Raw genomic sequence first — 117377 nt, 5'->3', positions numbered from 1 at the left:
TCTTAACTCCTTTCTGCCTTCCTACCCCTGCCCCTCTTTTCCAACCAGAGTGTTCTAGCTGTTATCTCGTGCCCATCCCACCGTTGTGTGTTGGGGAAGATAGCTTGTCTGTCACTTTAGTGTCACCAGTCCTCAGCTGGGGAGGGATTGTGCCCCGGGAGTTGTACTGCATGGATTATACCCAGGAAACCTCATCCATGCCTGATTTGGATGACTAGGATGATGAGATTCTGGACTTTGAGCTGTGCAGTTTTGATGAGCTCTTGGACTTGAGCTGTTGCCATAATACCATGAAAAATTTGGAGACTGTGGGATGGAGTGAATGAGTTTTGTATGTGGGACAGACTGGATCACTGGGGGCCAGAGGGCATACTGTGGTAGGCAAAATTCTAAGAGGACCCCAGGTGACCCTCAACCTTGTATAATCCCCTCCCGTTCAGTGTAAGAGGAGCCCATGAATATGGTCAGATATCACTCCTGTGATGATTATGTTACATTACATGGGAGAAGAGATTTCGCGGCTGTATTAAGGTCCCAAGTCAGTATATATAGCTGGTGTTGCATGAAGGAGATCTAATGCCACGGTCAGTGGCCTTTTTTTCTCCTATGTATTTTAAAATTCATTTTCAATATTTTCCTGGTATAGAGTTAATTTTTGTACTTTAGGAAGTGTTCTGGATCCTGGATTGGTATAAGTCAGCAGCAAGGCCTGGTAGGCAGACACGAAAACAGACATTGCATGAAAGGGATTAATATGAAGAATTAGCAGTCTTTTGGGAGTATCATGAGAATGCAAAGGAGAGACATGAAGAAGCTGCAAACAGATGTACTGGAGATGAGTGACCACAGAGGAAACAGGATACCCAAAAATGCCATTTCATTGTGTGTGTGAAGGAGCTTATCTGTATTTAACAATTCCATTAATCTTGGGGTTCAAATTTTTTTTTGTGCGAATATTTTTTTATTTATATGATAGCATATAAAACATTGTTCTGCATCTTGCTTTTTCCTATGAGTTCAGATCGGTCTGTGTAACAATGAACATCAGTTTATTTCACTGAGAAAATAAGAACAGGGGCTCTAGGGACATAGACAAAAACTATTTAGCCACAGCTAGAAGTATTAGCAGGATTAGAAAAGTCTCTCAGAGGAAGTGATTGTGAAGTAGATACTATTATCTCTAATTTACAGAGGAGAGATTATGTAACTTGCTCAAGGTTACCTAGCAAGGTAGGGATGGGGCCAGTTTTCAACCCCCAATTTATCTGGCCCTGGTGCCAATGCAGTTTGCAGTACTTTGAGCTCGTTCTTAGGACAATGTCATGGTTTTATTCCGTTACCAGCTACAGTTTGCAGGGCTCTGCTTCCTGGAATTTTTTTTTAATCTCCTAAATACAGTATCAGGGTAAGCTACATATTTTGTGAAGTACAGTGAAAAATGAAAATGTGATACCCCTTGTTGACAAATCATTAAGAATATCAAGGTGGCAACAGCGCATCATTAAACCAAGCAGGGGCCTTTGCAACTGCACTAGTCACATGCCATGAAGCCAGCCCTATACAGCATAGTAGTTGATCTGCAACTACTGGAAACCTGAGGGAAAAGCTCAGCCCAGCCATGAGTAATGCAAGACCCTGAGATGAGTCTTTCACTTCTCCTTCCCAGTTCAGTTTCTGGGAGGAAGACAACAGACACAGGGACACAAGGGGAAGCTACATCTTTCCATGATATTACAGAGGGCACAGAAATTCCCAAGAAGAGACCTGTAATGTTGCTGTTATTTTCTAAATGCTCTGCTCTTGAGTCCATGAGGATTAACCTTCCCTGCACAATAAATTGTAACCTCTTGCTATGATCATTTTCACATGTGCCTTTGAGTTAATTTTGCTGAGCCAGTTTTGCACCTTACAAAGTTTGAGTGGTTAGACTATTTTTACACAATACAAAAAAAACTTTCCTCATAACAAACAGATCAATGTGTTGAAACCAACACCTTTACACTTGGCAGAACAGTAGTACTCTTTGCAGGTGCAGATCATGCAGTTATACCTTGCAAAAGTTTATAACCCTGCAAAGAGCTGTGACAGTCTGCAACTATGTGTTTTTCCTTTATATGTGTTCTCTTTTACACAATTTCCTCATCTGTAAAATGGGCACAAAATGAACACCTGCTTACTGATGTTCTACAGAGGTCTAACCCATACAACAGTACTTAGCACACATAAGCATAATTTTTACATGTTATCCTATCTGCATGCCATGTAATGCATAAAGGCAACTTGGAGTTGATAAATTTAATTTGTATATTGGGACCCACAAAATAGAGCCTGCCCCAGTGGCCTGATATCACAAATCTAAACCTAAGCCTGTGCTTATGGGAAACATCTATTGAGGAATCACAAATCCTCCAACTCAGTTCTAGCTAGCTTACCTTATCCTAGACAATAGGACCTGCTCATCTTTTTTTTTTTTTTTTTTTAAGTGGGCTCTATGGAGCCCAACACAGGGCTTGAACTCAGGGTCCTGAGATAGACCTGAGTAAGCTGAGATCAAGAGCCAGATGCTTGGGGCACCTGGGTGGCTCAGTTGGCTAAACGCTGCCTTCGGCTCAGGTTATGATCCAGGGTCTAGGATCGAGTCCCGCAAGGCGCTCCCTGCTCAGCAGGGACCCTGCTTCTCCCTCTCCCATTCCCCCTACTTGTGCGTTCTCTCTCCATCATAAAAATATTTAAAACAAAGTCGGATGCTTAACTGACTAAGCCACCCAGGTGCCCTGGACCTACTAATCTTACGGGAAACCCCTTACCTCCTAGCCAATCATGCTGTTTTTATAATGCCTGTTCTAACACTATAAAACCTGCTTTAGCTCAAAAACCCTCAGGATGAGTGTTCTATTGCTTATGAGGTACTGTACTCCCCCAACCTATGGATTGTTTTCCCTTGAATAAAGGACATCAAACTCATTACTAAATTTAGTTTTGTTATTTGACAGTCGTGTTAATACTAGCCTTTTTATTTCCATGACTTTCTAAATAAACTAAATTACATGTGTTAACTAGCATTGTATTTCTAATGAACAGCACTCATGACAAGTTTGAAATGCGTTAGACACCTCAAGTGAAGTCAACAGTTGGATATATGTGGCTGGTGTACAAAGATGGTAACAGATACACAAATTTGGGATTCACAAGCTTAAGGTGATATTTGAAGACATGAGACTATATAGGATCCCCTGCAAAGTGAAATGTGTACAAAAAAAAAAAAGACACCAAAACTTATCTTCTGGGACAGACCCTGTGGGAAATATGGGAAAGGAGGGAGAGAGGGTTCCTTTTGTTATTTTGGTTTATATGTATTTTTTACTCCATTCCTTTTAATGTGGTATCCTACCATGCTTCCAAAACTTAACATTTTAAAGGAGCTGAGTCCCATCACAGTAGTCATAGGGTCAAGGTGGAAAACAGAATATAGAAGATAAGACCACATCATGTTACTCAGAGAACCAGATATACACCCGGTTCATAGGGTGGTGTATGTCCATCTAGTTCTTGCGCCTACACACACACGTTCAACTTCAAAGACCTGCTCACAAACTAGGTAACATTTTTTATAATAGAATTATTCATTAACACAATGTTCACCCAACATTGGACTATTCCCCTATCAGTCATTAATGTTAACAGAATATAGAAGATAAGACCACATCATGTTACTCAGAGAACCAGATATACACCCGGTTCATAGGGTGGTGTATGTCCATCTAGTTCTTGCGCCTACACACACACACACACACACACGTTCAACTTCAAAGACCTGCTCACAAACTAGGTAACATTTTTTATAATAGAATTATTCATTAACACAATGTTCACCCAACATTGGACTATTCCCCTATCAGTCATTAATGTTAAATCACCAACTAAGTCCACCCCCTTCCTGACCCACCTTCAGGAGCCCCAGTTCCCAACACAATGAATTTCTTCCTCTAGAAAGGAAGAACTGCTCCCTCTTCCTGTTTGTGGGTCTTGATTTCAGCAATGCCTTCTATCCTCCTCCTACATACCTGACCATGCACTGCCTCTTTCCTGACTCAGAATATCGCCACCACCTGTCCATTTCTCTAGCCAACTTGGGTTAAAGTGCCCCCTATTCTTTTTAAGTTTTCATTCAAATTCCAGTTAGTTAACATACAGTATAATACTAGTTTCAGGTGGACAATTTAGTGATTCAACAGTTACATACAACAGCCAGAGCTCATCACAACTACACTTCTTAATCCCCATCAAGGTGCTCCCTAGGCTTACCCCAGTACTAATACTTATGCTAAGCATACACAGTACCTAGTGAAAACGTCTTGGACAGACCCCCACTTCAAAGTTTGGCAAAATGACTCAGAATATTTTACTCCACTTATCATTCAAAAGGAATGCTACTATGCTGATTACATTTTTCTAATTCTCCAACTGTAACACAAAATTAAAAACCTTTGTACCTCGATCAAAACCCACAGTACATTAAAAAATAAAACACAATGAAGTCAACATTTTAATTTTATTCATCAAAAATTAATTGTATAAGTGGCAACACTGGAAAAGGGGAATCTCAACTCAGGGGCAAAGGCAGGCTAGCCCTTTTGAGGGAGAAGGGGCCCTGGAATCAAGGGCCAACAGCAGGTAAGTGTTGGGTGGTGGAGTCTTGGGGAGAGGAAGTTTCAAAACTCAGGACATTGGTTGCTGGCTCACAAAACTTGGAAACCTCACACCTAACTGCAGGGCAGGCAGCCCATTTAGGACAGTGGGTGGATGCGGGTTCCTTTTTTGGGTCTTATGAGGAGGGTCACAGCATAGGAGGTATAGGTGGGTACAGTGTGCTTCCTATTTCAGCCTGTTCTCCTGGAGAGAGAGGGCTCAGGGCATCAAGTGCTGGCAGCAAGGCACGCCTAATGCTAGCAGGGCTAGGGGTGGAGATGGAGCCCAGACCACAAAACCAAGGGGAGGACGAAGAGGAGGTCAGGACAGAACACCCAGCAGGGGAGGGGCAGGGGTTCAGGCCAGGAGACCCAGGGGATGAGGAGGAGAAGCTCTCACTATATCGCCTAGGTAAGAAAGAAGAGAACGCGCCAAGAGAGGATGGTGAGGAGGAACTCGCGTGGATGGCAGGACCAGGCTGGGAGGCAAAGAACAGGACCGCAGGATCAGGTGAATCTGAGCTGCTCCAGAAGACCAGCCTTCTTAAGGCAAACCCAGGGGGAGAAGGGCTCTGGGCGGCCAGCCCTGGTGGAGAAGGAAGGCTGTGAGCTGCTGATCTTTGCTGGGTAACATGGCTCCGGAGGACAGGGCCTAGTGTGGAGGCGTGGCTCCGGAGAACAGGGCCTGGACTGGCTGCGAGGCTGCTGCGGAGAGTAGGGCCTGGAGGGGAGGCGTGGATTTCGAGAGCAAGGCTTGGCCCAGTAGCGCCGTCGTGGAGAACAGGGCCTCGACAGGATGCACCGCTGCGGCGAAGAGAAGCTGGGTGGGACGCAGGACTGCTGAGAGCCCGACCCGGTGGGGTGGCGGGGCGGCGGAGGGCCTGGCTAGGCCTAGTTGTGGAATTACGAAGAGCAGGACCTGGTGGGGTGGTACGACGGCGGCGGCGGCGCGCAGGGCCTTGTGCGGATGCACTGCTGCGAAGTGTTGGGCCCGACTCGGACGCTTGGCTGCGGAGAGCAGGGCCCGGCACCGCCACTTGCCTGCCGAGAGGGCGTGGCAGGGTGGTGTAGCTAGAAGGGGCCGGGCCTGGCGGAGTGGTGCAGCTTCGCGGGGCAGGGCCTGGCTCAGATGAGCGGTGGCCGCGGCCGCGGGCGCCGCGGGCGCCGCGGCGGCGGCGGCGGCGGCGGCGGTCGGCGCGGCGGCGACGACGAACAGGACCTGGTTCAGGTGCATGGCGGCGGCGGCGAGCAGAGCCTGGCTCAGATTCACGGCTGAGGTCATCAATGCCTGGCGGGGTGGCGTGCCCATTAAGGGCAGGGCCTGGCCTGGCCGCTTGACTGCGGAGTCCTGGGCCTGGTGCCCGGGCCTGACTGCGGAGGACTGGGCCTGGTGCACGGGCCTGACTGCGGAGGACTGGGCCTGGTGCCCGGGCCTGACTGCGGAGTCCTGGGCCTGGTGCCCGGGCCTGACTGCGGAGTCCTGGGCCTGGTGCACGGGCCTGACTGCGGAGGACTGGGCCTGGTGCCCGGGCCTGACTGCGGAGTCCTGGGCCTGGTGCCCGGGCCTGACTGCGGAGGACTGGGCCTGGTGCACGGGCCTGACTGCGGAGTCCTGGGCCTGGTGCCCGGGCCTGACTGCGGAGGACTGGGCCTGGTGCCCGGGCCTGACTGCGGAGGACTGGGCCTGGCTGGGATGCGTGACCCGACCGAGAAGCCCGAGAACGGCGGCGGCCGCTGGGCTGAGACCCCGGAGAAGATGGCGGCAAGGGCACGGGGCACTGAGCTGTAGGAAGCGCAGGAAACGGATAGCGCCGCCCTGGGGGCTTCTGAGCCTGGGCAGCCTCCTCGCGGCCGGGCTGCTTCCTCCCACGGCCCTTTCCCGGTCTCGCGGTCAGGGTCGGAAGCCCGCTGGCCTGACCAACTCCCCTCATGGCTTGCACCATGGCGGCCACGCCGCCCGCGTGTGAGGCCTGGAGACCTAGGCCCGCCCCGGGCACCAGCCATCTCAGCTCGGCGTGGGGACTGCAGCCGCCCTGGAGGTCAGCACGCTCTCTCTCCGGCACACAGCCCATGGAGGGCAGCTCCGGGCCCTCGCCATTGATCAAAATGGCGCCGGCGGCAGCCAGGGCAAAGGCAGAGGAACCTGCCGTGCCACTGTGTGGGGCGCCACCACCCGAGGGAGAAAGGCCGCTTGAGACCGAGGGGACCAAGGCACTGGGATCGGGGTTCCCGGCCCCACGGGCGTTGCCGGGGGCAGGGGCAACCTCGTTCTTCGGCCCTGTGGGCACCTCACCCTGCTCTTGCATCTGCGCCTTCTGGTCGGACGACGGAGTGGACATAACTCCAGATTCTCTCTCCGAGACGCGAGAGCGTGGCCAAAGACGCCGCCTGGGTAGAGCTCCGAGGGGGAGGAGTGAGGATGGGCGTGTCCTGGTCGGATCTTCACCTGATTGGTCGGGTGGTTGCCACGTGACTCGCGTCTTAAAGGGAGCGAGCCAACCTAGTTCCGTCTGGCGCCAAACCAAACCGTGTGCTCCACCATTCTGGGGGCCGCTGCTGCCGGGTCCACGATGTGAATTTCCGATCCATACCTGGGCCCCTATGAGAGCGAGTGAGAGAGAGAGTGTGTGTGTGTTTCGAGGGCGAGGGCAGCGATACTGTCTGTATAAACAGTTTGAGTCACCCCAAATCAGTTTAGCTTGTCAGCACCACTCTGGTGGTGAAACTTTCAAGCAGTGGCTTGAAAGAAATACCACACTGGCCAAGAGGAGATACCGCTGAGCTGGGCATCCCTCCTGGAATCCCGTCAGGACGCAGGGCCCATGTGTGACTCCAGAAGAGACTGTCCCAGAACTCCTCTAGTGGGCTGTAGGGTTGGAGAACGGCCTGAAAGTAACAAAAGGGATGGGGCCCACACTGCCTGGGCTCGGGATGTTCAGCACTGCTGCCACGCACCCAGAGGTTGGATTTAGAATTTTCCAGTAGGATGCTTCTCCTTGCCTTGTCCCCTGAACACAGACTGGGGTTGCCTGGGATTAAGGATGATACTGTCCTTAAATATGCATCAACATTTGTATGGGCTGCATAGCAATCCACTGATGAATGTACATTCATTTGTGTGATCTACTCTCTAGTTTTTGTTAATACAAATATGCTGTGATGCACACGCTTGAAGTCCAATATTTAGACCAGATTTTTAGTCATTATTACAGAAGGGCTGCCATTTCAGTACCCAAAACAGAAAAGCAAATGTAAGAAAGCCAGCACCTAAATTGACACACCTATAAGGCAAGTTACACATAGTTTATTTTATGAAATGGGATCACTTATCCATATTGTTTGGTCACCTGCTTTTTTGGGTCCAGAAAACTCTCTCTCCATGTCAATAAGTAAATTTCCACAAGGCAATTTTTAAGTAGAAAATATTCCATTTATACCAGAAGCTTACATCTTCAAACATTCCAATATCAACCAACGTCTCACCATCTATAACACATCACTGTGAAGCACATCCTTCTTACTGAAAATCGTTCATATCCTCAATTGTGTCCTTGCTATCGATAAACTCCCAGATGAAGAAATTCTTGGCACAGGCCATGCACATTTGTAACTCTTTGATTAAAATATCAGCAAGATGTTCTGAAAGTCACCATTATGACAATTTCGGCCGAATGGAATGGGAGCCTTACTGGACCGGAGGAGCAACTGGAGCAAAACACAATGCAAAGTAGAATGGAATGGAATTTGGAGTGTTAAATAATATGGAAGGGAAAATGGATTTGAAATGGAATGCCAAACGGGATGAAGTGGAGACTAACTGCAGTGGGAATTGGAATGAAATGGGGGATGGAATATGGACTTAAACAGGATATGGAATGGAAAATTGAACAGGATGAAAATTGAATAGAATATAATGGGAAAATGGAATGGAAAGGAGGATGGAAATAGATATCTGATGGCATGTGGAATAAAAAAATAACTTCTTTATATGAGAAAAAGAATGGAGTGGAATATACAGTGAAGTAAAATATTAAAGAAAATGGGAGGAAACCGATGGAATAGAATTTGCAAGGTCATGAAATCAATGGACTATGAAATTTGCACTATAGATTTAAAAGTACCAGGATGGAATAGCAACAAATGGAATGAAACTTGGAATGAAATATAGAATACAAAGTTATGAAGGGTGGAATAGACAATGAATATAAATAAAATGGAATATGGAAAATGAAATACTGATGAAATAGAGGATGTGTTTAAATGAAGAGAATGTGTTCTCATCTACCGCTCCATAACTTAGTGTCATGGAACAATGACCATTTGATCATGCTCAGGCATCCTGTAGAGCTAGAATTCAGACAGGGCAGACGGCAGATGGCTCATCTCTGCTCTACGATATCGTCTGAGGCCTCAGCTGGGAAAACATGAATGTCTGTGGGATCATGAGTGAAGGACAGCAATCAGGACTCTTAGATTTTGGCCATAGTATCTGGGTGGATGGTGGTGCCACTTCCTGGAATTGGGAAGACTTGCAGATTGGGGACACAGTAGGAATCTAGTGATTCTCAATTCTCAAAAAAAAAAAAATGCAAGAGTAGGGTTTTTTGTTTATTATTTGTCAGAGAGAGAGAGAGAAAGAGAGAGCACAAGCAGGGGGAGTAGCAGGCAGAGGGAGAAGCAGACTCCCTGCTGAGCAAGGAGCCTGATGCAGGACTCAATCCCAGGACCCTGGGATCATGACCTGAGCCGAAGGCAGAGCTTAACCGACTGAGCCACCCAGGCATCCCTGGGAGAGTAAGTTTTGTTTGCCTCATACTTTATATTCTAAATGTTCTCAACGAGCATAGATTACTCTTGCATTCAGAAAAATACAGATATTTGCATTATAGAAAGCAGCTAATTTTTAGTGTTTAATTATGATTTAAGCTGTTGTAAGAAACCAGGCTCTCACATATGTTACCGGATTGGGGTTCTACATTCAGAGCACCCTGCCAGATGGAAATCTGACAAAACATATATAAACATGAAATCCATTTGGTGCTACAATTCCTCTTCTAGGCATTGATTCGGAAGAAATATACATATATTAAACCACAATGTTATTTGATCGGAAGTGATTATTTTGGTGTCATTTGTTTAAAAAAAAAATTGAAACCACCTAAATTTCTGGCAGGATACTGGATGGTCCACAGAATAAACTTATGTAGAGTTTATGGGATGTTTCTGAAGAACTTTTAATGCTATTGGAAAATGGCTATGTTATGCAAATAAAAATTATATACTGAATATACTGAATATATGTATACTATCTATACATATACCTAGAATTCGATGTATATTAAAATCTCATTTACTATCTATATATCTAGAATTGGATATATATTAAAATCTCATTTACTATATTGTAATGATGCTCATCCAGCTGCATGGTGCCCTCCAGGGGGCACTTGACAATGTTGGGAGACATTTTTGTTTGTGACAATTTGGGGAAAGGGGAGATGCTACTGCCATCCAGTGGATCAAAACTAGGGATGCTGCTTCAAAAATCCCTGAATGCACAAGCTAGCCTCTTACAACAAACAATTATCCGGTCCAAATGTCAGTAGTGTCCAGGTTGACAAACCCTGTGGTGGGGTATTTAGATAATTTGGAAAAGTTTAAAACAAAATTTAAATCATAGTCAATCTTGTCAGTGATCAGTAACTATTGTTAAAAGTTTGGTATGTGTAGGTGTTAAATTTTCTGTGATAACTTTGTATTTTATAATCACCAGAAGGGTATGTAAGAAGTAAACTAGTTCATCTTAATTGTTCCTTCGCAATGCACAGAACGGTTTTCAAATATTAACCATACTAATCTTTGCTTAAGAAATGATGTACCTTAAGAACTGTAATTTCAGCTCATTTATGGGGAGGGACATTCCACCAGTATCAATCCATCATCATCAATCTCCTGATTTTTACCTTTCTGATCAAGGTTTCATTTCCAAGTATTTACATATTTGGTTAAAATAAAGAGAAACCGTGGCCCACAATGCAACGTATCTGATTATACCGGACAGTGTGGTTGACTAACCAGGTCATAGTAATCTCATTACCCTTCCAGTGACTGGTTTAGGAATGGGCATTCTCCCGTCGATATTCCCCCATATCAATGAGATGCACGTCTGCTTGCAGTCTTTGGGATAAGTTTTCTCAGCGCTTAAAGAAATAAAAGAGACACAACAGATGGTTTACATTAAAAATGTCAAAAAGCATATGTATCTGATACTATAATTAATAAATGATTTAGCATGGTTGCTGGATATATGGTCAATTTTACAAAATACAATTGGATTTCTATATACTGACATTAGAATTATAAGGAGAAAAAATTTTTAAATGCCATCTATGACAGCATCAGAAGAGAACAAACACCTAGGAACAAATCTAACAAAGGAGTCCCAAGACCTCTGCCCACAGATAGCACTTCTGAGAGAAATTAAAGACAGCCTACATAAATCAGACATATGTCATGTTTATGTATTGGAAGACAACAATATGAAAGTGAATGGAAGAGAGAATTCTTGTGAAACTGATCTATGGATTCAATGCAGTCCCAATGAAATTCCCAGGAGTTTTTTCTTTTGAAAACGGAAATTGTCAAGCTGCTTCTAAATTATATATGGATAACAAAGATCCGAGAACAGCCAAAGCCATCTAAAACAAAAAACAAGACTTTTCAGGACTTTCACAGCCAGATAACAAGACCAACTATGACGCTATAATTAAGATGGTGTGGTATGAGCACAAGAATAGACAAATAGGCCAAAAGACACAAAGAGAAGGGTCCACGAATAGACTCACACAAGCACAGTCACCACACCACATTTACAACAACTGTGCCACTTAGAGTGCTCTGGGGAAAGGATGGTCTTTTAAATAAGTGGAGCTAGACTAACTGGATATCCATCCACTTGGAAAAAAATAACTTTGGCCCCTAACTTATGCCGTACACAAAAATTAATTCCAGAAGTTAAAGCTTATTGAAAATAACGTTATGAACAAATATTTATGACCTTGGGATTGGCAAAGAGAGTGGAAACAGCACACAGAAAGCACTAATGAGAAAGGGAAACACTGGTAATTTGGACTTCATCAAAATAAGGACTTCCGTTCATCAAAAGACACATTTAGAGAGTGAAAAGATAAACCTCGGAATGGGAGAAAGGTATTTGCAACATGTATATTTCATGGACGTCTCGTGTACAGGCTATAATACCTCCTAAAATCAAGAAGGAAAAAAAGGCAATGCAATGAAAACTGGCACAGTATTTGAACAGGACCTTCACAAAACAGGACATCCCACTAACTAACCGATGAGCAAACAAAAAGCTACTCAACCTCGGTCACCAGGGATATGTACATTAAAATCCCAGTGAGCTGGGGCGCCTGGGTGGCACAGTCTGTTACGCCTCGGACTCTTGGTTTTGGCTAAGGTCGAGATCTCAGGGTTGTGAGATTGAGCCCCAAGCACTGGGCTGCGCGCTCAGCACAGAGTCTGCTTAAGACTCTCTCTCCCCTCCCTCTGCCCCTCCCTTCTCTTCGCACGTGCCCTCTAACTAACTAACTAAATAAATAAAAATCCCTGACGAAACATCTATTAGAATAGCCAAGACAACTAACAATATCAAGATTAGGTGAGGATATGGAGGAACTCTCTAATGCTGGTGCAAGTGTAAATTGGTACCACCTCTTTGGAAAACTGGCAATATCTATCAAAGCTGATCATGTACATTCTCTATACCAGAATTGCCATCTGTATTAATGATCGATTCCTGCATAACAAAGTACCATAAATTCAGCTACTTAAAAACAATGTCTGCTTATTAGCTCACAGTTCTGTGTGTGAGAAGTCCATGTGTGACATGCCTTTGTTCTATGCTCAGTGTATCACAGGGGGAAATCAAGTGTTGGGCAGACTGTGTTTCTTAGTGGAGGCTCTGAGAAGTCCACTGCCAAGCTCATTTGGGTTATTGGCAGAATTCAGTCCCACTCTCAGCTCCTAGAGGCTGCCCACAGTTCCCTGCCACATGGACCCCTCCAGACACCCTGTCATGCTTGAGTCTCTCAGGAGGGGCCCATTATAAGGGCTCACCTGATTAGGGCTGGCCCATCCAGGATGACGTCCTTATTTGAAGGTCTACTGACTTAGAACCTTAATACAGCCGCGAAATCTCTTCTCCCATGTAATGTAACATAATCATCACAGGAGTGATATCTGACCATATTCATGGGCTCCTCTTACACTGAACGGGAGGGGATTATACAAGGTTGAGGGTCACCTGGGGTCCTCTTAGAATTTTGCCTACCACAGTATGCCCTCTGGCCCCCAGTGATCCAGTCTGTCCCACATACAAAACTCATTCACTCCATCCCACAGTCTCCAAATTTTTCATGGTATTATGGCAACAGCTCAAGTCCAAGAGCTCATCAAAACTGCACAGCTCAACGTCCAGAATCTCATCATCCTAGTCATCCAAATCAGGCATGGATGAGGTTTCCTGGGTATAATCCATGCAGTACAACTCCCGGGGCACAATCCCTCCCCAGCTGAGGACTGGTGACACTAAAGTGACAGACAAGCTATCTTCCCCAACACACAACGGTGGGATGGGCACGAGATAACAGCTAGAACACTCTGGTTGGAAAAGAGGGGCAGGGGTAGGAAGGCAGAAAGGAGTTAAGAGTCCCAAAGCAGTTTGGAAATCCAGCTGGGAGAACAACAGCCAGAATTCTTTGATAAAGTTTCAAAGCCTAGAATAATCCTTGGTTTTTCAATTCCAGATCGGCACTAACACTCTGCTCAAGGCAATCTAGGTTTTTCCTATTATACTATCCAAATTCTGCTACCTCCAACTTCTCCCTTAGCCATATAGCCAAGTTTGTCATTTATATTTTCTTCTTTCCACGTAACCGCAGGCAACAATCTTGTTAAACTTTCTGCCACTACGTAGCAGGGATCCCCTTCCTCCAGTTTCCAATAACGTGTCCCTTGCTTCCTTCTGAACCCTCACCAGCAATGTCCTTAAAGTTCAGATTTCTACTAACAGTCTGTCTGAGGCAATCAGGGCTTTCTCTCAGGCCACCTGGGCTTTCTTTAGCGTGCACATCAAAATTCCTCCAGCCCTCGCCCACTACCCAGTGCCAAAGCCAGGCCTACATCTTTAGCTGTTTGCAGTGGCGGCACCCCACATTCAGGTACCAAAATCTGTATTAGCTTCCTATTGGTGTGGAATAAATGACCACACTCCTAACAGCCTAAAACAACCCCCATTTTATTAGCTCACAGTTGTGCAGGTCAGAAGTCTGTGCCCAGTGTGACTGGCTTCCCTGCTCCGGGTCTCACAGGGTGAGAGGGCAGTGGACTTGCTGCCCCTTTCTGGAGGCTTTCGGGAATAGTCCCTTCCAAACACATCCGTGTTGTTGGCCGAATTCAGTTCCAGGCTGCTGGAGGACTGAGGCCCCTTTCTCTCGCTGGCTGTCAGCCAGGGACAGCACTCCTCTCCTAGAGGCTGCCTTCAGTTCCTCACCATGTGGCCTCCTGAACATGCTCTCTCGTGCCTCAAATCTCTCTTTCGGAAGGGGGCCTAGGCCCTTGTGAGTGTTCCCCTGATTAGGTCTGGCCCACCCCCGAACAATCTCCCTAGCTTAAGGTCAGCTGATCTGTGGCCTTAATTACATCTGCAAAATCCTTTTTGCTATATAATTTCACATCATCATCAGAGTGCTATCTCCTCATGTCCACAGGTTCCATCCACACCCAATGGGTGGAGATTGTGCCAAGACAAGGGTCACTGGGCATCATCATGGAATTCTGGCTACCACACAATCCATGTACATAATCAAACAGAAGTGCAAACATGTTCTCCAAAACACATGAATAAAAACGTTCACGGCATCATTATCGGTGATAGTCAGGAACTGGAAACAATCCGAACATCTATCAACAGCTGAGTGAATACACACAGTGTGGTATACTCATAGTAGAGACTACCGTACAGACATGAAACAGGCAAATATATCCCTGCGTGCAACAACATGGGCAGATCTCAATATCAGAACATTGAGCAAAAGAAGGCAGGCATAAAAAGGCACATGATTGATAATTCTATTTGTAGAGAGTTTAAAAACAGCCCAAAAAAACCCTTACGGTGACATAGGTCAGAAGAGTGGTTAACTGTCAGGTGTAATCATTAGAGAAGGACACAGTTTAGGCTTCTGGGACACCAGTTATGTCGTATGTCTTGATCTCGGTGGTGGTTACATGCATGTGTTCACTTTGTGAAATGTCATCAAATTGCTGTCATTTATGACTAGTGCTCTCTCCTCTTTGTATGTTATACTCCAATAAAAAGAAAATCTACCAAAAATGGGGAAAAACACATATAAAATGCAAAGTGGGGTGCCTGGGTGGCTCAGTCGTTAAGCGTCTGCCTTCGGCTCAGGTCATGATCCCGGGGTCCTGGGATCCAGTCCCACATCGGGTTCCCTGCTCCACGGGGAGGCTGCTTCTCCCTCTCCCACCCCCCCGCTTGTGTTCCTTCTCTCTCTCTCTCTTTCTCTCTCTGGCAAGTAAATAAATAAAATCCTTTTTTAAAAAAATGCAAAAAGAACTGACAGAAACACACTTCAGAATCTAAATCCCTTACTCTAAGTCTGAAATCTCAAAAGCTATGAAAACCAGCGTTATTTTTCCTGTCTCATATGCACGTAAAACGTGACCCGAACTGACAGGAGGCTGTTTTTAAGTCTTTATTTATCCTTCTCAGCATGGATATTTGTGTTTCTCTATGGAAATATTGTCTTATTAGATTCAGCAGTGCTATTCCAGACCCTGCTTATGGCTCTTATGGAAAGTATGGTATATGAATCTGCAACATCTGGTCCCAAGGGTTTCAGATAAGGGATGGTGGATGGGTATAGTAAAGGGTTTTAATGCAATTTTTTCAGCTGAAGGCAAGAACTAAGAAGGACCACAGACTGTTTGTCAGAGATGGACTGAATTTCTTGAGTTTCTTCCCCAGCATTTCAAATGATATGTTTTTCTCCTCCTTGGCCCTATTGATAAAATGGATTATTAAAATACTAAAATATTTCTCAATATTACAATATCCTCTCAAGAAAAACTACCAGGATGTGGTAGATTTTCTATACATCGTTAAACACTACATACTCCAAATTGATGGATAAAACATTAAATCTACGCTCCTAAGTGAGATAGATCCATATTTCTGTGCGTGAGGGCACATGTGGGAGTGTGCACGTGGGCTTGTGCATTGTGCGTATATGTGGACCTGTGGGCTTGCGTCCACGTACCGTCTTTTCCGGGTCTGGGAATCAGGGTTTAGGCTATCTTTATTAAATAAACTTGGAAGATTTCTATCTTGGTTTCTAACTTCTAAATCAATTTAATAAGGCTTAGGAATCTGTGATTTCTGAAAAGAACTGGATGATGGTATTCATCTCTCCTTGTACTTGTCTCAGTAAGTTTGGTTCCCAAACCTAGTTGAAAAAAATAACACCATTTTCTGATAAAGCTGCGACTCTTCAAAAATGTACATTCCAGGATAGGCAGAGAACTATTCCACACAGGACATCGGTGCTGATATCAGATAGACTTGGGACACTGTCCAAGACCTTACTTGTGCATGACATTTCAGCAAGTTACTTAATCTCTTTTAGCCTTAGTTTCTTCACTCGTGAAATGAGATTCTAGTCCCCTCTCTTTCATTGCTTCCCCAAGACTTAGGACAGGGCAATTTTCACATTATTACCCTAGCCAATTAGTGTGCAAACCTGCCACGATCGTAAGTAGTACATGCATATTAGTGACAGCTGACATCCACAAACAAATAGTTAACAAACAGTGACGGCTGACATCCACAACCGAGAGAGACTGTTTCAGGAGTTGTATGTATTTGGGGGTGTTTATTCAAGCTCCTTGAAATCATGCTTAGAATTGCTTTGTATTCTTCTACATAAAATCTCTGCAGACTATTTCTACATAAAATGCATCACCTATTTCCTAATTTTCTCAAAACACACACACACACACACACACACACACACACACACACACACACGAGTGTGTGTGTGGGGGGGAGATTTTAAAGGTTAAATGATACTAGCATTGAATGAAAGTAGGAAACACTTGATTCTAAATCCAACCCCTCCACAACCCCCTCCACACACACACTCTTCCCACCACAAACACCACACACTTCCTACTGGCTCACTCAGACAAATACTTTCAACTTGCATCTGCTTCTCTTGGTACTTACCGTGATATTTGCAAATCATCGGTTTATAATGACTGTGCTGGGTTTCAAAAATGGTCACAAATGAGACTTCTGGTTTCAGCTCCAACATATAAAACAAGGTGGAAATCAGCAATCCCTCCTTAAAACAAGAAAACAGTGCAAACGCTGAAGCAACCTATTTTTTTTTTTTTTTTGACTCATCAGAGTGCTGGGGTGGCAGGGCAAACCACCACATAAAATCTCGAGAGAGTGTTGAATTCAGGCCGTCGAAACTGAGATCTGCTTTCCTGCATCAGAATCCTCTGTAATCATAAACTGGTAAGAGCACTCAAATGGTAAATAAGTTGAATTGCTTGAAGCTGAGTCTGGACTGACAGGAGAGTGAGAATCTGCTTCCCCTACCACATCTCCACCCTGCCCCCCCTTCCATCCCCTGAGGTCTTAGGGGGCAGCCACATGTTCATGGTCTTTCACTCCAGGAAATGGATTTTCATGGTGAAGTTCTGAGAAAGGTGCCTTAGTTCTTCTGGCTGGGAGAGAGGAAGAGTAATCATTGTCAAAATAACCCCCAGAGCCTTCCCCATGACAGAGGCCTACTCTCCAGGGAAAACAATTGGCTAGAGCTTTACCCTAGGTGGAGGAAGGGTATTCCTCCCACACAGGCCCCCTCTAGACTTCCTGTCCCACCTGAGGGAATGGGGGTAGGCAATAGGGGTCAAGCCTTCCAGGAACTAATTTGAGAATACTGCAGCCAGGGAAAGGAGAGAGGGCATGGGAGAAGGCAACGCCACTAGAGATACACCTGTGAAGGCTGTAGCCCAGAGACCCGGCCCCCACTAAAAGACAAGAGATTTAACCATGAAGCTACAGAATTACCTCCCTCTCCCCACACCTTACCACATCAATGGGGTTCCAGAGAAATAACTGTGGATTATAGCTGAAAGCACTGCAAAACCGCAGATTCCCTGTGAACAGGAGTGATTTGGGAAGCTCAAATTCAAGAGAGGGGACCAAAATAAGGACACTCGAAGAACTGGAAGCTTCTGGCACTTATAGCTACAGCAAACATAACACACAGCCCAGATTCCAAGCCAGATTAATATAAATATTCACACTAAATGCCTAGTTACCTCAGGTCCTATTACCCAAACATGTCTGGCTTTCAACAAAAAAATTACAAAGCGGGACGAAAATTAAGAGAATGAAGAGACAAAGCAAGCATCAGAGCCAGCCTCTGATATGACACCCATTTTGGAATTGTCAAATAGGGGATTTAACATAACTATGATTAATTTGTTAAGGGCTCTAATGGAAGAATAGGCAACATGCAAAAGCTGATGGGTAATGTAAGCAGAGAGATGGAAATTCTGAGCGAGAATTAAAAGGAAATACTAGAAAACTAAAACACAGTAACAGAAAGGAGGGTTTGTCAGTAGACTCAGCACAATGGAGGAAAGAATTGGTGAGCTTGAAGATAAGTCATAGGTCAATAAAACTTTCCAAACAGAAATGCTAAGAAATAGTAACAGAAAAAGAAAAAAAAAAAAAAAACCATAACTGGACTTCCTGTCATGTGAAATTGGAAAACGTTTCACGTATTAATCCAAATTCCAAAAAAGGAAAGAAGTAGAGATAACAGAGAAGAAGGAAAATTGGAAGCCATAAGGGCCAAGAACTGCCAAAATAAGTGACAGACACCAAATCATAGATTCAGGAATCTCAGTGAATACCAAGCAGCATATACACTAAGTACACACACACACACACACACACACACACACACACACACACACACCCCTAGAGTTGTTATATTCGAACTGTATAAAATTAAAAACAACGAGAAAATGTTGAAAGAACAAACTAGAAGAGAAAATCATCTTACCTATTGAGGAATGTGACAACTGATTCTCATCACGACCCATGCAAAGAAGGAGTAGAGTGAAATGAAATATTTAAGGTGCTGACTGAAAAGGAAAACCATCTACCTAGAAATCTATTTCCAGTAAAATATGAACAAAAAGTAAAAATTCTCTCAAAGAAAAGTTGAGCAAATTCATCTCCAGGAAATCTGCCTCGCAGGAAATGTTAAGAGACGTCCTTCAGGCAGAAGGAAAATAATATGGGTTGGAAACATGGGTCTACCTAACGAAAGGAAGAGACTCGTGAAGTAAAATGGAGGTAAAAAAAAAAAAAAAATCTTTCATGTTTCTTATTCCTGTGTCATCTGAAAGATGACTCTTCTCTAAAACAGGATAGCACAATGTACTGAGTCATCACAGCACACAGATAGATGAAAGGGAAGACAGAAGTATCCCAAGCAACGGGAGGGAGGAATTAGGAATACTCTGTGATGAGGCACCTGCAGCACTACACGTGAACCCATACAGTGTTTTTTGAAGGTGGACTCAGCTTAGTAAAAGTGTATATTGTAAACTCTAGGGCAACCACTGGAAACAGTTTGAGAAGCAGTATAAGCAATAAGCCAAAAGAGGGGAAAACAGGTGCAAATATCAATCCAATTATATCAATAATGACTTTAAATGAGAATGGCCTAGGTACACCCGCTAAAGAGAGATTTTCTGAGTGGACACAAGGAAGACCCAAGTGTACCAAGTATAAGTTGCCTACAAGAACCTCACGCTCAACACAAAGGCGCAGATAGCTTAAAAGTAAAGGGACAGGGAAAAGTTTACCATGCTAACACCGAGCCTAAGCAAGGTGCAGGAGCTCCATTAATTTCAGATAAAGCAGACATCGGAACAAGAGAATTGCCAAGTATAAAGAGGGGCATCACATAATGATTAAGGAGTCGATTCTCCAAGAGGACATTAACAATCCTAATTGTATAAGCCCCTACTAACAATGTTAAACGGTGTCAAAATATATGAGGCAAAACCTGATAAAAGGTCAAGGAGAGATACATAAATCCCTGATGGTAGTGAGAGATTTCAACACCCCTCTGTCACTAATTGGTAAATCAAGCGGGCAGACAAGCAGATACCGAAAAGATACAGATAACCTGAACAGCAGTATCCATCAACTCAATCTACTTGACTTGTATAGAACACTCCACCACTCAACAAGAGCGGAATCCATAGCCTCTCAAGCTCACGGGGAACACTGACAAAGATAGACAATATGTGGGGACAGAAAACACACCTTTACACATATAAAGGAATAGGACTCATACAAAGTAGGTTCTCACACCACGGTGGAATCAAGCTAGAAATCAACAACAGAAAAGTAGATGGAGGGGCGCCTGGGTGGCTCAGTCGGTTAAGCATCTGCCTTCGGCTCAGGTCATGATCCCAGGGTCCTGGATCGAGTCCCGCATCGGGCTCCCTGCTCAGTCGGAAGCCTGCTTCTCCCTCTCCCTCTGCCTGCCGCTCTGCCTACTTGTGCTCTCTCTCTCTAGCTCTCTGTCAGATAAACAAATAAAATCTTTAAAAAAAGAAAAAAAGAAAAGTAGATGGATAAGCTGCCTATGTTTGGAAATGAAACAAAACATTTCTAATCGACACATGGACGAAAGAAGGAGGCTCCAGAAACACTTAAGGACATTTTGAACTAAATTAAAATGAAATAAAACTTATTAAAATTATTGTGAAACAGCAATACTTCAGAGGGAGATGAAATTTAGAGCATACATTCACATACTGGAGAAGAAGAACGATCTAAAATCAATAACCTTAAGAAAGTAGGAAAAGAGACCTATTTAAGCCTAAAGTAAACAGAAGGAAATCCATCATAAAAATCAGAGCAGAAAACCATGAAATCGAAAGCAGGAAAAATGTAGCAAAGATCAGTGACACCAAAAGCTGGTTCTTTGCAAAGGCCAATAAAAGAGGCAAACCTCTTTCTGGCCAAGAAAAAAAAGAGAAGACACAACTTACCAATATCTGAGTGGAAAGAATGGACATCACTACTGATCCCGTGGGCACTAAAGGGATAATAAAGAAATGCCGTCGGCAATCCTATGCCTGCAAATTTGATCCATTAGAGGAGATGGCCAGATTCCTTGAAAGACATTAACCACCAAATCTCACGCAGAAAAATAGATAACCTGAACAGTTATATATTTATGCCCTGGGCCCAGACTCTTTCCTTGGTGAATTCCAAACAAACATTTAAAGAAAGAAAAAAATGATTCCAATTTGCCACCATCTCTTCCAGAAAACAGAAGCCGGGGAACACTTCCTAACTCATTCTCTGAGGTCTGCATTTCCCCTAATAGCAAGACAGACAAAGACATTGCAAGAAAGGAAAACTACACACCATGATCTCTCATGAACACTGTCATAAAATTCCTCAACAACATATCAGCAAATTGAATCCAACAATGCATAAAAAGAACTGTATATCATGACCAAACGGGATATCTTTCAGGCACACAAGACCAGTTCAACATTTGAAAATCAACGGATATAGTTCACCTCATCAACAGGCTAAAGAACAAAAATCATACGGTCATATCTAGCGATGCAGACAGCAATTGATAATTCAACAGGCTTCATGTTAAAAACTCTCAGTAAACCAGGAATAGAGGGGAACATTCCCAAACTGATGAAAAAGATCTATGAAAAACCTACAGGTAACGTCATGCTGAAGGAAGACAGTCAGACGCTCCCCACCCCCCAGACATGTCCGCTGTCATCACTCCTATTCAACATGTAATGGAATCCCAGCTTGTTACATAAGAAAGGAAAGAGGAATTAAAAGGTGTACAGATTGGAAATGTTGAAATACAACAATTTTTATTTGCAGAGGACACGGTTATTTATGTAGAGAACACCAAAGCATCTACAAAACACTGCTGCATTAATAAGGGAGTTTAGTACAGCCTCCACAATAGAAGGTACAATATACACATGGCAATTGCTTACCTATCTATATATGAACACTGAACAATCAGAATTTGATATATTTTTTAAAATTACCTTTTTTAAAAAAGTGATTAACTCGCATCAGGTCTTCAACCATGTCCATTTCTGAGTCTTCTCTCACAGTTACTGTTTGTTTGTTTGTTTGTTTGTGTTTCTAGTTCCAGTGTAGTCAAAAAACAGTGTTATATTAGTTTCAGGTGTACAAGATAGTGATTCAACAATTCCATATATTACTCAGTGCTCATCAAAATAAGTGTACTCTTAATCCCTTTCACCTATTTCACCTGACCTCCCTTCTTCTGGTAACCATCTGCTTATTCTCTATAGTTAAGAGTCTGTTTCTTGGTTTGTCTCTTTTGTTTTCCGTTCACTTTTGTTTCTTAGATTCCACATATGAGTGAAATCATATGGTATTTGTCTCTCTCTGTCTTATTTTGCTTAGCCTTATACTCTCTAGATCCATCCATGTCGTCGCAAATGGCAAGATTTCATTCTTTTATATGGCTGAATAATATTCGTGTGTGTGTGTGCGTGTGTGTGTGTACCACATCTTTATCCATTCGTCTATTGAACATTTGGGCTCAATAATATTGCATTGTGTGTGTATACATATTTGTGTGTGTGTGTGCACGCGCGCGTGTGTGTGTATACAGGGATTCTACTTCTGGTGTTCTATATAAAACACACATACACATGCACAGACACACAGACACACACACACACACACACACACACACACACACATCTTTATCCATTCATCTATCAGTGAACATTTGGGCTGCTTCCATAATTTAGCTATGGTAAATACTGCTGCAATAAACATAGGGGTACATATATCCCTTCGACCTAGTGTTTTTGTATTCTTTGGGTAAATACCCAGTAGTGCAATTACCGGATCATATGATAGTTCTATTTTTAATTTTTTGAGGACCCTCCATACTGTCCTTCCTCAGTGGCTGCCCCAGTTTGCATGCCCACCAACAGTGCACGAGGGTTCTTTTTCCTCTACATCCTCACCAACACTTGTTGTTTATGTTTTGGGCTTTAGCCATTCTGACAGGTGATAGCTCATTTTGGTTTTGATTTGCATTTCCCTGATGATGAGTGATGTTGTGCATCTTTTCATGTGTCAGTTGGTCATCTGTATGTCTTCTTTGAAGAAATGTGGGTTCATGTCTACTGCACAGTTTTTAATTGGATAAAGGGTTAGTATCCAACTAACATCCCCCACCCCCAAACTACCTTTTACAATAGCAACCCTATATATGAAGTACTTAGGTATAAATATAACAAATATATACAGGATCTGTTTGTGGAAAACCACAAACAATGATGTAGAAATCAAAGAAAATCTAGCTAAAAAGAGAGATATTTCATATACATGGACTGGAAAACTCGCACTTGTTAAAATTTCAATTCTTCCCAGACTTATCTATAGAAACAACAGAATACCCATCAAAATTGCAGCAAGCTCTGTGACGATACTGACATACTGATCTAAAACTTATATTGGAAACCAAAGGCTCTAGAATAGATAATTCTGAAAAACTCTGAAAAAGAATTCACAACTCTGAAAAAGGAGAACAAAGGTCCAGGGCTCATATTATCTGATTTCAAGACTTATTATAAAGCTGTAATAATTAAGACAGTGTGGTATTGGCAAAGAACAGACACAGAGTTCAGTGCATCAGAACAGCAAACCTGTAACAGACCTGCACAAATACGACTCAGTTGAACGTGACAAAGATACAAGCACCATTTGATGGAGAAAGAATAGTCTTTTCAATAAATGGTGCTGGAAAAAATTGGAGTCCTAGGACAAGAAAGTTTAACCGAGCCCCAGACCTGACACTTTTACACAAATTAACTCAAAATGGACCAAGGGTCTATATTTAAAGTTCAAAATATAAAGCATCTGGGAGGAAACGTAGGAGAAAATCAACATGACTTTGTGTTTGCTGCTGAGCTTTTATACAGAACACCAGAAGTAGCATCCATGAAAAAGAAAAAAAAGAAAGCTGAGTTGGACTTTATTAAAAATAAAAAACTTGCACTCTGCAAGAGAGGCTGTTAAGAAATGAAAGGCAAATAGAGACTGGAAGAAAAATATTTGCTACAACTCATATCTGATAAAGGGAATTGTATCCAACATCTCCAAAGTCTAGCGAAACAAAAGCAAAAAATGAACTTTTGGGACTTCATCAAGATAAAAACCTTCTGCACAGCAAAGGAAACAGTCAACAAAACAAAGAGGCAACCCCCAGAATGGGAGAAGATATTTGCAAATGACACTACAGACAAAGGGCTGATTTCCAAGATCTATAAAGAACTTCTCAAACTCGACACCCAAAAAACAAATAATCCAGTCAAAAAAATGGGCAGAAGACACGAACAGACACTTCTCCAAAGAAGACATACAAATGGCTACCAGACACATGAAAAAATGTTCATCGTCATTAGCCATCAGAGAAATTCAAATCGAAACCCCACTAAGATACCACCTTCCACCAGTTAGAATGGCAAAAATTGACAAGGCAAGAAACAACAAATGTTAGAGAGGCTGTGGAGAAAGGGGATCCCTCTTACACTGTTGGTGGGAATGCAAGTTGGTACAGCCACTTTGGAAAACAGTGTGGAGGTGTCTCAAAAATTTAAAAATAGAGCTACCCTATGACCCAGCAATTGCACTCCTGGGTATTGACCCCAAAGACACAGATGTAGTGAAAAGAAGGACCATATGCACCCAATGTTCAGAGCAGCAATGTCCACAATAGCCAAACTGTGGAAAGAGCTGAGATGCCCTTCAACAGATGAACGGATAAAGAAGATGTGGTCCATATAGACAATGGAATATTACTCAGCCATCAGAAAGGATGAATACCCAACTTGTGCATCAACATGGATGGGACTGGAGGAGATTATGCTAAGTGAAATAAGTCAAGCAGAGAAAGTCAATTATCACATGGTTTCACTTCTTTGTGGAACATAAGGAATAGCATGGAGGACATTAGGAGAAGGAAGGGGAAAATGAAGGCGGGGAAATCGGAGGGAGAGATGAACCATGAGAGACTATGGACTCTGAGAAACAAACTGAGGGTTCTAGAGGGGAGGGGGGTGGGGGTTGGGTTAGCCCAGTGATGGGTAATAAGGAGGGCACGTACCGCATGGGGCACTGGGTGTTATGCACAAACAATGAATCGTGGATCGCTACATCAAAAACTAATGATGGATTGTATGGTGACTAACATAACAGAATAAAATAAAATAAAATCTTTTAAAAAAGAACTGATATAACTCAACTAATAAACAAATAACTCAATGACAAATGGGCAAAAGATCTGAACAGACACCTCACCAATTAAAATATCCAAATGGCAAGTGAGCATATGAAAAGATGATCAAGATCATTTGGGATGTGGGGAATGCAAATTACGGTAATAATGAGAGAACACTACACATTACTCAGACGGCTAATACCCGGAAAACTGACAAAACCAACTGCTGGTGAGCATGCAGAACAAGAGGAGCAGTCGTTCATTTACGGTTGGAGCTCTAAATCGCACAGCAACTTAAGAAGACAGTTTGATAGGTTCTTACCAAAGTCAAAGAGAGTCTTACAGTAACAGGAGCCAATAATCAAACCCTTAAGTATTTGCCCAACTGATTTAAAAACTTATCTCCTGTCAAATAAAAATCAGCCTCCAGAACTAATCCAGAATTAATAAGGAGAACACTCTTCAAGGGATGGTGGTAAGGAAAAGAGATGGGGAGAGGCACTCTTATAACAGAGAGAATACTCTGACCATAAGATCAGCAAGCATCCCAAGAGTTAGGCCGAAAGGCTCTTTCCTTTATAGAGAGGACACAGAGAACCCAGGGTGGAGGAATGGAATGAAAGGGTGGTGTGAACAGGCAGCGAATCAAGGAATGCTTCACCCTGAAGCCAGCCTACTCTCAGAAGGGCTGTGCGCTGGCTCCGACTGCTGGGGGGTCAAAGTTCAGGAACCCAGGGAAAGGACAGAACCTTAAGCAGAGTCTGATTAACAAGTATTTTGCTCCAGGTGTTCAGTAAACACAAGTAGCTCAGCTGATCATTTATGAGCTGAGGAATGGGAGTTCGGAGGGACCGTGTCTGGTTTTGTCACAGCAAACAAGGGGGCGCCTGTGAATCTCACCTGAGTCATATGGCAAAGGAAGACTCCTTGCAGTAAGCACTTTCCTAGAACACAGACTGGGGAGATCTCTTAACCTTCATTGTTTTCCAGGATCACAGGGTGGCAGCAAAGCCCAACATTGTCAGTCCGCACACAATCCTACACACCAATGTCTATAGCACCTTTATTCATAATTGCGAAACAGGGAGCAACCAAGATGTGCATCAACAGATGGATGAATAAATGATCTTGGTGCTGGGGTAGTCCGGTGAAGGGTATTAAGGAGGGTACGTGTTGTAATGAGCACTGGGTGTTATACACAAATAATGAATCATTGAACACTACATCAAAAAAATATGATCTTGGTGCATCCACACGATGGAATACTATTTGGCAAAAGAAAGGAATGATCTTTCAAGCCACTGACAGACATGGATGAATCCTAAATTCCTATTGATAACTGAAAGTAGCCAGTCTCAAATGGCTACGTGTGTGTGTGTGTGTGTGTGTGTGTGTGTGTGTGTGTATTCTCTGTGTGATCCAATTACAAGGAATTGTGGAACAGGCAAAACTAGAGATAGTGAAGTGGTCAGTGCTTGGCAAGAGTTGTGGGAGGGGAACTTGAACAGGTAAAGGAGCTTTGAAAGTACTATAGAGGTGTGTTATGGACTGAACCTGTGTGACCCCAGCCTTCAGAAGTCATATGTGAATTCTAACCTCCAATGTGATGGTATTTGGACGTGGCCATTAACTAGGTTTGGATGTGAGTATGGCCATGATGATGAGAGTAGTACTGTCTTTGTAAGAAAAGGAAATGCCCAAAGCTCTCTCTCACTCTGTCAAGTGAGGACACAACTAGAAGGAGGCCATCTTCAAGCCAGAAAGACTGTACTCATGCAGAACACTCTGGTGTTCTGGTATCCTGATCTTTGCCTTCTAAGCCTCCAGAACTGTGAGAAATAAATATCTGTTGTTTGAGCCACCGAGTATATGGTATTTTGTTATAGGAACCTGAGCAGACAAAGACTGTGTGATGTTTGATTGGTGTTTACATAACACTATGCAGTTGTCACAATCCATAGAGACTTAGAGCACACAGGATGAAATTTAATGTATCCAAAATTTTAGAACATCATTAAAGAATTCAGGAATATCAGAACGGAATGCAGAAAGTGACAAAAAGTTCTGACCGTATTTCAAATGCATGGAAAAAAAAAAAAAACTTCACTGAAGGTTGTGAGGGAAACAGTGTTAACCTAAGCAACTTTGGAAATGAAAGAACGTGCTAAAAGATGAAATGACTACCTACATCCTTGGAGAAAATATTTTCAAACCACACATCTTAAAAAGGATTAGTACTGGAATTTACAAAAACTCTAAACTTGACAACAACAATAGCATCGAAAGAATAAAATACTTACCAATAAACTGAACCCACGAGGTGAAAGTTTTATACGCTGAAAACTACAAAAAACTGGGGGGCGCCTGCCTGGGTGGCTCAGTCGGATAAGCGTCTGCCTTCGGCTCAGGTCATGGACCCGGGGTCCTGGGGTCCTGGTGTCGAGCCACCCGTCAGGCTCCTTGCTCAGCGGGCAGTTTGCTTCTCCTCTGCCTCTCTCCCGCCGCCACCCCCCCAACCAGCCCGTGCTCTCTCTCGCTCTCTCGCTCGCTCGCTCACTCTCTCTCAAATAAATAAAAATAAAATCTTAAAAAAAGAAAACTACAAGAAAATGCTGAAAGGAATTTTAAAAGGACATCAATTAATGGAAAGACACACAATGTTCATTTATTGGAAGACTTGATGCTGTTAAGATGTCAATAGTACCCAAAGCATTCTATAGATTTAATGCAGTACCTGTCAGAATACCAATGACATTTTTTTGCAGATATAGAAAAATCCATCTTACAGTTCATATGGACTCTCAAGGGACCCCCAACAGTTTGGGAAAGAATGAACAAAGGTGGAGGATTCACACTTCCTAATATCCAAACTTACTGCAAAGGTACAGTAATCAAAAGAGGGTGGCTCTGGCATAAAGACAGACACACAGACCAATGGAATAGAATAGTCAGAAGTAAACCTTTGTGCGTGGGGTCAGTTGATTTTGAGCAAGGGTGCCAAGGTCATTCGATGGGAAAAGGACAGTCTCCTCAACAAATGGTGTTGGAAAACCTGGAAGTCCACATGCAAAAGAATAAAGGTAGGCCATGAAGGTAGGCCACGTGGTGTATACGTACAGTGGATTACTTTTCAGCCTTAAAAATGAAGCAACTTCTGCAACATGTGACAATATGCATGAACCCTGAGGATAGTATGCTAAGTGAAATAAGCCAGACCAAAAAAAGACAAGTACTGCGTGATCCCGCTTCTAAGAGGTAGCTAAGATAGTTAAATTCATAAAATCAAATTGGAATGGTAATTAACAGGGAAGGACTCAGGGGGAGGGGAAACTAGGCAGTTATTAATTATTAGGCAGTTATTAATCCACGGGCGTAAAGTTTCAGTTAAGTAAAGTGAATAAACTGTAGAGATCTTCCATACAACATTGCACCTAAAGTCACCAATAACGTACAGTTAAAATTTGTTAAGAGGCTAGATCTCATGGTAAGTGTCCTTATGACAAGCAAAGCTTTTGTCTAAAACTTGCACTTCATCAAACAGTCTTACTTGCATTGGCAATAAATGCTGGATAAGCATTTATTCAGCACTACTGTGTTCCAGGCACTGTGGATTTCAAAATCTGGTCCCCTCAAGGAGCTCAGACAGATGGAAGAGATAGCTGAGTAAACAGATTATTCCAAGAGAACATTGAGAGCATTAGGATGGCAATACAACACTTTGAGTACTAGGAAAGCACAGAGATGGAACATTTAACCCAGCCAGCTCATCAGGAGGCTTACAGAAGTCTTCTTGAGCAGATGGCTTCTGACCTGTATGGAAAGATAAACAGAAACTAGTACAGTGAAAATCATTTCAAGTATAGGGAAGAACATTTTTTTAAAGTGCCCAGAAATGAGAGAAAGTATGACGCTTTCAGACAACTGGGATATTCCGTAGGATTCATGGATCATAGGGCGCAATGACTGGGAAGGGTAGGGGTTGAAGACAGATAAGGCTGAAATCGTAGGAAGGGAGTATATCCTAGAGGACTTTATATTCATGCTAAGAAGTCTGGGCCATCCTGACAGCAAGGGGAGTCATGGACTATTATAGAGCAAAGGAGTGCTTTTGTCCAGTTCTGTGATGATAAAAAATGATTTAATATTCATTTCTTCCATTTTTAGATGTTCCCGTAATGTGAATTTTGTGGTTGTGGAATGAGAGAATTTGGGATATCATATTTTGTTCTACTTGAACATCTACTATGTTGCCATGCGTTATAGAAGCAATTTTTCAGGTACAGGACCTTATCTAATCTTCCCGATGTTGACAAGGTGTTGTTATTCCTGTTTGACAGATCAGGAAACTGATGTTCAGAGAGGTCAGCAGACGTATCCACAGTTTTAGAGGTGGAAAGTGAAAGGTACGCGATGGAGGCCATCATTCCAGGTAATGTGCTCAGTCTTTCCTTCAACCTTTGCCTCTGCTATCTTCTAGTTCGCCACAACTCTTGTATTCACAAGAGGGGCAATTTGGTGGGAAGCCATGGGAAATAAGGTTGAGGGATACTTTGGTATAAGATAATAGCACTGACACCAATTCAGAAAACAGTGGCTACAAAGAAATAAAAGGTATTCAAATTGGCAAAGAAGAAGTCGAACTCTCTCTTTTCACAGATGACATGATACTTTATGTGGAAAACCCAAAAGACTCTACCCCCAAATTACTAGAACTCATACAGCAATTCAGTAATGGGGCAGGATACAAAATCAATGCACAGAAATCAGTGGCTTTCTTATACACTAACAACGCAACTGTAGAAAGAGAAATTAGAGAAACGATTCCATTTACAATAGCACCAAAAATAAGATACATCAGAATAAACCTAACCAAAGAGGTAAGGATCTATACTCTAGGAACTACAGAACAGTCATGAAAGAAATTGAAGAAGACACACAAAGATGGAAAAATATTCCATGCTCATGGATCGGAAGAATAAACATTGTTAAAATGTCTATGCCACCCAGAGTAATCTATACCTTCAATGCCATCCCGATCAAAATTCCAATGACATTTTTCAAAGTGCTGGAACAAACAATCCTAAAATTTGTAGGGAATCATAAAAGACCCCGAATTGCCAAGGAAATACTGAAAAAGAAAAACAAAGCTGGGGGCTTCACGTTGCCCGATTTCAAGCTATATTACAAAGCAGTGATCACCAAGACAGCAGGGTACTGGCACAAAAACAGACAGATAGACCAATGGAACAGAATAGAGAGCCCAGATATGGACCCTCAACTCTATGGTCAAATAATCTTCGGCAAAGCAGGAAAAAACATGCAATGGAAAAAAGACAGTCTCTTCAATAAATGGTGCTGGGAAAATTGGACAGCCACATGCAGAAGAATGAAACTGGACCACTCTCCAACCCCATACACAAAGATAAACTCAAAATGGATGAAAGACCTCAATGTGAGACAGGAATCCATCAAAATCCTAGAGAAGAACATACGCAGTAACCTCTTTGATATCGGCCACAGCAACTTCTTTCAAGATACATCTCCAAAAGCTAGTGAAACAAAAGCAAAAATGAACTTTTGGGACTTCAAGATAAAAAGCTTCTGCACAGCAAAGGAAACAGTCAACAAAACAAAGAGGCAACCCACAGAATGGGAGAAGATAATTTGCAAATGACACTACAGATAAAGGGCTGGTATCCAAGATCTAAAAAGAACTTCTCCATCTCAACACCCAAAAAACAAATAATCAAGTCAAAAAATGGGCAGAAGATATGAAAAGACACTTCTCCGAAGAAGACATACAAATGGCTACCAGACACATGAAAAAATATTTATCATCATTAGCCATCAGGAAAATTCAAATCAAAACCACACTGAGATACCACCTTACACCAGTTAGAATGGCAAAAATGGACAGGGCAAGAAACAACACATGTTGGAGAGGTTGTGGAGAAAGGCGAACCCTCTTACACTGTTGGTGGGAATGCAAGTTGGTAGAGCCACTTTGGAAAACAGTGTGGAGGTGCCTCAAAAAAATAAAAAATAGAGCTACCCTATGACCCAGCAATTGCACTCCTGGGTATTGACCCCAAGGACAAAGATGTAGTGCAAAGAAGGGCCATATGCACCCCAATGTTCATAGCAGCAATGTCCGCAATAGCCAAAATCTGGAAAGAGCCGAGATGCCCTTCAACAGACGAATGGATAAAGAAGATGTGGCCCATATAGACAATGGGATATTACTCAGCCATCAGAAAGGATGAATGTCCCAGTTTTACATCAACATGGATGGGACTGGAGGAGATTATGCTAAGTGAAATAACTCCAGCAGAGAAAGTCAATTATCACATGGTTTCACTTATTTGTGGAACATAAGGAATAGCGTGGAGGACCTTAGGAGAAGGAAGGGAAAAATGAAGGGGGGGGCAATCGGAGGGAGAGATGAACCGTGAGAGACTATGGACTCTGAGAAACAAACAGGGTTTTGTCGGGGGAGGGGGGACTGGTTAGCCCGGTGACGGGTATTAAGGAGGGCACGTACCGCATGGAGCACTGGGTGTTATATGAAAACAATGGATCGTGGATCACCACATAAAAAACTAATGATGTATTGTATGGTGACTAACATAACCTAATAAAATTAAAAAAAAAAAAGAAAGAAAGAAAATAGTGGCTACTAATCCTGGGCTGCAGGGGTGGTTTCAATATCCGCAAATCAGTCAACTTGATACCCCACATTAATAAAAGAAAGGATAAGAACCACATGACAGATGCAGGAAAAGCATTTGACAAAGTACAGCATCCTTTCTTGATAAAAACCCTCAACAAAGTACGGATAGAAAGAACATACCTCGGGACGCCTGGGTGGCTCAGTCAGTTAAGCGTCTGCCTTCGGCTCAGGTCGTGATCCCAGGGTCCTGGGATCGAGTCCCGCATCGGGCTCCCTGCTCAGCAGAGAGCAGGTTTCTCCCTCTGCCTGCCGCTTTCCCTGCTTGTGCTGGCTCTCTCTCTGACAAATAAATAAAACTTAAAAAAGAAAGGAAGAAAGAAAGAACATACCTCAATATTGTAAAGACCGTATACAAAAAGACCCACAGCTAATACCATCCTCAATGGGGACAAACTGAGACCATTTCCCCTAAGGTCAGGAACATGACAGGGATGTCACCTCTCACCACTGTTGTCCAACATAGTACTGAAAGTCCTAGCCTCAGCAATCAGACAACAAAAAGAAATGAAAGGCATCCAAATTGGCAAGGAAGAAGTCAAACTGTAAGTCTTCGCAGACCACATGAAACTCTAATGTAGGCACGTGATGTGATGAGCACTGGGTGTCATATGCTACTGATGAATTCTTGAACACTACATCTGAAACTAATGATGTACTATGTGTTGGCTAGTTGAATTTAAGTTAAGAGTCTCCTCAAGAAAAAAAAAAGAAGAAGAAGAAAGAAAAAAGCCTCCAAACACATGCTAGAACTGATACAGGAATTCAGCAAAGTCACAGGATATGAAATCAATACACAGAAGTCAGTTGCATTTCTATACACCAACAATGAAGCACAAAGAGAAATCAAGGAATCGATCCCATTTACAATTGCACCAAAAACCATAAGATACCTAGGTTTAAACCTAACCAACGAGGTAAAAAATCTGTACTCTGAGAACTATAGAACACTTATGAAAGAAATTGAAAAAGACACAAAGAAATGGAAAAACATGCCATGCTCATGGATCATAAGAACAGATATTGTTAAAAAGTAAAAGTCTATACTACCCAAAGCAATCTACACATTCAATGCAATCCCTAATAGAATAACACCAACAGTTTTCAGAGCCAGAACAATCAATTCTAAAAATTGTATGGAGGGTGCCTGGGTGGCTCAGTTGGTTAAGCGACTGCCTTCGGCTCAGGTCATGATCCTGGGGTCCCTGGATCGAGTCCCGCATCGGGCTCCCTGCTCAGCAGGGAGTCTGCTTCTCCCTCTGACCTTCCTCCCCCTCATGCTCTCTCTCTACCATTCTCTCTCTCTCAATAAATAAATAAAAATCTTTAAAGAAAGATAAATAAATAAATAAAAATTGTATGGAGCCAGAAAAGACCCCGAATAGCCAAAGGAATGTTGAAAAAGAAAGCCAAAGCTGGAGGCATCACAAGTCCAGATTTCAAGCTGTATTACAAAGCTGTAATCATCAAGACAGTATGGTACTGGCATGGAAACAGACACACAGATCAACGGAACAGAACAGAGAACCCAGAAATGGACCCTCAACTCTATGGTCAACTAATCTGCCACAAAGCAGGAAGGAATATCCAATGGAAAAATAAGACAGTCTCTTCAACAAATGGTGTTGGGAAAACTGGACAGCGACATGCTGAAGAAAGAAACTGTACCACTTTCTTACACCCATACACAATAATAAACTCAAAATGGATGAAAGACCTCAGTGTGAGACAGGAAGCCATCAAAACCCTTGAGGAGAACACAGGCAGCAACCTCTTTGACCGTGGCCACAGTAACTTCTTGCTAGACATGTCTCTGGAGGCAGGGGAAACAAAAACAAAAATGAACTCTTGGGGTTTCATCAGGATTAAAAGCTTCTGCACAGCGAAGGAAATAATCAACAAAACTAAAAGGTGGCCTACTGAATGGGAGAAGATATTAGCCAATGACATACTGGATAAAGGGCTGCTATCCAAGATCTATAAAGATCTTATCAAACTCAATACACAAAAAGTAAAAAAAAAAAAATCCATTTAAGAAATGGGCAGAAGATATGAACAGACATTTCTCCAAAGAAGAGAAAAAAAAAAAAAGGCTAACAGACACATGAAAAAAATGCTCAAAATCACTCGTCATACAAATCAAAACCTCAATGAGATACCACCTCACACCTGTCAGAATGTCTAAAAGTAACAACTCAGGAAACGACAGATGTCGGCGAGGATGTGGAGAAAGGGAAACCCTCTTGTACTGTTGGTGGGAATGCAAACTGGTTCAGTCACTCTGGAAAACAGTATGGAGGTTCCTCAAAAAGATAAAAATAGAACTACCCTATGACCCAGTAATTTCACTACTAGGTATTTTATCCAAAGGTACAAAAATAGTGATTGTAGGGGCACAGGCACCCCAATGTGATAGTGCTGCTATAAACAATAGCCAAAATATGGAAAGAGCCCAGGGATGTCCATCAACTGAAGAATGGATGAAGAAGATGTGATGCGCCCCAGGTACTTTTTGGTTAAAAAGAAGATTCTATTATGTCCATTGGGGTTTGTCAACTGAAATGATAAAAATAAAATTAAAAAGTATCAACTGTTTTCTATATTGAGAATAAATCAATTGCCAGTCTGAAATCCTGGAGAAAGGATTACCAAATTCAAACAAATGCCCATTTGCCATCATATTAAAGGACAGGATGAGCAAACTGAAAAACAGGATTCTGCCCCTGCCACCACACTGGGCGTGTGCGTGCACACAGACACAGACACACACAGACACAGACACACAGACACACACAGACACACACACACACACACACACACACACACACTCTCACACTGGAATATTATTCAGCCATCAAAAAGGATGAAATCTTGCCATTTGCAACAACGTGGATGGAACTAGAGGGTATTATGCTAAGCAAAATACATCAGTCAGAGAAAGACAAATACCATATGACTTGACTCATATGTGGAACTTAAGAAACAAAACAGATGAACACAGGGGAAGGGAAGGGAAAATAAGATAAAAACAGAGAGGGAGGCAAAGCATAAGAGACTCAACTACAGGGAACAAACTGAGGGTTGCCGGAAGGGAGGTAGGTGGGGGGGGCGGAATAAATGGGTGATGGGCCCTTGTTGTAATGAGCACTGGGTGTTATATGCAGGTGATGGATCACTAAATTCTACCCCTGAAAGTAATACTACACTCTGTGTTAACTAACTTGACTCTAAATAAAATCTTGAAAGAAAAAAATACAGAAAATAGTGGCTCCAAATCCCAGTTCTGTTGCTTAGTCACTGTGTCATCTTAGGGCAGTTACTTCACCCTCTCTGAACCTCAGTTGTCCCCTTTTTAAAGTGCAAACAAATTTACACAAACTTACTTCTGGGAAGCAAATACAATAATTTATGTAAAGAATCTACCACAGTGCCTGGCATGCAATAAGCCCTCAATAAATGATAGCACTTATTATTACAATACCGACTGTAACTATGGGGAAATGGCCCTCTGTGAGCCTCAATTATCTCATTTCTAAAAATCCAATATGATTCATGTGTGTCTTATTAGCACAGTGCTGGGGGCACAGCAGGCATTCAATAAAATAAATGGCTACCAGTGTAGTATGGTATAATTACCATAGCCCTTGGTGACAGTCAAAGTTGGGTTCAAACGCTGGCTTCAAGTGCCTGAGAAAGTTATTTAACCTCTTGGAGCCTCAGTATTCTTATTGGTCAAACGGAGATAATAGTCCTCAATTTGCCCAAGAGGCGGAGTTGTGAGAGCTGCAGATAATCTATGTCAATGGCCTGGCACATAGGAGATACTCTATACAGGAAGGTGGAATCCAGATTGCAGAGCCCTGAATCCCAGTCTTCACAAGCTTGCTATAAAGCCTACTTGTAGGATACGTTCTCTTTTCTTGAGTGAGAATGAGATATAAGAAAGTCACCAGTTTAAGTGAGAGCTAGAATCAGTTTCACAGCTGTAAAGAATTTATTCTAAAGGAGAAAGACCTGTAGTAGAGAATGATGATGGGTATGATTTATGACATGCCTACTGTGTGCCAAGTACTCCCTAAGTAGTAATTCTAATCATCCCTCCGATTCTGCAAGGCAGTCATTACCATCACCATTTTTACAGTTAAGAACTGTAAAGCTCAGAGAGATTAAGTATCTTGCCAAGGTCACGGAGCTAGAAAGCAGCAGGTATGTCTGACTGCATAAGCCCAGGCTCTCTCAACTGTACAAGAGGTCTATAAGGTAAGCACTCCCACAATAAAGATAAAGAAAACAGGCTGTGCTGGTTCTAATGGAACTGGAACGGCAAGCACAAATCAGAGAAGCTAGATAATTAGTAATAATTTACGGCACCTGTAGTATGTGCCACACATTATACCAGAAATTTTTCATATACAGAATCTTCGCTAACCTTCCCAAGGTTGATAGGTGTTGTTATTCCTGTTTGACAGATAAGGAAACTGATGCTCAGAGAGTCAGCAGATATACCCATGGTTTCAGTGGTGGTAAGTGAAAGATATGTGATGGAGGCCACGCTGCCTCCAAATTAAGGGATAATCAGAATGGCATTGGAATTGTTAACAAATCTATAAATCAGCATATTAGAATTTTACAGTCTATTGTGGGCCTGGCTCAGCTTCGGGTTATCTGAAACCTAATAAACCTGTAAATCAGACTCAAGTTTTATCTCCATTTGTCTACACTTGAACACTAAGTAATGATTATAGTCTTTTCTTCTTTATGATCAGTGTTAGTTTAAGTACTGTATTTTTCTAATTCCGCCCACAGCAACACGTTTCTAGAGACCAAAAACTGCTTAACCCACAGAACCTGGGTTCTGACTGGAACCTATTCCCTGTCCCAGTCACAGAATTTTTTCCATTGTGGCTTTTCTGATGTCAAACAAGATGAGATTTCCAACTGAAGGCCTTTTCACACTCACTGCATTCATAGGAGTTCTCTTCACTGTGAATTCGACGAAGGTGAACAAGGTGAGATAGCCGCACAAAGGCTTCATCACATGTGGTTGCGTTCATAGGACTTTTCCCCATTATGGATATTCTAATGGTCATTAAGAGCAGATCTCCACCTTAGTTTTCTTTTTCCACTTGGGCTACACAAATAGGGTTTTTCACCACTATAAATTCTGTTTTGTTCGATAAGGTATGAACTCTGGCCAAAAGCTTTTCCATATTCATTACACTCATATGGTATTTCTCTACTATGACTTTCCTGATGCTGAATAAGATGTGAGCTCCAAATAAATGCTATTCCACATATATTACACTTATAAGGCTTTCCTCACTATGAATTTCCCATTAAGAGATGACCTCTGACTGAAGGCTTTCTCATATTCATTACACTATAAGGTCTCTCCCCATATGAGAGCTCTGATGTCGAATAAGATGTGAACTACTGCTGAAAGTTTACCACGTTCATTGCATTCAGAGGGTTTCTCTGTATGCAGACCTTTCATGTGTCTTATACACTCTGCATTGGGCTCAAAACTAGGATTGTATGAGTCATAAAATGGGGCTTTATCACAAATAAGGATTTTCCTCTGATGACACCGAGTTTGCCCTCACATCAGAGCTCCTGCCACATTCAAACAATTCATAGTTCATTTCCCTTGTGGGGCTCAGTCCATCGGCCATTATTCTGAAACTGTAATCTCTGGAAGGAATGGGTGCCAGTCTTTCCCACGCTGAGTTTCCCTGGGATATCTCTGAACCGACTCACTTCTTCAAAGGCAGGGTCCTGAAGAAGGGCCCATGGAATTCCGGCCAACAAAATCCACTTGGGTTTAGCCTCTTCAGGTACTTTTTGGTTATTTTTCTTTTAAGATTTTTATTTATTTATCTGAGAGAGAGTGAGAGCAAGAGGGATCACAGAGGGAGAGGGAGAAGCAGACTCACCGCCGAGGAGGGAGCCTGATGCGGGGCTCGATCCCAGGACCCTGAGATCATGACCTGAGCTGAAGGCAGACGCTTAACCTACTGAGCCACCCAGGCGCCCCAGGTACTTTTTGGTTAAAAAGAAGATTCTATTATGTCCATTGGGGTTTGTCAACTGAAATGATAAAAATAAAATTAAAAAGTATCAACTGTTTTCTATATTGAGAATAAATCAATTGCCAGTCTGAAATCCTGGAGAAAGGATTACCAAATTCAAACAAATGCCCATTTGCCATCATATTAAAGGACAGGATGAGCAAACTGAAAAACAGGATTCCGCCCCTGCCACCACACTGGGCGTGTGTGCGTGTGCGGGCACACAGACACACACACACAGACACACACACACACACACACACACACACACACACACACGATATGCTGTTTTAAAATTCCCCATTTACTATCATATATTTCACAGTGAGCCAAGAAGGAGGATTCCGTTTCATAAATCAGGAATCAGAGACTAAAAACAGAACGTCACACTCACATGGCTAGTAATAACAAATCTTGGAATAGATATCAAAGTTTGAGAACTGTTACTTTTTTGCACAACACGCACACCAATTTGTATTTCAATTTGTATAGAATTTCCTACTATAGCTATAATACTTGGGAAACTATGTAAAAGATTTGAAACCTGCGAGAATTTTAAAAAGAGGGAGAGAAGACAATAAAGCAAGACTATTTGTGTTTCTGCAGTGCAGCAAGAATAAAGAAGCAAAACTGAATCCTACTCAGCCTTGGGAGTGCATTCCGGTCTGCTAGAGAGAAGGGAGTTAATACCATAGGTGAAAGAAATGATGGAGCCTGGGCAGTGTCCTGTACGGTCTAGACAACAGAATTTTCCTAGGTAAGCTTAACAGCCTTACAGTCTTGGTTTAGAAAGAAGATTTAGACAAACATCTCAGATCTTGCTTAGTATGTTTCCTCTTAGACATCTCAAACTACGTATTGAAGTTCACCCAAAAGCTTTTATCCATCTAGTGCATCTAAGTTACTCTGAGTCTCCAGAGTTAGACTGCCCTAGGAGGAAGGAGGAACTAATACACGGAGTTACAAGTATGTATCAGTCAGGGTCACAGCAGGAAACAGATAACACTCAAATTGGGTAACTTCAGGAGAGTTTAATAAAGGAGCTAATGAGGTGCGGGCAGGGGTATAAGAAAAACAAAAAGGATAATCAGCCTCCCCAGGCTAGTAACTGCAGGGTGATTTTGCAACTCCAGGCCCGAAGGAGTGAGGGGAAAGAACTTTAACATATATCCCAAGCTCAAGAGACCTAAGTATAGAGGGACACCATCCAGAAGCTGACACCTTCATCTGAGGGATGTAGCCAGCCAATGATGAGCCTACAGAGAGGGAGCTCAGTGGCATAAATGTCACAACATCACTCTCCTACCCTTTGACCTGACAGGGCTTCCCACTGGACAGGCTCATCCAGAAGCCAGAGGGCAAAGTCAACTCCTGGGGGCAAAGAGCAGGGTGCAGAAGATTACAAATGGAACTGGAGACACAAAGGAAAGACATACAGCAGAGGATGTTTAGATAGTTGGATAAACTTACCTAGTTTCCCCAGGTAAGAACTGGACCATATCATCGAGTGATTTAACCTTTTTCACCATCTCCGAAATCAATCCACTTGTGGGAACCTTTGACAATATTTAAAACAAGATGCTCCGAGTAGAGCTTAAATACCAGAAGTTAAGGAGGAAGGAAGCAGGAACTGGGAAAACATTCCATTTACTAGAGTGAAACAACACAAAATATCAGAAATAAACTTGACAAGTAAAGCAGAATTATATGAAGAAAACCATAAAATCTCTTGGAAAGGCAGAAAACAAAATCTGAGCAATTAGAAAGACCAACTACGTTCTTGGATGAGAAGATTTCATTGATATCATAAAACTAGAATATAATTAATTCAATATTAACTAGAATGCACAGGATTTCTTATTTTGGAATTGCATAAAATAATCTAAAGTTTATTTGGAAAAATAAATGACCAAGAGTAGGCAAGGTTATTATGAAAAGGAATAGTGAGGGGAACCTGCCTTAGTGGATACCAATATGCTATAATGCCAATATAATTACGTATGTGTATATATAATTTAATTTAAAATGAAGGTGGTAATTAAATTTACATATAATTGACTGTTAATAACATTGAACTGCTATCTTATAGCACGTACACTACAGTACATCACAGAATCCAGATGAATTAGAGTTAACTATAGGAAAAACAATATGAATGTTGCAAGAAAAGCTAGGAAGCTAGATGTACCATAGAGGAGTCAGAGAAAATCACCTACACTGGAAACTCTGAAGGTTCAAAAAAATTAAAGACTAACATATACAAATTAAAATTTTTTGAATGACAAAACATATCATTGATACACAAACAAACTACAAATCAGGAAATATATTTTAATAAAGATGATGAGGCTTTAATATCCAAACTATATAGAAAGCAGTCTGACAAACTGACTAGAAGAAAGACAACCTAACTTAAAGAAAATGGGAAAAGGATAAGAATCAGGAATTCCCAGAGTAGCCAATCTAAATTGCCAATAAATTAATAAATACGGGCAGAGGGAGCTAAAATTCTATGAGAGTGAGATAAATGCAAATTAGAGAAATAGTGAGATTTTTAGTTTGCATACATGAGATTGTTAAACATTAAGCGTTATAATTCTATTTATTGGTAAGGATGCAGGGAAAATGTTATTCATATACATTGGGGGGAAAATCTCAAGTCTTAAGACTTTTGGAACTTAAGAGCCCAAACTCGTAAAAACGTGTATTAAAACTACACACACACACACACACACACACACACACACACACACACACACACACACACCCCTTGTACTCAGTAACCCAACTCCTGGATATCTATTCCATAGAAATATAAGCACAAGTATATAAAGTCATATGTCTGAGGATGTTTATAGTAATACTGGAAACAAAATGAAAGGCTCATCAAAACAAGAAGGGTAAATAAACTATAATATACCCACACCACAAATATTATACAACCATTTAAAACAATGAATTAGAACAATACAGGTTGACTCGGAGACATTTACACAAGGTTATCGTTACATATAACATACAAGATACAGAAAAGCATGATGAATATGCTACTATTTTGGTAGCAGCGACAAAAAAACGTGTATTTGTTTACATACGCATACATGTGTATTTCTATTGTAATGGATTATAAGAATGCAGAAAAATATAGAAGGATACACATTAGATTGTTAAAATGAGTTAATGAGGGGCTTCTTTTGAGAAACGAAGGAGGTGGAAATTCAAGCCCAAAGTAAGGAAAGTAGTAGACTGCCCTAAAAAAGGGGAGCATGTATATATAACCACATTTATGTTGTCGTGTGTGGATATGTGGCTATATTACAAATAATAAAAAAATTAAAGCAGACACATGACATGGTGCAGCCACTCTGGAAAACAGTACGGAGGTTCCTCAAAAAGTTGAAAATAGAGCTGCCATACGACCCAGCAATTGCACTACTGGGTATTTACCCCAAAGATACAAATGTAGGGATCCGAAGGGGTATGTGCACCCCGATGTTTCCAGCAGCAATGTCCACAATAGCCAAACTATGGAAAGAGCCAAGATGGCCATCGACAGATGAATGGATAAAAGAAGATGTGGTGTATCTATATACAATGGAATATTACGCAGCCATCAAAAGGAATGAGATCTTGCCAATTGCAACGATGTGGATGGAACTGGAGGGTATTATGCTGAGCGAAATAAGTCAATCAGAGAAAGACATGTATCATGTGATCTCACTGATATGAGGAATTCTTAATCTCAGGAAACAGAGTGTTGCTGGAGTGGTGGGGGGTGGGAGGGATGGGGTGGCTGGGTGATAGACATTGGGGAGGGTATGTGCTACGGTGAGCGCTGTGGATTGTGTGAGACTGTTGAATCGCAGACCTGTACCTCTGAAACAAATAATACATTATATGTTAAAAAAAAATAGCAGGAAGGGAAAAATGAAGGCGGGAAATCGGAGGGGGAGACGAACCATGAGAGACTATGGACTCTGAGAAACAAACTGAGGGTTCTAGAGGGGGGTGGGGGGGTTGGGTTAGCCTGATGATGGGTATTAAAGGGGGCACGTACTGAATGGAGCACTGGGTGTTATATGCAAACAATGCATCATGGAACACTACATTGAAAACTAATGATGTAATGTATGGTGATTTACATGACACAATAAAATAAAATTTTTAAAAAAGCAGAAATCTGACAGCATGATTTCAAAATAAAATATTCAGCAATCTTGAAAAATGAAAGGAATGATTCTGCACATTAAAAATTCAATAGATGGGGTGCCTATAGGTGGCTCAGTGGGTTAAGCATCTGACTCTCGGTTCCGGCTCAGGTTCATGATTTCATGGGTCCTGACACCGAGCCCCACATCGGGCACTGTGCTCAGCGGGGAGTCGGCTTAAAATTCTCTCTCTCCTTCTCCCTCTGCCCCTTACCACTCCCACCCCCGGCTCTCGCGTGCACACATGCTCTCTCTCTCTCTCTCTCTCTCTCTCTCTCTCTCTCTCAGATAAATAAATCTTAATTTAAAAAAACTCAATAGATGGAACAGAGGGAACACTTCCTAACTCCTTCTATGAGGCCAGCATTACCCTAAGATCAAATTAGATAAAGACACTACAAGAATGGAAAATTACAGACCGATATATCTCGTGACATAGATGCAAAAGTATCTGACAGATTTTTACCAAATCCAATGATGTATGAAAAGAATTATGTACCACAGCCAAGTGGGATTTATTCCAGGTATATAAATCTGATTCAACATGCAAAAATCAATTAAGGTAATCCATCCCATCAGTATATGATCATACGGTCATATCGTTCAATGCATAAAAAACATTTGACAAAAATGCAAAAGCCATTCAAGATAAAAGCTCTCAGCAAAGTAGGAATATTGGGGAAATTCCTCAGCTTAATAAAGAGCATCTATAAAAATGTACATATAGGGGCGCCTGGGTGGCTCAGTCGGTTAAGCGGCTGCCTTCGGCTCAGGTCATGATCCCAGGGTCCTGGGAGGGAGCCTCACGTCGGGCTCCTTCCTGAGCAGGGAGCCTGCTTCTCCCTCTCCCTCTGCCTGCCGCTCCCCCTGCTTGTGCTCTCTCTCTCTACCTCTGTCAAATAAAAACAAATAAAATCTTTAAAAAAAAAGTACATATAACATCACACTTCTTAGTGATTAACTAGATGCTTTTCTACTAACGTCAGGAACAAGGACAGGATGTCCCTTCTCACCAATCCTCCTCAACAGCAACGTCCTAGCTAATGTAAGAAGACAACACAAGACAAGAAAAGGTATACAGATTGGGGCACCTCTGGTGTCCTTTCTCCTATGAGGACCTTGGGCCCTGGATCCACATGTGAAGGGTGCAATCTCTAAACTGGAGTGGGGTAGAGGCAGGCCGGCACCCCCTTCTCACCTTTGGGGTCACTGGCCTCAGGATCAGACGTGGCCCAGAGCTTGAGAGACATAGAGGGACACGGGCAAGGTGCTGAAGTTGCTGCTCGGGGCCGGCGCCATGGCCTACGGCATCCATGAGTCTGTTTCACCATAGAAGGTGGGCACAGAGCCAATTTCTCTAATCGGATGAGGGCCTTCACCTTAGGATCCCCTGATTTCCAGTACCCCATCACCTAGGACATTCCGGCCAGACCCTAAAAAATTTCCTCTCCCACAGGCACCAAAGACCTGCAGATGGTAAGCATCTGTGAGTGCTGTCTCAACCCAATGCCATGCAGCGTCCCAGCATGTACCAGTGCCCAGGGCTAGACTAGGAGGAGTGAGGACTGCCATCAACTGTCAAGGAGGTGCTCAAGGGAGGTGTGGCCAAGTTCAACACCTTGCAGCTGATTACCCAGCGGGCCCAGATATCCTTGTTGATCTCATGGGAGCTGACAGTGAGGGCCAAGGAATTCAGCCTTATCCTGGATGATGCAGTCATGACAGAGCTGAGCTCTAGCCAAGGGAGTACACAGCTGCTATGGGAGGCAAACAAGTAGCTCAGCAGGAGGCCCAGGGAGCCCAGTTTCAGGTGGAAGAAGCAAAGCAGGAACAGCAGCAGAAGACTGTGTAGGCTGAAGGTGAGGCCAAGGCCACCAGGATGCTTGGAGAAGCCCTGAGCAAGAACCCTGGCTACATCAAACTGGGCAAGATCCAGGCAGCCCGAACATCTCCAAGACGACTGCCACATCACAGAATTGTGTCTGTCTCACTGCTGAAAATCTTGTGCTCAATGTACAGGATGAAATTTTCACTTTGAAAACTGACAGCCTTAGCAAGGGTAAGAAATGGGCCTAGTGATGAAGAACTCCCCTCCCCCAGAGAAAAAGTGAATCTGCTTCTCCCTTGGCTTTTGAGGAGCCAGTGTGGGGTCCAACAGACCCCCATCCTGCCCCTGGTATCATGTCATAGTCCCCTCTGTGTCTGTTCTCCCAGCCCTTCCTGGATGAACACAGACTGGCCAATTTTCAAGGGAATGGCTTTCCTCTTCTCGGTGTTGGCCAGGGGTGTTGGGACAGTACGATTTCTGAGTGATTTTGTATAGTATTGGTTCCTCCTTCCAGGTTGGGGGTGATAACCACCATCCCAGGAATTCTCAATAAAAAGAAATAATAAAAGGTATACAGATTGGGAAGGAAGAAATAAAACTGTCATTGTTTGCAGATGACATGATTCTCTTATGTAGAAAATTCCAAAGGGTTCTGCCCCAAGAAGGCAATGTAGGAAGAGCCTGAACTTAACCTCCTGCATGGACATAGCAAATCCATACCTACTTATACAGCAATTCCTCCCAAAGAAGAACAGAGAGCTGACTGAACAACTTCTGCACAACAAAAGATAGAGAGACCACATAGAGAACATTGAGTTGGAGACACAGTAAGGGAATCCCACCCCCGATGCTGCAAACTACAGTGGGGAGAGACAGTACCAAGGGACCGTGAGCAGATTCATCTGCCCTGGGGCACAGGAAAAAAGCTGTGGCTTAAAAGAACAACTAGAATATAAAGGATCCTGCCTCAGAACTCCACCAAATGGCAGGGGAGCTACTAGAACTCTCTCTGGGTCGCAGGGCCTGGCAAGTGCCATGGTTTACATTGCCCCACCACCTTGATAGCCTGGATGGGAGCAGGGGCCAGGCACCATAGCTGGCCTACCACCTCAGTGAGCCCCAGGCCCTAGCCCAAGCCCAAGCCCACACAAGCCCAAGAAGTCCCATCAAGGCAGCCCCAGCACACTGCACAGTGGAACACCCCTGCTCAACACTCACTACAACTCCGGCTGACATAGGGGCAAAGCAACCCAGAACTCGCCAGGCCCACACCACTTCAGCCCCAGATGACTTGCTAGGGCACTCCTGGCACAGAGCACTGTGGGACCTCCTGGCTCATGTCTGCTTTGGCTCTAGTGACACCACCAGGACACACCAGCTCATGCCCCACCTCAGTTCCCGCCATGCAGTGAGGGCATCCACTGTGCTGAGCACCGGCAGACCACCACCTGCTCCCACTTCAGCTGCAACTGTCCTGCCCCAGGGCCACCTAGCCCATGCCCATTTCAGCTCGAGCAATCCCACCAGGACAGCCCCAGCACAGACTGCCCCCGGATCCCAGCCCACACCAGCCACAGCTCCAGCTATCCAGCCAAAGTCACCAGGCACACACAGTCTACACAGGGGATGACCGTACACAAGGCCATTCTTGCAAGGTTAGGAGAAGTGGCTGTTCTACCTAATTCATAGAAACAAACACAGAAAGTCAAGCCAAATGAGGAGACAAAGGAACAGGATCCAAAAGAAAGAACAAAACAAAACCTCAGAAAAAGAACTAAATGAAACAGAGATAACCAATCTACCTGGTAACGAGTTCAAAGTCATGGCCATAAAGATGTTCACCAGGCTGCAGAGAAGAGTGGATGAACTTAGTGAGACCTTCAACAAAGAGACAGAAAATATATCGGGGCGCCTGGGTGGCTCAGTCGGTTAAGTGTCTACCTTCGGCTCAGGTCATGATCCCAGCGTCCTGGGCTGGGGCCCCGCACCAGGCTCCCTGCTCGGCGGGGAGACTGCTTCTTGCTCTCCCCCTCCCGCTGCTGCTCCCTCTGCTTGTGCTCTCTCACTCTCTCTCTGTCAAATAAATAAATAAAATCTTTTAAAAAAAGAGATAGAAAATTAAAAAAAGAACCAATCAGGGTTGAAAAAGACAATAACCAAAATGAAAAATGCACTAGAGAGAATCAACAGTAGATCAGAGGATGCAGAAGAACAGATCAGCAGTCTGGAAGTGGAATGGAAAGCACCCAAGCTGAACAGCAAAGGAAAAAAAAGAACTTAAAAAAATGAGGATAGGTAAGGGATCTTTCAGACAACATCAAATGAACAAATATTTGCATTTTAGGAATCCCAGAAGGAGAAGAGAGATAGAAAGGGATAAAAAACCAATTTGAAGAAAGAACAGGTGAAAAATTCCCTACCCTGGGGAAGGAAACAGACATCCAGCTTCAAGAGGCACGGAGAGTTCCAAACAAGATGACCCCAAGGAGGTCCACACCAAAAAACATAATAATTAAAATGCCAAGGATTAAAGATGAAGAGACAATTTTCAAAACAGCAAGAGAGGGGTGCCTGGGTGGCTCAGTCAGTTAAGTATCCAACTCTTGATTTCAGCTCAGGTCATGATCTCAGGGTTGTGAGACTTGAGCCCCGTGTTGGGCTCCGGGCTGGGCATGGAGCCTGCTTAAGATTCTCTCTCTCCCTCTCCTCCTTCTCCTCCCCCCTCTCTCCCCTCTTCTCTAAAACAAAACCAAAACCAAACAAACAAAAAACACCCAAACCAAAAACCAAAAAAGAGCAAGAGAGAAAAAACTAGTAATGGACAAGGGAAATTCCATAAGGCTCCCAGTTGATTTTTTAGCAGAAATTCTGCAGGCCAAAGAAAAGTGGCATAATATATTCAGAGTGCTGAATCAAAAAACCTACAACCAACAATACTCTAGCCGGCAAGGTTATCATTCAGAAATCAAGTAACTATAAAGAGTCTCCTAGGCAATTAAAAGTTAAAGGAGTTCATCACCACTAAATTGGCCTTAGAAGAAATATGGAAGGGGGTCTTGAAGGAGAAAAGAAAGGGCCATACTTAGAAGTAAGAAAATTATGAAATGAATAAATTACATGAGTAAAAGTAAACATACAGTAAAGGTAGTAGAACACTCACTTAGAAAGTTACCTAGGGCACCTGGGTGGCTCAGTCAGTTAAGCGTCTGCCTTGGGTTTGCGTCATGATCCCAGGGTCGTGGGATCGAGCCCCGTGTCGGGCACTCTGCTCAGTGGGGAACCTGCCTCTCCCTTTCCCTCTGCCTGCCATTCCGCCTACTTGTGTTCTCTCTCTCTCTCTGTCAAATAAATAAATAAAATCTTTACAAAAATAAAAAGGACAGTGTCCAAACTCATGTGACCATCAATGTAATATAGACTGCTATATACTTAGGATGTTCTATATGAACCTCAGGATAAACAAACACCAAAAACCTATAATAGGTACACCAAATATAAAGAGAAAGAAAGCCAAGCAGAACACTGAAAAAAGTCATCAGTCAAATGCAAGTGAGCAAGAGAAAAAGAAAGGAACAGGGAAGAGCTATGAAAACCAGAAAACAATTAATAAAACGGCAGTAAATACATACCTATCAAGAATTACTTTAAATACAAATGGTCTAATTGCTCCAATCAAAAGACAGAGGATGGAGGAATGGATAAAAAAAAGCAAGACCCGCTATACGCTGCCTACAAGAGACTCACTTCAGACCTAAAGACACATACAGACTGAAAGTGAAGGGATAGAAAAGATATTCTATACAAATGGAAGTGAAAAAAAAAAAAGCCAAGGTAGCAACACTTACATCAGACAAAACAGACTATGACACAACGACTATAACAAGACACAAAGTAGGGCATTACATAATGATAAAGGGAACAATCCAACAAGACGATGTAACAATTCTAAGTGTCTACACTCCCAACACTGGAGCACCTAAATACATAAAGAGCATACTAAGCATTAACAGATATAAAAACATTAACAGATATGAAGGGAGAAATTGGCAGGAATTCAACAATAATAGGGGATTTTAACACCCTACTTACATCAATGGATAGATCAACCAGGCATAAAATCCATAAGGAAACAGTGTCTTTGAACGACCCAACAGGCCAGGTGGACTCAAAAGATATCTACAGAACACGCCATCCACAAACGACAGAATACACATTCAAGAGCCCATGCATCATTTTCCAGAACAGGTCACACGTTAGGCCACAAAATATGTCTCAAATAAATCTAAGAAGATTGAAATTCTATCATGCATCTTTTCCAACCACAACAGTATGAAACTAGAGATCAATTTTAAGAAAGTATTGGGAAAAACACAAACATGTGGAAGCTAAACAACATGTTACTAAACAACCAATGGGTCAACAAAGACATCAAAGAGGAAATGAAAGAAATACATGGGTACAAATGAAAATGAAAACACAATCACTAGGACACGGCGACCGCATTTCCAAGAGGGAAATTTAGAGTGATGCAGGCCGGCCTCAAGACACAAGAAAAGTCTCAAATAAACAATCAAACTTTACACCTAAAGGAACTAGAAAAAGAAGAACAAACAAACCCAAAGTGAAGAGAAGAAAGGAAATAATAAGATCAGAGGAGCAATCGAGACTAAAAACAAAGAAACAAACAAACAAACAAACGCAGTAAAAAGATCAAAGAAACCAAGAGCTGGTTCTTTGAAGAGATAACCAAAACTGATAGGCCTTTAGCCAAACTCATCAAGAAAAAAAGAGAACACCCAGGTAAGTAAACAGACACATAGATCAATGGAACAGAACAGAGAGACCCAGAAATGGACCCACAACTCTATGGTCAACTAATCGGCCACAAAGCAGGAAAGAATATCCAATAGAATACAGTCTCTTCAACAAATGGTGTTGGGAAACCGGGACAGCGACATGCTGGAGAAAGAAACTGGACCACTTTCTTACACCACACACAAAAATAAATTCAATATGGATGACAGACCTAAATGTAAGACAGGAAACCATCAAAATCCTAGAGGAGAACACAGGAAGCAACCTCCTCGACCTCAGCCGCAGTAACTTCCTACTAGACACGTCTCTGGAGGCAAGGGAAACAAAAGCAAAAATGAACTAATGGGACCCCTTCAGGACAAAAAGCTTCTGCACAGCAAAGGAAATAATCAACAAAACCAAAAGGCAACTGGCGGAATGGGAGAAGATATTTTCAAATGCCATATCAGATAAAGGGCTAGTATCCAGAATCTATAAAGATCAACACCCAAAAAACAAATAATCCGCTTAAGAAATGGGCAGAAGACATGAACAGACATTTCTCCAAAGAACACATGCAAATGGCTAACAGACACGTGAAAAAGTACTGAACATCACTCATCATCAGGAAAATACAACTCAAAAGCACAAGGAGATTCCACCTCACACCTGTCAGAATGGCTAAAATAAACAACTCAGGAAACGACAGATGTTGGCGAGGATGTGGAGAAAAGGGAACCCTCTTGCACTGTTGGTGAGAATGCAAACTGGTATAACCACTCTGGAAAACAGTATGGAGTTTCCTCAAAAAGTTAAAAATAGAACTACCCTATAACCCAGCAAATTGCACTACAAGGTATTTATCCAAGGGATACAAAAGTGCTGATTTGAAGGGGCTCGTGCACCCCAATGTTTATAGCAGCACTATCAACAATAGCCAAATTATGGGAAAAGCCCAAGTGTTTATCGCATGATGAATGGATAAAGAAGATATAGATAGATAGATGATATAGATATAGATATGTACATACACACACACACATACACACACACACACACACACACACTCGAATATTACTCAGACATCAAAAAGAATGAAATCTTGCCATTTGCAATGTCGTGGATGGAATTACAAGGTAGTATGCTAAGCAAAATAAGTCCATCAGAGAAAGACAAATATCATATGATTTGACTCATATGTGGAATTTAAGAAACAAAATAGATGAACATACGCAAAGGGAAGGCAAAGTAAAAAGAGATAGAAGCAGAGATGGAGGCAAACCATAAGACACTCTATAGTTAAGAGAACAAAGTAAGGGTTGCGGGAGGGGAGGTAGGTGGGGGGATGGGCTAAATGGGTGATGGGTATTAAGGAGGGCACTTGCTGGAATGAGCACTGGGTGTATATGTAAGTGATGAGTCACTTAATTCTACTCCCAAAACTACACTATATGTTAACTAACCCGAATTTAACTAAAATTTTTAAAAATGAAAGGGGAGAAGTAACAACTGATGTAGCACGGAAATACAAGGGATTTTAACAGACTACTGTGAAAATTTACATGCCAACAAATTGGACAGCCTAAAACAAATGGATAAATTCCTAGAAACATATCATCTTCCAAAACTGAATGAAGAAGAAATAGAAAATCTGTACAGATGAATTACTAGTAGAGAAATTGAATTGGTAATCAAAAGACTCTCAAAAACAAAAACAAAAAAACAATTAAAAACCTCTCAACAACCAAAAGTCCAGGACCAAATGGATTCACAGGTAAATTCTGCCAAAGAGATAAAGAAGAGTTGATACCTATTCTTCTCATACTCTTCCAAAAAATAGAAGAGGAAGGACAGCTTTCAAATACATCCTATAAGGCCAATACCACCCTCATACTAAACTGGACAAAGACACTCCAGGAAAACAAAAACGAAAACAAACAACAGGCCAATACCCTTGAAGAACATAGATGCAAATTCCTCAAGCATATATTAACAAACTGCTCTCAACAATACATTAAAAGGATAATTTACCATAAACAAGGGGGATTTATTCCAGGGATGCAAGGGGGGGGGCTCGATATGCACAAATCAATCAATATGATACACCCACATTAACAAAATGAAGGCTAGAAATCATACGATCATCTCAATAGACGCAGAAAAAGCATTTGGCAAAATTCAAAATCTGTTTCTGATAAAAACCCTCAACAAAGCAGGTTTAGAGGGAACATACCTCACCACGATAAAGGCTGTATGTGACAAACCCACAGCTAACATCATACTCAATGGCGAAAAACTGAGAGCTTCTCCTCTAAGATCAGGAACAAGACAAGGATGTCCACTCTCACCACTTTTACACAACATAATACTGGAAGTCCTGGCCACAGCAATCAGACAACAAAAAGAAATAGAAGGCATCCAAAGTGGTAATGAAGAAGAAAACTGACACTATTTGCAGATGACACGATGCTAAGCAAACTCTAAAGACGTCACCAAAAAACTGTTAGAAGTAATAGATGAATTCAGTAAAGTCGCAGGATACAAAATTCATACACTGAAGTCTGTTGCATTTCTACACACTAATAATGAAGTAGCAGGAAGAGAAATTAAGCAAACAATCCCATTTACAACCGAACCAAAAAATAAAATACCTAGGCATAAACTCAACCAAGGGTGTAAAAGATCAGTAGCCTGAAAACTAAAAAACACCGATGAAAGAAATTGAAGACAACACAAACAATTGGAAATGTATACCATGCTTATGGACTGGAAGAATTAATATTGTTAAAATGTCCATACTACCCAGGCGATCTAGAGATTCAGTGCAATGCCTATCAGAATACCAACAGCATTTTTCACAGAACGACAACAAATAATCCTAAGACTTGTATGGAACCACAAAGGACCCCAAATAGCAAAGGCCATCTTGATAAAGAAGAACAAAGCTGGAGGTATCACAACCCTAGATTGCAAGACGTGCTACAAAGCTGTAGTAATCAAAACAGCATGGTACTGGCACAAAAAGAGACACACAGATCAAGAGAACAGAACACAGAACCCAGAAATAAACCCACACTTATATGGTCCATTAATCTCTGACAAAGGAGGCAAGGATATACAACGGGGGAAAAGATAGTTTCTTTAATAAATGGTGTCGGGAGAACAAGACAGCTATTTGCAGAAGAATGAAACTGGACCACTTACACTGTCCACAAAAATAAAGTCAGAATGGATTGAAGACCTAAACGTGAGACCTGAAACCATAAAACTCCTAGAAGAAAACACAGGCAGTAATCTCTTTGACATCAGCCTTACCAACATTTTTCTAAGTATGTCCCCTCGGGCAGGGGAAACAAAAGCAAAAATAAACTATTGGCATTCTATCAAAATTAAGAGCTTTTGCACAACAAAGAAAACCATCAATAAAAGGAAAAGGCAACCTACCAAATGGGAGAAGATATTTGCAAAGGGTATATGCCATAACAGGTTAATATCCAAATATATAAAGGATTTCTACAACTCAACAGCAAAAAAACACAAATAATCCAATTAAAAAATGGGCAGAGGACCTGAATAAACATTTTTCCAAAGAAGACATACAGATGGCCAACAGACACATGAAAAGATGCTCAATATCACTAATCATCAGGAAAACGCAAATCAAAACCACAAAACTGTCAGAATGGCTAGAACCAAAAGACAAGAGCTAACAAGTGCTGGCGAGGATGTGGAGAAAAAGGAACCCCCATGCACTGCTGGTGGGAATGTAAATTGGTGCAGCCACTGTGAAAAACAGTATGAAGGTTCCACAAAAACTTAAAAATAGAGCCAGAGGGGAGGGCAGGTGTGGAAATGGGCAAAATTTTGTAAAGGGGTATGGCAGACACAGACGTCCATTTATGGAATGAGTAAGTCATGGGAATAAGAGGCACAGCATAAGGAATGTAGTCAATGATATTGTAATATCCTTGTACGGTAATAGATGATAGGTATGCTTGTTGTGAGCACAGCATAATGCATAAACTTGTTGAATCACTAGGTTGTACACCTGCAACTAATACAACATCGTATGGCAACTATACCAGAAAGAAGGAAGGAAGGAAGGAAGGAAGGAAGGAAGGAAGGAAGGAAGGAAAGAAGGAAGGAAGGAATGAAGGAAAGAAGGAAGGCAGGAAGGAAGGAAAGCAGTAAGGGAGGAAGGGAGGAAGGGAGGAAGTGAGGAAGGGAGAAAGGGAGGGAAGGAGGAAGGGAGGGAGGGAGGGAGGCCATATGATCCAATAATTCTACTCCTGGGTATTTATCCAACGAAAACGAAAATACCAAATTGAAAAGATATAAGCACCCCTATATGTAGTGCAGTGTTACTTATCATAGCTAAGCTATGGAAGCAACCTAAGTGTCCACAGAGTGATAAATGGATAAAGAAGATGTGGTGTAGATAGGTAGATAGATGAAAATACATACAGGATGGAATGTTACTCAGCCATAAAAAGGATCAGATCTTGCCATCTGTGACCACATGGATGAACCTAGAGGGTATTATGCTAAGTGAAATAAGTCAGACAGAGAAAGACAAATATGATATTATTTCACTTACGTGTGGAATCTAAAAAACAAAACAGATGAACAAAGAAACAAAAAAGCAGAAACATACCCATAAATACAGAGAAAACACTGATGGTTGCTGTGTGGTGAGACAGGGAGGATGCACAAAATGGGTACAGGGGAGTGGAAGGTACAGACATCCAGTTATGGAGTGAATAAGTCACAGGGATGAAAGGTACAGCATAGGGGATATAGTCACTGGTATTGTAATAGTGTTATCACTTGTGGTAAGCATAGAATAACATATAGAGTTGTCAGATCACTATGTTCTACACCTGAATCTAATGCAACACTGTATGTTGACCCTTCTTCAATAAAGAAGGAAAATTCCAAAGAATGGACAAAAAAATAAATAAACTCCTGGAACTGATCAGCAACTACAGCAAGGTTGTAGAATATAAGGGTAATACACAAAAGTCAATTTTTTTCTTATAAACCAGCAATTAACAATTGGAATTGGAATTAAAAACACAATGCCATTTACATTAGCAGTCCACCCCCCAAAGACATACTTATCTAATAAAATATGTACAGGATATATAGGGAAAAGTACAAAGGTCTGACAGAGAAAAATAAATAAATAAATCTTTATTGAGGGATCTTCCGTGTTCATGGATTGGAAGACTCAATATTGTTAAGATATCATTTCTTCCCAACTTGATCTATAGATTTAATGCAATCCCAATTAAAATTGTAGCAAATTATTTTATGGATATTGAAAATCTGATTCTAAAGTTTATAGGGAGGGGCACCTGGGTGGCTCGGTCGGTTAGCCGTCCGACTCCGGATTTCGACTCAGGTCATGATCTCAGGGTCATGAGAGCGAGCCCCACATTGGACTCCATGCTCAGTGGGGAGTCGGCTTGAGATTCTTGCTCTCCCTCTCCTTACGCTCCTCCCCCAACTCGCTCGCGCTCTCTCTCTGTCTCAAATAAATAAATAAATCTTTAAAAAAAATAAACTTTGTAAGGAAAGGCAAAAGATCCAGAATAAGCAACATAATAGTAAAAAAGAACCAAGTCGAGGACTGATACTATATGACTTCAGGATTTCCTATAAAGCCACACTAATCAAGACTGTGGTTTTAGCAAAAGAAGAGATAAACAGATCAATGGAACAGAAGAGAGCCTAGAAACAGACCCACCCATTTAAAGTCAAATGACTGTCGAACAATACTTATGCGAGAGTGGGCATCCTTGATGTGTCCCTGATCTTAAGGGAAAGGCTCTCAGCTTTTCCCCATTGAGGACGATATTCGCTGTGGGTTTTTCATAGATGGATTTTATGAACATGAGGAATGTTCCCTCTATCCCTATACCCTGAAGAGTTTTAATCAGGAAAGGATGCTGTATTTTGTCCAATGCTTTTTCTGCATCAATTGAGAGGATCATAGGGCTCTTCTCTCTCCTCTTATTAATGTGTTCTATCACACTGATGGATTTGCGAATGTTGAACCACCCTTGCATCCCGGGGATAAATCCCACTTGGTCGGGGTGGATGATCCTTTTAATGTATTGTTGGATCCTATTACCTAGGATTCTGTTGAGGAGTTTGGAATCCACATTCATCAGAGATATCGGTCTGAAATTCTCCTTTTTGCTGGGGTCCTTGCCTGCTTTGGGGATTAAGGTAATGCTGCCCTCATAGAATGAGTCTGGAAGCTTCCCTTCTGTTTCTAGTTTTTGAAACAGCTTCAGGAGAATAGGTGTTATTTCTTCTTTGAATGTTCGGTAGAATTCCCCAGGGACTCCATCAGGCCCTGGACTCTAGTTTTTTGGGGAAGTTTTTGATCACTGCTTCAATCTCGTTACTGGTTATTGGCCTATTCAGGTTGTCAATTTCTTCCTGTTTCAGTCTTGGCAGTTTATAGGTTCCCAGGAAGGCATCCATTTCATCCAGGTTGCTCAGTTTATTGGCATACGGTTGTTGATAATAGTTTCTAATAATTGACTCTATTTCCTTGGTGTTAGTCGTGATCTCTCCCCTTTCATTCATAATTTTATTAATTTGGGTCCTTTCTCTTTTCTTTTGGTCACGTCTGGCCAGTGGGTTATCGAACGTATTAATTCTTTCAAAGAACCGGATTCTAGTTTTCGTTGCTCTGATCTACTGTGTCTCTCGCCACCTTTGTTCAACATAGTACTAGAAGTCCTAGCAACAGCAATCAGACAACAAAAAGAAATAAAAGGTATGCAAATTGGCAAAGAAGAAGTCAAACCCTCTCTCTTCGCAAATGACATGATACTTTATGTGGAAAATCCCAAAAGACTCCACCCCCAAATTGCTAGAACTCATACAGCAATTCAGTAATGAGGCAGGATACAAAATCAATGCACAGAAATCAGTTGCTTTCTTATACACTAACAACGCAACTGTAGAAAGAGAAATTAGAGAAACGATTCCATTTACAATAGCACCAAAAACCATAAGATACACCTCGGCATAAACCTAACCAAAGTGGTAAAGGATCTCTACTCTAGGAACTACAGAACACTCATGAAAGTAATTGAAGAAGACACCAAGGGATGGAAAAACATTCCACGCTCATGGATCAGAAGAATAAACATTGTTAAAATGTCTATGCTACCCAGAGCAATCTATACCTTCGATGGCATCCCGATCAAAACTCCTATGACATTATTCAAAGTACTGGAACAAACAATCCTAAAATTTGTATGGACTCAGAAAAGACCCCGAATCGCCAAGGAAGTGTTGAAAAAGAAAAACAAAGTTGGGGGCATCACGCTGCCCAATTTCAAGCTATATTACAAAGCAGTGATCACCAACACAGCATGGTACTGACACAATAAACAGACATGTAGACCGATGGAACAGAACAGAGAGCCCAGATATGGAAACTCAACTCTACGGTCAAATAATCTTCGGCAAAGCAGGAAAAAACATGCAATGGAAAAAAGACAGTCTCTTCAATAAATGGTGCTGGGAAAATCGGACAGCCACATGCACAAGAATGAAACCCGACCATTCTCAAACACCATACACAAAGATAAACTCAAAATGGATGAAAGACCTCAATGTGAGACAGAAATCCATCAAAATCCTAGAGGAGAACATAGGCAGTATCCTCTTTGACATCGGCCACAGCAACTTCTCTCAAGATACATCTCCAAAGGTTAGTGAAACCAAAGCAAAAATGAACTTTTGGGACTTCATCAAGATCAAAAGCTTCTGCACAGCAGGGGAAACAGTCAACAAAACAGAGAGGCAGGGGCGCGTGGGTAGCTTAGTCGTTAAGCGTCTGCCTTCGGCTCAGGTCATGATCCCAGGGTCCTGGGATAGAGCCCCGCCTCGGGCTCCCTGCTCTACGGGAAGCCTGCTTCTCCCTCTCCCACTCCCCCTGCTTGTGTTCCCTCTCTCGCTGTGTCACTCTCTCTCAAATAAATAAAAAATAAAATCTTAAAAAGAAAAACCCCACACAAAACAAAGAGGGACCCCACAGAATGGGAGAAGATATTTGCAAATGACAGTACAGATAAAGGGCTGGTATCCAAGATCAATAAAGAACTTCTCAAACTCAACACCCAAAAAGCAAATAATCAAGTCAAGAAATGGGCAGAAGACATGAACAGACACTTCTCCAAAGAAGACATACAAATGGCTACCAGACACATGAAAAAATGTTCATCATCATTAGCCATCAGGAAAATTCAAATCAAAACCACATTGAGATACCACCTTACACCAGTTAGAATGGCAAAAATGGACAGGGCAAGAAACAACAAATGCTGGAGAGGCTGTGGAGAAAGGGGGACCCTCTTACACTGTTGGTGGGAATGCACGTTGGTACAGCCACTTTGGAAAACAGTGTGGAGGTGCCTCAAAAAATTAAATATAGAGCTACCCTATGGCCCAGCAATCGCACTCCTGGGTATTTGCACCCCAAAACACAGATGTAGTGCAAAGAAGGGCCATATGCACCCCAACGTTCATAGCAGCAATGTCCGCAATAGCCAAACTGGGGAAAGAGCCCCGGTGTCCTTCAACAGATGAATGGATAAAGAAGATGTGGTCCACATATACAGTGGAATATTACTCAGCCATCAGAAAGATGAATACCCAACGTTTGCATCAACATGGATTCGGACTGGAGGAGATTATGCTAAGTGAAATAAGTCAAGCAGAGAAAGTCGATTATCATCTGGTTTCACTTATTTGGGGAACATAAGGTATAGCATGGAGGACCTTAGGAGAACGAAGGGAAAAATGAAGGTGGGGGGGGCGGAATCAGAGGGAGAGATGAACCATGAGGGACTATGGAGTCTGAGAAATAAACAGGGATTTGGAGGGGAGGGGGAGGGGGGATTGGTTAGCCCGGTGATGGCTATTAAGGAAGGCACGTACTGCATGGAGCACTGGGTGTTATATGAAAACAATGAATCCTGGATCACTACATCAAAAACTAATGATGTATTGTATGGTGACTAACATAATATAATAAAATAAAATTTAAAAAAATAAAGTCAAATGACAATTCAGTGGAAAAAGAACAGTCTTTCAACAAATGGCACTGTAGGAACTGGATGTCCATAGGCAAAAAAAAAAAAAAGAAGAAGAAGAAGAAAGAAAAGGAAAAAAAAAAGGATCTAGACACAGACCTTGTATCTTTCATAAAAATTAACCCAGTATGGATCATAGACCTATATGTAAAACCAAAACTGGAAAACTTATAAAAGATAGCACAGGAGAAAATCTAGAAATCCCTGGGTTTGGTGATGACACTTGAGTATGACACAATGAAATAAAAATTTGAGAAGTTGGACTTTAGTAAAATTAAAAAGTTCTGTTTTGTGAAGGACCCTGTTAAGACAACATAAAGACAAGCCACAGAATGGTAAAACATCCTTACAAAACATATGTGACAAAGGACCTTATTTCCAAATACACAAAGGCCTTTCAAAACTAAACATTAAGAAAAAAAGAATGGAATTTAAAAATGGGGAAAAGAGCTGAAAATATACGTCACCAAAGATACAGAAAAGGCAAACAAGCATATGAATAGGCACCATCATCTATGTCGTAAGGGGACTGAAATTTAAAACAATGACATACCCCTATACATCTACTAGAGTGACTAAAATAAAAAAACAAAACAAAACACAAAAACAAACCTGATGTACAAAATGCTGATAGGGGTGCGGAGCAACAGGAACCCTCATTCATTGCGGAAAGACGTGCAAAATGGCACAGCCACTTTGGAAGTCATTTTGGCATTTCCTTACAAATTTAAACACAGTTTTATCATACGATACAGAAATCACATTCCTAGGTATATGCCAAACTGATTGAAAACTTGTGTCAATAAAATCTTGCCATTTGCAGCGATGTGGATGGAGCTAGAGTGTATTATGCTCAGCAAAATAAGGCAGTCACAGAAAGACAAATACCATGTGATTTCACTCACATGTGGAATTTAAGAAACAAAACAGAGGAACATATGGGATGGGGGAAACAGGAGGTGGACGGGTGGGGACAAGCCATAAGAGACTCCTAAGGATTGAGAAAAGAACTGCGGGTTGGTGAACGGAGGTGGGAGGGGGATGGGTGAAATACGTGATGGGGATTAAGGAGGGCACTTGTTGTGATGAGCACTGGGTGTTGTATGTAAGTGATGAATCACTGAATTCCACTCCTGAAACCATATTACAGTGTATGTTCACTAACTAGAATTTAAATAAAAATTTAAAAAGAAAAAAGAAAAAGAATTCAACCTTTGGAGTCAAACCTGGGTTCCAGGGGCAAGAGGAAATTTTTGAAGGTGATGGATGATTTTATGGCACTGACTGTAATAATGGTTTCAGAGGTGTATACTTACCTCCAAACACATCAAGTTGTATGCATTAAGTAGCACAGCTTTCTGTATGTCAGTCATAACCTCAACAAATCAGTTAAAAAAAAAAAGAAAACTTATGTCAACACAAAAACCTACACACAAATGTGCAGCTTTCTGTCAAAACTGGTCAGCGATTAAGATGCCCTTCTCTAGATGAGTGGATAAACGAAGTGTGCTATTCCATGCAATGGAATATTATTCAGGGATAAAAAGTCATGAGCTATCAAGACATGAAAAGACACGAAGGAAGCATTAATGCATTTTGGTAAGGAAAGGAAGCCAGTCTGAAAAGGCTACAACTGCCTGATTCCACCTATATGCTATTCTGGAAAAGGCAAAACTAGCAGTGGCTAGCAGTGGTCCAATGTAGCGGGAGTTGGAAGCGAAGGGTGAATAAGTGAAGCACAGAGGAATTTTAGGATGATGAAACTATTCTGTTTGATACTGCAATGGTGGCTACATGACTTTTTGCATTTTCAAAACCCACTGAATGTACAACACAAAGACTGAATGTCAATGTAAACTACGGACTTCGTTAATAATTATGTGTTAGTACTGGTTTATTAATTATAACAAATGTATCACACTAACGCAAGATCTTAATAACAGGGGGAACTGTGATGGGGGCTATGAGAATCCTCTATGCTATCTGCTCAATATTTCTGTAAATTTAAAACTATTCTAAAAAACAAAGTCTCTTAATTAAAAGAACACTGAGCTGTTTGTCATATTGACATAATACTCACTTCCATCCCAGAGTGTGCTGGCATGTCCCACCTCACAAGGAAGTAAGCCCAAACACAAAAAGGCCTAGAAAAAGAAAGGGAATGTAAGATGAATGGAGATTTTCGGTAATACGTTCCCAGAAATCCCTTCAGTTTGGCAGCATCTTTGAAGCGTCAGCCTCCCCATTCCTACTTAGCCTGATCTAGGACTTGGCCCGGAATGCTTCTCCCAGTCATAGATCTAGTCAACACTGTAGATATCCCCCCCTGGCTCCGCCACCTCATGCCCCCATGCCTCACTGCTTGGTCACAGGGCCACAGCTTATGCAGTTGCTGTCATGTGTCATGCTCTTCCTCTCCCACCTTCATCTGCGGAAATCCGACTCATTGCTAAGACCCAGTCGATATACCATATTCCCTGAAGCTTTAAACCATTTCTTGACACAGCACCTGCCACCTTCCTCTGCCTTTCCTTGACATTCCAAACCTGGGCGATAGCATTTGACACATCAGTTGCTCTTCTCCACATAATCTTTGTTCATCTCTTTCTCCTCCCATTAAGTCATCCAGCCTCCCTTTTTTTTTCTCTCTCTCTCTCTCTCTGCAGAAAAAGAAACCTCAATAGATGGAATGGATAGCAGTCAGGAAGTAGCTGAGGCTCATGATGTTGAACCGAAGGGTCTCACAACGTACAGCTGAGGAAGAAAATAAAATGAGAAACATAAAGGCAAGAAATTTTAAGGTGGTTCAGAAGAACAGGAGAGAAAAAATGAAGATGAGACATTTATGATATAAGCAATATTTCCAAAACTGAAGAAATACTTCAGCTTTTGTAAAACCACCACCACCACCACCACCACCACAACAAAACCAAAAGGAGTCCCCCAGATAAGCACCAGGGTTAATAAAAAGGGATCCACACCAAACACTACCCTGGAAAATGTCCTGTTTCATAATTTGCTCACTCACTCGGTCAAGTGCTTTGGTCTTCTTCATCCTGAATTTCCCTTAAATCTGGAACCCATGGCATTTCCCCTCTTCCTTGCAGGCAGATCAGCTGAGGGTTAGAAATGGGAAATCCTGTAAGAAGAAAGAAAATATATAGTTGGTTAGGCTGGGAACAAAGTACTGCCAGATTAGTCCCACCCAGTGGGTAAGCAGAAACAAGATAGGAAGAAGAGAAAATATTCAACGAGAAAGACCAAAGGAAAGGCAGACACCATGTGAGAATGTTTAGGTTCCTACTATGTCTCCAGGCAAGAAGCTTGTCAGAATAATACTGGAAATACAACGTAGTAAACAGATATAATCGAGTGTTACAAGTGCTATAATCTAAGCCAGAGACAACACACAGACTGGCAAAAATGAGAAAAAAGTCCAGTGGTTCTCAAATGCAAGCCCTTGGACAAGCTGCGTTAGGACTCATGTGGAGCTTCTAAAAACACTTTTCTGGGCCCATCAGCAGAAATCCTATTTCATAGGTCAAGAGTGGGGGCTGGGAATCTTTATCGGCATTCACAAGTTCACCAGGGCCACGCAAAACAAAGACATCTTTCCATTTATTTGTGTCTTCTTCAAGTTTTTCATCAATGTTTCATATTTTTCAGCATACAGCTCTTTCACCTCCTTGGTTACATTTATTCCGAAGGATATAATTGTATATAATTTGGTGATATTGTAAATGGGACTGTTTTCTTAAATTCTTGCTCTCATACTTCATTGTTAGTGTATAGAAACATAACTGATTTTTGCATATTGATTTCTGTATCCTACAAACTTTGCTGAATTTATTAGTTCTAACAGAGTTTTGTCTCTTCAGATGCCTAATGCAGGCTAACTGGAAGACTTGACCTTAAGGGTACAGCCGGGAAAGTTAGGATGTTAGATACACAGTCCGGCCCTTAACAGGGAAAAACTGAGAGCTGGGTGTTTGTGCCTACTCACTCTACTGAGCCAGAGGGACCAGTCACTGGGAGTGCCTTTCTGCCCATGTATAATCATTACTTATATAATTTTATGACTTTAAAAAAAAAGATTTTTTAAAAAAAGATTATGTGACATGATAGCCAACAGGTATTAACTAACACTACAGGTATTAACTAACACTACAATGGCAATCATATGGCTAGATATAAATGTATAAAATCCACATGTTGTCCACCGTAAACTTACATCATGTTATATGTCAAATATATTTCAATAAACTTAAATAAATGTACTTTTTAAAAGCTGAGAGAAGGAGCGTGAGTCTATGTTTATAGAGTTTGTTTTATTTTCCATTTCTGGTTCTCTTTGCTCGCTCCTCTGGATTCAGGTTAACATCTGGTGTTATTATCTTACTCCCATATAGCTTTGCTCTCACCCGCCTCCTTCGTGTTTTTATTGTCAATTACATATCTGTATGCTATTAGCCTACAAATAAAATTTTATATAGATTCTTTCATGCAATTCTTTTTAAAAGTCTTTACAGAGCAGGAAGATATATTTAATTTATACTATCATTTATTATTGCCTACGCCATTACCTTTACCGACACTTCTCGTCACGCAAATTCAAGTTACTCTCTAGCGTCACTTGCTTTCCACCTGAAGGACTTCCTTTAGCATTTTTTGTAAGGTGGCTCGGCTAGCAACAAATTCTCTCAATTTTTATTTATCTGGAATATACTTAAGCTTCATTCGCAAAAAGTAGCCCTCGCTCTCTCTCTCTTTATAAATATATATATTTGTGTATATATAAAATATATATGTATGTTTCTTGGTTCAAGATTGGTTTTTCCTTTCAGCACTTTGAATATATTAGCACAACGCCTTCTGCCCTCCACTATTTCTGATGAGGAATATTCTGCTAATCGGCTAATCTTATTGCAGGTCCTGTGTAGGACCTGCAATTTTTGTCTTGCTGCTTTCAAGAGTTTGTGTTTGGTTTTCAAAAACGTTACTCTGATGTGGTACATAATCTGGGTATGAATCCCTTATTGAATACATTTACCTTCTTAGATGCCCATGTTAGTTTTCACCAAATTTAGGCAATTTTCAGCCACGCGTTCTTTGAATATTTTTTATGCTCCTTTATTGGTCTACTCTCTTCTAGTATACCCCATTGCATGTATGTTCATATGTTTGATGGACATGTAATGTTGAATGCGCATTTCCCTAAGGCTCTATTAATTTTTCTTTATACTTGTTTTTCTCTGATTTTAGGATTGCCTGATCTCTACCAATCTCTCTTCAAGTTCACTTTCTTACTTCTGCCAAAACAAATTTACTCTTGAGGCCCTCTGGCGACTTTTTCATTTCAGTCATTATCCTTTTCAAATCCAGAAGTTCCCCCATTTGGTTTCATTTTATCATTTATCTTTCTGGATAGTCTCTATTTGGCGACATTGTCATCACGCCTTCCTTTATTCCTTTCAGCATAGTTTCCCTTAGTTATTGGGCCAAATTTGTTATACGTGCTTTGAGGTCCCTTTCTGCTAGATCCATTTCTGGGTCCTCCCACAAGCAGTTTTTGTTGCCTGATTTGTCTTTTACCCAGTGCATAGGTCACACTTCCCTATTTCTTTCTGGGTCTTACAATTTTTGTTGAAAACTGGGGGATTTGGGCACTATATTGTAGCAGCTCTGGTGTTGCTACAATATAGTAGTTGCTCTGGACCTGCTGTTTTGCCCATTTATTTGTGTAGTGATGTGGCTGGACCAGATTAGTGAAGTCTATTTCCCTGCAACGTGCAGCTTCCGATGTCACCACTGAAAGGGCACGACCTTGGGCAGGCACACAGTCTCCCTGACTCCCCTTCTCCCTCATGGGTAACTGTGGTTTGGGCCAGGAGGCTTTTCACAGTCTCTTTTCCTGATAGTTTCATTAAGCTTCTGGATAGACTGCCTCGACTGGTCTCAATTCCAGCTCTTAGCCTCCATTAATTTCCAGCTGATTGCTTTCCTTTTATTGACAATGCCCTCCCTGGGCAATGAACGGATCCACAGTCAGTTCCTCTTAACTTTGGGACCCTTTGCAGGGGTAATCTTTCAGGTCACTCTTTGATGCCTGCTCCAACTCTAGGAAGACTCTTCTTAGGTATCTCTTTCCCTCCTTCGCTCTGTCAAAATTCCAAATGCCCTACCGTTTGGCTTGTTACATTCAGAGCTACCAGCCCCCTCTTAAAAAGCTCACTACCAAGATCTCCATTCTTATCAACAGTACCCTTAGGCCTGCACTTTCCCATGCTTTTCCAAATAAACTCAGTTCCCTTCAGGACAGTCTCCCTTAGAGAGAGCTACGGAGGTCTCTGGAGTTACAGCCTGCCTTTCCCCTTGGGCAGCCCTGCCTGCTGCTCCAGAACTAGTAGTGGGGACGGTGGCTCTCTTCCCTCAGAGTGATACCCCTGCTGTACAAACAACACTCTGGGCCAGTCTAGTAGCTCTCGATCTTGTCAGCTTTACTTTCCTGGTGTGGCAATTGTCTTATAAGCGAGCTGGGGCAAGGGTGATTAGGGCCCCGTAGTCTCAGCCTGTCACACCTGGAGTCTATCTTTGTCCTATGAATCGGGCCAGGTGGGGTAAGGGGGCAGCAGATCTCTCACCCGCGCTTGCCTGGAATAGAATTTCTGAAACGTAGCGCTGAGAATGAGGAGAAGAAATTCTGGCAGCCGGCCTCTCCCTCAGAGAAGCGGTAGCTCTGGAGTTGGGGGGCGGGGCACGGGAGGGGGTGGGCAGGAGAAGGAGCTCCACCTTCTGAGCTGTAGCTACCCAGAGTAGAGCTTCCATCATACTGAGCCAGGGGGAGGAGGTGAAGAGACAATGTGTGGCTCAAATGCCACAGTCTCTCATGGTTCTTACCGAGATTTAGTACATTTGCATGAACTAATGTTTCTCCACTTGCTATATACTCTTTGAACAGTTGCTAGAGACTTTAAATGATTGTTTTATAATGTTCGCAAGTTTGATATTTTTTCCCCTCTGGCAAATCATCTGTGGAGTTCCTCACATCATTCAGGAATTGCTTCTCTTTTCCATTACTTTTTAAATATTATTTTTATTATTACATTATATTATATTATTATCATATATATTATTATGTTATTCTTATAAACATGCATTGTTTTAAAAGAATTCAAATAGAGTGCTTTTATATAAAAGGAAGCAAAGGTCGTCCCCCAGCCCTACTTATCAGGGGTAGCAATCTGCTAGTATGTTTTCATAGGTATATGTGTATCGTATTACATTCAATACAAGCTGTCAGAAGTAGAATCATAAAAGGAATTTGGAAAATTACCTCTCTCACGCTACCACTGAATACATTTCTCCCATTTCCCGAAGCCAACAAATACTTCCAACTGTCAGATTAAAAAAAAAAAAAATCAATCAATCGACATGCATCTGCACATAAAATTTAGTCAGCTGAGAGATGAATTCGATCCACTCTCCCAGTGGAACCTTTAACAGAGGTCTCAGAAAGTGACAGGTCAGGCAGAAACAAAATTCAAATGCAGGAAATTTGAATAAGAAAATTAATATGCTTCTTATTCAAATAGAGAAGAAAATACAAACTAAATATGTATCAGATCATAAAAGAAATCTTAATGGATGTCAAAAAGCAGGCATTCCATACATTACAGTACAATAAAAAACCAACAACAAAAGATAGATTTAATTGCAAGAAGAAGGGCTATCTACCTGAACAGATGCAAATGCCTTTCCAAGAAAATTCTCAGGTCAGGAGAAATCCAAAGCAGCAGTTACACACTAAAAATACACCACAGGCTTCCAGTTATGGAATGCATAAGTCACGGGAATAAAAGATACAGCATTGGGAATCTCGTCAATGATATCGCAATAGCGTTGTATGGTGACAGGTGGGAGCTACACGTGTGGCGAGCACAACATGAGGTTTAAACTTGTTGAGTCGCTATGTTGTACACCTGAAACTAATGTAATATCTGTGTCTCGATTATACTCAAATTTTTTTAAATATAAAAGTACATAAACCATAGTAAAACACAACCAACAAATCCTGTGCAAGTTAATACCAAGACGACTCAGAGTAAACTTTGCAGCCTGAAACACATTCACTCCAAAGAAAGACTGAATATACGTGAAAACATTCCAATTAGGAAGCTCGACGGATACCAACAAAATAACTACAGAGGGCATTAAGACACATAAAGCAGAAATTAATAAAAATAAAATAGCAATCTATTCAACCAGTATCTGGTTCCTTGAAAAGACAACCAAATAGAAACACGTCTGGCAAACGTGATGAAAAATAAGAGCAGAGATATAACTGAACCACTATCAGGAATTAGAAGGGAGATTTTGCAGTTCCTTAAAAAATTTTAAGAACGTTTGTACAAATTGATACCAGTAAATTCTAGTAACATAATTATTGCAATTGGCCTAAGGAAAAGAAACCCGAATACAGCAGTAATCAATAGACTGAAATTAGTAAAGAAAACAAAGACTCCTAAAAAGAAACTATACTAGATATTACCAGCTAACTATAGTACAGCTGATTATTATACAGATAATTACCACATTATATAAATTGTCTCATTGCACTAAAAAATGTGAAGGCCACCTAAATTATTTTCCTAGTTTAGCATAACCCTGATGCCAAAACCTGACAAGAGTAAGTCTCAATTTAGAAAATGGATGGCACAGTCATTAAAACAGGGGGATACTGATGCAGAAATAGACCAATAGGTCAATGTAACCGAATCTTCCATGCGTATATGAGAATTTAATTCATAATAAGGCTGCCATTTCAAGTCCATGGAGACAGGCTGCAATTGAGACATCTGTGGCTATCCATTGGGAAAAATATAAACGTTCTTTATATTTCTATCAGTTGGTTAAGCGTCCAACTCTAGATTTCAGCTCAGGTCATGATATCAGGGTTGTGAGATCAAGCCCCATGTCGGGTTCCACGCTGGGTGTGGAGCCTGCTTAAGATTCTCTCTCCCTGCCCCACCCCACCCCACCCCACCCTCCCTCTCTAAAAGAAAAAACAAATCTATCTATCTATCTATCTATCTATCTATCTTGTAACAAAACATTCACGCACAGACAAAAACATCCCAATTGATTAAATGTGCTTACCATGAAAAAGAAAACCTTAAGGGCGTTAGAAGGAAAATTCAGGTTGTTTTTATAATACTGGGTAGGAAAGGCCTTCTTCAAACAATACAAAATGTGGAACATGTAAAACTATTCAGGCTGGACTATCTGTATGATAAAAGAAACCATGATCAAAGGTAATAGGAAACAGAGTTCCACCTAGAAGATGACAGCTTAAGAAACTTCACAGACACACTCGCCAGAGAAACAAGCGAAAGGTAAGAACTATCTTAAAAACAACTATTAAATGTCTCTGCAAATTGTCCTAAGAACATACGGCAAATAAGGAAACACTTCCTCAAAAAACCAAAATCTACTAACCTAGGTAAAAACAGTGAGAGCCTGGCATTTGAACCATGATCTGCTCCCCCCCTCCTACCTCTCCAGCTCAGTTTGATGTTAGACCCCTCCAGATAGGTATCGCCAGGAAGGCGGGGCTCCCTCTCCCCCTCAGCTCCCAACTATTAGTTACCCATAGCTCACCAGTAAGGGCAGGCCACCAGTATTTGCCATCCTCCCATTCCAAACTGAAGAGGTTAAATTCTTAATGAGTGAGGCCGAGAGGTCAGGGGCTTTCTTTCTCCAATCAGTCCCCACTCAGACGACTGAGAGGTTACACCAGCCACAGCAGGCTGAGAATACTGCAGTCCTGGTTGCCCTTGCCCCAGTCTGACCACAGGACAGAGGTTCCAAATATAAGCAGTAAGCCTAGAAGGACCCCCCCCCCACCCGCTACTGCCTCACCCAGAGGCCAGAAGAGTGGCTCAAAAATCTTTCCCAAGGAGGAGAAGCAGCCCAGAAGAAAGAGAGCTCCTAAGCTCTCCCCCCAAGCTCTCTGTTTATTTGAAACAGAGTGTGGGAAAATTGAAGCCTAAGAGAGTTCTTGAAAATAACGGCTCCTCCAAATGAAGAACAAGGAACAAAACCATAGGCCAACTATTTCACCAGAGACAACCAGGGATAGAGGCAGCTAAGAAGAGGCCTCTCGGGGGCGCCTGGGTGGCTCAGTTGGTTAAGCGACTGCCTTCGGCTCAGGTTATGACATGACCCTGGAATCCCAGGATCAAGTCCCATATCGGGCTCCCTGCTCAGCAGGGAGTCTGCTTCTCCCTCTGACCCTCTTCCCTCTCGTGCTCTCTATCTCTCATTCTCTCTCTCCCTCTCAAATAAATAAAATCTTAAAAGAAAACAACTCAGAGGCAGCTAAAGGATATTCCCACCTGAAGTGAATCAGATCAGAGTGTGGCACAATTTATGCCACCAGGGCATTGTTGAAAACAATTAAAAAATAAATTGGCAATTAGTGGAGCCTAACAGGTGAGTGTCACAACAAATGAGGTAGACAGCTTGGCAGAGAGATCAGAGGAGGAGACAAAGAGAGCCCTGCGAAAACTCCCGTCATTGCGAGTGACTGTGTGTACACCCAAGTCTGCACTGACTGGGGAGTAACAACGAAGGCTTCATACTTTGGGGTAAACAGACTTAACTAAAATAGCCACATCACTAGACAATTAAATAAGCAAATAACAACAAAGTCAAACCCCTGGGAAGTGGGGGGGGGGGTTGGAAACTCGACCTGAATCCAGAGTGCTACAATATACTACCTAACTGCCCAATTAAAAAAAAAAATGGGGCTACTCAGAGAAGCAGGAACGTGTGACTCATTTACAGAAACTAAGACAAGCAATAGAAACTGCCTGCGAAAGGGCAGGTATGCTGGATTTAATAGAAAAAAGTCTTCAAATCTGCCAATATTAATATGTTCTGAGAATTAAAGGAAATCATGCTTCAAGAAGTAAAAGAAGCTACCATGACATTTCTCATGAAACAGAGACCAGCCATTAAAGAGATACAAGTTATAAAAAGAACCCAGTGGATAATTTGGAGTTAAAAATGACATTGACCAAACGAAAGGTTTACTACAGGGGCTCAATTATAGATGGGAGTTGGCAGAAGAAAACACAAAATGGAAAACAGAGATTACACAATGCTAAGAACAGAGAGGAAAAAAGAATGAAGTAAAAGGAACAGAGTGCCCAAAAATGTGAGATACCTTTAAAGGCAGCAACCTACAAGTAATAAGATTACCAAAAGAGGCCAAAAAAAGGAGTAGAAAAAAATGAATCACAGACCTAGTACCTCTGAAACAAATAATACATTATACATTAAAAAAAAAAAGAAGATAGTAGGAAGGGAATAATGAAGGGGAGGGAATCGGAAGGGGAGATGAACCATGAGAGACTATGGACTCTGAGAAAAAACTGAGGGTTCTAGAGGGGAGGGGGTGGGGGGATGGGTTAGCCCAGTGATGGGTATTAAAGAGGGCACGTACTGCATGGAGCACTGGGTGTTATAGGCAAACAATGAATCATGGAACACTATATCAAAAACTAATGGTGTAATGTATGGTGATTAACATAACATAATAAAATAAAAAATAAAAATAAGTGATAACTAAAAAATAAGCTAAGAGGGTATTTGTGAGGATCAAGTCATGCATACGGAAGTGCTTCGACATCCGTAAAGCTCTGTGCAAATGTAATTATCCTACAGGCAGAGTGGGGTTCCAGTTCATCAGGCCAAAAAACAAAAAAAAAGAAATAATGACGAAAATTTTCTAAAAATGTTAATCTACACAGGCAGGAAGGTCAGAGAATTCCACGTACTATACATATGAAGAGATCCATGCCCTGACACATCATAGTAACAATGCTGAGGGCCAAAGTCAAAGAGAAAACCTTGAGAGCAGCAAGGGAAATGATCACTTACACGGTAAACCCATTAAGATTAACAGCAGATGTCTTATTAGGAAAAAAAATTAAAATGGAGTCCAGAAACAGGGGGGTGATATATTCAAAGTGCTGAACGGGAGAGAAAAAAAAAAGTCAACTAAAAGTCTTCTATCCTGCAAAACTACCTGTCAAAAACAACAGCAAAATAACAACTCCCAGATAAACAAAAGCTGAGAGAATTCAACTGCTGGAGACCTATTTGTAAGGAATAGGAAAAGAATTTCTTCAGGCCAAAAGGAAGCAAACCTAGATGTAAATTTAAATACCCATTTTAAAAAAACAAAAAACACTGTTAAAGGTAATTATGTACTTTTTAAACAAAGTATAAATGCACATGTTTCCCTCTCTGTTTTAAAAAGCGGTTTTAGGGGCGCCGGGGTGGCTCAGCGGGTTAAGTGTCTGTGTTCAGCCCAGGTCATGATCCTGGACTCCTGGGATCCAGCCCTGTGTAGGGCTCCCTGCTCAGCAGGGAGACTGCTTCTCCCTCTCGCCAATCATGCGTGCTCTCTCTCTCTCTCTCTCTCTCTCGCAAATAAATAAATAAAATCCTTAAAAAATATTTTAATTAAAAAAATATAAAAAAGCGGTTTTATAAGTCAATATGTATATAATCGGCTGGCTGGGCATCTAATATCAGAAATGTGATACATTTGACAATAACAGCACAAAGGAGGTCAGTGGGAGCAGAGCTGTATTTCTAAAGAAATGACATGAGATGGTAGTTCAAACCCACAGGAAGAAATGAACAGAACTACACAGGGTTTAATAACTGTAAATATGTACTTGCTCTCTGTTCTCAACTTCTTTTAGTAGACATACATTCATACATTGCCTATATAAATTACTATAACAATAAATGGTTGGGTTTGTAACAAGCATGTATTAAATATGTGCAACAATAATATCACGAAAAGGTGAAGGAGGGAATAGAGCTTCATAAAAGTAACATTTCAATATATCCCAGGAATTAATATAAACCTGGAGTAGATTCTGATAAGTTAAAACGCTATGGTATGGCCTAAAGAGAGCACTGATAAATAACTTTAAAAATAAGGAAATAACACTAGAAAATATTTGCTTAAGGAAAAACCAAGCAGGAATAAAGAAACAGGAATTAAGCAGCAATATTAAAGCAGGAATAAAGAAACAAAAAGGTCTTGAGACATACAGGAAACCAAAGGCAAAATGCAGACGTTCGTCCACATCAATAATAACATCAGATGTGAGTGGACTAAACAATCCAAGCAAGCCTCAGAGATTGTCAGATTGGATTAAAAAAAAGAGAGATCCAGCCATATGCTATCTACAAGAGACACAGTTTAGATTTGATGGTACAAACAGGTTAAAAGAAAAAGGATGGAAAAAACCTATATCATGCAAGCAGCAATCCTAAAAAGCTATGGTGGCTATGCTAATACCAGGAAAAAAGACTTTTTTCTTTTAATAGATTTTATCTATTTATTTGACAGAGAAAGAGAGAGAGAGAGAGCACAAGCAGGGGGAGCACAGGCAGAGGGAGAGGGAGAAGCAGGCTCCCCGCTGAGCAGACAAGCCCAATGTGGGGCTCGATCCCAGAGCCCTGGGATCATGAGCCGAGCCGAAGGCAGAAGCTTAAGGGACTCAGCCACCCAGGCGCCCCAGGAAAAAGGACTTTTAAACAAAAAAATAATACCACAAATAAAGGAAAATGTTTTATAATGAAGAAAGGTCAGTCATAGGGAAGTTACAGCAATTATAAACTTCTATGCAGCTAAAAACAGAACCTGAGAGGGGCGCCTGGGTGGCTCAGTTAGTTAAGCTCCAGACGCTTGATTTCAGCTCAGGTCATGATCCCAGGATCCTGGGATCCAGCCCCGCATCAGGCTCCCTGCTCAGCGGGGAGTCTGCTTCTCCCTTGCCCTCTGCCCCTCCTCCCTGCCTGTGCTCTCCCTCTCTCTCTCTCCCTCTCTCTCTCTCTCTCTCTCTGCTCTCTCTCAAATACATACCATCTTTAATTTAAAATATAAAGGAGCACCACTCAATGGGGAGTCTGCTTCTCCCCTGTTCCCTCTCTCTCTGCCCCTCCCCCTGCTGGCTGGCTCCTGCTCTCTCTCTCTGAAATAAATAAATAAATCTTTTTACAAACTTAAAAAAACCAGAGTGTGCAAGACTGTTGAATCACGGATCCGTACCTCTGAAACAAATAATACATTATATGTTTAAAAAAAAGGAAGAAGAAGAAGAAGATAGCAGGAGGGGAAGAATGAAGGGGGGGAAATCGGAGGGGGAGACGAACCGTGAGAGACGATGGACTCTGAAAAACAAACTGAGGGTTCTGGAGGGGAGGGGTTAGCCTGGTGATGGGTATTAAAGAGGGCACGTTCTGCATGGAGCACTGGGTGTTATACGCAAACAATGAATCATGGAACACTACATGATGTAGTGTATGGTGATTAACATAACATAATAAAAAAAGATGTTACCAAGTAAAAAAAATAAAATAAAAAAAACAGAGCCCCAGAACGTGTAAAGCAAAGGCCGACAGCTAAGGCCAGCCAGGCAAGCAGAAGCAGCATCTGGAGGTGGTGAAAACGCTGTTCGAACGTTGGAGGCCAAATGTGACAGAAGACAGGGAGAGCCCATACAGTTTGACCACACGGTGGAGATCTGAAAGGACAGGAATGAGAAGAGGAGCCCAACTCCTGTACGTATATTGAAGTGGCAAACATGGTCAAAAGCTTGAGGGACACACGTTATGACCGCTTGTGTAAGTTAGCCTGACCTTCATACGTCACCATTTGGGGCTTTTGCAAAGGAAGTCTTTTTGCGACTGATGACAAATGGGCCTGAGCAGCATCCCCTTCATCTTTTTTCCCCCCTAAACCCACTATCCGTTGATTTGATTGTGATTAGTGAGCCTTGGACATTTTGTCCTAAAGAATCCTTTCCTCCCTTCCCTTCCTGACCCTACTTGCACTGCTGTGGGGTTCTTTTTTTAAGGAAAGCAAAAGCAAATATAAACTCCTGTCCCTGGCCCTCCAAACACATATTCTGCGAGATAACTGTGCATGCAACAAAGTGTTAATCCTGGGGTCTTATTTTATATAGTAGTCACATATTTGTTGCTTTAATTGGTGTCAGATGACATAATTAATAAAAAAAGGCAAGATATTTTCAGAATTGGAAAATATAAATGGAAACTTATCTCCAGTCAAATAAAGTACAAATCCAGAATTAGTAAGGAGAACACTCTTCAAGGGATGGTGGTAAGGAAAAGGGGTGGGGAGAGGCACTCTTATAACAGAGAGAATACTCTGACCGTAAGATCAGCAAGCATCCCAAGAGTTAGGCCGAAAGGCTCTTTCCTTTATAGAGAGGACACAGAGAACCCAGGGTAGAGGAATGGAATGAAAGGGTGGTGTGAACAGGCAGCGAATCAAGGAATGCTTCACCCTGAAGCCAGCCTACTCTCAGAAGGGCTGTGCGCTGGCTCCGACTGCTGGGGGGTCAAAGTTCAGGAACCCAGGGAAAGGACAGAACCTTAAGCAGAGTCTGATTAACAAGTATTTTGCTCCAGGTGTTCAGTAAACGCAAGTAGTTCACCCGATCATTTATGAGCTGAGGAATGGGAGTTTGGAGGGACCGTGTCTGGTTTTGTCACAGCAAACAAGGGGGCGCCTGTGAATCTCACCTGAGTCATATGGCGAAGGAAGACTCCTCGCGGTAAGCACTTTCCTAGAACACAGACGGGGGAGATCTCTTAACCTTCATTGTTTTCCAGGATCACGGGGCGGCAGCAAAGTCCAACATCGTCAGTCCGCACACAGTCCTACACACCAATGTCTATAGCACCTTTATTCATAATTGCAAAACAGGGAGCAACCAAGATGTGCATCAACAGATGAATGAATAAATGACCTTGGTGCATCCATACCATGGAATACTATTTGACAAAAGAAAGGAATGATCTTTCAAGCCACGGAGAGATATGGATGAATCCTAAATTCCTATTGCTAATTTTAAGAAGCCAGTCCGGAATGGCTATATATATATCCAAATCTATATAGATATAGATATAGATATACACACACACATATATATACACACACATACACACGTGTGTGTGTGTGTGTATTCTCTGTGTGATCCAATTACTAAAAAAAAATTGCGGAAAAGGCAAAAGTAGAGAGAGTGAAGTGGTAAATAGGTAAATACCTTGAATAGGTAAAGGACAGGTGCTATTTTAGCGCCGTGCGATAATGTAATGGTGCTTACTTGACACTATGCGTTTGTCATTATCCACAGTAATTTACTGCACGAAAACGGAGACTTCATGTATGCACAATCGACACATATTATTAAGGATGTCAGGGGATATCAGGACGAAATGCAGAATGTAATTAGGGAATCTCACCACAATCACGTATAGAAAAACTACACTAAGACAGGGAGGGAAACGGGGCTGACCTAAGTACCTTTGGAAATGAAGGAAGTCTAGAAGGCTAAAAAGAAAAAATTTACACATGCAATGCACTCTAGTGGAGAAATTTGTTGCTTATGGATGTACAGCGTAAGAAAACTGATACCATTATGCATGTGTACCGGAACCGGACAATTCATTGAATGGATGGTGGATAATGGGGGCCAGATTTCTCCCTACTAGAGTGGGAGTTTGCAGATAATGAGGGACAGAGGCGAAAATGATCCACGCAATAACAAATTAGAGTTGGAGGCATCAGCATGTATTCATATTAGGGTTAATATCGAGATGGATGCTTACGTATAGACATTTGTATAGAAATGTGCACATACATATGAGTTAATATGCACACATATATTTCTTTGTTTTGTCAGCTGAGAGGGCCTAGCAGCCACTTCATCCAAACAGCAACGTGGACACCTGGTACACAGATACTGGTTTCTAATACCTTCTCCTAACAAAAGGAAACAGTGTTCCTTGGAGAATTGGCTGCTTCTAGGATTAGAAGTGGACATAGGAAAGATGAGGCTGGAATACATGCAACATGGAAATGTGCAAGATGAGCCTGAAAGCAGGAATTGTTAAAAGAGCAAATCCCATACAATGGGAGTAAACCAAAGGGACCTGGGCGCCAACTGACAGTGCTCCCAAAGGCCAAAACTGGAACAATTTAAGAAAAAAAGAAGAAGAAAGAGAAAATATTGGCTTCTCATCCAAATATTATTCAGAAATCCAGGAGAACATGATGAGATAGATGATAGATAGATAGACAGATAGACAGACAGATAGATAGGAGCATAAGCAGATGTTCCATGCTGACGAATTCCAAACAATTTATACATATACTCTCCCCTCATGGAAAGTATGCATACCTCTCCATCAGTTAAGAGTGATCTGTTCCTAATGACTTCCAGAGCTCAGAGTGTGGAAAGGGGTAAAAAGAATAATTTTACGCTTGGAGAAACCCAAGAAACACGACTACAACCAGGAGATTACGGTCTGCTTCACCGATCATAACTTAACGTTCATATTATGTACTCTTGATTTGACTTGATAAAAATGGCATTCTGTGGTTTTCTGCCGTAACTCACAACACCAGTTTAATCATGAGGGAAACATCAGACAAACCCCAACTGAAGGATAGTCTACGCCAATATCTTACCTGTAATCCTCTCAATTGTCAAGGTCATCCAAACCAAGGGAAGTCTGAGAAACTGTCACAGCCAAGAAAGGCCTAAAGTGACATGACAACAAAATGTCATATGATAGGGCTGGATGAGCTCTCATCACAGAGAAAGAACATGAGACAAAACTTAAGAATAAAACAGAGACTTCAGCTTTTCTGCCTCTCAGGTACCACCAGCAAGGGGGCCCCAGGGGCACCAGATAAACCAAGCAGACACAAGTAGCACCACAAAGGTGCTGAGAATTATATTTTCATAGGAACTAGAGCCTCAGAGTGGAGGTCAGAAGCTGCTACACCCAAACAGCCTGGCTCCCTTCTAAAATAAAATATTTACATAGGCTCCAGAGACTCCTATGGTAAAGGCCAAAGGATCAAAGATACAATAGAAAGTAACCCATTATAGCGATAAAGGAAATTTTCAACTTTTAATGCTTGTGGGCCCTGCTCCTGGGCCCCCAGGAGAGGTATACTTTAACTTTTACGAGGTCGGAATGACTTCAAAGCACGGGCTCTATTTCTGCCCCCAGCACACACCGTACATCGGCTTCATTCACAAATAACCTAAAAGAAACATTTCAAACCACAGATAAAAGATCTTCTTTGTGGAGACTGTATATCCCAGGCAGCTGTCCTCAACTTGGTCTCCAAAACAACAACAACAACAACAACAACAACAACAAAATTCTCTTCCTCTATCGCTTTTCAAAGAAATTCTACAAGGTTTGTTCATTTTTTGTTGACAGTTCTTGGTATAGTCCGCAGGATAGCAGAGCAGCTTCCCTGAGAACACCGGGGGATCCTCAGAAACTCAGCCCTCCATACCAGCGTGGGCGCTTTGGGCCCGTCTGACTTCTCAGCACCTCACAGGTGCATCTGGTGAGTTCTCCTGCTATCGGGACCTCCTCCGTTTGAGTTGACAGTCCTGACTCGTATTCAAGACGTTAAAGGTCACCAGTGGGAATAACCGAGAGGGGGCAGTTGATGGGACGGTTGTTTTAATTTGGCATTATACTAGTTGAAGTTATTAATATAAGGCTTGAATAAATTTCCTGGCTAGAATTATGAGAGGCTGAATCGCTAAGCTCCAAAGAGAAGGGACCCTCGCTCCTTCTGGCCAAACGGCTCTCAGGTGACTGAAAGGCTAGCGGAAGTGTCTGACCACTATTCCTCAAGCCCTGTAGCGGTCCCAGAGGAATTTCCCATCTCATGAGGTAATTAACAACTGGCTCCTCCCGGGACGCACACATAAGCACTGATCATCCCTGCGAGTGCTCCGAGCCCCCTCGGTGCTCTGAGACCCCACTGGGAGAAACCAAGACACATAAGAGACTGTATCACGGCCATTTGGCAGGGACACTCACAAGCAGCACCCTCTCGATCCACCAAAATTTACATCCTAGGATCTTATTCAAGCCTTACTCTAAAAATAAAACTGAAACCGAAAGAAATGGGGACCTGCGCTTCAAAGGATGGAACAACCCCTGGAACACCAACAACCACCCACAGGAAACCCTGCGAGGCTGTGTGCAGAGTACATCGGAGCCTAGACTTGCAAGTGCCTACTGAGATGGGAAAATTTCAGGATAGCCTGAGTCTCAGATGGCCTAAATGGGTTCTTCTGACATGTCCGAATTCATTTCTCGGGCACACAATTAGAGAAAGCCAGCTACAAGACTAAGTAGCCAGAAACTAGCAAGCCATTTGGTTCAGTCAGTGAAGGCCCTGGCTTTTGGCGAGGAACCTACGATCACAGAGCTACTCGGGCTTCCTCTAGTTTGTTTGTTGCTGCAGCTTTTGGTATCTTTGCCCCAAACCGGCCGTGTTCTAACTGGAAATGGACAACCACCAATTAATGGATCCATGAATTATAATGCTGTCTTACAATTAGATTTGTGTCAGTAGAGGGGGGATATTTGGAAATTGGGTCTTCAACGTCCTCTCCACAAATATTAATGAAACATAGACTCAATTTTGTTTGCATCCTGACCGTGTGTGTGTGTCCATCCGTGTTATAAACATGAGATATTTTCTCTACCTCCAGATGGTATTGCTAAAATTAATTTGTAAAAGAGCTCTATTTAATCGGTTTAAAGGCAAGTGCTTGTAAAAACTGGGCGTTCTAAGACTCAAGAGGATAAAAGCTAGTCCAAGTGTTTTTCAAGTTCCCATGATCTGAGATAACCTTCCCTACATTCAGACTTCTATGTTACTCCATACTAAAGATGCATCACAGGAAGGGACCGCTTGAGGGCCCCAAGAGATGAAGACGAACAAAATTTAAGGCACTGGGTCCCCTTCCCAGTGGTCAGAACAATGAGGAAGAGGAGGAGGCAGGCAGGCAGACACTAGAAGTCCTAAAACCATCCCCGCTCCCCATGCACAAGCACCAGAACTGAGGCCCAACCCACTGCCTGCTCCCCTGCCTCTTCCAGGGGGCGCGGAAAGCCAACCAGACAGGAGACGGAGATTTGAAAAATTGTGAGTCCATAATTCTAAATCTGCCTCCAACCTTGCCAGGGGGGCACCCCTGCTGCCTTTGCCTCTGCCTCCCCCTATTCCTGCACCACCACCTGAGCTGCTCACACAGCCAGCTCATGTATCACTTTTGGTGCCTCTAGCGCCATCGGATCCTGTTGCCCTGACCTTCACTATCAAGGAGCAAAAGGCACCCAAGCTTTCGGGCCCCCTCCTTATGAAGTCAAACTGAAGCACCTCCCAAGTCAACATGAAGGAGCCCAAGGGCACCCCTGGACTTCAACCACTCTCTTCAGACCTCCCCACGGGAGCCCCAAATAAAATGGACCAGTGGGGAACAGGTTGATTTTTTTTAGTGGATACAGGTACAACATAGTTGATATTAAAGCTAATTTAATAGTGTTTAAATTGTTGATTTGATTAAAATCAACTTCTCTTTAGTGTTATCAACTTCAAATATAATACAGATAACCAACTTTTGTTCTACCCGAATTTATTAGTTAAATTCATTTTATCGTTGTTGCAACCTGTCAGCAGAGGGGACTTGATGGTTGATTTTGTCTCATTAAGTTTTCATGAAAATTTGTTAGGAACAAGTAAGTTAAATAAATAAAAACGTTTATAGATAAACCTTTTAATGGCTTTAAAAAATCACTGTTAACCTAAAACTTTGAAGTTCTGCGATGTTAAACGATAAATTAGGTTAAATTCAGTGGATATCTAAGTCTTTTCCAAATAGGCTAAAATACTTAAGCATCAATTACTGAACATAGCCTTGTCTGCTTTTGGCTTCTTGTTGCAGAGAAACTAAAGATATTTGGGTTTCTTGGTGAACATGATTTGTGCCTTACTGAAAGACTGTACTATTAAAAAAAGACATTTCTAGACATTTTGAAATATATTCATACATTTACCAATCTAAAGAATTCTGGTGTAATAATTCACAATTTCTTACATGTTAGTTTTTAGAGGGGACTAAGGTTTCTAAGAATTAAAATTCTGGTAAGTATGATTGAGATGTCTGGAAAATGATAAAGAAAGTAACTCTGTATGTAGGAATGTAGGAGATATGTAAGAAAACTATAAGGAATGAGAGTACATTTTTGATGACAGAAAAGGAAATAAGCTGTCCTGAAAGGAGACTGGTTAGGTAGAGGGAAAAATTAGCACAAAATTTAAATGCAAAAGAAAGTTGTAGAAGGTCTGTGAAGGGAAATCTTTGCAAAAGGATTTTATGTGTACTCAGGAATAAGATTGAAATAATTGAGCCTTAAAATTACACGGATATAAAATTAAAAATTTGGCTTTCTTTCTGTTAAAAAAAAAGGCTTTCTTGGATTATTGATCTGCTCTTGATGAGAAATTATAAACAAGTTTTCTATATTTTTTTTCAGGTCTTTCATTACTTAAGAAAACTAAATCTTCTCAATTTGAAAGTAGTTAAGATTTGCTAACAACTATACAACTTTCTGTAAAATCTCTTATGGAAACCTTGGTTAAACAGATAATTAAATATTAGGTTTTAGAATAATCAATGATCTTATGTAGCCATATGCTTTAAAATATTCTGAGGCTTTCTTAAAAACAAAAGTCCTGGAAATTCAAATCCTAAATGAAGTCTTTTTGAATAACTAGGCTTATTTAATATATTAAGTTACATGGAAAGCAATCCTTATATCAGACAAATTAGATTTTAAAGCAAAGACTGTAAAAAAGATAAGGAAGGACACTATATCATACTTAAAGGGTCTATCCAACAAGAAGACCCAACAATTGTAGATATTTATGCTCCTAACTTGGGAGTAGCCAATTAATTAATAAACCAATTAATAACCAAATTAAAGAAACACATTGATAATAATACAATTATAGTAGGGGACTTCAACACCCCACTCACAGCAATGGAGAGATCATCTAAGCAGAAGATCAACAAGGAAACAAGCGCTTTGAATGACACACTGGATCAGATGGACTTCATAGACAAATATACAAGGCATTCCATAGTAAATAACAGGATACACATTCTTCTCCAATGCACATGGAACATTCTGTAGAATAGATCATATACTGGGTCACAAATCAGTCTCAAACAGTACCAAAAAATTGAGATTACTCCCTGCCTATCTTCAGACCACAATGCTTTGAAACTTGAACTCAATCACAAGAGGAAATTTGGAAGGAACTCAAGCAAAAAAGAGCATCCTACTAAAGAATGAATGAGTCAACCAGGAAGTTAAAGAAGGACTTTTAAAATTCATGGAAACAAATGAAAATGAAAACACAACTGTTCAAAACCTTTGGGATGCAGCAAAGGTGGTCCTAAGAGGAAAGTACATAGCAATACAAGCCTTTCTCAAAAATTAGAAAAGTCTCAAATACACAAGCTAACCTTACACCTAAAAGACCTGAAGAAAGAACATCAATAAAGCCTAAACCAAGCAGGAGAAGAGAAATAATAAAGATTAGAGCAGAAATCAATGACATAGAAAACAAAAGAACAGTAGAACATACCAACAAACCTAGAAGCTGGTTCTCTGAAAGAATTAATAAGATCGATAAACCCTAGCCAGACTTATCCAAAAGAAAAGAGAAAGGACCCAAATTAATAAAATCATGAATGAAAGAGGAGAGATCACAACCAACACCGAGGAAATACAAACAATTTTAAAAACATATTATGAGCAACTACATGCCAACAAATTAGATCATCTGGAAGAAATGGATGCATTCCTAGAAACTTATAACCTACCAAACCTGAAACAGGAAGAAATAGAAAACCTGAACAGACTCATAATCAGCAAGGAAATTGCAGAAGTAATAAAAAAATATCCCAACAAACAAGAGTCCAGGGCCGGATGGCTTCCCAGGGGAATTCTACCAAACATTTAAAGAACTAATACCTATTCTTCTGAAAGCTATTTCAAAAAATAGAAAGGGAAGGAAATTTTCCAAACTTGTTCTATGAGGCCAGCATTACCTTGATCCCAAAACCAGACAAAAACCCCACCAAAAAGGAGAATTACAAACCAATATCTCTGATGAACCATGGATGCCAAAATTCTCACCAAGATACTAGCTAATAGGATCCAACAGTACATTAAAAGGATTAATCACCACGACCAAGTGGGATTTATTCCTGGGCTGCAAGGGTGGTTCAACATTTGCAAATCAATCAACGTGATACACCACATTAATAAAAGGACAAGAACCATATAATCCTCTCAAGTGATGCAGAAAAAGCATTTGACAAAATACAGCATCCTTTCCTGATTAAAACTCTCCACAGTGCAGGGACAGAGGGAACATACTTCAATATCACAAAAGCCATCTATGAAAAGCCCACAGAAGACGGAAGCCAGGCAAGGTGGTGGAGGAGTAGGAGACCTAGATTTCGTCTGGTCTCAGGAATTCAGCTGAATAGGGATCAAACCATTCTGAACACCTACGAACTCAACAGGAGATTGAAGAGGAGAGTAACAACAACTCTCTGAACAAAGAAGCGACCACTTACTGGAAGGTAGGACGTGCGGAGAAGTGAATCCGAAGCGATATTCGGGAGGATAGACGGTGGGGGAGGGGGCCTCCGTCGGCCGCTTCTGGCAAGTGATAGAGCCGCGGAGCACAAAATCAGAACTTTTAGAAGCCGGCTCCGCTGAGGGACGTCGCTCCAGTGGCTAAGCGGGGGATGGAAACTTTGTGGGACAGTGTGGTCTCAGGACCCTCGGGGTCACGGAAAGACCGGGGTTGCCTGAGTGCAGCAGAGCTCCCAGGTATCGGAGCGGAGAAGCCGGCTGCAAAGACGGAGCCGAGGCGCAGGCTCTCAGCTCGGGGTTGCCATAAACTGTGATCCGCGGCCCAGTCGGGCCACTGCTCCTCCAGCAGGGACCCAACAAGCAGCAGGGACGGGGAGACTCCCCTTTCTCCCCGGGGAGCAGCGGCGCGGGAGCGCACCGCAGGGATCTGCTGGGTTTGGAGACTCCACACGGGGTCGGGTACCAGAGATACAAATGCTCGGTCACAGGCCAGGTGAGCACAGAGTGCGGCCGGAGACCGGGGAGACGGGAGTGACTGCTTTTCTCTCGGGGTGCACTGAGGAGCAGGGCCCCGAGTTGTCAGCTCCTCCGGGGGGAGATTGGGAGGCCACCATTTTCGCCCTGGTCCTCCAAAGCTGTACCAAGAGCTTGCAGGGAGCAAAAGCTCCTGAGAGCAAACCCCAGCAGCTTGCTTAGCCCGGACTGACAAGGGCTGGGCAATTCCGCCTCCGGCAAAGACATTTGGAAACCACGGCAACAGGCCCCTCCCCCAGAAGATCAGCACAAACAGCCAGCAAGCCAAGACCAAGTTTACCGATCAAGGAGAACGGGAGAACTCCAGCGCTAGGGGAATACTGCACATAGAATTCATGGCTTTTTTTTACCATGATTCATTACTTGATCAAAGTTAATTTTTTAACTGTTTTTTTTTATTTTTCTTTTTCCCTCTTTCAACCAACATCTTATCAATCCCTTTTTGAAAAAAAACATTTTTTATTTTTCATTTTTAGAGTCATATTTTATCCCTTCATAGTAGTTACCCTTATTTTTGGCATATATATATATATATAAGTTGTTCTCTCTTTAAAATTTTGAGATACAGTTTCTTCTAACAGATCAAAATATACCCTAAATCACTAGTGTATGGCTTTGTTCTAGTCTCCTGCCTGATCACATTCTCTCCCTTTTCTCTCTTTTTTTTTAAATCTTCTTCTTTCTTTTTTCAAACACCTTACCTTATCAATTCCTTTTATAAAATCTTTTATAATTTTCACCTTTACAGTCATCTTCCATCCCTTCATTGTATCAACCCTTATTTTGTACATATATGTCTTTCTTCCTTTAAAATTTTAGGAGGCACTTTTTTCTAACAGACCAAAATACGCCCAAAATCTAGTGTGTGGCACTGATCTATGCACTAGCCTGATCATAGTTGATCATACTCTGCTCTTTTTGTATTGTTCTGTTTTGGTTTTTATCTTTTTTTCTTTTTTCTTCTCTTTCTTTTTTTTTCTTTCCCTTTCTTTTCCCCTGGTTTTAGGTCTTTTCTGATTTGCATACAGTATATTTGCTGGGGACGTTGTTAACCCGTTAGCATTTTGTTCTCTCATTCATCTATTCTCCTCTGGACAAAATGACAAGACGAAAAAAATCACCTCAGCAAAAAGAACAAGAGGTAGTACCGTCAGCCAGGGACCTACTCAATACCGACATTAGTACGATGTCGGACCTAGAGTTCAGAATCATGACTTTAAAGATACTAGCTGGGCTTGAAAAAAGCGTGGAAGTTATTAGAGAAACCCTTTCTGGAGAAATAAAAGAACTAAAATCTAACCAAGTCGAAATCAAAAAGGCTATTAATGAGGTGCAATCAAAAATGGGGGCACTAACTGCTAGGATAAATGAGGCAGAAGAGAGAATCAGCAATACAGAAGACCAAATGATGGAAAATAAAGAGGCTGAGAAAAAGAGAGAGAAACAACTACAGGATCACGAGGGCAGAATTCAAGAGATAAGTGATATGATAAGACCAAACAACATTGGAATAATTGGGATACCAGAAGAAGAAGAAAGAGAGAGAGGGGCAGACGGTATATTGGAGCAAATAATACCAGAGAACTTCCCTAATGTGAGGAAGGAAACAGGCATCAAAATCCAGGAGGCACAGAGAACCCCTCTCAAAATCAATAATAATAGGTCAACACCCCGACATCGAATAGTAAAACTTACGAGTCTCAGAGACAAAGAGAAAATCCTGAAAGCAGCTCGGGAGAAGAGATATGTAACCTACAATGGTAGAAATATTAGATTGGCAACACACCTATCCACAGAGACCTGGCAGGCCAGAAAGGACTGGCATGAGATCTTCAGAGCACTAAACGAGAAAAATATGCAGCCAAGAATACTATATCCAGCTAGGCTGTCATTGAAAATAGAAGGAGAGATAAAAAGCTTCCAGGACAAACAAAAACTAAAGGAATTTGCAAACACGAAACCAGTCCTCCAAGAAATATTGAAAGGGGTCCTCTAAGCAAAGAGAGAGCCTAAAAGCAGCATAGACCATAAAGGAACACAGACAATATACAGTAACAGTCACCTTACAGGCCATACAATGGCACTAAATTCATACCTTTCAATAGTTACCCTGAATGTAAATGGGCTAAATGCCCCAATCAAAAGACACAGGCTATCAGATTGGATTAAAAAACAAGAGCCATCAATATGCTGTCTGCAAGAGACTCATTTTAGACTCAAAGACACCCCCAGATTGAAAGTGAGGGGGTGGAAAACCATTTACCATGCTAATGGACACCAAAAGAAAGCTGGGGTGTCAATCCTTATATCAGACAAATTAGATTTTAAACCAAAGACTGTAATAAGGGATGAGGAAGGACACTATATCCTACTTAAAGGATCTATCCAACAAGAAGATCTAACAATTGTAAATATCTATGCCCCTAACATGGGAGCAACCAATTATATAAGGCAATTAATAACAATAGCGAAGGAACACATTGACAACAATACAATAATAGTGGGGGACGTTAACACCCCCCTGACTGAAATGGACAGATCATCTAAGCAAAAGATCAACAAGGACATAAAGACTTTAAATGACACACTGGACCAAATGGACTTGACAGACATATTCAGAACATTCCATCCCAAAGCAACGGAATACACATTCTTCTCTAGTGCCCATGGAACATTCTCTAGAATTGATCACATCCTAGGTCACAAATCAGGTCTCAACCGGTACCAAAAGACTGGGATTATTCCCTGCATATTTTCAGACCACAATGCTTTGAAACTAGAACTCAGTCATAAGAGGAAAGTCGGAAAGAACTCAAATACATGGAGGCTAAAGAGCATCCTACTAAAGAATGAATGGGTCAACCAGGAAATTAAAGAAGAATTTAAAAAATTCATGGAAACCAATGAAAATGAAAACACAACTGTTCAAAATCTTTGGGATACAGCAAAGGCAGTCCTGAGAGGAAAGTGTATAGCAATACAAGCCTTTCTCAAGAAACAAGAAAGGTCTCAAATACACAACCTAACCCTACACCTAAAGGAGCTGGAGAAAGAACAGCAAATAAAGCCTAAGCCCAGCAGAAGAGAAATAACAAAGATCAGAGCAGAAATCAGTAAACTAGAAACCAAAAGAACAGTAGAACAGATCCACGAAACTAGGAGGTGGTTCTTTGAAAGAATTAACAAGATTGATAAACCCCTGGCCAGACTTATCAAAAAGAAAAGAGAAATGACCCAAATCCACAAAATCATGAATGAAAGAGGAGAGATCACAACCAACACCAAGGAAATACAAACAATTATAAGAACATATTATGAGCAACTCTATGCCAGCAAATTAGATAGCCTGGAAGAAATGGGTGCATTCCTAGAGATGTATCAACTACCAAAATCGAACCAGGAAGAAATAGAAAACCTGAACAGACCTGTAGCCACTAAGGAAATTGAAGCAGTCATCAAAAAATCTCCCAACAAACAAAAGCCCAGGGCCAGATGGCTTCCCAGGGGAATTCTATCAGACATTTAAAGAAGAATTAATACCTATTCTCCTGAAACTGTTCCAAAAAATAGAAATGGAAGGAAAACTTCCAAACTCCTTTTATGAGGCCACCATTTCCTTGATCCCAAAACCAAAGACCCCATCAAAAAGGAGAATTACAGACCAATATTCTTGATGAACATGGATGCAAAAATTCTCACCAAAATACTAGCTAATAGGATCCAAAAGTACATTAAAAGGATTATTCACCACGACCAAGTGGGATTTATTCCTGGGCTTCAAGGATGGTTCAACATCCGCAAATCAATCAACATGATACATTAACAAAAGAAAGAACAAGAATCATATGATCCTCTCAATAGATGCAGAAAAAGCATTTGACAAAGTACAGCATCCTTTCTTGATCAAAACTCTTCAGAGTATAGGGATAGAGGGTACATACCTCAATATCACAAAAGCCATCTATGAAAAACCTACAGCCAATATCATTCTCAATGGGGAAAAGCTGAGAGCTTTTCCTCTAAGGTCAGGAATGCGGCAGGGATGTCCACTATCACCACTGCTATTCAACATAGTATTAGAAGTCCTAGCCACAGCAATCAGACAACAAAAGAAATCAAAGGCATCCAAATCGGCAAAGAGGAAGTCAAACTCTCACTCTTTGCAGATGATATGATACTGTATGTGGAAAACCCAAAAGACTCCACCCCAAAACTGCTAGAACTCATACAGGAATTCAGTAAACTGGCAGGACATAAAATCAATGCACAGAAATCAGTGGCATTCCTATACACCAACAACAAGACAGAAGAGAGACAAATCAAGGAGTCGATCCCATTTACAATTGCACCCAAAACCATAAGATACCTAGGAATAAATTTAACCAAAGAGGCAAAGGATCTGTACTCAGAAAACTATAAAATACTCATGAAAGAAATTGAAGAAGACACAAAGAAATGGAAAAACGTTCCATGCTCATGGATTGGGAGAACCAACATAGTGAAGATGTCAATGCTACCTAGGGCAATCTACACATTCAGTGCAATCCCCATCAAAATACCATCCACTTTTTTCAAAGAAATGGAAGAAATAATCCTGAAATTTGTATAGAACCAGAAGAGACCCCGAATAGCCAGAGGAATCTTGAAAAAGAAAAGCAAAACTGGCGGCATCACAATTCCGGACTTCCAGCTCTATTACAAAGCTGTCATCATCAAAACATTATGGTACTGGCACAAAAACAGACACATAGTTCAATGGAACAGAATCGAGAGCCCAGAAATGGACCCTCAACTCCATGGTCAACTCATCTTTGACAAAGCAGGAAAGAATGTCCAATGGAAAAAAGACAGTCTCTTCAACAAATGGTGTTGGGAAAATTGGACAGCCACATGCAGAAGAATGAAACTGGACCATTTCCTTACACCACACACAAAAATAGACTCCAAATGGTTGAAAGACCTAAACGTGAGACAGGAGTCCATCAAAATCCTAAAGGAGAACACAGGTAGCAACCTCTTCGACCTCAGCCGCAGCAACTTCTTCCTAGAAACATCGCCAAAGGCAAGGGAAGCAAGGGCAAAAATGAACTATTGGGATTTCATCAAGATAAAAAGCTTTTGCACAGCAAAAGAAACAGTCCACAAAACCAAAAAGACAACCGACAGAATGGGAGAAAATATTTGCAAATGACATATCAGATAAAGGGCTAGTATCCAAAATCTATAAAGAACTTATCAAACTCAACACCCAAAGAACAAATAATCCAATCAACAAATGGGCAGAAGACATGAACCAGACATTTTTCCAAAGAAGACATCCAAATGGCCAACAGACACATGAAAAAGTGCTCAACATCACTCGGCATCAGGGAAATCCAAATCAAAACCTCAATGAGATACAACCTCACACCAGTCAGAATGGCTAAAATTAACAAGTCAGGAAACAATAGATGTTGGCGGGGATGTGGAGAAAGGGGAACCCTCCTACACTGTTGGTGGGAATGCAAGCTGATGCAACCCCTCTGGAAAACAGTATGGAGGTTCCTCAAAAAGTTGAAAATAGAGCTACCATACGATCCAGCAATTGCACTACTGGGTATTTACCACAAAGATACAAATGTAGGGATCCGAAGGGGTACGTGCACCCCAATGTTTATAGCGGCAATGTCCACAATAGCCAAACTGTGGAAAGAGCTTAGATGTCCATCGACAGATGAATGGATAAAGAAGATCTGGTATATATACACAATGGAATATTATGCAGCCATCAAAAGGAATGAGATCTTGCCATTTGCAACGACGTGGATGGAACTGGAGGGTGTTATGCTGAATGAAATAAGTCAATCAGAGAAAGACATGTATCATATGACCTCACTGATATGAGGAATTCTTAATCTCAGGAAACAAACTGAGTGTTGCTGGAGTGGTGGGGGGGTGGGAGGGATGGGGTGGCTGGGTAATAGACATTGGGTAGGGTATGTGCTATGGTGAGCGCTGTGAATTGTGCAAGACTGTTGAATCACAGATCTGTACTTCTGAAACAAAGAATGCAACATATGTTAAGAAAAAAGAAAAAGAAGAAGATAGCAGGAGGGGAAGAATGAAGGGGAGTAAGTCAGCGGGGGAGACGAACCATGAGAGACGATGGACTCTGAAAAACAAACTGAGGGTTCTAGAGGGGAGGAGGGTAGGGGGATGGGTTAGCCTGGTGATGGGTATTAAAGAGGGCACATTCTGCATGGAGCACTGGGTCTTATGCACAAACAATGAATCATGGAACACTACATCAAAAACTAATGATGTAATATATGGTGATTAACATAACAATAAAAAAATTTAAAAAAAATAAGAAAAGAAAAGCCCACAGCAAATATCATTCTCAATGGGGAAAAACTGAGAGCTTTTCCCCTAAGGTCAGGAACACAGCAGGGATGTCCACTATCACCACTGCTGTTCAACAGTGCAGGACTTCAACAGAAGTCCTAGCCTCAGCAATCAGACAACAAAAAGAAATAAAAGGCATTCAAATTGGCAAAAAAAAGTCAAACTCTCACTCTTTGCACATGACATGATACTTTATGTGGAAAACCTAAAAGACTCCACCCCAAAATTGCCAGAACTCATACAGGAATTCAACAACATGGCAGGATATAAAATCAATGCACAGAAATCAGTTGCATTTCTACACTAACAATGAGAAAGAAAGAGAAATTAAGAAATCGACCCCATTTACAACTGCACCCAAAACAATAAGATACCTAGGAATAAACCTAGCCAAAGAGGTAAAAGATCTACACTCTGAAAACCACAGAACATTTACGAAAGGAATTGAGGGAGACACAAAGAAATGGAAAAACATTCCATGCTCATGGATTGGAAGAATAAATATTGTTAAAATGTTTAGCTACCCAGAGCAATCTACACATTTAATGCAATCCCTATCAAAATACTATGAACATTTTTCACAGAGATGGAACAAATAATCCTAAAATTTGTATGGAACCAGAAAAGACTCCAAATACCCAGAGGAATGTTGAAAAAGGAAACCAAAGCTGGAGGTATCACAATTCCGGACTTCAAGCTCTATTACAAAGCTGTAATCATCAAGACAGTATGGTACCAGCACAAAATCAGACACATAGATCAATGGAACAGAATAGAGAACCTGGAAATGGAACCTCAACTCTATAGTTAACTAATCTTCCACAAAGCAGGAAAGAATACCCAATGGAAAAAGGATGGTCTCTTCAACAAATGGTGTTGGGAAAATTGAACAGTCACATGCAGAAGAACGGAATTGGACCATTTTCTTATACCATACACAAAGTTAAACTGAAAATGGTGAAAGACCTAAATGTGAGACAGGAGTCCATCAAAATCCTAGAGGAGAACACAGGCAGCAACCTCTTTGATCTTGGCCAGAGCAACTTCTTGCTAGATACTTCTTGCTAGCAAAAATGAACTATTAGGACTTCATCAAAATTAAAAGCTTCTGCACAGCAAAGGCAACAGTCAACAAAACTAAAAGACAACCTACAGAATGGGAGAAGATATTTTCAAATGACATATCAGATAAAGGGCTAGTATCCAAGATCTATAAAGAACTTATCAAACTCAACACCCAAAAAATAAATAATCCAGTTAAGAAATGGGCAGAAGACATGAACAGGCATTTCTCCAAAGAAGACAAAAAATGGCTAACAAACACATGAAAAAATGCTCAATATCACTCATCATCAGGGAGATACAAATCAAAAGCACAATGAGTTACCACCTCACACTGGTCAGAATGGCTAAAATTAAAAACTCAGGAAACAACATGTTGGCGAGGATGTGGAGAAAGAGGAACCCTCTTACACTGTTGGTGGGATTGCAAACTGGTGCAGTAGCTCTGGAAAACAGCATGGAGGTTCCTCAAAAAGTTAAAAATAGAGCTGCCCTACCATCCAGCAATTGGACTACTAGGTATTTATCCAAAGGATACACACGCAGTGATTTGAAGGGGCACATGCACCCCAATGTTTATAGCAGCAATGTCCACAATAGCCAAAATATGGAAAGAGCCCAGATGTCCATTGACAGATGAGTGGATAAAGAATAGGTGGTGTATATATATATACAATGGAATATTACTCAGCCATCAAAAACGATGAAATCTTGCCATTTGCAATGATGTGGATTTAACTAGAAGGTATTATGCTAAGTGAAGTAATTCAGTCAGAGAATGACAAATGCCATATGATTTGACTCTAGTGGAATTTAAGAAACAAAACAGATGAACACAGGGGAAGGGAAGGAAAAATAAAATAAGATGAAAATAGGGAGGCAAACCATAAGAGATGCTGAACTCTAGGAAACACAGGGTTGCTAGAGGGGAGGTGGCAGGGAGAAGGGATAATTGGGTGATGGGCATTAAGAGGGAACTTGATGTAATGAGCACTGGGTGTGATATGCAAATGATGAATCACTATATTCTACCCCTGAAACTAATAATATAGTATATGTTAATTAAATTGAATTTAAATAAAGAATAAAAAAATTATCATTAAGGAATTTTAAAATAAAACATGGTATAAGCACACTATGGAATACTGGGAATGGTTAAAAAGACTAAGGAAAACATTATTGCCTCCGGAGAAGGAGCTGTGATTAGACATGTCGGTCATGTGAAATATTACATAGATTAGATATAGATCTGTCGATATATAATCATTTAAACCACTTCTAGTATACAGTTCAGTGGCATTAAATACATTTCCAATGCTGTGCATCCATCACCACCATCCATTTCCAGAACTGTTTTATCATCTGAAACTGAAACTGTGTATCTGTTAAAAACAAAACAAAACAAAACCCTCCTTTCCTGCATTTGGCCCTGGCAACCACCACTCTGTCTTTTTGAGTTTGACTACTCTAGATACCTCATGAATAAGTGAAATCCTATAATATGTGTCCTTTTGTATCTGGCTTCTTTCACCTACCGTAATGTCTTCAAGGCTCATCATGTTGTAGCATTTTTCAGATTTCATTTATTTTTGTATAACTACATCACAGTATGTTTATCCATATATCTGTTTATGTACATTTGAGTTGTTTCCACCTTTTGGCTATTGTGTATAAAGCTGCTATGAACATTGGTGTTCAAATATCTGTTCAAGTCCCTGCATTCACTACTGGAATTGCTGTATCATAAGGTAATTCTAATTTTTTCGAGCAACTATCATAGTGTTTTCCATAGCAGCTGCACAGTTGTGCATTCTCAATGGCACAACACAGGGCTCTAATCTCTCCACATCCTCAACAAAATTTATTTTGTTTTTCTTTTGTTTTTATTTATTTATTTGTTAATAGCCATCTTACTCTTTATGACATTCTATCTCATTGTGGTTTTGATTTACATTTAGTATGATTAGTGATATTGACCATTATTCCTGTACTAATTGGCCATCTGTATATCTTCTTTGGAGAAATGTCTATACAAGTGCTTTGCCCATTTTTTAACTTGTTTGTTTGGATTTTTTGTTATTGTTGAGTTATAGGAATTCTTTATATATTCTAAATATTAACTCTTAGCAGATATATGCTTTGCAAATATTTTCTCCTCTTCAGTGTGTTACCTTTTCACTCTGGCCTTACAAGACTACTAAACGAAATTCTTCAAGTTTAATCAAAAGGACCCTAAAGAGCAACATGAAATCATATAAAAGTATAAATCTCACTGATAAAGGTTAATATAAAGACAAGTACAGAATAATTTAATATTGTAATTGTGGTATATAAATCACTTTTTAACCCTAGAACAAAAGTTTAAAGACAAAAATATAACAAATGACTATAACCACAAAAATTTATTGATGGATACAAAATTTAAGAAGTAAATTCTGACATCAATAACAAGGTGTGGGGAGGGAGTAAAAGCATAGAATTTTTGCATGCAATTGAAGTTATCACCTTAAGATATGCTGTTATAACTATAAAAAGTTTTATGTAAGTCTCTTGGTAACCTCAAAAAAAAAAGACCTATAGTAGATATAAAAAGATGAAAAGAATCAAAGTATACCACTTTAAAAAAAAATAATCAAATTACAAAGGAAGACAGCAAGAGATGAAGAGAAGAATAAAAGAACCACAAAACAGAAAACAATAAAATGGCACTAAGTTCTTACCTATCAATAATTACTTTAAAAGTAAATGGATTAAACTAACCAATCAAAACATGTATTAGCTGGATGGATAAAGAAAAAAGATCCAACTTTGTGTTGTCTATAAGAGACTCACTTTATTTTTTTAGGAGCTTAAAACAACACAAAGTTATTCTCTTACAGTCTGGAGGTTAGAAGAACTAAAATCAGTCTCACTGGAATAAATCAAAGTGTGGGCAGGATTGATTCTTTCTGGAGGCTTTCAGGGGAGAAAATCCATCTCCTTGCCTTTTCCACCTTCCAGAGGTTGCCTGCATATCCTGGCTGTGGGCTCTTCCTTATATTACCCCAACAGTTTGCTTCTGTTGTCACATTTCCAACTACTCACTCTGATCTCCTGCCTGTATCTTTTAAGAATCTTTGTGATTACATCAATCCCACCTGGATAATCTAGGATAATCTCCCCATCTTTAGAACCTTAACTGAATCAAATCTTCAGTCTCTTTTGCCATATAAGGTAACAGTCACAGGTTCCAGAGTTAGGATGTAGCTCTCTTTGGGAGGCCATTATTCAGCTTACCACACATAGCATCATAAGATGTTCTAGTCCTTCTTATTAACTCAGCCTAACTTCCTTTTAAGCTTGCTTATTATAACTGCCCAATATTTGTAGCTAACTCTGACTTAACTGTCATTTCCCGATTTTCTAAGACACTCACTCTAGATTTAAGGATATACACAGGCTGAAAGTGAAGAGGTGGAAAAAGATACTCCTTTCAAATGATAATTAGAAGAGAATAGGAGTAGCTATACTAATATCAGACAAAATTGAGTTTAAGTCAAAAATTATCATATGATAAAAGGATCAATTCTCCCTTTTTGGATAATCATTACCTTTGGAGGGAACTCAGAGGATTTTGACAAGCAAGAAGCACATTAGGGACTCCTGAGATACTGGCAATATTATATCCTTGGCTAGATGGTGGTTATTTTGATATTTATTTTATAATTATCCATTAGACCATATATATTATCTTTCATATTTTTTCCTGTATATACATTATAGTAAAAAGTTATATTTAATGCTTATGATGCTATGATGGGGTGATCACAGGGAGGCATTGAGAACCAAAGAGAAGATCTAACTCAGATTGCAGACAAAAGAAGAGATATGGTTAGGGAAGCCTTCCTACATAAAAATGTCATTTTTTCTACTTAAAACACTTACTGACCTTCCCTTACACTTGGGATAAAGACTCTTTAGAAAGCACAGATGACCATGCATGATCTGTCTCTAGTGCCCTCTAAAGCACTAACTCTCACCACTCTGGATCTCTCCTCACTATTCCAGCCACACTAAACTACTTGATACTTGAAGCTTCTTGAACAAACCTTGTTTTTGTCAGCTTTCAGATGTTTAGTCACGTTGTTCCTTCTGCTGGAACTAATTTTCTTCCCTGATCTTGCTAATTCCACTTCATCTTTCACTAGAAAATATGCTTTGGGAGGATAAGATTTGTATATGTTTTAATACTGCATTTTCAGTACCTAGAATAGTATTTGGCACACTGTAAGTGTTCAATCATTATTTAATAGATAAGCTTGAATTAATGAATCCATCCCTTTAAAAGTTAGCTCAAACATTCATTGTCCAGGTAGTCTCCCTGCTATTCCATAGGATGAGATTCATGCAGTGGCTTTCACAGGACTGTGTACTTCCCTTTATCACAGTATATATCACATAAAAATCACATAATACTATCCTTGTCTATATTCCTCTCTAAACTAAGCTCCTGTGGGGCAGAGATCAGAATGTTTTTATTCTTTTTAGCATTCTCCAGTCCCCTAGCAAATATGACAGTGCCTGGAAGAGTGCAGGCAGTCAGGAAACATTAGTTGAATGTATGGAAAGGAGGCAGACATAAAATGTTAAACCTTGAAGGACGGGTAGAAAGGAGCAAGACAGCTGGTATGAGAGAGCCTAGTGTACTAAGGAAAGTACAACTATTTCAGTGATTGTTGCCTGTCTCCCCTATAGACTATGAGCTTCCTGAGGACAAATATATCAACAGCAAGGACAAGGCCTTTTATCTCAGAATTCAGTCAACATTTTTTTGAGGATCTACTGTGTCCCAAGTATTATTCTATGTATCTGGGACACATCGGTTAGACAGCCTCTACCTTCATGGTACTTATTTTAGTATGGGAGACAGACAATAACGAATGAACAAACAAATGTAGAGCAGCAATACCCGATGAAGAAAAAATGAACCTGGGTAAGGAAGCAGAGAATTATGGGGATGCTATTTCATATAGAGTGATTAATATCTCTGAAACAGTGTTTTGCATATGGTAGGCACTCAATATGTATTGAATGAGTGAATTAATAACGAAAGATAGGTAAGGGAAAAGAAATAAAATATGGAAAAAGGAAGACTATCCCAAATCTTAAAATACAACACAGGGAAGTTTTATCAAGTGACACTATGTTTTCATAATTCTCCAGCATCACGTCCCCAAGAGTCCTCTGGGAGAAGTCAAGTTGACTCCTTTCCTCCTCCCTGAGATGCAGATGCAGAGCTTCACCCTGTCCTAAAACAATAGGGACAACCCCATTGCTTGATTACATAATGAAAGACAAATTTTCTGTATTAATGAGCAGTGCATGGGCAGGAAAGGGGTTACAGTCTCTTAATGTGCCTCATTCACAAAGGGAAAAGTCTATAAGAAGAGACTACATAGGGAGGGGCAAAGATGGTGGAGGAGTAGTGGATCCTATTCCAACTGGTCCCCCGAATTGAGCTGGACATCTACCAGACCACTCTGAACACCCACAAAATCAGCCTGAGATGTGAGAAGATAGATCTGGATCTCTACAAACAGAATATCACAGGTGGTTGGTTTCAAGGTACAAAGCAGGGAGCCGTGATTCTACGGTCAGATATCGGAGGATAAACGGCAGTGGGAGGGAGCCTGGCCATGGGGATCCTACACCGCTGGTGAGTGAGAACCTCCCGCACTGGGAACGGGGCGCAGACTTGCAGACCGGTAGCGGCGGGAAAGGACTTTAGGGCAACCCCCCCGCCCGAGGGAAACTGGAGTGGCGGGACCGCGCGAGCGAACTGGGGGCGGCTGGTGGTTTCAGAAGCACAAAGGGCAGAGACGTGCCCCAACCTGGGGAGGAGGACTGGGAGGGTTGCAAAGGGGCCCACAACCAAGGACGCTGCAGTTTATAGCAGCACAGACAGAAACAGAGAAGGTGTGGCCTGGAGAGCTCACTGAAGAACAGACTACGATATCTCTGCTCTGAGGCAGAGGGTTGGAAATGGTCTCTTCTGCTCTGACTCTCAGAAGAGATGCGGAAAGCCACCAGGGAAAGCCACCAGAGAACAAAACCCCAAAAAACCGGTTTTCACTGAGCCCATCCCCTGCCACAGGGGGCAGGGCAACTCTGCCCAAACATGGTTGCCTGAGTAACAGTGCAGCAGGCCCCTCCCCCCAGAAGGCAGGCTGGGAAAACAAGAGGCCAACAATCCTGAGGTCCCTAGAAAACAGGTGAATCTTGCTTGGGTTGTGGTCAATAATTTGGACTCTATACATTCCTTCAACCACCCCTCAACATAATGACTAGGAGGAGGAACCCCCCCAAAATAGGAAAAATGCAGAGATTATGACTTATGCCGCAGATTTACAAATGGATTCAGATATAACCAAGATGTTGGAGATGGAATTCAGGCTAGCAATTGTGAAGACAATAGCTAGAATGGAGAAATCAATTAATGGCAACATAGAGTCTCTAAGGGCAGAAAGGAAAGCTGAATTGGCAGAACTTAAAAATGCTATCTATGAGATCCAATCTAACCTAGATAATCTAACAGCTAGGGTAAGTGAGGCAGAAGAATGAATTAATGACCTGGAAGACAATTTAATAGATAAAAAGGGAAAAGAGGAGGCCAGGGAAAAACAACTCAGAATCCATGAAAATAGAATTAGAGAAATACGTGACACCATGAAACATTCCAATGTCACAATTATTGGAATCCCGGAAGGGGTGGAGAGAGAGAGAGAGGACTAGAAGATATATTTGAGCAAATCGTAGCTGAGAACTTCCCTAATCAGGGGAATGAAACAAACATTCGCGTCCTAGAGGCAGAGACGACCCCTCCCAAGATCATGAAAAACAGACCAACACCCCAGCATATAATAGTAAAACTTGCAAACCTTAGAACCAAGGAAACCATCTTAAGGGCAGTTAGGGGGAATAGATTCCTTATGTAAAGAGGGAGAAACATCAGAATAACGTCAGACCTATCCACAGAGACCTGGAAAGCCAGAAAGGCCTTGCAAGATATATTCAGGGAACTAAACGAGAAGAACATGCAGCCAAGAGTACTTTATCTGGCAAGGCTGTCATTTAGAATGGATGGAGAGATGCAGAGCTTCCACGACCGGCAGAAACTGAAAGAATATGTGACCACTAAGCTGGCCCTGCAAGAAATATTAAGGGGGGTTCTATAAAAGGAGAAAGACCCCAAGAGTGATATACAAGAGAAATTTACAGGGACAATCTATAAAAACAAGATCTTCACAGGTAACATGATGACAATAAATTCATATCTTTCAATAATCACTCTCAACGTGAACGGCCTAAATGCTCCCATAAAATGGCACAGGGTTGCAGATTGGGTAAAAAGACAGGACCCATCCATATGCTGTCTATAAGAGACTCATTTTGAACCTAAAGATACATCCAGATTGAAAGTGAAGGGATGGAGATCCATCTTCCATGCCAGCGGACCTCAAAAGAAAGCTGGGGTAGCAATTCTTATATCAGACAAATTAGATTTTAAACTAAAGAGTGAAGTTAGAGACACAGAAGGACACTATTTCATTCTTAAAGGGTCTATCCAACAAGAAGATCTAACAATTGTAAATATCTATGCCCCTAACATGGGAGCAGCCATCTACATAAGCCAACTGTTAACCAAAATAAAGAGTCATATTGATAACAATATGTTAATTGTAGGAGACCTCAATACTCCACTCTCAGCAATAGACAGATCATCTAAGCAGAAAATCAACAAAGAAACAAGAGCTTTGAATGACACACTGGACCAGATGGACCTCATAGATATATACAGAGCATTCCACCCTAAAACAACAGAATACTCATTCATCTCAAGCGCACATGGAACTTTCTCCAGAATAGACCACATACTGGGTCACAAATCAGGTCTCAACCGATACCAAAAGACTGAGACTATTCCTTGCATATTCTCAGACCATAATGCTTTAAAACTGGAATTCAATCACAACAAAAAATTTGGTAGAAATTCAAACACTTGGAAGCTAAAGACCACTTTGCTCAAGAATGTTTGGGTCAACCAGGAAATCAAAGAAGAACTTAAACAATTCATGGAAACCAATGAGAACGAAAACACATTGGTCCAAAACCTATGGGATATTGCAAAGGCAGTCCTAAGGGGGAAATACATAGCCATCCATGCCTCACAAAAAAAGAGAAAAATCCCGAATTCACCAACTCTACACCTTAAAGAACTAGAGAAAAAGCAACAAATGATACTTAAGCCACGCATTAGAAGAGAAATAATTAAGATTAGAGCAGAGATAAATGAATTAGAAACTAGAAACACAGTAGATCAGATCAACAAAACTAGAAGCTGGTTCTTTGAAAGAATTAATAAGATCGATAAACCACTGGCCAAGCTTATCCAAAAGAAAAGAGAAAGGACCAAATTAATAAAATTATGAATGAAAGGGGAGAGATCACGACTAACACCAAGGAAATAGAAACAATTATTAGAAATTATCATCAACAACCATATGTCAATAAACTGAGCAACCTGGATGAAATGGATGCCTTCCTGGAAGCCTATAAACTCCCAAGACTGAAACAGGAAGAAATTGACAACCTGAATAGGCCAATAACCAGTAACAAGACTGAAGCAGTGATCAATAACCTCCCAAAAAACAAGAGTCCAGGGCCTGAGGGAGTCCCTGGGGAATTCTACAAAACATTCAAAGAAGAAATAATACCTATTCTCCTGAAGCTGTTTCAAAAACTAGAAACAGAAGGGAAGCTTCCAGACTCATTCTATGAGGCCAGCATTACCTTGATCCCCAAACCAGGCAAGGACCCCATCAAAAAGGAGAATTTCAGACTGATACCTCTGATGAATATGGATTCCAAAATCCTCAACAAAATCCTAGATAATAGGATCCAACAATACATTAAAAGGATCATCCACCACAACCAAGTGGGATTTATCCCTGGGATGCAAGGTGGTTCAACATTTGCAAATCCATCAATGTGATAGAACACATTAATAAGAGGAGAGAGAAGAGCCATATAGTCCTCTCAATTGATGCAGGAAAAGCATTTGACAAAATACAACATCCTTTCCTGATTAAAACTCTTCAGAGTATAGGGATAGAGGGAACATTCCTCAAGTTCATAAAATCCATCCATGGAAAACCCACAGCGAATATCATCCTCAATGGGGAAAACCTGAGAGGCTTTCCCTTAAGATCAGGAACACGTCAAGGATGCCCACTCTTGCCACTCTTGTTCAACATAGTACTAGAAGTCCTAGCAACAGCAATCAGACAACAAAAAGAAATAAAACGTATTCAAAGTGGCAAAGAAGTCAAACTCTCTCTTTTCACAGATGACATGACACTTTATGTGGAAAACCCAAAAGACTCCTCTCCCAAATTACTAGAACTCATACAGCAATTCCGTAATGGGGCAGGATACAAAATCAATGCACAGAAATCAGTTGCTTTCTTATACACTAACAATGCAACTGTAGAAAGAGAAATTAGAGAAATGATTCCATTACAATAGCACCAAAAAATGTTAATATATCTCGGAATAAACCAAACCAAAGAGGTAAAGGATCTATACTCTAGGAACTACAGAGCACTCATGAAAGAAATTGAAGAAGACACAAAAAGATGGAAAAACATTTCATGCTCATGGATCAGAAGAATAAACATTGTTAAAATGTCTATGCTACCCAGAGCAATCTATACCTTCAATGCCATCCCAATCAAAATTCCAATGACATTTTTCAAAGCACTGGAAAAAAACAATCCTAAAATTTGTATGGAGTCAGAAAAGACCCCGAATTGCCAAGGAAATGTTGAAAAAGAAAAACAAAGTTGGGGGCATCACGTTGCCCGATATCAAGCTATATTACAAAGCAGTGATCACCAAGACAGCAGGGTACTGGCACAAAAAACAGACATATAGACCAATGGAACAGAATAGAGAGCCCAGATATGGACCCTCAACTCTATGGTCAAATAATCTTCGACAAAGCAGGAAAAAACATGCAATGGAAAAAAGACAGTCTCTTCAATAAATGGTGCTGGGAAAATTGGACAGCCACATGCAGAAGAATGAAACTCGACCATTCTCTAACACCATACACAAAAATAAACTCAAAATGGATGAAAGACCTCAATGTGAGACAGGAATCCATCAAAATCCTAGAGGAGAACATAGGCAATAACCTCTTTGACATCGCCACAGCAACTTCTTTCAAGAGACATCTCCAAAGGCTAGTGAAACGAAAGCAAAAATGAACTTTTGGGACTTCATCAAGATAAAAAGCTTCTGCACAGCAAAGGAAACAGTCAACAAAACAAAGTGGCAACCCCCAGAATGGGAGAAGATATTTACAAATGACACTACAGATAAAGGGCTGGTATCCAAGATTTATAAAGAACTTCTCAAACTCAACACCCAAAAGACAAATAATCAAGTCAAAAAATGGGCAGGAGTTATGAACAGACACTTCTCCAAAGAAGGCGTACAAATGGGAGTGGGGGTATGGGTTAGCCTGGTGATGGGTATTAAGGAGGCCATGTACTGCATGGAGCACTGGGTGTTATACGAAAACAATGAATCATGGATCACCAATTCAAAAACTAATCATGTAGTGTATGGTGAATAACATAATAAAATAAAATTAAAAAAAAAAAAGTAGAGGCTATATAGTGGGAAAAGCATACTGCTCTGTCAGGCTTTCTTTGTAGTGTTCGTCTTCCCAGCTATGTCATGAGGATATGTTAGAGCTAAAAACAGTGAATGTACTTGACTAACATAGTAACATCACCGTTAGGCAGGCATCTAGAGAATAACACATAAATAGTGACTATGTAACAGGATGAGACTACGTACCTGAGAGACAGAACTGTGCCATGGGGCCTCTATAGGAAAGACAGGCTACAGAAAATAGTTGAGGGCAAATTCAGGTTCCAAGGCTGAATATGAGGAAAGGCAGAGGGAAAATTTGCTTACCTGGTGTCTGGTTTTAGGAGCTCTGCAGCCTTTGCCATTACCAGCACTCCTTTCAGAAGAAGGAAACTGAAGAATAGGAAATGCTGAGGTAGATAAAAACAAGGCATGGAAAAAATCAGCCCTTCTCTAAAGTTCCATGGCAGGAAAATCCAGGATGGGCTCTTCTTCATGCCTGTGTTGAAAAGATATCACCAACTTAAGTTTCCTTTACTCCTCCTGCACTGGGTAATAATTTCTTATAGATAGAAGTCCTGCACAATCCTGAAGCCCCTCTTTGTATGTGAGATATAGGAAGGGGTAGAACCAGCATTCTTCATTTGGAAAAGCACTAGGCCTGTCTGCCCCTTTTTATCTTTAAAACCTTGTCTCATCTAAGAGTAATCTGTTCTCCACTGTTAGAAAAACCTAGAACCATTTTATGACAATTCATTCAACATATATTAAATACCTATATAAGGTCAAACCAAGGATAGAAGACAAAAGACTCAGTCCTGCCCTAAAAAAAAGTCACAATCTAGTACAGAGATCAACTCCTTATGTACATCAGAAATGTTGTGCCTCACTTCTAGAGATCAGAATCAATTAGTCTGGGGTAGGGATTAGACATCCTCATATTTTAAAACTTTCATAGGTAATACTAATTTTCTTTTAATATTTTGTAGTATTTTGCCCCCCCCTTTTTAAAAAATTTTTATTTATCTATTTGAAAGAGAGAGAATGAGAGAGAGAGAGAGCATAAGAGGGGGAAGGGTCAGAGGGAGAAGCAGACTCCCTGTTGAGCAGGGAGCCCAATGCGGGACTCGATCTTGGGACTCCAGGATCATGACCTGAGCTGAAGGCAGATGCTTAACCAACTGAGCCACCCAGGTGTGCCGGTAATTCTAATTTTCAACCAAGACTGAAAACAATTGGTCTTATGCAGTGGTTCTCAAAGTGTGGTTCTCAGAGCAGCAGCATCAGTATCATATGGGACCTTGATTTACAAATGCAAATTCTCACCCCTCCTCAACCTACTGAATCAGAAACAATGAAATGGAGTTCAGAAACATGTATTATAACTATCCCTCCAAGTGATTCTGATGCATGCTTAGGTTTATATAATATACATTTTATACTGGCTTTTTAAAAATTAGGACCTACAGTAAAAAGTACATTTTACATTGCAGAGCATTAAATATACACATTTAGAATTAAAAACTTCATAAAACAATACCTAACTTTACTACAGGCAATGCACAAATACTGTTCTATTCCATTATATTTTAATTTTTTAAAAGATGTATTGATGGTAGAGCAACATCCTTCATGGTTAAGTAAGGAGCACAATGAACCCATCCTTCCACAAAAACAAATTCCTGCAAAAATAGCTAAAATCAATAATTTTAACCAACTGAGCCACCCAGGCGCCCAAAAATCAATAATTTTAGAACTCTAGAAATTAGCCAACCCCTCAGAACAAACTAACAATCATCCAAAGAAATTACTGAACCTCAGTAAGATAGTAGGAACTGTGGTGTTTTAACTTGAGGCTATTCCCATATCCTCTCTCTTTGCAGCTCAGGAAATTCGCTAAACAAATAAACAGCAGAAAGATAAAAATAAACATTTTTTAAAAACTGAAAAGCAGGGGTCTGACACCAGAGCTGTTACAATATGTTCTCTAAAGTGTTGAGTCTTCAGGGCACCTGGATTGCTCAATCAGTTAATCTCTTGATTTTGGTTCAGGTCATGATCTCAGGGTCCTGGGATTGAGCCCCGCCTCCGGCCCTGCCGGCCCTGCACTCAGTGGGAGTCTGGTTGAAGGTTCTCTCTCCCTCTGCCCCTCCCCCACTGTGCCCTTTCTCTCTCTTTCAAATAAATAAATAAATCTTTAAAAAAAATAGCATCCAGTGTTCAACAAAAAATTATATGAAAGGTAAAGAAACAAAACATACACCATATACACAGGGAGGAAAACAACTGAAAATTTCCCTGAGGGGGACCAGATGTTGAATTTAGTACATAAAGACTTTATTTTTTTTGTACACTGTATATTTTCAATGAATTAGACAAAAACTTTGAATCATTTATTATTAATATGTTCAAAGAACATATGGTTGAAATATTCAAAGAAAGTATGATAACTATGTCTCACCAAAATAGTGAATAATAATAGAGAGACAAAAAATAATTTTAAAAGGTTCAAATAAATATAAATGCTGGTGGTGAAAAGTACAATAAATTAAACAAAAAATTCACTGGAAGGCTCAATACCAGATTTTAGCTGGCAGAAAAAAGAATCAGCAAATTTGAAGATAGGTCAATTGTGAGCCATCAGGAAAAGAAAAAAATTAAGAATAATAAACAGGGGTGCCTGGGTGGCTCAGTCAGTTAAGCATCCAACTCTTGATTTTGGCTCAGGTCATGATCTCAGAGTTGTGAGATTGTGCCCTATGTCAGGCTCCAGGCTCAGTAGGAAGTCTGCTTCTCTCCTTCTCCCTCTCCCTATGTCCCTCCACACTTGAACTTGCACTCTCTATCTCTCTTTCTCAAAAAAATAAATAAATCTTCTTTAAAAAAAGAATAATAAACAGAGCCTCAGGAACTTGTGGGACATCATCAAGTATACCAACACATACATAATGGAAGTCCAAGAAAGGGAAGAGAAAGAATAAGGAAGAAAGAATATTTAAAGAAATAATTACCAAAAATTCCCCAAATTTTATGCAAAACATTAATTTGTACGCCTACAAAGCTCAATCAAATCAAAATAGGATAAAGACAAAGAGATGCAAATCTAGCCAAATCATTGTCAAACTGCAGAATGCCAAAGACAATGAGAAAAACTTGAAAAAAGGGTTGGAGCAAGATGGTGGAGGAGTAGGAGACTTAAATTTCATCTGGTCCCAGGAATTCAGCTAGATAGTTATCAAACCATTCAGAACACCTACAAATTCAACAGGAGATCAAAGAAAAGAAGAGCAGCGATTCTATGAACAGAAAAGCAACCACTTTCTGGAAGGTAAGATGTGCGGAGAAGTGAATCCGAGGCAATATACGGAAAGCTAGACCGCAGGGGGAGGGATCCTCTGTCAGCCAGCTACCGGCAAGTGACAGAGCCGAGAAGCACAAAATCAGAACTTTTAGAAGTCTGCTCCACTGAGGGATGTCGATCCAGTGGCTAAGTGGGGGGATGGAACCCTCGCTGGGACAATTTGGTCTCAGGACCCTCGGGGTCACAGAAAGACCAAGAGGGGGGGCCTGAGTGTGGCAGAGCTCCCAGGTATCAGAGCAGGGAAGCTGCCAAAAAGATGGAGCCGAGGAGTGGGCTCTCAGCTCGGGGTTGACATAAACTGTGATCCAAGGAACAGTCAGGCCACTGCTCTTCCAGCAGGGACCCAACAAGCGGTAGATCCAGGGAGACTCCCCCTTCCTCCCCCGGGAGGAGCGGCATAGGAGTGCACGACAGGAATCTGCTGGGTTTGGAGACACCAAACGGGGTCCTGTGCCAGAGATAGAAGCACTCAGTCACAGGCCGGTGAGCACAGAGTGCGGCCGGAGACCAGGGAGACAGGAGTGATTGACTGCTTTTCTCTGGGGGCTCACTGAGGAGTGGGGCCCCGAGTTCTTGGCTCCTCTGGGGTGGAGAATGGGAGGCTGCCATTTTCATTCTCATCCCCTAAAGCTGTGTGGAAAGCCTTCAGGTAACAAAACCCACATAGAGCAAACTAGACCAGATTACATAGCCTGGCCCGCTGGCAAGTTTGGTGCAACTTGCCTGGGGCAAAGACATTTGAGAATCACTGCAACAGGCCCCTCCCCCAGAACATCAGCAAGAACATCCAGGCAACACCAAGTTTACCGATCAATGAGAACCACAAAACGCCAGTGCTAGGGGAATACAGCACATAGAATTCATGGCTTTTTTCCCATGATGCTTTAGTCTTTTGAAGTTAATTTTTAAAACTTTCTTTATTTTTTCTTTTTCTATTTTTTTCAGTTGACTTTTTCTTCTTTCCTTTTTCAACCAACATCTTATCAATTCCTTTTTTAAAATCTTTTTTAATTTTCATTTTTACAGACATTCTATCACTTCATTGTATTTAACCTTATTACATATATATATATATATATATATATATATATATATCTTTCTTTAAATTTTTGGGATACATTTTCATCTAACAGACCAAAATATACCCTAAAACTAGTGTATGACTTTGTCCTAGTCTCCCGCCTAATCACATTCTGTCCTTTTTTCAGTTTTTTTCATTCTTTTTTCAACCAACTTCTTATCAATTCCTTTTTAAAAATCTTTATTAATTTTCATCTTTACAGTCATATTCCATCCCTTCATCGTATTTACCCTTAATTTTGTGTATATATATATAAGTTGTTCTTTGATTTAGAAGGGAGGGGGGAGGGGGGATTGGTTAGCCCGGCGATGGGTATTAAGGAGGGCATGTACTGCATGGAGCACTGGGTGTTATAGGAAAACAATGGATTATGGATCACCACAGCAAAAACTAATGACGTATTGTATGGTAACTAACATAACATAATAAAATCTTTAAAAAATAAATAAATAAATAAAATTTGGGGAGGCAATTTCTTCTAACAGACCAAAATATGCGCAAAATGTCATGTGTGGCTCTGTTCTATTCACCAGACTAAGCATATTCTTTTCTTTTCTTTTCTCCCCAGTTTCAGGTCTCTTCTGAGTTGTTTAGTGTATATTTTTCTGGGGTCGTTGTTACCCTTTTAGCATTGGTTCTCTCATTCATCTATTCTTCTCTGGCCAAAATGACAAGATGGAAAAACTCACCTCTAAAAAAAAGAAAAAGAGGCAGTACCGACTGCCAGGGACCTAATCAGCACAGACATTAGTAAGATATCAGAACCAGAGTTCAGAATGACGATTATAAAGATACTAGCTGGGCTTGAAAAAAGCATTGAAGATACTAGAGAATCCCCTTCTGGAGAAATAAAAGAACTATAATCTAACTAAGTCGAAATCAAAAAGGCTTTTAATGAGATGCAATAAAAAATGGAGGCCCTAACTGCTAGGATAAATAAGGCAGAAGAGAGAATTAGTGATAAAGAAGCCTAAATGACAGACAATAAAGAAGCTGAGAAAAAGAGAGATAAACAACTACTGGACCACAAGGGAAGAAATTGAGAGGTAAGTGATACCATAAGATGAAACAATATTAGAATAATTGGTATCCCAGAAGAAGAAGAAAGAGAGAGAGGGGCAGAAGGTATATGGGAGCAAATTATAGCAGAGAACTTCCCTAATTTGGGGAAGGAAACAGGCATCAAAATCCAGGAGGCACTAGGAACCCCCCTCAAAATCAATAAAAATAGGTCAACACCCCGATATCTAACAGTAACACTCAGAAGTCTCAGAAACAAAGAGGAAATCCTGAAAACAGATCAGGACAAGCAGTCTGTAACCTACAACCATAGAAACATTAGATTGGCAGCAGACCTATTCACAGAGACCTGGCAGGCCAGAAAGGACTGAAATGATATATTCAGAGCACTAAATGAGAAAAATATGCAGCCAAGAATACTATATCCAATTAGGCTGTCATTGAAAATATAAGGAGAGAGGTAGCTGTGTGGCTCAGTCATTAGGCATCTGCCTTCGGGTCAGGCCATGATCCCAGGATCCTGGGATCGAGCCCTGCATCGGACTCCCTACTCAGCGGGAAGCCTGCTTCTCCCTCTGCCTGCTGTTTCCCCTGCCTGTGCTCTCTCACACATGTTCTCTCTCTCAAATAAATAAATAAAATCTTTAAAAAAAATGGAGAGATAAAAAGCTTCCAGGACAAAGAGAAACTAAAAGAATTTGTGAACACCAAACCAGCCCTACAAGAAATATTGAAAGGGTACCTCTAAGCAAAGAAAGAGCCTCAAAGTAACATAGACCAGAAAGGAACAGAGACAATATACAGTAACAGTCACCTTACAGGCAATACAATGGTACTAAATTCATATCTTTCAATAGTTACCCTGAATATAAATGGGCTAAATGCCAAAATCAAAAGACACAGAGTATCATTGGATAAAAAAAAAAAAGACCCATTGATATGTTGTCTGCAAGAGACTCATTTTAGACGCAAAGACACATCCAAATTTAAAGTGATGGGGTGCAAAACAATTTGCCATGCTAATGGAAATAAAAAGAAATCTGAGGTGGCAATCTTATATTAGACAAATTAGGTTTTAAACCTAAAACTATAATAAGAGATGAGGAAGGACAATGCATCATATTTAAAGGGTCTATCCAACAAGAAGATCTAACAATTGTAAATATCTATGCCCCTAACATGGGAGCAGCCAATTATATAAGCTAATTAATAACAAAAGCAAAGAAACACATCAACAACAATACAATAATAGTAGGGGACGTTAACACCCCCCTCACTGAAATGGACAGATCGTCTAAGCAAAAGATCAACAAGGAAATAAAGGCTTTAAAGGACACAGTGGACCAGACGGACTTCACAGATCTATTCAGAACATTCCATCCCAAAGCAACAGAATACACATTCTTCTCTAGTACCCATGGAACATTCTCCAGAATAGATCACATCCTAGGTCACAAATCAGGTCTCAAGCAGTACCAAAAGACTGGGATCATTCCCTGCATATTTTCAGACACAATGCTTTGAAACTAGAACTCAATCACAAGAGGAAAGTCCGAAAGAACTCAAATACATGGATGCTAAAGAGCATCCTACTAAAGAATGAATGGGTAAACCAGATTAAAAAATTCATGGAAACAAATGAAAATGAAAACACAACTGTCCAAAATCTTTGGGATGCAGCAAAGGCGATCCTAAGAGGAAAGTATATAACAATACAAGCCTTTCTCAAGAAACAAGAAAGGTCTCAAATACACAACCTAACCCTACACCTAAAGGAACTTGAGAAAGAAGAGTAAATAAAGCCTAAACCCATCAGGAGAAGAGAGATAATAAAGATCAGAGCAGAAATCAATGAAATAGAAACCAAAAGAACAGTAGAACAGATCAATGAACCTAAGAGCTGGTTCTTTGAATGAATTAAAAAGATTGATACCCCCTGGCCAGACAAAAAGAAAAGAGAAATGGCCCAAATAAATAAAATCATGAATGAAAGAGGAGAGATCACAACCAACACCAAAGAAATACAAACAATTATAAGAACATATTATGAGCAACTATATGCCAGCAAATTAGATAATCTGGAAGAAATGGATGCATTCCTAGAGATTTATAACTACCAAAACTGAACCTGGAAGAAATAAAAAACCTGAAAACACCCATAACCAGTAAGGAAATAGAATCAGTAATCAAAAATCTCCCAACAAAAAAGAGCCCAGGGCCAGATGGCTTCCCAGGGGAATTCTACCAAACATTTAAAGAAGAATTAATACCTATTCTTCTGAAATTGTTCCAAAAAATAGAAATGGAAGGAAAACTTCCAAACTCGTTTTATGAGGCCACCATTACCTTGATCCCCAAACCAGAAAAAGACCCCATCAAAAAGGAGAATTACAGACCAATACCCTTTATGAACATGGATGCAAAAATTCTCACCAAAATACTAGCCAACAGGATCCTACAGTACATTAAAAGGATTATTCACCACAACCAAGTGGGATTTATCCCTGGGCTGTGGGGTTGGTTCAACATCCGCAAATTAATCAATGTGATGCAATACATTAATAAAAGAACAAGAACCATATGATCCTGTCAATAGATGCAGAAAAAGCATTTGACAAAGTACAGCATCCTTTCTTGATCAAAACTCTTCAGAGTATAGGGATAGAGGGCACAACCTCAATTTCATAAAAGCCATCTATGAAAAACCTACAGCGAATATCAGTCTCAATGGGGAAAAACTGAGAGCTCTCCCCCTAAGGTCAGGAACACAGCAGGGATGTCCACTATCACCACTGCTATTCAACATAGTATTAGAAGTCCTAGCCACAGCAATCAGACAACTAAAAATATAAAAGGCAACTGAATCAGCAAAGAAGAAGTCAAACTCTCACTGTTTGCAGATGATATGATACTTTATGTGGAAAACCCAAAAGACTCCACCCCAAAACTGCTAGAATTCATACAGGAATTCAGTAAAGTGGCTGGATATAAAATCAATGCACAGAAATCAGTGGCATTCCTATACACCAACAACAAGACAGAAGAAAGAGAAATTAAGGAGTCAATTCCATTTACAATTGCACCCAAAACCACAAGATACCTAGGAATAAATCTAACCAAAGAAGCTAAGAATCTGTACTCAGAAAACTATAAAATACACATGAAAGAAATTGAGGAAGACACAAAGAAATGGAAAAACGTTCCATGCTCATAGATTGGAAGAACAAATATTGTGAAGATGTCAACACTACCTAGAGCAATCTAAACATTTAATGCAATCTCTATCAAAATACCATCCATTTTTTTTCAAAGAATTGGAAAAAATAATCCTAAAATTTGTATGGAACCAGAGAAGACCCCAAATAGCCAGAGGAATGTTGAAAAAGAAAAGCAAAGCTGGTGGCATCACAATTCCGGACTTCAAGCTCTATTACAAAGCTGTCATCATCAAGACAGTTTGGTACTGGCACAAAAACTGACACATAGATCAATGGAACAGAATAGAGAGACCAGAAATGGACCCTCAACTCTATGGTCAACTAATCTTCGACAAAGCAGGAAAGATTGTCCATTAGAAAAAAGACAGTCTCTTCAACAAATGGTGTTGGGAATATTGGACAGCCACATGCAGAAGAATGAAACTGGACCATTTCCTTACACCACACACAAAAATAGACTCCAAATGGTTGAAAGACCTAAATGTGAGACAGGAGTCCATCAAAGTCCTTGAGGAGAACACAGGCAGCAACCTCTTCAACCTCAGCCGCAGCAACTTCTTCCTAGAAACATCAACAAAGGCAAGGAAAGCAAGGGCAAAAATGAACTACTGGGACTTCATCAAGATAAAAAGCTTTTGCACAGCAAAATAAACAGTCAACAAAACTAAAAGACAACCTACAGAATGGGAGAAGATATTTGCAAATGACATATCAGATAAAGGGCTAGTATCCAAAATCTATAAAGAACTTATCAAACTCAACACCCAAAGAACAAATGATCCAATCAAGAAATGGTCAGAAGACACGAACAGATTTCCCAAAGAAGACATCCAAATGGCCAACAGACACATGAAAAAGTGCTCAACGTCACTCGGCATCAGGGAAATACAAATCAAAACCTCAATGAGATACCACCTCACACCAGTCAGAATGGCTGAAGTTAACAAGTCAGGAAGTGACAGATGTTGGCGGGCGTGCAGAGACAGGGGAACCCTCCTACACTGTTGGTGGGAATGCAAGGTGGTGCAGCCACTCTGGAAAACAGTATGGACGTTCCTCAGGAAGTTGAAAATAGAGCTACCCTATGACCCAGCAATTGCACTACTGGGTATTTACCCCAAAAATACAAATGTAATGATCTGAAGGGGCACCTTCACCCCAATGTTTATAGCAGCAATGTCCACAATAGTCAAACTATGGAAAGAGCCTAGCTGTCCATCAACAGATGAATGGATAAAGATGATGTGGTATATATCTACAATGGAATATTATGCAGTCATCAAAAAATGAAATCTTGCCATTTGCAATGATGTGGATGCAACTAGAGGGTATTATGCTAAGTGAAATAAGTCAATCAGGGAAAGACAAGTATCATATGATATGAGGAATTTGAGAAACAAGACAGAGGATCATAGGGGAAGGGAGGAAAAAAATGAAACAAGATGAAACCAGAGAGGGAGACAAACCATAAGAGACTCTTAATCTTAGGAATCAAACTGAGGGTTGCTGGAGTGGAGGGAGTGGGAGGGATGGGGTGGTTGGGTGATGGACATTGAGGAGGGTATGTGCTATGGTGAGTGCTGTGAATTGTGTAAGACTGGTGAATCAGACTTGTACCCCTGAAACAAATAATACATTATATGTTAATTTGAAAAAAGGAAAACTTTAAAAAGAAAGAGAAAAATGGCTCATCTCTTGTGAAAGAGCCTCAAGATTAACACTGACTTCCCATTAAGAACCATGGAGGCCAGAAGACAGTGGGGTGACATATTTAAAGTAGTTAAAGAAAGACTGTCAATGAAGAATTCTATATCCAGCAAAACTATCTTTCATAAATGAAAGACAAATTAAGACACTTTCAGGTAAACAAAAACTGAGAATTTGTTGCTATCAGATATGTCCTGCAAAAAATACTGAAGGGAGTCTATCAGGCTGAAATTAAAAAAAAAAGAAAAACAACAAAACACTAGACACTAACTCAAATTCACATGAAGAAATAAAGGGGAACATTAAAGATAATGGCATAGGTAAGTGTACAAGACAGTGCAAATGTATTTTTGTTTATAACATTTTTGTTCTATGAATGTAAAACACAACCACATAAAGCAATAATTATAAAACTGTGTCAATGGGTCTGTAATGCATAAATATGTAATTTGTTTGAAATAAGTAACCCAAAGTAGAGGGTAGGAAACAGAGAGGTATTGGAGAAAATATTTTATATACTATTGAAATTAAATTAATATTAATCTGAATAACATTGTTTTAAATTAAGATGCTAATTGTAATCAACACTGAAAACACTAGTAAAATAACTCAAAAGCATACTAAAAGAAAAAAAGCACATGAATTAATATGGTACACTAAAAAATATCCATTTAACATAAAATACAGGATTAATGAAGGAACAGAGAAATAAAAAAAGACATAAGACATATACAGAAGAATAGCATGCATATATCCTATTTATTAATAATAATACTAAGTGTAAATGGAGTCCAAAAAGCAATTAAAATGCAGAGACTGGCAGAATGAATTAAAAAAAAAAACATGATCCAACTTATGCTGTCAAGAGACACATTTAGATTCAAAGACACAAATTCGTTGAAAGTAAATGGATAGAAAATTATATACTATGCGAACAGTAAAAATAGAGAACCAGAGTGGTTATATTAATATCAGACAAAACAGACTTCAAGGAAAAGCTGTTACTACAGACAAAAAAGATATTTTATAATGAGAAAAGTTTCTATTCATTATAAAGAATTAACAAATACAATGTATATGTATCTATAGAAAAATCCCCAAAATACATGAAGCAAAACCTGGCATAAATAAAGGCAGATAATGATGACAATAATATTTCAGACTTTAATACCCCACTTTCAATAATGGCTGGAACAACTAGGAAGAAAATTAACAAAGATATAGAAGACTTGAATACACTATAAATCAAATTTACCTAAAAGATATCCATAGACTATTCCACTCAACAATAACAGAATAAACACTCTTTTTAAGTGCACATGGAATATTATCCAAGAAAAATAATATACTAGGTCATAAAACATCTTCAGTATATTTAAAAGGATGTGAATCATACAAATTATCCTCTCCAAACACAATGTAATGGAATTAGAAAAAATAAGAAAAAGGAATTTAGAGAAATCACAAATATGTTGAAATTAAACAATATACTCCCAAATAATTAATAGTTCAAAGAAAAAGTCACAATGGAAATTAGAAAGTATTTTGGGGTGAATGAAAATGAAAACACAACAAAATATACAGGATGCAGCTAAAGCAATGCTCAGAGGGAAATTTATAACTGCAAATGCCTATATTAAAAAAGAACAAGGATCTTAAAGTTCTACCTTAAGAAACTAGAAGAAGAAGAGCAAGTTTGCTCAAAGCAAGGAAAAGGAAGACTAGACTAATATACAACCAGAGTGGAAATAAATGAAGTAGAAAAAAAGAAAGCCAGTAGAAAAAACTAATGACACCCAAAGTTAATTATTTGATAAGATTAAAAAAAAAAACAAATCTTTAAGTAGACTGCCAAGAAACAAAAGAGAGAAGACACAAACTACTAAATTCAGGAATGAAATAGGGACCTTAAATAGTAAACCTTACAGAAATTAAACACACACACACACACACACACACACACACACACACACACACACAAAGGAAATACCATGAACAATTGTATGCCAACAAATTATATAACCTATATGAAAAAGACCATATTTTTAGAAATACTCAAACTATCAAAGCTAACTCAAAAAAGAAATGCAAAATCTGAATAAACCTGTAATAAGGGAAGAGAATGAATTAGTAGTCAAAACACTTCTGACAAAAAAAAAAAAGAAAACAGGATCAGATGGCTTCACTAAGTTCTACCAAATTGTTTAAAGGTGAATTAATACTAATCCTTTACAAACTCTTACAAAAAATGTAACAGGAAGGAACACTTTGCAATTCATTCTATAAGGCCAGTATTTCTTTGATACCAAAACCAGGCAAAGATATATCAAGGAAATAACATTGACTAATATTCCCTATTAATATAGACATAAATAGTTTCAACTAAGATATTAATAAACCTAACCCAGCAACATACAAAAAAGATCATACATGGCCAAGTGGGATGCATCACAGGAATACAAGGATGTTTTAACATTCAAAACTGAATTTATATAGTATACTATATGAATATAATAAAGGACAAAAACTATATGATCATCTCAATAGTTTAAGGAAAAGCACTTTTAAAACCCAACACATTTTCATGATAAAAATTATCAACACAGGGGCGCCTGCATGGCTCAGTTGTTAAGCGTCTGCCTTCGGCTCAGGTCATGATCCCAGGGTCCTGGGATCGAGCCCTGCATCGGGCTCCCTGCCCCACGGGGAGCCTGCTTCTCCCTCTCCCACTCCCCCTGCTTGTGTTCCCTCTCTCACTGTGTCTCTCTCTGTCAAATAAATAAATAAAATCTTTAAAAAAAATTATCAACACATTTGAGATAGAAACAAACTTCCTCAACTGATAAAGGCATCTATGAAAACCCCACAACTATCATCATACTTAATTGTGAAAGACTGAATGCTCTCCCTCTATTATCAGGAAAAAAGACAAGGACGTCTGCTTTCACCACTTTTATTCAACATTGTAGATACTACCTCATACTGGTCAGAATGGCTAAAATTAACAACTCAGGAAACAACAGATGTTGGCGAGGATGCAGAGAAAGGGGAACCCTCTTACGCTGTTGATGGGAATGCAAACTGGCGCAGCCACTCTGGAAAACAGTATGGAGGTTCCTCAAAAAGTTAAAAATAGAGCTATCCTACCACCCAGCAATTGCACTACTAGGTATTTATCCAAAGGATACACACAGAGTGATTCAAAGGAGAACATGCACGCCAATGTTTACAGCAGCAATGTCCACAATAGCCAAGATATGGAAAGAGCCCAGATGTCCACTGACAGATGAATGGATAAAAAAGATGTGGTATGGGGCGCCTGGGTAGCTCAATCAGTTAAGCGACTGCCTTCGGCTCAGGTCATGATCCCAGAGTTCCAGGACTGAGTCCCGCATGGGGCTCCCCACTCATCAGGGAGTCTGCTTCTCCCTCTGACCCTCCCCCCTCTCATGCTCTCTCTCAAATAAATGAATAAAATCTTTTTAAAAATATGTGAGATACACATACACACACACACACACACACACACACACACACAAATTGGAATATTATTCAGCCATCAAAAACATTGAAATCTTGCCATTTGCAATGATGTGGATGGAACTAGAGGGTATTATGCTAAGCAAAATAAATCAGTCAGAGAAAGACAAATACCATATGATTTGACTCATAAGTGGGTTTAAGACAAAACAGATGAACATCCGGGAAGGGAAGGAAAAATAAAATAAGATAAAAACAGAAAAGGAGGCAAACCACAAGAGACACTTAACTATAGGAAACAAACTGAGGGTTGCTGGAGAGGAGGTGGGTGGGGGAATGGGGTAATTGGGTGATGGGCATTAAGGAGGGCACTTGACGTAATGAGCACTGAGTGTTATATGCAACAGATGAATCACTAAATTCTACCCCTGAAACTAATAATACACTATATGTTAACTAAATTGAATTTAAATAAAAAATTTTTAAACTTTAAATAAATAAATAAATAAGTTCTAGCCCTGGAAATCAAGCAAGAAAAAGAAAGACTGGAATCCAGATTGGAAGGAAAGAACTAAAGCTATCTCTATTTGCAGATAGCATGATGCAATACATTAAAAAGTCCACGGAATCAACAAAAACACTGTTAGAACTAATAAATGAGTTCAGCAAAGTTTCAGGATACAAAATCAATACAAAACCCAATTGTATTTCTATTGGCTGTCAATAAGGAATCCAAACATAAAATTAAGGAAACAATTCCATTTGTAATAGCATCAAAAACATAAAATAGGTGGCTCAGTTGGTTAAGCTTCCGACTCTTAGTTTTGGCTCAGGTCATGATCTCATGGGTCCTGAGATCGAGCCCCACGTCAGGCTCCATGCTCAGTGGGGAGTCTGCTTAAAGATTCTCCCCCTCTACCCCTGCCCCCACTCATGCTGTCTCTCCCTCTCTCTTTCTCTCTCAAATAAATTAAAATTTTTTAAAAGTACAAAATACTTGGAAATAAATTTTTTTTAAAAGTATCAGAAATCTGTCCTCCTTGGTATTTAACCAAATGAGTTGATAACTTATATCCACACAAAAGCCTGCACATAGTTTATAGCAGCTTTATTCATAACTGCCAAAACTTGAAAGCAATGAGCTATCAAGGCATGAAAAAACATGGGAAAACTTTAAATGCATATTACTAAGTGAAAGAAGCCAACATGAAAAGGCAACATATTGTATAATTTAACTATCTGGTGTTCTGAAAAAGTCAAAACTATGGAGACATGGGCGCCTGGGTGGCTCAGTTGGTTAGGCGGCTGCCTTCGGCTCAGGTCATGATCCCGGGGTCCTGGGATCGAGCCCCACATCCGGCTCCCTGCTCAGTGGAAGACCTGCTTCTCCCTCTCCCTCTGCCTGCTGCTCTGCCTACTTGTGCTCTCTCTCTCTCTCTGTCAAATAAATAAAAGTCTTAAAAAAAAAACTATGGAGACAGTAAAATGTTTTGTGGTTCCAAAGGGTTGGGGGAAGAGAGGGATGAATAGGCAGGGCACAGTGAATTTTTAGGGCAGTGAAACTATTCTGTATAATACTGTAATGGTGAATATATGTCATTATACATTTGTGAAAACCCATATATTGTACAACACCAAGAATGAACCCTAATGTAAAATAGAGACTACGAGTAATAATAACATGTCAGTGTAGGTTCATCAATTGTAATAAATGTACCATTCTTTTGTGGGATGTTGATAATGGGGGAGGCTCTGCATATGTGGGAACAGAAGGTAAATAGGAACTCCCTGTACTTTCTGCTAAATTTTACTATGAACCTAAAACTGCTCTAAAAAATAAAGTCTATTTTTTAAAAAGTAATGTAATACTTGTACACCAAAAACTACAAAACATTATCAAATGAAATTAGAGATTTAAATAAATTAAAAGGTATTTCATGTTCAGGCACCAGAAGACTTAACATTGTTAAGATGCCAATACTCCTCAAATTGATATACAAATTAAATACAATTCCTATCATACCCTATCTGGCTTTTTTATAAGAAATTGATCCTAAAATTCATACATGAGAAACTGATCCTAAAATTCATACAAAAATGCAAGAGACAAAGAAAAAAAATAATCTTGAAAAAAAGAACAAAGTTGGAAAATTCATTCACACAATTTAGGGCATGTGTTGTGATGAGCACTGGGTGTTATATGCAACTAATGAATCGTTGAACACTACATCAAAAACTAATGATGTATTATATGTTGGCTAATTGAACATAATAAAAAATAAAGTGCCTACATTTTACACATTAAAAAAAAACTTACAACAAAGCTATAGTAATCAAGACAATGTTGCACTAGCATAAGGATTGACATATAGATCAATGGAATAGAATTTAGAGTCCAGAAATGAACACTTACATTCATGGTCAATTGATTTTTAAAAGGGGTACCAAGAAAAATCAACAGGGAAAGAACAGTCTTTCGACAAATGATAAGGGACAACTTGATATCCACATACAAAAGAATGAATTAGGCTCATTCCTCATGCCATATACAAAAATTAACTCAAAATTGATCAAAGACTGAAATGTAAGAGCTAAAACTATAAAACTCTTAGGGTTAGGCAACAGCATCTCATATGACACCAAAGCACAAGCAAAAAAAGAAAAAACTAGGTAAACTGGACTTCATCAAAATTAAAAACCTTTATACTTCAAAGGACAAAATCAAGTAACTGAAAAGACAACTCACATAAAATATTTGCAAATCATATATCCGACAAAAGATGTACCCAGAATATGTAATGTACTCTTGTAACTCCATAATAAAAAGACATGGGCAAATAATCTGAATAGACATTTTGCCAAAGAAGTTATAGAAATAGCCAATAAACACATGAAAAGATACATATCTACGAGGACGACCATAATAAAAAAGACAGGCAATAACAATTATTGACAAGGATGTGGAAAAATTAGAACCCTCATATAATGATAGTGGGAACATAAAATAGAGCAGCCTCTTTTGAAACAGTTTGGTAGCTCCTCAGAACTTGAAACATAAGAGCTTCCATATGACCCAACAAGTCCACTCTTAGGTACCTACCAAAGAGAAATGAAAACATATGTCTAAACAAAAACTTGTACACAAATATTCTTAGCATCATTATTTATAGTGGATAAAGGTTGTAAGTGGCCCACGTGTCCATTAGTTGATGAATGGATAGAATACGGCACATTTATTCAGTGGAGTACTGTTCAGCAATCAAAAGGAATAAAGTACTGATACATATCATAATATGGATGAACTTTGAAAACATTATGC

The 117377-nt window shown here is 40.6% G+C and overlaps 1 protein-coding gene and 1 pseudogene across 1 annotated transcript; one reads left to right on the top strand and one right to left on the bottom strand.

The window, feature by feature from the left end:
• Nucleotides 1–4469: 4469 nt before the first annotated feature.
• Nucleotides 4470–100678, bottom strand: LOC113930390 (EZH inhibitory protein). The gene is made up of 8 exons (XM_035725451.1): nt 100519–100678; nt 60923–61033; nt 60404–60648; nt 59975–60038; nt 59211–59270; nt 17011–17128; nt 10764–10888; nt 4470–7287 (listed from the first exon to the last, which is right to left on the bottom strand). The coding sequence occupies exon 8, from the start codon at nt 7025–7027 to the stop codon at nt 4838–4840; it is 2190 nt and encodes a 729-aa protein (XP_035581344.1). The 5' UTR covers nt 7028–7287; nt 10764–10888; nt 17011–17128; nt 59211–59270; nt 59975–60038; nt 60404–60648; nt 60923–61033; nt 100519–100678; the 3' UTR covers nt 4470–4837.
• LOC113930389 lies at nt 29558–44226 on the top strand (annotated as a pseudogene).
• Nucleotides 100679–117377: the final 16699 nt, after the last annotated feature.

This window comes from Zalophus californianus, chromosome X (genome assembly GCF_009762305.2).
Source record: "Zalophus californianus isolate mZalCal1 chromosome X, mZalCal1.pri.v2, whole genome shotgun sequence".
Taxonomy (NCBI): Eukaryota; Metazoa; Chordata; class Mammalia; order Carnivora; family Otariidae; genus Zalophus; species Zalophus californianus.
This window is presented reverse-complemented; position numbering and strand designations above follow the sequence as displayed.

Coding starts and splice junctions, on each gene's coding strand:
- LOC113930390 (XM_035725451.1), bottom strand. CDS start 7,027: ATGTCCACTCCGTCGTCCGACCAGAAGGCGCAGATGCAAGAGCAGGGT.